The sequence below is a fragment of the Nuphar pumila genome, chromosome 11, assembly GCF_984573655.1.
Source record: "Nuphar pumila chromosome 11, dmNupPumi1.hap1.1, whole genome shotgun sequence".
NCBI lineage: Eukaryota > Viridiplantae > Streptophyta > Magnoliopsida > Nymphaeales > Nymphaeaceae > Nuphar > Nuphar pumila.
Window position 1 is genome coordinate 647,167 of NC_143259.1, and position 144,179 is coordinate 791,345.

General features: G+C 38.9%; 4 protein-coding genes, 1 long non-coding RNA gene and 1 pseudogene across 7 annotated transcripts in view; 2 read left to right on the forward strand and 4 right to left on the reverse strand.

The window, feature by feature from the left end:
• Nucleotides 1-16,386: 16,386 nt before the first annotated feature.
• On the reverse strand, nt 16,387-17,575 carry LOC149821542 (uncharacterized). The gene is made up of 2 exons (XR_016425755.1): nt 17,402-17,575; nt 16,387-16,581 (listed from the first exon to the last, which is right to left on the reverse strand). It is a non-coding gene; the product is annotated as an uncharacterized LOC149821542 (long non-coding RNA).
• A 9,204-nt stretch (nt 17,576-26,779) lies between these two features.
• TPST (tyrosylprotein sulfotransferase) lies at nt 26,780-65,640 on the forward strand. 3 transcript variants are annotated; one of them, XM_089981009.1, is made up of 13 exons: nt 26,780-26,900; nt 27,122-27,268; nt 28,105-28,282; nt 28,399-28,470; nt 28,708-28,996; nt 35,643-35,780; nt 39,599-39,703; nt 39,816-39,963; nt 58,828-58,880; nt 58,987-59,052; nt 59,232-59,351; nt 62,717-62,851; nt 64,548-65,478. In XM_089981009.1, the coding sequence occupies exons 2-13, from the start codon at nt 27,220-27,222 to the stop codon at nt 64,680-64,682; spliced, it is 1,488 nt and encodes a 495-aa protein (XP_089837135.1). In that variant the 5' UTR covers nt 26,780-26,900; nt 27,122-27,219; the 3' UTR covers nt 64,683-65,478. The 3 variants fall into 3 exon arrangements, with proteins under 3 accessions (XP_089837135.1, XP_089837136.1, XP_089837134.1); XM_089981010.1 differs by lacking the exon at nt 64,548-65,478 and adding an exon at nt 65,509-65,640 and having other exon boundaries at nt 26,784-26,900; nt 27,117-27,268; XM_089981008.1 differs by having other exon boundaries at nt 26,784-26,900; nt 27,117-27,268.
• A 6,940-nt stretch (nt 65,641-72,580) lies between these two features.
• LOC149821544 (Ribophorin I) lies at nt 72,581-80,004 on the reverse strand. The gene is made up of 9 exons (XM_089980100.1): nt 79,749-80,004; nt 78,928-78,972; nt 78,194-78,825; nt 76,839-76,986; nt 75,888-76,067; nt 75,673-75,741; nt 73,753-73,842; nt 73,311-73,456; nt 72,581-72,975 (listed from the first exon to the last, which is right to left on the reverse strand). Exons 1-8 carry the CDS (start codon nt 79,860-79,862, stop codon nt 73,331-73,333), a joined length of 1,404 nt encoding a protein of 467 aa, XP_089836226.1. The 5' UTR covers nt 79,863-80,004; the 3' UTR covers nt 72,581-72,975; nt 73,311-73,330.
• A 2,021-nt stretch (nt 80,005-82,025) lies between these two features.
• LOC149821545 (pentatricopeptide repeat-containing protein At2g27610 pseudogene) lies at nt 82,026-84,167 on the reverse strand (annotated as a pseudogene).
• An 18,932-nt stretch (nt 84,168-103,099) lies between these two features.
• Nucleotides 103,100-106,975, reverse strand: LOC149821546 (uncharacterized). Its single transcript, XM_089981181.1, has 3 exons — nt 105,900-106,975; nt 104,825-105,495; nt 103,100-104,417 (listed from the first exon to the last, which is right to left on the reverse strand). The coding sequence occupies exons 1-3, from the start codon at nt 106,973-106,975 to the stop codon at nt 103,399-103,401; spliced, it is 2,766 nt and encodes a 921-aa protein (XP_089837307.1). The 3' UTR covers nt 103,100-103,398.
• A 33,926-nt stretch (nt 106,976-140,901) lies between these two features.
• The window catches only part of LOC149821547 (BTB/POZ domain-containing protein At5g03250-like), a 5,785-nt gene continuing 2,507 nt past the window's right edge, over nt 140,902-144,179 (forward strand). The window contains exons 1-2 of the mRNA XM_089981164.1: nt 140,902-140,960; nt 144,061-144,130. Of these exons, the coding sequence (XP_089837290.1) occupies nt 140,902-140,960; nt 144,061-144,130 (129 nt within the window). The remainder of the gene's footprint in view (nt 140,961-144,060; nt 144,131-144,179) is intronic.

The window sequence follows — 144,179 nt, forward strand, 5'->3', positions numbered from 1 at the left end:
ATCATCTTCAAGTTGAAGGAGCATATGACGTGTCCTTCCAGGAAAAATTAGAACATAGCGGAGTTGAAGGTTGATACAATAAAAATCTCACCAAACCCCAAGAAAAGTTCAGTCCCTATATCTCAAAAGAGTGCAAAAAAATCATCATAGGTAAACCCCAGATATTAAACTGCCAAACTGCCAAGGATTATCTTTATTCATGTGAAATTATTTTATCAATATCTTTTCATCAATTGTTTTTATGAAACTAAGAACAAATTTCTTTCTTTCCATATAAAAAAATATGTAGCTTCCTTAAAGAAACTCAACATAATGAATTTGATTTTGATTCTGGATTCTACGGAGTTAACTCAGTTAGAGGTAATACTCTAGGTAGAAGAGGGAATATCTTTCAAATAAATGTGCTTATTTTCAATTATGTAGAATAAACTATAATTTTTACCTTATTGATAATATTTTAAGCTATCCCGACATGAAGTGAGAGCTTGATGTCCACTTTGATATATCATGGCGTTGTTTTTATCTCTCTTTAGGACTTGATAACAGGAGTTTTTAAGATCCTTACCTTTTTGTTTTAATTTGAGTGCCTGTGCTCTCAGAATCTCATATTTTCATGTGTTCCTCACTGTCCCACCATAGACAGTTCCAATTCAGGGTAAGGGTTAAACTTAAATTGTTTTTGTGAAAGGTTATTGTTTTAAAAGTCACTCAGTCATAACAATGAGACACCCAAGATCAATCCCTTTTCAAGCTTTAGGGACCCTCATTTTCTTCCTTTTGCAAACCCCTCTCAGATTTATTGTACAAAATCCAAAGGTTTCATCATGGTTTCTTCATTTGAGGATTTCATTCTATTGTCCGCTTCAAGTTAAGGATCAAACCTGAACCTCGTCCTTCCATGAGGTATCTTTTCTCTTCAGGTTAAGGGTCAAACTTGAACCTCGTTCTTTCATGAAGTATCTTTTCCTTTCAGGTTAAGGGTCAAACCTGAGCCTCGTTCTTCCATGGAGTATTTTTTTCCCTATCCAGGTTAAGGGCTAAGCTTGAGCCTCATTTCGATAAGGTGAATTTTTTTCTCTATTTTATTTTCCCCATCTAAGTTAAGGGCTAAACCTGAGCTTCATTCCGATGAGGTGAATTTTCTTCTCCCATTCTATTTTTCTGTTCAGGTCAAGGGTCAAGCCTGAACCTCATTCTGCCACGGGGTAGTTTTCGTCTCATCCAGGTTAAGAGCTAAGCCTGAGTCTCATTCTGATGAGATGAATTTTCTTCTTTATTCTTCATCCCACGTCTACCACTATCACTCGAGCCAATTCTTTCAAACTCAGTCAGATTCTTCTAACTGGGGCATCTTTAATAGACCAAATTTGGTGTGTTTTTCTTTGCCACTAAGCTCGACTGTCAACCGGCTTAGTAGCAAAGAGGGGCATTTGTAAACACCTCAAATTTTCTACCTTTATTCATAAACCATTTCTTTTGCCACTGAGGCCCACTCTCAGAAGCCTTCAAGGAACCAGTTGGTCGACATCTGAGCCAGGGCTATTCAGAGCCTGAATTATGTATCAAATTCAAATACTTCATCTGACAATCAAGATTTACTCTTTATTTTTGGCTTAATTTCAATCATTAATTTTTGCCTTTGAACAGAAATGTTCAAATCTTTATCTCTGCCAGGGGTCTAGGACTTCAAATCCCTCATCCAGGGTTTGCCTTTTGCATCTCATTTCATGTCATTGTATGTCATTTTTTAGATTCAATACTCGTATTTTTTGAAATCTTTCAATCCAGATTCGAGTTTTAAAACTTTTCTTTCGAAATCAATTTCAAAACCTGGGCTTTAAATCCATATTTTGCCATTTGCCAACCCCCAGGATTTTATTTCAAAATATTTTCTTTACAAAATGATTTAGATTCATTTTAAAATCATTTTTTAACTGATTTTAGTTCTCATATGAGATCCATCTAGGTGGTGTCGCTTCTGGATTCTCAAATTTCTTAAATTTCTTAAATTTCTCAAATTTTCAGAGTCCTAGTTGCATCAAGACTCTATCTTTTTAGCTTTTTAAGTCTTTTTCAAAATCCCATTTATGTTTTAAACTAGAAGTAGTCCTACCCCTTATTCATTCATTTCATTTTGGCCAAAATCTCAGAGTCCTAGTCAGATTAGGACTCTGTCCTAGAGTTTTAGTCGAATTAGGACTCTATTCCGATTTCATCATTTGTTCCTGTTTTCAAAAACCTTCTCATCCGATTTTTAAAAAGGCAAAAATCTTAGAGTTTCAGTCGAACTAGGACTCTATCACAGAGTTTCAGTTAGACTATAACTCTGCCTTTCATCTCTATTTTTATTTGTTTTCAACAAAATTTGTCAAAATCCTCTATTTTGGTCAAAATTTTAGAGTTTTAGTTGGACTAGGACTCTATTTCAGAGTTTCAGTCGGATCAGAACTCTATATTTTATTGTCATTTTTATTTGTTTTCAAAAAAATCCTTTAAAATCTTTCAAAAGAAGTCAAAATTTTAGAGTTTTAGTCGGATCAAGACTCTATCTTAGAGTTTCAGTTGGATTAGGACTCTAACTCTGACTTCATTCTTGAGAGATTCTTTCAAAAACTTCTTTATTTCTCTTTCAAACCATTGAATTTCAAAATTTCAGGACTTCATTGTAGAGTTTTAAAAGTTTAGGACCCTGCCCCAGAGTTTCAGTTGATCCAGAACTCTACTCTGATTTCCTTCTTTTACTTTTATTTCACTTATTTTTTGAAAGTTGATCTAGTTCCAAGAGTTTCAAAATTATGGGACTCTATGCTAGAGTCTCAGTTGATTAGGACTCTGACCTTGGTATCGCATTTTGTTCATTTTCACTAATCTCTGAAAAGATATTTCAAAACCTCTTTGTTTTCTTTTAAAAAACCCAAAATTCAAGAGTTTTAAAATTTCAGAACTCTGTTCCAGAGTTTTAGTTAGTTTATTACTCTATTTTTAAAACTTCTGATTCTCATCGGGTGATTTTGACTTCGTTTCAAAACCCTTTTCAGTCTTTATTTCAACTTTTCAAAACCCTGGTGTGGGGCGCACACAGTGGGTGCTACATCTGGAAGAGTTTCAATCCATTTAGGACTCTGATTGATTTAGAACTTCAGTTTTATTTTCAAAAACCTTTCTTTATTAAAACCCTTTATTTCTTAAGCTCGATTTCCAAATCATTTTTCAACTTTCTTCAGGCAGGACCCACCCTGCAGGGCTGCAAAACCCTAATTTTCAATTTTATTTTATTTTACATCTTTCATATTTCAAAAATACAAAAAAAATATTAATTAGCTTAGATGTCCTTTTGAAGTTTTTGAGAAAAAAAAAACATTTTAACTCTTTATTTTCAAAATTTCAAAATTGTTTCCTGAAAAATCAAGTGGGACCCACTCTAAGTGGCACCACATTTGAAAGAGTTAGGGTTAGTCAGTGTCCTAATTAGGTTAGGAGTTTGAAAAATCAAAATCCATTTCAAAATATAACCTTTATTTTTGCTTTCTAAAACCTTGTTTTTAAATCTTGTAATTAGAGTTTTTAAAAACCAAATGTGGGCCCACACAAGTGGCACCACATTTGAGACTTGTTTTAAACAAACTAGGATATAATTAGGCATAATTAAGAGGGTTGAAAAGTCAAGCTAAAACCATCCTCCCTTAATTAATTCATATAAGGAAGTTTTAAACAGTTAAGACTCTCTCTAATTAATGCTTGAAAAGCTATAAAAAGGGGTCAGGAAGGGGGGTCGACCCATGCTCTTTTTCTCTCATTAGCTCTTCTTCTTGCTTTCTCTCTCTCCTCTGGCAGCCTTTTCTTCCTCCATTGTTGCAGCAACCTCCAAGGTAAGTTTTATTTATTTTATTTCATATTTTTTTTTAATTTTATTACTTGTTTTTAATATTTTAGCCATTGTCGCCCCTGGGTGTGAGATTCAAGCTTTGTTTTGTTCAAGAACTGTAAAGGTGATTCAAGAATTTGATCTAGCACTGCGTGGAGATGATTTTCACGTTTTCAATCCACAAAAATTGTTGGTATAAGTTTATTATGCTAAACACCTAAAAAAAGATCGAGATTGGACTGTTCGATGGACGAATTTCTCTTTTAGAGGCTAAATCAAATCCCAACCATGCTTTCTCTGATTTTTTTATTTTATTTCATCATATTAATGCTTATTTTATGTGTGCAAGCATCAAATCCAATTTTGTTGTGTTATTTATATATTTTCTTCATTATTTTTCATGTTTAGATTAAATTTATTAATGCTTTATCGCTAATCTATGGATCTCAATCCCAGGCACGCGAGAACCATGTTATTTTATGCTCAATTTTTTGTTAAAAAAATATGATTTTTTTAGGGTTGATCCATGTGTTTGTAAGTGATTTCCTATAAAAAATTATGTGGATTCAGGAACAATTTGCCGAGGTGATATCTCCGTCGTCGGAGATCCGATTAATGATCCCTAAATTACAGTGTTTTTGTTATTATGTCTAGTATTTCTTGTAAAAAGTTTTAATTTTTATATATCAGTTTGCTATTTTTCCTCTGACAGAAATTAGAATCAGGTTTACAAAGCCTGTTATGCATTATCTAAACCCTAGATTGACTTATACAGATCGTATCTCTCTAACTGAAGATCTGATCAATGATCCGTAAAAAGAAAAATCTTCCTCTATGTGTTCATTGTCATTTGCTAAAATTTTATAATTTTTTAGTACTATTTACTATATTTTCCTGTACGCAAAATTAGATGTGTTTATTTCAACTTGTTACGTATAAGCCAGAATGTAGCGTATATTGCCGGAACAATATCTCCCTAACTGAAGATGATTTTTTTGATACGTAAAAAGAAAATTTTTTGTTTTTTGTCCAGTATCTCTATGTAAATTTTTATGAATTTCTATGGTGGTTAGATACTCGATTTGGGTCTGACATTGTGACATGTATGTGCCCGTGAGCAAAATCACGTATTTTATGGTTTTATTCAATTTTCATATTAAAATGATATCAAAAATATATTTTTTAGATGCAGTTTAATTTTAGGGTTATCTAAACTATCCATGTCGATTTTTACAGATTTTTTAATTCATTTGATATATTATTTGATTAGATCATAAAAATGGTGCCTGCGAAGTCCCGATTCAACTGAAACACGGATGAAAATCACTATTTTCATGATATTATAGTTTTTTATAAAAAGTTTTTTATTTTTAATGTTTGATCATGTTTATAATCATGCTAGGGTGCTTCACACCCGATTTGGTGTTTATTTGAATCCATTTGAGCCCTAAATCCAAAGTTTTACCAAAATCTTTTCTGAAAAGCCTGATTTCAAGGTCATAGTCTTATTTTTAGAGGTATTTTTGTCATTTTTCTCTAAATTCTGACTTTCAAATTTGTTTATCTTTATTATTTATTCAATTTTATATCAGTTTTTATTGTGTTTAGCCCAGAAAAACATGAAAAGGGCTAATATTCTGATAAATTCAGCAATTTTTAGATATTGTTGGATGAATCCAGAAAAGCTGACATATTTTTACTAACAAGTTTTCTAGTTTTACAGAGACATTCAAGAGTATACTTTTTTTTATTTCTTTTTCTCTTTTTATGTAAATTATAATTGTAAACATTGGAATAAGAATTTACTTTTCTACTTAGAATAGGATTGCATTGCATATAGTTTATTTTTAATAATATTATTTGTGTGATGGATGATGATTCATGCATATTCAAATTCATAATGGTCTACATGAATGGCACATGCACTCGCTTCTAAAGACTTAATATACTTGATTGAGTTCATATTTGTGGCCATAGTCAAAATACGAATAATATCCAGATTTATCATCTTCTTTTAAGCCTGTGTATAACTGATTAGTTATACACTGTCGGTCCCAAACCCGTATAAAGGATGAGGGTTGCGGTAGGCCAGTGACAACCAGCATAAAAAACTTAGTCATACCCTATGAATATGAACCAATATGAGAATTTCGTTGGGGCATTCCCTACTGAGCGATGCATTGTACTCTATAGGCCCAGAGGCAGTGATAAATGGGCAAGGGTTGCTAGGTCGTTGCCTAGAAGCGACGCGTCACACCGGCACCCGAGTGTGGTGTCAAATAGGCAAGGGTTCCCTCACTTTGTTGGACAGGTGGGGGTAAAGAAGTTAGTCCAAGACCATAAAATTAGGTTAGCCACTTGGAACATAGGGTCTTTAATTTATAAGTTGGTAGAGTTAGTAGATGTTATGTGTAGGAAAAAGATTGATATTTTATGTCTACAAGAGACCAAATGGGTAGGTGAGAAGGCAAAAGTGATAGAACCTCGAGGATATAAGATTTGATATACAGGAATAAATAGAAATAGGAATGGAGTAGGGATTGTTATGAGTCGTGAGTTTATAGATAATGTAGTTGAGGTCCGTAGGAAGGGTGATAGGATTTTACTTATTAAATTAGTAATAGGTACGGATATTATTAATATTATTAGTGTTTATGCACCTCAAGTAGGTTTAGATGATTCCGTTAAGCGTTAATCTTGGAAAGATTTAGATGGAGTAGTACAAGGGATATCTTATGGTGAAAAACTTTTCATTGGCGGTGACCTTAATGGACATGTAGGCATTAGTAGGGATGGATTTGAGAGTATCCATGGAGGCTATGGTATAGGAGAAAGAAACGAAAGTGGAGAAAGGATTTTAGATTTTGATTTGTCCTATGATATGATCTTAGCAAACACTTGGTTTAAGAAGAGGGAGTCTCACCTAGTAACATTTAAAAGTGGGGTTAATACGAGTCAGATAAATTTTTTCCTACTTAGAAAGAGAGATAGGGGTTGTTGCATCGATTGTATGGTTATACCGGAAGAAAGTGTAGCTACACAACATAGAGTCTTAATTTTAGATCTTAGAATTAGACAATGCTACAAAAAGGATAGACATAGGATAGATCCTAGAATTAAGTGGTGGGCACTAAAAGGAGCTAAACAAAGAATGTTTATAGAGCAGGTAGTGAAGGAAGCTGATTGGTGTCTCGAAGAGGATTCAGAATCAATGTGGAATAAGATAGCGGGTGGCATGAGAAAGGTGGCTAAGGAAGTATTGGGTGAGTCTAAAGGCGGTGCATCGCTATGTAAGGATACATCATGGTGGAACGAGGATATCAAATTAGCTATTAAGGTTAAAAGAGAGTGTTATAGAAATCTAAGTAAAAGTCGTGGTAATGAAAATTTGGAGAAGTATATGATAGCAAAGAAGGAAGCTAAAAAGAGTAATTTGAAATGCAATGGACACAGTATATAAGGAGGTTTATGACAAGTTAGATACCAAAGAGGGCGAGAATGATATTTATAGGCTTGTAAAGATGAGAGATAGAAAATCGAGGGATCTGGGTATGATTAGATTCATCAAAGATGAAATACAAAGGGTTTTAGTCAAAGATGAGGAGATTAAGGAGAGATGAAAAGATTATTTTGATAAGCTATTTAATGAAAGTCATGCCCATGATCTTGGAGACTTATCCATTCTTTTTCATGAGATGAATCGTGACTTCATGCGTAAGATTCAAAAGAAAAAATTGCAGAGGCTTTGAAGAAAATGAAATCAAGAATGGCAGTTGGCCCAGATGGTATACCTATTGAGGCTTGAAAATGCTTGGGAGAAAAAGGTTTAGAATGGTTGACAAATCTTTTTAACAAGATTTGACGGACAAATAAGATGCCTAATTAGTGGAGGAAGAGTACTTTGGTGCCTCTATATAAGAATAAGAGTGATATACAAGATTGCACAAACTATCGTGGTATAAAACTCATGAGTCATACTATGAAACTTTGGGAGAGGGTGATTGAGTCTAGGATGAGGAAGGTTGTCATGATATCGGAGAATCAATTTGGTTTTATACCTAGAAGATCAACTATGGAAGCTATACATCTTCTTAGACAATTTATTGAGAGAAATAGAGAGAGGAACAAAGATTTGCATATGGTTTTTATTGATTTGAAGGAGGCATACGGTAGAGTACCTAGGGACGTTCTCTGGTGGACAATGATGAAGAAAGGTATTTCTCTCGAGTACATTAGTATAATTAAGGATATGTATGAAGGAGTAGTAACCAATGTCCGCACTTGTGGAGCGGTGACAACCAATTTTCCTATAACGGTTGGGTTACATCAAGGATCTGCTTTAAGCCCTTTCCTATTTGCTATAGTGATAGATGAGCTTACGAGATCAATTCAAGAAAATGCTCTGTGGTGTATGTTGTTTGCTGATGATATTGTTTTGATTGATGAGTCTAGAGCTGGGGTTGATGCTAAGTTAGAATTATGGAGACAAACATTGGAAGCAAGAGGTTTTAAGTTGAGTAAGAGTAAGACAAAATATATGGAATGTCGGTTTAGTAAGCAACGAAGTAGTGATGGGAGTATAGTGAAGCTTTGTGAGCAAGAAATATTGGTGGATGATTGCTTCAAATATTTGGGATCTATCATTCAAAAGTATGGAGAAATTGATGGAGATGTAAATCATAGGATAAAGGTTGGGTGGATGAAATGGAAAAGTGCAACTAGAGTGTTGTGCGATCGTAGAATGCCATTGCGGTTGAAGGGAAAGTTTTATAGGACAACTATTAGGCCTGCTTTACTATATGGTACGGAATGTTGGGTTGCCAAGAGACATCATATTCAAAAAATGAGTGTAGCTGAGATGCGTATGCTTAGATGGATGTGTGGGAATACAATAAAAGATAAGATTCAGAACGAGGAGATACATAAGAAGATAGTCATTGCACCCATTGAAAATAAGACGAGAGAGAATCGTTTACGGTGGTTTGGACATATTCGGCGAAGGTCTAATGATGCTCCAGTTAGAATGATGGAGAAATGGGAAATTATATTAGTTAATAGAGGTCGGGGTAGGCCTAGAAAGACTTGGATGGAGATGATAGGAAAGGATATAAATGCTTTGAACCTCATCGAGGACATGGCATTGGATAAAAATGATTGGAGGAGAAGGATTCATGTGGAAGACCGAGAATGATTTTCTTTGTTGGTTCATATCGCCGACCCCAATTGTTTTGGGATGAATACATAGTTGTTGTTGTTTGTTGTTGTTGTATCATCTTCTTTTAAGCCACAAACAACCTACACTCTTAGTTATTTTCAGAAATCATGGTACATTTTCAAAACTTTTCTAAGTATTTTCTCCTTTTAGAATCAAATGAGATATATTCAATACATATTCGTGGCCATAGTCAGAGATATGTAAAGAATTTATTTCGTCTAAGTTCTATAAGGCCCAAAAATTCCTTTATCAATGATTTTCCATAAAATTCTTCAAAAATATTATCTCAAATTGCACTCATTCATTCATCTAGGTTTAGACTACATCATAAAAAGACTTTAACAAGGCCACACGCCCATTCCTTTTGATATTTTCTAATTCAATCTTAAGAAAAATCGATTTTCTCTAAGTCTTTCTGCAGAATTTGATTTTCTAAAAAATATCTCTTTTTCTTCAGAAATTGATTTTTCTTTCTTCAAAAAGACTTCTCAATGTGATTCACAATTTTCAAAATATTCATTTTGCTAAGTATTTTCCAATCTTTGAAGCATACATCATGATTTCAATCAAAATTTTTCTAAGACATAGCACATGCCTGATTCTTTGTGGATTTAGAAATAAAACATCGATTTAGACAAGTTGAGCAAAGTAAAGCACATGATTGATCCTTCGTTCAATTACCCTTGGTTATGGTGCCAGAAACAGTTGAACCTCGTACCGATAGGTTTGTCCCATTCTTCGAAATTTTCCTGTATTTTAAAACAGAGGCGAGTTATTTTTAATTTTTTTTTCAAAGGTCAGTTTGACTTGCAAAAGTAAAATTTTGCACTAATAACAATGGTTCGACAACCGCAACACTGGTTCTCTCACCAAAGCCTTCTTCAAGTTATCGAAGGCATCTTGGCAGACTCCTGTCCAGAGCTATACCCGATTCTTCTTCTGCAAATCCGTGAGAGGCGCAACAATGAGAGAGTTGCCTTCGATAAACCATCAATAGTAGTTTGCCAAGTTAAAGAATGACTGCAACTCTCACACTTTGGTTGGTTGTGTAACACCCTGAATTTTCAAAACAAAGCTAAGTTGAAATTTTTATGAATTTTTTCTTTCCAACGGAACTTAAAAAATGTTTAGCAGCGAAAATGGACGATAATGAGTCATCGATTTTAGAAAACTCTGAACAAGTCATAGGTATGTTGCCAAGCACTCATTAATCACCAAGGTATTCTATTTATCAAAATAACTTGTTTATTACAAACGTCACTGCTTGAAAAAACAATGTTTAGTTTTATAAAGGAAACAATACAATACTGTCTGGATAAATCCTGGAACTCGGTGCCGCCTTACTCCGCATATCACATCGCAGGTTCAACACCTGTAATCTCTATTTAAACGGGATCAGAACCATTGTTAGTCTAATAAGAAATCATTTATCACGAATTCAATCAAGTATCAACACATACACAAATCACTCAGAACCACAGATCACAATAATAACGCTAAAATCGCCATGACTTAGCATATATCGTGAGAGCCTCACCAGGCTTATGATTGAACATCTCGCTCAAATCTCCACAACTTAACATAGACCTCTTCAGAGCCTCATTTGGGATGTCAAACTCAAGTTTTCAAGACTTGGCATATCTGTATTTCACAGATCCAAACACGATCTTCTTGAGCTTAGCTTAGTCGTGCAAATACAATAGAGGTCTTTACCCTATCAATCCAGTAGTATACCAATCATGATACCTTTATCAAGGTTATGCAAGACTTGACAGAACAATGTTCATTTACTCATATATTCATATATCACTAAACCTAGAACTAATGTATTGATTTGATATTAATCATTCACCTCCTGGTACATGGGAGAAGTTTAAACTTCGACATCAATGCGACGTTCTAGAGGTTTATTATTTTATGGATTTTAGATACCCTAGAGGTCTGTTGACCTTGTCTATGATAGGAAGGTAGAACTCATATTGGGATAACCCTATCAGGCTGGTTCGAATGCATCTTCTACTACAGTAGTTGGGTTAAATCCTTAGATATTTAAGGATAACCACGACCTCCAAACCTCTTGAGTGACGAGAGGCACTTTGAACTATTTGGTTCATGATAAATATCTGTCACTCATGGATGTATCATCATCGTCTTCTACGATGAGCAACAGTCCTGAAGGGATCCGACAACCTAACCATTACTTGTCGGATATTCGAATGTCATTCGGGCAAGCCAGTGCATCCCGCATTGAGGAAATATGTACCTAACCCCATTCAATATTCTCAAGCACAATCCAACCATAGGGTTCTTGCGGCATTAAGTTTTATTCATATGCATGTTTGACTATGCTCTCAGCATTTATGACCATCATGAGCACCTCACCTCTTTCGGATAGACATAATACTCCAGTTCTCTGGCTTTTATGAGTCTAGTTGTGTAATAATATTTTCTATGAGCATGCATATGACACGATCTCAACGAATCGATTGCTCGACATATATCATTGCAATGAGCACTTTGACTAGTCAAAGCGCAACAACTACTCTGGCTCTGAGGCCCTTATGAGTAAAGTGACCTTACAGACGAATATGAGAATGAGCTATTTTGGCATCGTTTTGACAATAAGACATCCTCGTGCCATTCAACCAGTTCAGGCACTTCTTTTACCAATCATTCTGACAACACTTTCTATGCTTTGATGGCATAAATGTGATGACCCTTTCTACTTTGTAGAAAGTACTTGACAGAATTCCGACAGCATCTCATTTGTATGACAGAGTAATATGCTATGTTATTCTTGAACTTTGTTGAGCTTCTTCAAAAAATTTGGCAGCACTTCCTCGCTTTGACTGAGAAAGCATGCATTTTTTTTAAGCTTGGTGAGCATCTTTTCAGAAATTTTAGCAGTACTTTCTCTCTTTGACGGAGGAACGCTATACTTAACTCAGGGATGGATATGCACCGTTGTATGTACTTTGCATCTATCGAAGTTCATTTGGAACCTTTGGCCTTAGTCAGGCCATACGCAAGTGACTTAGGTTTTTACAAAAAAATGATTTTGTGCAAGTACAAAGCCTTTCCAATAAGAGCTTCTTTCATCAAGCAGAATCTTGATCGAGGAGCGGCATATGGAATCACATCGATGATTTTGAGTTGATCTTTATTTGAATGCACATTTATGCGCATCTATATGTAATATAAGTAAGAGCCTATGTTTTATAATGCAATGGCATAAATGAAGACATATTTAATGTTCGATAGAGAAAATCGAACTAAATAACTTGCAGAAGGAAAATACATATATATTTGCAGAAAAAATGAGCCTTAACATCGTTCAACGCAATGACAATCTTAAATACATAAAGAAAATTACAGAAAGTAGGAGCATTGACATCGTTCGACGCAACGACAATCTTAAAAGCTTGTAAAAGACATAAGCCTTGGCATCATTCAACACGATAACAATCTTAAAAGCATAATGTAAATTACAAAAAGCAGGAGCCTTGACATCGTTCGACATGACGGCAATCTCAAATACATATATACATAATATGCATAAGCTTTTATCATAAAATATTCAATGATAGTCGCAAAGAGACACGCGTGAACACTGAAGTATTCCAGAGAGCGTAAACCAAGAACTAGGGTCAGATACTACTTTCAGAACGTATGTGATATATATCATAACACAAATCAATAAATACTTGAGAGGGTGATATGTGAATCAAACTTACATTCTGATCGATGAAGGATGGCTTCTGTTGCTTAGTTTGCTTCGAACTGAGTTCAAACCTTCCTTCGAGAGGTCAAACTAGGTTAGATGAGTTTGTCCTAGTTGAGAAAGAAGAAGAGAAAGTCAAGCTACTAAACCCAAGTGGTTTGAGCTAAATTGGATTTGATCCAAGTCAACTGAGTTAGGTAGGTTCAGACTTAGCCAAAGTTGGCTAAGTCTAGAACAAATGAATCAAACTTGGGTTAGGACCAAAAGAGACTTTGACTTTGACTAGACCTAGCTGGGCTCACGCCAAGTCAAGTGGGTTTAGACCAGGTCAAATAGGCTTAAACCAAGTAGGTCAGGTAGGCTTAGTCTAAGTAGGCTAGGTAGGGGAGGTTTTAGAGAGAGAAGAAGAAGAGGAGATAGAGGAGGGGGGCAATTTTATGAAAGGAGAGAGAGAATACTTATTTATAGGCCAAAAGTTCTTTTTTGAACTTTATAGAAAGCCCTATTTTTATTTTTGCCCATGGTTTTAAAAAAATTGCAAGAGGTTTCTTTGGTGTGGGGCCTATATGAAATATTTTGTGGGTACCATCAGATATTTTTTGAAGAATATTTTTGTGGGGCCCATTAACAATTTCGTGGGTCCTACAAATTTTTTGGGTTTTCGATGATTTTTTTCCAAAAAATTCTAAGCGTCATTTTTTAATATTGATGAAACTAAGAAAGTTGGCCTGTATAAATCTTTTAATTTTACTTAAGGAGGAAGTTATGACTCCCTAACTGTTTGGGCATATATTTGTGAGGATACATATATCTTAAGTATAACTGGTTTGTTGAAATCAATTTGATTCACATTTCGGGTTTATATGTTATTTTCACATGAAAATGCCTCATGAATTTATTCAGAAATTTTGCTGAAAAATTACGGGTCTTATAGGCGGACTCCATTATTGAATGACGCTTATCTTCTATCCGTCCATGCGTAGCAAACCATGCCCCACGACGTGGCCAAGTTGATCTTTTTCTGGTCGAAAAGACACTTCTCTCGCTTGACACACATGTCATTCTCCTTTAGCACCTAAGACACTGTTCGCAAGTGTGTGACATGTTCCTCCATGTTGTTGTTATAAATTACAATGTCATCAAGATAGACTACCATAAACTTGTCTAAGTAAGGCTAGAAGATCTTGTTCATTAATGTCATGAATATGGCCGAAGCATTCATCAACCCAAATGACATCACTAGAAATTCGTAAATACCATAACGAGTGACACAAGTTATTTTAGGCTCATCACCGTCAGCAATCCTCACTTGCCAGTAACTCGATCACAAATCTAGCTTTAAAAAGATACAGACACTGTCTAGCTGATCGAATATGTTCGCTATTAGTGTCAACATATATTTGTTTTTCACTGTGACCTTATTCAATGCACGATAATCTACACATAGCCTTTTAGAACCATCATGTTTCACCTAGAAGAGTATAGGGATGCCAAAAGGTGCTTTCGAAGGACGAACAATGTTTGTTTCTAACATCTCGTCTAGTTGCCTGTGTATCTTCTTCAATTCAGTCGACCCCATGAGATAAGGGATCATGACAAGGGGCTTTGCTTCAAGGGTCAACTCATTCTTGTGGTCAACCTTGCATCTCGGCGGCAGACACTTTAGCACTTTTGGAGGCATCACTCCTCAAAACTTGGTCAATAGCGAGGCAAGGGTCGGCACCACTACTGCTTCCACCTTTCATTCTTCGGTGCACACGACTACTAGGAATATTTGCTCTCTCCGCTTGACACCATTTTTCAATTACATAGCATATAGTATTGAAGACAAACCAACAATAGTAAGGCACTACACCATGTGTGAAGAGTTTGTTCCCGTAATTGTTAGTGAGCTAAACTTCGGCATCATCATCACATTCTGGCTGTGAAGAAACTCCATGCCTAAAATCATTCAAAAATCATTAAGAGACACCATTGAAAAGTTGGCTTTGTCGGCTCAACTATCAATTTGAATAGCCACGTCCCTTGCTTTTTCAAGAATTGTCTCAGCCTCAGAGTTCAACATTTTGATGGTCCTCTGCTTTCATCCGGGCTTCAAGCTCAATAGCACCACCTCTTCTCACGAGACGAAGTTATGCGTGGCCTCGGAGTCTACCATTGTCGTAGTAAACTTCCCATTCACAATGACTTTTAGGTACATGAGTTTTTTGTCCATCGACATGCTCTATGTTGCGCAACTTTTAGCTGTATTAATTGACCGCATGGCTCCCATCCTTAGTTGCATGACATTGGTGTTGCTACTTTCTGCCTGCACTGCATTGGCCTGCCCGTCGTTCTTCATGAGGCGCTTTGGACATTGCCTAACGATATGTCTATCGTTATAGAACCAACAAATCACAATTGGCCCTTTGTTGTCGTTAATGTTATGCTTTTTATAATTCTGCCTCTTGTTGAAATGGTGTTGGGTCGACGCCTCACGCTTATTATCGCGTCAATCCTCCTTCCTGCCTACTTGGTTCAACTTCTTTCCTGCCTTAGTTGATGGAGTGAAGGACTTGCATTGTGTATCCACTAGTCGTTCGGCCATCACATGCACATCTTTTAAAGTCTTAGAATTGCTCCTTTCCACTTCAGATTGTGCCCATGATTGTAGTCCCACAATAAACCAGTTGAGGTTGCCTTAATCTGGCATATTGGGTACGTTTAGCATGAGCTTCTTGAATGCTCAGATGTATTATATCAAGACTCCAGTGTGCTTCAATTTTGATACCATCCGATAAGCTTGACATTATATATTCTTCGACATAAAGTAGTTCCATAGTTCAGTTTTGAAGGCTTCAAAGGTATCAATTACGCATTGCCCTCTTTCCATGTCGCTACGTTTCCTTCCCCATCAGGCTATAACATCTTCATTAAGTAAAGTTGTTGCTGCCTTTACCCTAAGATCTTCTGCCAATACATTATGAATGTTCAAGTAGTCTTTCACCTGGAATAGAAAGTTATCTACAACCTTGTTATCCCTTAAACCATTGAATTTTGCCGGCTTCAACATATCTATCTTTGATGGCCTATCGCCATTTCTACCATTTAGGGTCACTGTCCACTGTAGAGTGTGGTTCTTCAATTGAAGCTCTCCTACTTCAGTCTGCAGAATGGTCACTGTCGTACACTACAACAAAGCAGTAGATTAGCGACGACCACATTCCGTCGCTAATCCGTCGCTAACCATGTTAGCGACGGATTAGCGACAACGCGGCGACAGTATGCTTACGTCGCAAATATTTCGACGCTAACTGGCGACGGAATAATTCCGTCGCCAAGTCCGTCGCTAATTGCGACGGAATAACGAGCGCTATATTCCGTCGCCAATCCGCCGGCACTAAACGGCGACCACGGCGTGGCGACGGATTTAATTCCGTCGCTAAGCCGTCGCTAGATTAATATGAATAGCGACGGAATCATCCGTCGCAAAAACGAAAAAAAATCAAAAAAAAATTATTTAAAAATTAATTACCGAGAACTGTACAATTTATATTTCCTGTAAATAAAAAACAAACCACACAAAAAAATTCATATAACAAGTATCTATAATAATTAATCGTTCCACCTTAAAACTAAGAAGTTTAATTATTTACAATTCAACAATTACAATTAGGAAAAATAAAAAAAATAAAACTTCTTCAACACAGTCCTCTAATCATCGCCAAGATTTTGTGCGTCTTCTTGTTCATTGTCTTTATCTGTCCCTTCAGCTCCACTACCCTGATTATCGCTAGCAGCCTACACAAGAAAAGAACAGTCAGTATTGATAAACAAAATATAATGAAATAAATTACACACTATATGTGATTTTATCATGTGCTCATGTGTGATCTAAGGCAATAAAAAAACTCTATATGTGATTCTATCATGCTCATATGTGTGCTAAGGCAGTCAAAAAATTGAATATGTGATTATAGCATGTTCATATGTGTTCTAAGGCATATAAAAAAACTTTATATGTGATTCTACCATGCTCAGATGTGCTTTAAGGCAGGCAAAAAACTATATATGTGATTCGATCATGCTCGTATGTGTGCTAAGGCAGTAAAAAAATTGAATATGTGAATATAGCATGCTCATATGTGCTCTAAGGCAGGCAAAGCCAAAAATTTTATATGTGATTCTATCATAAATGATATATAACATGTTCATATGTGTTCTAAGGCAGTTAAAAAACTCTATGTTATTATAGCATGTTCATATGTGTGCTAAGGCAGTCAAAAAACAGAATATGTGATTATAATATGCTCATATGTGTTCTTAGGCAGTAAAAAAACTGAATATGTGATTATAGCATGCTTATGTGTTCTAATGCAATCAAAAAAACTTTATATGTGATTCTATCATGCTCATATGTGCTCTAAGACAGACAAAAAGTTAAATATATATATATGTGATTCTATCATGCTCATATGTGTGCTAAGGCAGTAAAAAAATTGAATATGTGATTATAGCATGTTCATATGTGTTCTAAGTCATCTAGAAAAACTCTATATGTGATTCTACCATGCTCAGATGTGCTTTAAGACAGTCAAAAAAACTATATATGTGATTATACCTGAGAGGGACCTGGAATCGAAGATCCCCTATCCTGAACAGCGGCCTTGATCTCATTTCGGAGAAAGGGGGCGACGGTGTATTGGAAGTAGTTATTCAGTGATTCATTAATGATCTCGCGTACATCATCACCGGAAAGAATAGTCGGCTGCTTGGAGCTTATGTCGGCGCAAGAAGTTGGTGAGCCGTAACTGGAAGAACCAATAACTGGTGAAGTGTTCATATTACTCCCAAACCCGAACACGCGACCTTTTTTGGGTTCACCTGCTGCAGTCACCCATGCTGTAGGATCAAATGATGGATGCTGAGTAGCGTCTTCGCCATATCGCTCTACCATTTGTTGTTCATATGCCTCCTACAAAATAATGTTTAAAGTATTCATTAATAATTAATGATAACATTATGATGACTTGCATATATATTGCAATGATTATTAATAGAATTAATACATACCGTTGTCGTTCTCGCCTTCTCTGATACGAAGACTCCCGTGGTCTTCCGTTTATGTGTTTCTACAAACACATCCTTATATGGTACACTGCCTCCTTTTTCTGCTTCCTGCGAAGTTAAATGACAAAAGATTTAGTACACAAATTTGCAACAATACTTATAAAATTAATATTATATATTAATGAGTTACCATTTTCTTTAGGTGGCTCCCAAATGTCTTAGATCCACCTGTGTGTAGATGGGCTTCGGGCATCTTCGATCGATTTTGTGAAGCCTTCGCAGAGCGATTTTTAAATGCATCTCCCGCCCACATATCGCACATTTCATCCCAGTAATCTCTCCTGATAGTAATAGGACCATGGCCCTTCCACAGTAATGGATCATCTACTACGCCAGATGCTTTTTTTGCTGCAGTCTTCATAGTGTGCAGCATGTCTGCAAATCGATTGGCAGCCACCTTCTGCCACACCTTCCTTGCATCATTTTCTTCCACCGTAGTTGCAAAGCGATTCGAAGCCTACAAATATTTTCAGAAAGTTAGTAGACATTGCTTAAATAAATTAAATATAAAACACATTAACTATGAGGAACAATTGTATACCATGAATGAGGACCACAATCTGTCTAATACCTCCTTTGGGTACTCTTTCCATTGAGCAACTGGTCCTGGTAGATGTTGAAGAAGTGAATTCCTAATCTCCCGTACTACTTCTTGTGGCTCAAACCTCGTGCTGCACATGAATTGTTACACAGTAAATATCAATATAAAATATTTAAAAGATATGCAATAATTGAAAACAAAATACTTACGGTCGATTATCGATATACACTATTCGAATGAGTCTTCTTGTGCCAGCCTGAGAAGACCCTGTTTCCTGTGTTGGCTGTTGACTTGTGCGATCAACTGGTGTAGGTGGGTCGTGTACAGGCGCAACATCATCTGTAAAAAAATACACACCAAGTTCTCAGAATGTGCATTTGAACTAATCAAGCATCTAATTAGTTATATGATATACCTATCACAGGAGCCCGTGAAGATGAAGGTTGAGCCTGGCTACTACTGGATGAGCGACCACTATAACCTCCACGAACCATATTCTAACAAATAACATATGTCATACAATACATTCAAATAATTCACATCAAGTATTACAATGCATTCAAGTCATTCACATCAAGCATTGCAATGCATTCAAATGATTCAAATCATTGACATCAAGTATTGCACTAATTCAAATAATTCGTTAATTGCATAAATTATAATACATTCAGATAATTGAAATCATTCACATCAAGTATTACAATGCATTCGAATCATTCGTATCAAGTATTACAATACATTGAAATAAAATTTTTAATCATTCACACCAAGTATTGCAATACAACTCACATCAAGTATTACAATGCATTTAAATAGAGGTTTGTAGTATAAGATTTTGCTCACTAGCTTGAGAATTCTTCCTCGTCACTAGTTTGACTTTCTTCTTCTTCTTCTTCTTCTTCTTCTTCTTCTTCTTCATTGTTTGCCCATCCACTTGGTACATCATTTAGATCACATTCCTCTATGAATGTTTCATCAGCCAATGGAGATATGACATGCATATCATGCGCAACATCGTGACCATAAGCGAAGTCACAGACATCATCTGATTGATAGTAATCACTGTCTTCAGCTAACTCATCTTCTTGTAACTGATCATACTCGGGGTATAGTTTGGATTTCACCTTGCAAACTGCCCACCATTCATTTCTATCTGACTTTTTTATACTCGGATATGAAGTATAATAAACTTGTTGAGCTTGCGAGGCTAATATGAATGGTTCATATGTTCCAAACCTGGATTTATGATTCACCTCCACAATGCCTGAAGCTTTGTCGAGTCTTGTTGCAGTTGGATCAAACCAATGACACTTGAATACCGTAACCCTGTTATTCATGCCTAAGTAAGTCAACTCCATTATTTCCTCTATAACACCGTAGTAATCATGTTCATTTTCACCGTAGCTGCTACCCTTGACACACACGCCACTATTTATCGTTGATTTGTTTATACCGTAGTCTTTTGTATGGAATCGATAACCATTTACGATATACCCGTTGTAGCATTGCACAACTTTGGTCGGACCATTTTCTAAATCACATATTCCTTGATCTTTAACATCACCATGGCGAACCTACGCACAGACATAAACAATTATTGTGATCACGATCAATTAAGTAACTTAGTGTTGTTTATAAGTACAAAATTTATGTTAGCTTCTTTACCAACTGTTTCAACCACTCCACAAACTTAGTTTCACGTTCTTTTTGTACTTCTGCATTAGTGAGATGTGAAACTTTGCTTTGCAACTCCAGATCAAATCGTCTGCAAACCACAAATACTTATATTACCGAGCCATGTATCCACATATAGAACATAAAAGGATTTATAATTGAGTTGCATATACATATACTTACTCGATGTATGGGTCGATCGCTGAACAATTAAAAAGAATATAGATGTGTGCTGCATCTTGCTCTCGATCTGTCAATAGCCTTGATCGGCAACTACCAAATGCATGCCCAAGTCGTTGAAATATCGACAGCTTGTCAGCTACAGTTACTTGTTCTCCATCATCGTTACGGGGCGGGCATGTGTAACGTGTTGAAATATGAGGTTCGAAGTACATAGATGAGAAATTTGAAATCTCTTCTAAAGTGTACGCCTCACAAATAGAGCCTTCTACTCTTGCTTTATTACGAACCTTTTTTTTTAGGTCGAACATGCATCTGACAAGAATATACATTTCAAATTTTAAATATCTGTCATTAAAGAGACAAATATAAAAAAACATATACCTTTCAAATGGGTACATCCATCGATATTGCACAGGGCCACCAACCCTTAGTTCATATGGCAAATGTATGATCAAATGTTCCATAACATCGAAAAATGCTGGCGTAAATATCTTTTCTAACAGACAAACAATGGTGATGACAGAGTCCTCGAGATTCTTTACATCTGATACAATGACCTCCGATGCGCACAATGTTCTGAAAAATCCGCTCAACTCAGACAATACCCCCCATATAGGTTTGTCTAACATATCATGGAATGCTAGGGGTATCAATCGTTGCATAAAGATATGACAATCATGGCTCTTCAACCCATATAACTGTCCATCGTCAATCTTCACAGCCCGAGCAATGTTAGAGATATATCCATCTGGAAATCTCAGTTGTCTCAACCATTGACATACATGTTTTATTTGATCAGGTCCGAGCACGTACTTCGCCTTTGGTTTCAGTACTTTGCCATTATACTCTTTGAGTTCCAATTTTGGTCTTTTACATATTAATTTTAAATTCATACGGGCCTTCGGATTATCCTTCAGTTTTCCTTTAATATTCATTACTGTATTGAACACATTATCAAACACATTTTTCTCTACATGCATCACATCCAAATTATGTCGTATCAATAGGGTCGGCCAATACGGTAGTTCCCAAAAAATAGATTTTTTCGTCCAATTGTGTTCCTTCCCAAATCCACGGAAGGGTGTAGGACTGCGGGCATCTGTTAATACATCTGGAAAGTATCGCAATCTTCTTAAAATCTCTATGCCAGACAATCTTGAGGATGGACCTTCCATTTCAGTTGTGCCTGCTGTAAATGCATTCTTTTGACGTCGGAACGGATGATCGCTGGGTAGAAATCGACGATGGCAATCAAACCAGCAAGGCTTCCTTCCATGCCTCAATCTAAAAGCTTTGGAATCCTCCATGCAGTACGGACAAGCCAACCTCCCATGTGTGCTCCAACCAGATAACATACCATATGTAGGGAAGTCACTGATTGTCCATAGAACAGCGGCCTTCATGTTGAAATTTTGTTTTTTGTGGGCATCATACGTGGTAACACCGTCATCCCACAGTACTTTTAATTCATCAATCAATGGCCTTAGATATATATCAAGATTTTGGCCAGGTGAGGTCGGACCAGGGATCAACAGAGACAAGAAAAGATTTGGACGTTTCATACACAAGCTTGGTGGAAGGTTGTATGGAGTTACAAATACTGGCCAGCATGAGTATGGAGTTGATCTACCCCCAAATGGATTAAATCCATCTGTACATAGACCGAGTCTAACATTTCGCACTTCCATTGCGAAGTTCTGATGAGTACGATCAAAGTGCTTCCAAGCTTCAGCGTCAACAGGATGCGTGATCTTGTTTTCATCGTGTCGAACTTTATTTGCATGCCATCTCATGTGTTTAGCTGTCTTTGAAGACATATACAATCGCTGCAATCTAGGAGTGATAGGAAAGTAGCGGAGCGACTTGTATGAAACTTCCTTTGATCTCGTGCTACTATTGCCTCTTGTCTTTGGCTTGAACCGAGGATGCCCACATGACGGGCATGATATGTCATTTTCCTGCTCCTTGAAATACAACATGCAGTGATTTGGACAAGCATCAATCTTTTTGTAACCCATACCTAGAGCGTTGACCATAACTTTCGCACGATAGAAATTTTGTGGCAATTTCTCATCTTTAGGCAACATACTCTTCACAATCATGCACAAACGGTCAAAACATGATTGACTCAAATTATACTCGGACTTCAAATTCATTAGTTGAAGAACTGCAGACAAGATAGTGTGACTCTCACAACCGTTCCAAAGTGGCTCATCAGCATCTTTAAGTAAATCATAAAATCTACTAGCTGCATCGTTTGGTGATTCTTCATCTACGACAGTTCTTACATCACTAGAACTCATAGCAGAACCCAGTTCTGTTCCTGCAACATCAAATATCAAATTCGTATATGGATTATCGTGCACCACATTCACCCGTGCATCAAAATCGTTTCTAAATTCTTCTCCATGAAATGCCCAGTTCTGATAATCACTCACAAAACCCTTCCTGTATAGGTGATGTCTAACGCCATGAGGTTCTACAAATCGATTATTCTTACAAATCTTGCAGGGACACCTAATCCGACCTGTGGGATCTACCGTACTGACACTCGCCGTTGCAAATTCAATAAAACTATCGACACCATCCATATATTCATGCGATAACTCATTGTCCACTATCCTACGGTACATCCATTCACGGTTTGCAGTCATTCTGTCGTATGATGTTACGAATAGTATCCTAACGAATTAAGAAAAAAACAATCAGAATGCGACGATGAAGAAAATATCAAATTTATCATGCAATATACTATGTCAAACAATAACAAGAATTTTGATGCATGCATTGATAACTTAATATTTTCATGTGCAAACTATTAATGACATGATACAATCATTTGAAGCATGCTTTTATTATAAAATTTCACATGAAAGTCAAAATCAAATTGAAAGTAACTACATGCAAGCATGGATACAATTACATCAAACATTGCAATACATCATAATCATTCATATCAAATAAATGGCAAACATGTACCTGCAGCAAACACACTTCAATATCTCACTAACTACTACCATGCTTAGCATGGACTCCGTACTCCAAAAATAAGAACACTTCCATATTTCTACATTAAAATCATGCTCAGCATGATCTCCGAACTCCAACAAAGCAGTCCTAGATATCAACAACTAAGTGAGTGTGTGAACAATAAAGTGTTGCATTCAATAAATTAAATAATATGTGATACGTTTGCATCACTTACTCACCACGGGTATTTACCCGATTTGCATTATTTTTGTCATTTACTTACCACAGGTGGCCGAGCACGAGTTTGTTCCGTTGAAAAATCTGCACAAAAACAAAACAAATTAAGTAACAAACTAACTAATCATGAAACAAGATGAAACACTAACTAAAAAAATTAAAACAACTCTAACTAATTGAAAGAAGAGAAAAGAAAAATAGTATATACGTTAAGCCAAATCTAACTAGAAGATGCTAATTTAACAAACCAGCTATAACATGTTGAATCAGTCGACTAACATAAAGTCATAGACAATTTCTAATCTAAACTACTTAGCAAAGGAATAGTAAATCAATCAATTAGTTTACTAGAAAAGATGTGAACTCCGTTTAACCACCACTATCATAAAGAATTCAAATAGCCCTAATCTAACTAACTGATTGTGAGAACATTAAATACCAATCTATCTAAGAAAAATATAATTATAAAAGACTAATAGATTGAAATACTCTAACTAACCAGATTTCAAGAAAACAAATTAAAGTAAAACTAACTACCAGTAGACATTAACAAACTAACAAATTGAACAACATGGACAACTTGTATATATACATTACAAAAAAAATTTCAACTTAAAATCCATATGGACAACATATATGCAAACTACACTTAAAACCATATGGACATCTTATATACACATATTACAAATTTTTTTTCAAGCTAATCACATGGACAACATAGGGATCACATAATAACTTTTTTTTTTTAAAAAAGAGATCACATGGGCAGCATAGGTATCCATAACAAAAATTCTTTTCAAAACAGATCACATAGGCAACGTAGGTATCTCATAACAAATTTTTTTTCTTCAAACAAACACATAGGCAACATAGTATTCCTACTAAAGATTTTTTTTTTCAAACTGATTTACATAGGCAACATATGTATTAAAAAATAGATTTTTTTGAAACCAATTCACATAGACAGCATAATATATCTCATAACAGATTGTTTTTTTCAAAAGCAATACACATCGGCAACATGTTATTCCTACTACAGATTTTATTTTTCAAACGATTCATATAGGCAACATAGGCATTCAAAAACAGAAAACTTTTTTTTTTTTTGACAAGTCACTTAGGCAGCATAACGCAGGGGGTCGACCCCCCCTACCGGAAAGCACGGCAGGGGGTTAAACCCCCTGCCTTTCCGGCAGGGAAGGGGGTTAAACCCCCTGCCGGAAAGGCAGTTCCGGCATGGGGGGTTGACCCCCTGCCGTGCCTTTCCGGCAGGGGGGGTCGACCCCCTGCGTTTCCAGCAGGGGGTCGACCCCCCATGCCTTTCCGGCAGGGGGTCGACCCCCCCTGCCGGAAACGCAGGGGGTCGACCCCCCCTGCCGGAAAGCACGACAGGGGGTTAAACCCCCTGCGTTTCCGGCAGGGAAGGGGCGTACCCCCTGCGTTTAGAAGAAGAAGAAGAAGAAGAAGAAGAAGAAGAAGAAGATTACCTGCGCGTCTCCGGACGGTGGCGAGAGGTTGACGGGGAGCGGCAGCTGGCGAGCGCCGGCTGGCGAGCGGTGGACGGGGAGCGGCGGCGGCAGCCGGATGGTGGCGAGAGCCGACGGGCGGCGGGAGGGAGCAATACAGCGAAACAGGGAAAAGAGAAAGAGGGATGGGATTAGGGATTTACGCGACATTTAGCGACGGAAAAATTCCGTCGCTAAGCCGTCGCTAAACCAAAATACGAAAAAAGCGACGGAATATATTCTGTCGCTACGCCGTCGCTAATTAGCGACGGATTAGCGACGACAGAGTTCCCTCTCTAAATCCGTCGCTAAAATGGTGTTCTTGTAATAAAAAGTAGCGACAAAAACATGCAGTCGCTAATCCGTCGCTAAGTAGCGACAGATTAGCGATAAAAGTCGTTTCCTCGCTAATCCGTCGCGAATTAGCGACAGATTCTATCTCTAGCTAATCTGTCGCTAAGTAGTGACGGAAAAAATCCGTCGCTAATTAACAATTTTCTTGTAGTGGTAGTCAGCAAAGTAACATGTCCTATCAATAAGTTTGCCTGCTTTCGCAGGCTCGCCATCTTGTCGTTCAATCATTTGAATTACTGAATTGTACATGAAATCACTTTCTCATGCGAAGTTACATCAGCCACCAATCTATTGACAATCTCGACCATTTGTTCATAGCCTTGAGGTAAACCCATCTTCTCAGTTTCGGCTATTGCCTTACCTTTGGTGCTACGTAAGTTGTATTGAGATACCACGATGTCTTGCTCACAAATCGTGGTATATCGGTGCGTTTCTCGACATCGACTACAAAGTCTCTTCTCTAGTTCAAGAATGAACTCTGATACCACTTGTCACAAACCTATTTGTTTAATAGGCCAGTGCAATGCAATGGTTCTTTTTTATCGCTGCAAGTTTTTTGGTCGCTCGCTTGCAAAAGCGTAAATAACTCAAAGTGCAAAAGAACGAAAGAAGAAAGAGAAAAAAATTATAATCATTTGAAAGTAATCACAATGAAGGTGATTTTTTTTTTTTCAATGCATTTACATTCATTCACAGTTTTGCCCACAGATTTATTATAGTCCAAACCTATGAGCTAAATCTTTAGGGCATTGATCAACCTAAACCAAAATGTAAGAAAATAGCTTGAAAAAAGTTAAGACAATCAACCAAAGCAAAACAAACTTTAATCATAACTACAAAATAAATAAGTCACAAAAAATAGTCGTTAATCATTTGACTGCAACGTCACATGCAAGCATGTCTGGTCTGCTGTGGTAGACAGTAGAGAGGCGTTCATTTGGCTATGGACCATTAGCTCATTAAAAGTGGGGTAATACGTGTCATTTTGCATAGACGGCATCCATTTTCATTTTAGGATGTTGGCCGTGGGGTTGTTATTGCGAGTCCACTTCTCTTTCTTCTGACTGGAACACCTTTTGCCTGCCTGACCAGGCCAGTCAGTCCACTCTAGGTCAAAAAGAAAAAAAAAAAAAGTCTCACACTCTCACTTTGTGAATGGAGTTAATCGACCGCACGACCGTACGTGTTAGCGCAACCCAGTGGGCAGTGGGTTAATTAAAACTTGATAAGCGGACTCCCAAAAAAGGAAACGTTTTACGAGTCTCGAGTCGTTGACCCGAGGCTTGAGACGAAAGCTCGTTTTTAGAAGTTTTCAGCGTCCTTTTTATTCCTTGTCATGTATGCAAAACTTTGTTGGGTCCAAATTAATTAGTGTAATCGTATTCTTTTTTCTTCCCGCACAAAGCAGAGAGTGGGCCCTCTGTGAGGACAGCGTCTTCGGGTGGGCGGTGTCGTCTTGGGGAGTCGTGGGTGATGTCCCCCTGCTGAGCGGCACCCCGCCCGCACTCCCAACGCGATCTAGGGAGGTACGATACCACCACGCCAACAATCGGCCCTCCCCTCTCTCCCTCCCAATTATCCGCCCTCACCGCAGTTTCTCAAAAACTCCTGCTTTTTTTGTGCACCCAATTCTAATTTTCATCGCTATATATGCATCTGAGGTTTTGAAGGAACGGTGATCGTAGCGTGTTTTGTTTCTTTTTCTTAATTTGAATGTTCTTCTTCCTATGTTTTGGGTGCAGTGCAGGGAGCTAGGGATCTTTTCTTTTTTGTATTTACTTTCTCCTCTCTGTCGCCTCGGAGGTGTTCTTTTTTGATCTTCTTCTTCCAGGGTTCGAGAGAGGGATGGTTCGTTGGGTTATAATGGAAGGCTTCATGGTTCTTCTGGCAATAGGTACCAAGGAAAGAAACCGTTTCTCCACAGTGTTTATTATCTTTCTCCTTTCGTTTTTGGGCTCGGTTTGTGCTTATCGGCTTATATGTTCATTGCCTGCTTTGGTTGTTTCGATTTTTTCATATTGGTAATAATGTTTTTTCAACGAAGAAAATTGTAATTGTAAATAGGGTTTCTATATTTTTTTTTGGGTATTCTTATAGCCATTCGTTTTTCACTTATTTTTTCTCCAAATGGTTTTGATGCCGTAAATCTGTAATGCTTGCATGCTGAAATTAGAACTTTTAACATTAGGAAATGTCACCATTTTTGTACCTGAGAAATTATGTACAAAATTGGTCTTAGTAAACTTTGGTAGAGAATTGGTTCGGTAAGTCAGATTCCGCCTTGGAGTTTTTTTTTTTTTTAAATTATTTTTTTTGACTAATGCATTTTATCTCGAAGTCAAGTGTTAACCATATCAAGTTATCTTTTTTTGGAACTTCCTTGTCTTCAACTGAAGAGCCATCAATTAAGAAGACATTGGCGATTCTTTGGTTTGACCATCATGTCCGGCCTGTTTTGATTTGAGACCCAAACTTATTTTAAGTGGCAGGATTTAGCTGCGCCAGTTCCACTTCTTAAGAAGGTGTCCTTGGGATCAACATGGCGAAATTGCCAAAAAAAAAAGGACTTAAGCTTCACAATTTAACTTTTACCCGTTTTCTTCTTCATTAGCATATGCAACCCTTTTAAAGGCTGCCTATGAGAATAAAGATTCTAAGCTAATGAACACTGAATTTTGAATTTCATGCTTTGCACTGTTTTTTATCTCATATTGATTAACCATTGAGCAGCATCAGCCTTGGCATTTGTGTCTTCGACTGAGAATGATTTCGAGCACTGTGAAAATATTGTCCTGAGTTGGGCAGATTCCTCTATCAATGATGGGATAGAAGCAAACAAATCCAATTTGCAGGACTTGCTTTTCTTCCTCCATGTACCCAGAACTGGGGGACGCACATATTTCCACTGGCAAGTTTCTTTATATTTTTAAATTCAAGATCATGCTTCATTAATGGATGAGCTTTGTGAGGTCCCTTCCTGACTATTTGTACATTTTTAACACCATACTTTGTTTGTTGTCTCAGCTTTCTGAGGAAACTGTACACCAGTGACCAAGAATGCCCCCGCTCATATGATAAGCTGCGATTTGATCCAAGGTTTGAGACCCCTGATTCTAGAGTGGTTTTTATGTTTGATTACATGACTGATTTCTTCTAAATTCCCCTCTAGAAATGCACCTGTTGAAAGCTTTGCACATATTCCAGTACATGATATTCAATTTTATTCATTTTGACTATCATTAGAAGTGCTCAGAATTTGGCTGGTACTTTCCTTGTCTAACTACTGCACTATGTATGATAAAATGATGTCTCTGAGTTGTGTTCTTGATGCAGTAAACCGAATTGTAGACTGATGGTTACGCATGATGACTATAGCATGATGTCCAAATTGCCCAAGGAAAAAACTTCAGTGGTGACAATACTACGAAATCCATTGGATCGAGTATTTAGCACATATGAATTCTCAGTGGAAGTGGCAGCTAGATTTCTTGTGCATCCTAATTTGACTTCAGCCACACAAATGACTCAAAAGTTACGCTCTAAGTCACGCGGAGTGAGTACCCTAGATATATGGCCATGGAAGTATTTGGTACCATGGATGAGAGAAGACTTATTTGTGCGGGTAAGTTTCTCATAGTAAAATTGCCAATTCATTTTTTCCTTATTATTTGATAAGTTGCATAGATCATGTTTCTTTTGTACTTCTTCTTCTTATTCACTTTTTATCGCATATTTAAACTGAATTTAAGGAGGGCTTCCTTTGGACAAGAATAAAATAGGTGGTGTACAAATTGTTCCTCACAGTTTGAGTTAATGACTAAAAAACTTATCTGTTTCTTAAACTCCTTCATGAGCTTCTTCAAAGATGGGTGTATAAAACATTATGTAGGAGAAAAAATTTATACACCAAGTATAGCCCCTACATCCTGCAACTATAGTGCTTATTCATAATCTTCCCGATTGCATGGACGCATCACTTAGCATGTGTATCCCATGTTGACACGACATGACAATAGAGACACCATGGCACTTCATGGACACGTTCAAACCTGTGTGGGGCATGGTCAACATTGGATTCCTAACTTAGTTTTTTTCAAATGATCTTCGTCCTTTATTTATTAGTTCTTGCAATTTTCCCCTTTTAAAATTGGCGATCGTGTTATATGCTTTTCAAGTTTTAACTTTGATATATTTGTTAAAAGAATGTCATATTACATGTATGTGTGCTACCCTCATAGCTGTATGTGTATGTTTATTATTGAGGGGCATTTTTGTAACATAGCATTAGGGGCTATGTCACAGTGCGGGTGCAGGGGTGCGGCACTTTCAAAAAACTTGGGTGCGGGGGTGCGGCAAAAAAAAAAAAAAATATATATATATATATATATATATATAATTTGTGCAGGGGAGGGGTCGAGCCCCCCTCCCTGCGCCCTCTTTGTGCAGGGGAGGGGTCAAGCTGATGAGTTGTAGAGCCTCATTTAGAGTTTTTGCCCTTGCAGAAAGGGGGGTCTGGGGGCTCCCTCGATGCGGGTCCTGCTACACAGTCAACAGGAGGGGGTCCGGGGGCAGCGCCCCCCCCCCCCCCCCCCCGAAGTTTTTTTTTTTAATAAAAAAATTGGACACAAATGACCCTAGGTGCGGTCAATGCACCCATGGTTGGGTTGACCGCACCGGGTGCCGCACCCGCACCCGCACCCGCATCGCATTGATGCGGGTGCGGCACCCGGTTTGCCGAGTCCCTATGACATAGATTAGGGGCCTTAGTCAAACATTTTTGTCCTCTTGTGTAGCAAAGGAGGGTATGTTGTATTCTCATTCTTTCGAGGTAATGAAACCTTAACACTTTTGAGCGTTCTCTTCCTTCTTCTTCTTCCTCTTCCTCTTCTCTAGTGTTTTGCGATCTCTTTGCTCAATATGGTATCAGAGCCATATTGGCACTAGAGAGCGGATACTGAGGGAGCATTCAGAAGGAAGCAGGGGCATCATTCCTGCCTCATCTGAGTCTGGCATGAAAGGTGCTGATGTAAGCACACCCAGGTGATGTTTTCAGATTGACCAATTTGATGTGGGAATTTGGTAGTTGTTGGTTTTATAAGCATTATGAATAAAAAATCGCAGAGATTGGAGCAATTTTGGATTTTTTGTGATTTTTTTATATTTTCTGATTTTGGGTACATGGTTCAGATTTGCTTGTTCTGTTTATTGTGAGCTCGGCAGATTTTAGTCTTGCATATGAGATGGTTGCTGGTCGTTTTTGTGTTGGCTTTCAGTTGTGTGAAGTTTTGACTTGAGCTCTGAAAAACAGATTTAAATGAGTTTTAAGTTGATTTTGGGCACTCTATTGCTGGGATATTTGCTGTGTACCGACTGCTGTGATTGCTTTATGTGGGTCTAATATTGTAGTGTGTGAACTCAGATATTTGTTCAGTGTTGTTTCTGGGTGTGCGAGACATTCATACACTATGTTGGGTGCTAATAGTCTGGTCTTATTGTAATGAAATACAAAAATAATACAAAAATGTCACTTATAGACATACACAATCACAATGACCACTTATGGGTCAATTATGTCAGCACAAATCCACACAAATAAGCCACTTAAGGGCACAACAAACATAAAAATATAAGATTTGTATTTAAAAAATGCTCCAAGCAAAAGCATATTTCGAGGAGGGGTTTCAACCCCTATATATACAAGAGGGAGAGCCATATAGCTGTTGGGTTCTCCCCAACGGCTAGAAATGTAGCTGTTGGGGAGATCCCAACGGTTCTATGGCTATTTACCATAAGGCCCATGGCCTGTTTGATATTTACAATTAAATTAAAAATAAAAGAACAAAAATAAAAGGAAACTACTCCTATTATATAGACATGTACAATGACCAAAATACCACTTAATGCCTATTACATTGACACTATCCCTCAAACTTACGGTGTGATCAACAAAAGTTTGCCTAACAAAAAATGAAATCTAGGAGAAGGAACTGCTTTAGTGAAGAAGTTCGCAAATTGATATTCAGACATAACATGTGGTGGCGAAATGGTCTTGAGAATTCTTCATTGACATAATGGCAGTCCATCTCGATGTGCTTAGTGCGTTCATGAAATGCATGATTCCTCGCAATATATATGGCACTTTTGTTGTTACAACATAATCTTGATGGTACTCCCATGTCTTCTAGTAAGCTCCTCAACCAAACAATCTCTGATGTTATACTGGTCATAGCCCGATAGTCAGCTTCTATGGCCGACAACCACTTTTTGTTGCTTTTTACATTTTCAAGACACCAATGAGTCTCCTAAAAGAACATAGAAGCTAGTGGTGGAGCGTCGATCATTAGGATCTCCACCCCAGTCAGAGTCACAATATGTAATTAATTCAAGAGGAAAGGATGATGATAATAATAATCCTTGATTAAGAGAATTTCTTAAATATCTAATAATATGCATAACAACACTCATATGAACTGAGCTAGGAGAGTGCTGAAATTGACTAGCAGTGTGTAGTGCATGAGATATGTCTGGTTTGGTTATAGTCAAGTATGTCAAGGCACCAATCATCTGTGTCGATATGGAGTGGGATCGTCTAATGGAGTTCCATCATCAGTCTTCATCTTTAAGTTGATAACTTTGGGCGTATCCACTCTCTTCTCGTCAGTGAGTCCAAACCTGTCAATAATCTCAGTAGAAAGTTTAGATTGAGTTAACAAATATTCTCGAGGAGAATAAGCTACTTCAATCCTCAGGAAAAATATGAGAAAACCTAAATCAGTCATTTTAAAATTCTGTTTGAGTATATGCTTAATATGATTTACTCCTTGTTTGTCTCCTCTTGATATGATCATGTCATCAACATAAAGGAGCAAAATTATAATACCTGCATCAGATTTCTTAACAAGTAAAGCAGTGTCAGTATAATATAAAAAATATCCAAGTTTAGTCATAACAGAACTAAAGCGATCATGTCAGGCCTTTGGTGCTTGTTTGAGACCATATAAGGCCTTTTTAAGATGAAGAACCTTTCCATTTAGAATATCATACCCAGTTGGTAGATCCATATATATTTCTTTTAATTCTCTATTAAGGAAGACATTTTTGACATCCATTTGATAAATGAGTCATTTTCTAATAGCATTCACAATTATAAGTGTTTTAACAATAGTTATTTTCGTGACGGAGGCAAATGTCTCATCATAACCTATCCCATATTCCTGTGAGTACCTTTTGTATATTAGTCTGGCTTTATGTCTTTTCAATGTTCCATCACTTAGTTTTAACCATAAAGACCCATCTACATCTTAGATTTCTTTCCAGATGGTAAGTTAGTCCATTCTTCGAATGCTCTTATTTCTTTACATATTGCATTTTGCCATTCTCGATAGTTTTTAGCTTGACTGTATGAGACTGGTTCGAAGTAAGAGAAAATTTTTGCTAGACAGACTCTGCATAGAGGGGCAGAGGATTCATATGTCACGAATCTATCAGGTTTTTTATGTTGTCTTTCAGAGTCCCTAATGTTTCTAGTTTCTTGGGCATCTATGTTGGAATATTTTTCTAAGGCATTAGGATGATAGCTCTCTTGTCTTCTTTTATATTGAATAATTTGAGAATGAGATAATGAGAGAGATTTCTGCATATCCACCCGAATTGAGCAATAATATCAGTCCACCACACTGAGTATGTATTTGATTATCATCAATTTGATTCTCTTCTGATATCAAATCACTATCATTCTTAGAATCCAATTCTAAGAATATATATTCATCTTCAGTTTGAGGGAGGGTATTAAAATATATATATATATATATATATATTTATTTATTTGTGTATGTCTTATGTATATAAGTATATATATACACACACACATCCATATGTATATATAATATACTTTTTTGGTATTGTAATAGGTAATGCCTTCTAGGGGTATTTTGGTATTTTTTCTTGTAATAGGTTCTGTCCTCTTGGGACACATTTTTGTTTATTTATTTTAGCCTTTTCACTAAAGATCAAGGGCACTATGGACTTTTGTCCATAGAGTCGCTGGGAAGCATCCCAACGGCTATATTTATTGCTGTTGGGAGCTCCCTTTAGTCCCATTTGTTGTATATAAGGGACTTCTTGTGCCCTCCTTTGGTTAATGCTTTCCTAAGCATTCTATCTCAATAAAGATTATGATTTTTTATGTTTTTTGTGTTCTTTTATGTGTTTTCTTTGGTGTCTCTTATGATCTCATGTATTTGCCATTGATTGGCTTGTGTATTGTGAACTTGTGCTTGTGCACATTTAGGCTCTTTGTAGCCGTAGTATGCACTTAGGTGCTTTTGTATTGCCTTTGACATATGTATTGTCCATTGTAGGACTTGTTCTTGTGCTTATGCACGTTATGATTTCACTTTCTGCTTGATTTCATTACAGCACACACATGCGTAAATATTATTTCACAAAATAATATAAGCCTTATGAAAGCATTTACTATTTTTTTTAAATTAACAAAAATATGAATGCAATTAAATTCAACAATAAATTTGAAAAACATTTTAAAGTTTTTTAACGAATAACCCCATATACCCAAGGGAATTCAAAAAGCTCAATCATTTGCTAATTAATAATCATAAAACAAGAAAACTTCAAAAAGAGTTTTAAAAAAAATAACAAATAAATTTTCAAAGAAAAAAGGAGTGTTTTCTCATGCATAATGCATGAGATAAATAACTTAAGTAAAAATAATCATACATATATATAAAGGTTTAAAATACATAGTGAGTCAAAATCTTGCTTGAATCTAAGCCATACATCGATCATAATTTCTTCATGAAGCGCGAATTCAAACGAAAGACTCCCCAAAACTAAAGAAACTAAATATCAAGATTTTTTTTTGGCTCTGATACCATGTAAAGAAATAAAACAAAAAACAAACCATAATGTGCACAAGCACAAGTAGGGGTGGCACGACCCGCCAACACGACCCGCCAACACGACCCGCCAACCCGACCCGCCTCTTAGGCGGGTTCGGGTTGGGCTTAAACTAACCTGTTTAATAAACGGGTCGACCCGCCTAACCCGTTTATTAAACGGGTTGGGTTCATGTTAGGGGTATGCCAACCCGCCAACCCGGCTGACCCGTTTAATAAACGGGTTAGGCGGGCGGGTCAACCCACCAACCCGTTTACCCGACTCAACCCGTTTATTAAACGGGTTGGCGGGTCGTGTCGGGTTACCCGTTTAATAAACGGTTCGGGTTCGGGTTGAGGTATGCTGACCCGCCAGGTCGACCCGCCAACCCGACCCGATTGCCACCTTTAAGCACAAGTACAAGTCCTACAAGTGACAATGCAAATACCAAAGACAATACACAAGCACTCAAGTGCATACAATGGCTAGAAAGAGCCTAAATGTGCACAAACACAAGTCCACAAAGGGACAAGACACAAGTCACACACAAAAGAAAAAAAAACATAAAAAATAATAATAATAATCCTTTATTGAGGTAGAATGCTTAGGAAAAGCATTAACAAAAGGAGGGGACAAGAGGTCCCTTATATACAACAAATGGGGCTAAGGGCCTAAGGGAGCTCCCATAGAGTCGTTGGGATGCTTTCCAATGACTCTATGGACAAAAGTTCATAGTGCCCTTGGTCTTTAGTGAAAAGACCAAAACAAAAAAAAAATCTGTTCCTAGAGGACAGAACCTATTATAAGAGAAAAAGTCCAAAATGCCCCTAAAGGGAATTACCTATTACAATACAAAAAAAGTATATTATATATACATATAGATGTATATATATACTTATATACATAAGACAAAAGTGCATACACAAATAAATAATATATATATATATATTTTAACAAAAGTAACATCTATTGTTACATACTTTTTCTTTTTGACTTTGTAACCCGTTTGGGTTGGTGAGTTTCTGAGAATATACACTTGACTGCTCAGGAGTCTAGTTTATCTCAAGAATGAACAAATATATGCACATAGCATATACAACCAAGTACTGTAGGAGTAATGTGGAACACCATAACATGTAAGTTACCCAAAGTAAATGTAGAGCTAATATTGGTTATATGCTAAAACATGTCATAGCCAATACTTGCAGTTGTGACTATTGTGTCTTAACTTTATGCCTTTCATAAGTGCACTCTTTTCAAAATATCATCTTCAAACTTTAAAATCAATTGGTGTTCTAAACTTTTGCATCTATTTACTTCAGCAGTATACTTTGCGGTCCTTCCTTTTGCATAACATTATACTTCTTGTTTAGAGGGATGCTAGAAGAAACAGAAGGGTAATGGGGGAAGTGAAAGATCCATACAACATGGGTGAAATTGTTATGCCATTGCGTGCTTTTATCAATGAACCTCTTGCTCATGAGATCATTCATAATGGTGCAACTTTGCAGGTATGATAGTTCATTGGTCACTCCATCCATTAATGTCGCTTTTTTCTAACATGTTTACATCCCTCACTTGTTTATGTTCTGTATATGTCAGAAGAATGTTTTTTAGCTTGTATAGTATCTTAACTTGTCTTTGGTGTTTTTGTATAATATTGATTCCCAAGTGTGTTGTAGGTTTTTGGGGTTCATGATAATACCAAAGATTCTTGGTTAGATTTTTGTAGTTTTGTATCAGATGTGGTGTACAGTAGTTTATATGGGATTTTATGTATTTGAATTTTTAGTCTCTTCCCTATTGCATTGGATTCTAAAGAAATGGGTTGTATGATTGGGAAACAAGATAGCATGGACATTTTTGAGTGTCAAAAGGGATGTCTTGAAACATCTCCCCCTTGAGTGTGGTGTCCCAACTTTCAGGGAATGTTCACTTGTGAATAAGCATAATGGAAATGTAATTTCTTGTCTCATGCATGCTGAATCACTTTATTGATGCACTTTTCTTGGGCTGCACTTGAATCCATGGACATTGGAGGCATCTGAATATCAAAGCTTGAAGAAGATAGGAAGAAGAGAATGAGAGAAGTCCACACAAAGGAAAAACTTCATTCATTAGAAAATGAGAACCAAGGACACAACATATAGCAGTTGACTCCCTTCTCCTAAAGCTATGACAATTCTGGACGAAAATGTTCCTCTTACATTGACTAAGCACAAATAAATGATAATATATAAAATGACCCCTTTATTTACATGAATAGGTATTACACACACTAATAATATATGAAAAATGACCTTAGTATACGACAAAAATGACATGTTTCTTGAAATGCCTTGAAACTTTTCAAATTCATCTGTTGTCCAAAATCGCAAATACTACTATTTTTAGGGCCATTTTAGTCTTTAAACATATCATTTTTGGTGTAAATTTCCTGCATATGCGAATTTTCTTTGTTTCCATCGGAAACACCTTAGCTGCACATATTTTATGCGAATTTAGTAAATTTTTTATGCGAGGTAACTCAACTATTTGCGAGGTTTCTCAGTTCTAGTTTAAAAGAAATTTTGCAGTTTTTATTGTGTATTTCTGAATTTTTTATGCGAAATGACTCAGGTATTTGATATATTTGCTATGTTTTTCGGTTCAAGTTTAAAAGAAATTTCGCAAATATTTTATGTGAATTTAGAATTTTTTTATGTGAAGTAACTCAGGTATTTGCGATATTTGCTATGCTTCCCGATTCGAGTTTAAAAAAAAATTTAGAGAATTTTTATGCGAATTTAAGAAATTTTTATACGAAGTAACTTAGGTATTTGCGATGTTTGGAGGTTTGAGTTTAAAAGAAAGTTCACTTGCACTTTTTATGCAAATTTCGTAATTTTTTTATGCAAGGTAACTCAAGTATTTGCGAGGTTTGTAGGGAAGAGTTTGTAGCACATTCTTTCTTGTAAGAAGGGAATGACCTGAGTTTCTTCCCTTAAGTTATCTCGCTTAAAAAATATAATAATGTTGCATAAAAAATCTGCAAATTTGTTTTTTAACTCAAACCGACAAACTTCACAAATGCTTGAGTTACTTCGCATAAGAAATTTATGAAATTCGCATAAAATAAGTGTGAGAGAACTTTCTTTTAAACTCGAACCTCCAAAACTCGCAAATAGTTGAGTTACTTCGCATAAAAAATTTACTAAATTCACATAAAATATGTTTGAGCGAACTTTCTTTTAAACTCGAACCTTCAAATCTCGCACGTATTTGCGAGATAACTTAAGGAAACAAATCCAGGTCATTCCCTTTTGATAAGAAAGAATGCACTACAAGCTCTTTCCTACCAACCTCACATATACTTGAGTTACCTTGTATAAAAATTTTATGAATTTTTCATAAAATAAGTGCGAGCGAACTTTCTTTTAAACTCGAACCTCCAAACATCGCAAATACCTGAGTTACTTCACATAAAAAAATCCTAAATTCGCATAAAAAATTTGTGATTTTTTTAAAACTCAAACCTAGAAGCATAACAAATATCACAAATACTTGAGTTACTTTGCATAACAAATTCAGAAATGCACATAAAAAAGCTGCAATTTTTTTTTAAACTCGAACCGAGAAACCTCACAAATAGTTGAGTTACCTCGCATAAAAAATTTATTAAATTTGCATAAAATATCTACGGCTAAGGCATTTCTGGTGGAGACGGAGAAAATTCGCAAATGAAGGAAATTTGCACCGAAAACGATAGGTCCGAAGGCTAAAATGGTCCTAAAAATAACAGTATTTTCGATTTTGGATAAGAGACGGATTTGAAAAGTTTCAAATGCATTTAAGGAAATGTGTCATTTTTGCCGTACACTACAGTCATTTTTCGAATAATATATCATAGCACATTCCTCAACACTGAAAAGCAGAGGAGGATTAGATTCCCCCGATCTATTTCCCAGCCTGTTTCGGGGACTTGGGGAATTGGAGATTTGCAACTTTGCCACTGCCACCTTGGTCCACTTGCTGAATGCCCAATTTTTCCAATTTATTGAATTCTTATTTGTGGATATTCAGACATTGTTCAGATTGTCAGATAGATGTGGTTTGCTTGAGCAGTTGGTTGCCTATATTTCTAGCATTGGTTAAAGTTTAGTGGAGTTAATCTTGTGGGAATTTGTTTTCCTTTATAAGAATTTTAAACATAAAATTCTGAGGATATCGACTCTCTCTCTCTCTTTGAAAAGGGGTATTTACATGCTTTACATATATGAAATGCACATTTAAATTTTCTAGATCCATGCATTTGATTGGCTGCCGCACCAAGCATAATTCATTTAGTTGGTTTTTAGCCTCTTCCACCTCTTATTACGTACATGGCTGGGTTTACTATGGGGTTTCAAAATATGAATCTGTTAAATGTTCATATTGTATAAATGATCTCAATCTTCGGTCATTGTACATGAGATTTCTTAGGGTGTTGTCAGCTAATTTGATTGGATGTATTCCTACACGGTCCTGATTGCAAACTGGCTCTAGGTATTGATTTGACATGCTTAGTCCAAATGCATTAGTTCCTTGGGTTGGAGTAAATCTACCTGACCTGCTCAAACCTTTTCTTTTAGGATATTGTGAGGTATATGAGCTGTTTAAGTTATGTTGTTATTTGTGTTATACTTGCATTTTCTAGGCATAATATGTATTCCTGTAATCTTGTATTAAATGTTGTAATCTCCTACTTTGTGTCTCACATCCCTTTAAAAAATCTGGTCATCAAACTGGGAAATTGGGTCGAGGATTTCAATCTGAGACCTCCCAGCTAAGCAAGTGCAAATCCATAAATCCTGCTATTCTAAGGTCAATGGAGAAAGTGTTGTTCCTTGACAAATGAAGAAACAGTAATGCTGAAGCAGACTATTGATACTTGAATGGCTCTGTGAGACTGATGTGTGGTCATGAATTCTGTCCTTAAGAAGGTTCTGCGTGACTTGCCTGTTGCCATTTGTTTTGCAATTATGGACCTATCAACCGTCAAACTTTATTTGCACAATTTTCTGCTTAGCAGTTGGTTATGTCTTACATTTTGTACCTTTGATTCATGTACTTTATGCTCAACTTCATATTAGTCATGGGCTATTTTGGTTGTTATTGCAAGTTCTTTTTATTATGGTTTAAGAAATGTTTGATGCTACACTCTCTTCGCCCCCCCCCCCCCCCCCCCCCCCCATCCCCAGCCCTGTTAGATATAATAGTTTCTACTTTCTGGTTACTTTTTCTTATACCTGGTCTATGTATTTGGGAAAGTGTGCTAAATTTTATCCGATTTACTTATTTATTTCTTCAGGTAGCAGGATTGACAAACAATTCTTGTTTAGCAGAGTCAAATGAAGTTCGCCACTGTATAAGAATATATCCATCACTTGGACAATATGTACTCGATGTTGCAAAGGTGGGTACTGCACAAAATTAACTGATTGAATGACCAAGTGTTCTGTGTTGTAGCTAGTTGTTTTTTCATGGATAACAGAGAAGTTAGACTTATTACAACTAAAATGTTTCAGAAAAGATTGGAGAAAATGTTGTATGTTGGACTTACTGAGAAACATAAAGAGTCCGCGACAATGTTTGCGGATGTTGTTGGTGCACAAGTACTTTCTCAGCTGCAAGTGCTAGCATCTCAGCCTGAAGAAGCAGCTAAAAACAGAACAGGTAGGATATCTTCTCTATAATTTGTCACTTGGAGCTTGAAGGGCCTACTTGAATGAGTTTACTTAATTGCCTCAGAGATTTTCTTTGTCTCACCAAAGACAATTCCAGATCTCATGTGATTTGGAATTGCGAGGGGCCTCTTGCGATTCCAAATTGCATGCAAATGAGAAAATGACTCATTTGCCATTGCAAATGAGAGTAGTTCTCTCACGACTTCATTCCCTAACCTTTGCTTTGATATGAGAGAATGGAGCCAATGAGAATTGCTCTCATTTGGGTGAGAGGACGATTCTCATCAGGTAAAAACAAACATCCGCAAGTGATTCAAAGAACACAGCATTTCACCACAAACCATACACAGCAAAGAAAGATGAAATGGTGCAATAGGGCTGCAAAACTCATGATTCCCAATGTGGGGAATTGTGTGGTATTCTCCTCTTTATGTTAAAACAGTTACAAAATACTTGAAGTTACAGATATGCTCATATTTAACACATTAGATTACACTTAATTACAAAGGGAAATATAGGAAAAGAATAAATAATAATTACAGCAACTAGGGCTGGGAAACGAGATGAACAGCTTGCTGTTCAGCTCAGCACTGAAATTGAGCTCGGCGAGTTGAGCTATGAGCAAGCTCGATTAGGTAAACAAGCTGAGCACGAACATGGCATGCTCAGCTCAGCTCAGCTCGTGTAGGCTCGTTTTACATATTATATATGTATATATAATATATACATAATATGCATATTGTATATATTTTTATATTATGTATTATACATATATTATATATTATCAAGTTTTAAAAAACATTTAAAAATGTTTTTTTAATGAGCCAGCTCTTGTTCGGCTCGTATCAAGCTCGGTTACTTTTCTTGAAAACGAAAATTGATTTGGTAAAGAGAAAATCTAAGAGCATTGTGACTATTTATTTCTTTTTGACCTTGCCAATAAGTGTGTGAGTTATGATCATATTCATGATGTGCATGAGAGTGACAATGAGGACACTCATGATGCACATGGGAATGCGAATGGGAGTCTTAATAATATAGACCCTCATAATGAAATTCAAATCTGTAAGACCCACACTTTTCAAAAAAAAAATTGTTTCAGATCCAGGTTGTATCTGATCGGATTCAGGTCCACACAGACCCCCCCTGTGTTTCTATTTAAACACCCCACAGGGGAGTTTTCTTTTTAAAAAACCTCGAAGACCCGACTCCTCTCCTGCACAACCTCGACCCCCGAACCTTCGCCGACCCTCTTGTCAGAGCCTCTCCTCATGTCGGTGCAACCCGACGTCCCCCCTCTCGTCCCTCGTCTTCTCCCTCTACGAATCTCCCTCTCTCCTGTTCATGTCGGAGCCCCTTTTCACGTTGGACGCCAGCCTCCCTTAGGTATGCGCCACTCTCGTCTCCTGCTCTTCCCCCCTTCTCTTCTCTCTGATTAATGCACGGTAGGAGGGTGCCAACCCTCCTGCCTTCTCTTGTCTCCTTGTTAATCCAAGGCAGAGGAGGGGCGCTGCCCGTCTTGCTCTTTTTTCTCCCTCGTCTCCCTGTTAAAAGAAGGCAGAGGACGACCGCCGCCCCTCCTGCTCTTCTCTCCCGTCTCTCTGTTAACCTTAGGCAGGAGGATGCCACCCCTCCTGCCCTCTCTCCCCTTGTTTTCCTTCGTGTCAGCTGCAACTGAGGCACGATACCGATCCCAGCCCAGTTCTCTCAATTGGAGGACCGAGCCTAGGCTCGGTCCCGTTCGGGTTAGGGGCCACTCTTGGCTCGGCTGCCAGGATGGGCCTTCTGCCCTCTCTCTTGTCTTTGCATTTTCCGGCAACCCGGAAGTGGGCAGGCCAGGCTCGGCCTGACTGCCAAGCCCACCCCCTCCCCTTTGTTTCCCCTCTTGCCCAAGAACCGAGCCTGGCTCGGCTATGGCTTGCTCAGTTGTGGGCTGGCCACTGCTTACGACAATGACCTAGCCACGCTGGGTAGGCCCAACTGAGTTGAGTTCGGTCAATATCGAGCCCAACTCGGTCCCCACCTTCAGCCTGGTCCTTTTGTGGGCTTGTTAGGGCTCGATACAGTCGATCCCACTGGCCGAGCCTTGTTGGGTTTCTAGTTGTCCGGGTCGGACTCGACCGTGTCGAGCCCACCTACCCTTTTTGGCTGCCAGCTCGGGTGGGCTGGGTTGGGCTCCACTCAGTCGAGCCTGCTAGAGTCAGGGCACACCCAGGGTCTCAAGTTGGGTCCGGGCTTGACCTGTTTTCGCAAAGATTGAGCCCATCTCAGTTTGATATCCAGGCCGATTCGACCCATGTGTTTGCTGAGACCGACCCAGCTCGATCATCTGGCCCTCCTCCCTTTTGGTTCTGTTTCTGACTCTGTTTGACTTAGCCCATTTAGTCGTGATTTGTGTTCCACATAAACCGAGTCAAAGCTCGATTTTCTCAAAACTGAGCTTGACTTGGCTCATCTTTATTGATCTCATCTCAATTTTATCTCGATTTTCCCCCAAACTAAGCCAAGTTTTTGTCATTATTCCAAATGAACCCGATTCGGTCCGGTCGGCTCAAACTAGGTTCGAGTTCGACTCCTGCAACACAAACGTTGCTTACTTCGTTAAATTAAAATGGTTGCATCATTTCTATTGCAGCATGGCAAAATATCTTTTAGCGCACCATATCGGCGCAACAGATGCGACATGTGTTAAAATGTATCTAATATATATATATATATATATATATATATATATATATATATTACATCAATACCTGATAGGGGTATTTTTGTAATTTCACATAGTTGTTTTGGAAAACAACTATTTTGTTTAAATGCAAATTTCTTTATTTATTTTTTGTTTTTATTTTTTGTATTTTTTAGAACCAAAGAGGGGCTCCAACCATAGAGTCGTTGGAGCCCCCAACGGTCACAAATGTGACTGTTGGGGGCTCCCAACGACTCCATGGGAGCCCCCTTTTGGCTCTTCTTTTGAGGCCCTTTGGCCCTCCTTTTTCCTCCTCTCCCTCTTGTATAAATAGGGGTGAACCCCTTGTGTATTTTCATTCTTGAGAGCTTTTTCTCTTCTCAATAAGAGGCTTTTTATATTGTTGCCTTCTTAAAGGCTTGTGCTTGTATTGTCCCTTTGTGGACTTGTGATATTGTCTCTTTTATTCATTGTTGTAAGTGCTTGTATGCACTCTTTATATTTCCGCAATATCTCATTACAACATGCGCACCAAAGCACGAGCCCTTGAAAACCTACGCTCGAAATTGTCAGCAAGTCCGACCATCTTCGAGCTAGGCGAAAGTTGCATACGAGGACAAATGACATAATACTTCTAACTTATATGTATATATATGCTTTTAAACTCAAGGACGCAATTTTACGTATTCTTATCCATTTAAAATTTGTCATTTACTTTGCCAATGCGTTGTTACGTGCATAGGCTACTGTTTACGCAATTTACTTAGCCGATGTATGGTTTCGTACATTGTGCACTGTTTACGCAATTTATTTAGCCGATTTATAGTTTCATACATCGTGCATCGCTTACGTAGTTTATTTAGCTCGATGCGTGGTTTCATACATCGAGTCTGGATTTGTCATTTACTTTACCGTCGCGCTGTTACATATATAGGCTACTGCTTACTCAATTTACTTAGCCGATGTACAATTTCGTACATCGTGCATTGCTTATGCAATTTATTTAGCCGATGTACAGTTTTGTACATCGTGCATCGCTTACACAGTTTATTTAGCTTGATATATGGTTTTGCATATCGAGTCTGGTTTTATGTCATTTATTTTGCCGCCACGTTGTTACGTGCACAGGCTACTGCTTATGCAATTTACTTAGCCAATATACGGTTTCATACATCGTGCACTCACACAATTTATTTAGCCGATGTACGGTTTCGTACATCGTGCATGGCTTACATAGTTTATTTAGCTCAATGTGTGATTTCGTACATCGAGTCCGGCTTTATGTCATTTACGTTGCCGTCTCGCTAAAATGTGCACAAGTTTATGCTTGATATATATGTATCATATATATATATATATATATATATATATATATATATATATATATGACTTCGTAAGGTACACAGTTTTGCATACTCCTGCTTACTTTGCATTACGCTTGCATTTAAAGACACAAATTTACGCATACTCGCCAAGTCTTTAAAGAAAAAGGGAATTTCACGTGCAAAATTTTAAAGCTTGTAATATTCGTTGTTTCAAAAAAAAAATAAATATTTGGCGTTTGCATATTCATAACCAAGTCTTTTCCTCAACCCTGCGTAACGAAAGACCTTCGACTGTGTGGCCCTAAGTGGTACGTACGGTCCTTTGTTTTGATATCCGAAATGACTCGGATATTCCTGGCCTAAAGAACGAAACTTTGAGATTTCTAAATGATGTTGGGGTTTCTTTCTAAGAAACTGATACCTCTCTAATCGTAACAGTACTATCAGACATGCACGGTATGTTAGTACTACGATGATTAGATGAGAGGTTTATGGTAACATCGTAGCGTACAAATGCACAATGATAAAAAGAAAATCACATAAATGGTGATAATTGTGACTTTGAGATTTCTAAATAATGTTGGGGTTTCTTTTTGATAAACTGATATCCCTCTCATCGTAACAGTACTATCAGACATGCACGGCATGTGTAACGCCCCAAAATTTCGACTTGTGATTTCGAAAACCTTATCGAAAAACCTTTCAAAGATTTTAAGTTTTAACTTTTAGAAACGACAGCGGAAGGCATTTAGAAAGGAACACAAGTCAAAAATCCTGGGTACGTTAGCTGAAAAACCATCATTCACATGTACAACAACTTAAAGGAATTTAAGAAATAAGACAATAGATTAAAAATCTGCAGTTTATTACAAAGTTAGCATTTTGTCCCAAAGTTCAATAAATCTAAATAAAACTCCAAAAGACTCAGAGCCAAGTCGCCAGCAGAAAGAAGATAAATCTTGATCCATGTTGCACCACGCCATCGGCCGCCAGTGAAGTCCTACTCCTCACCTGCCCATGAAATGAGTCAGTTTCATAACAAACCAGTAGGTGTACGAACAGATAAGTAGAAAGAAAATAAAATAGGACATTCATAAGATTAACAGATATGATATTTAAGCAATTAAAACATTTGTAGTCTATTCTAACAAATGCAATAAGTGCAAAGAGCTGTTAGTTGAAGCAGTGTAAGTCTCAGTCATTTACAACTATTCATGAAGATATTCTTTAAGTTCTGATATTAACTGGCCTGTGGGTACGCACAGACGCGAAACATAGAAACAACCGAGACCGATCCGGGGGTTTATTATGTCAGGTGTTTTCATTAACCCGGATGGCTGACTCAGTCCACTCCTAAGGGGACGGTCAGTGACCAAGAGAGTAAATCCCCAAAGGCATTCGTGGCCCATGGATGCATCTAACTTCTGCAGAAGTGCCTGAGAGTTACCACCTAGGATAATTTATGGTAATCCCAATTCCCCTAACTCCGATGACTGGGGAAACCGAGTCTTTTGCCCGTGGGGTGGTTGTTAACAACCTGTCCATCAGAGTCTTTGTACCATCCATCCTCTCCCTTGATGAACCGTGAAGATCGGATGGGTACGACGGGGGTTTCTTAACCGCCGCCCCATCCTACATGCTTTGGTCTATTAGACCCACTCGAGCATCTTGCCTGTGAAGGCGAATGGTCACCATTTATGTGATCTCAGCATTGTGCTAATTGCATTCATCGAGGTTGCTATAACCTCATCCTCCAACCATCGTAACTCACATGGGACGTACTTGTCCAAAAGTACGGTTATACCTCCCTAGAGGTGCGACTACGATGAGAGGGCAGCAAATAATGTTTTATGATTCTTTTGGTTCATACATGACATGTATTGCTTTTCTAAGCAATTGGCCTGTGGGGGCTGATAATATCATATCAAAATCAATAAAGTGTTGGTTCCTACTTCAGGATACTTCATGACCTCAAATAAAATTCATACCGTACATGACTTAAGGTTCAGTTACAATAGCAATGACAGTGGTTTTCTCTTCAGAATTGAGTCTACTCACAAAGTCTACCTTAAGCATGCAGTTTCAAAGAATAAGCATGCAGAACAGACAATCACGAGTTAATTAATCCTACACGTAAACAGGTATGCCAATTAAACTACGTGATTCTTTCTAGAATGAGTCCAACCACAGAATTTACATTAAGCATTACAATTTCAAAAGAATCAAAACGAGTAAAACTCTGACCAGCCAATACTTCTTCAGATAAGCAGGTATGTAAAATAACTATTCTATCTCAGAAGTCTTATTTTATTTTGTTCATACAAACTTTTCGTGCGACTTTCCCCTACCTCGGGATGTTGTGCAGCTGCGTGCGTCTACGCGTGTAGATGATACGAGGCTCGGGCCGTGGAGCCAGAGCGGGGGTCCGATGCGAGGTCTGCAACAGTGCTACGTTAATTATTATGCGGAGAGATAGAAAAACAAACCTGCCTATAGGAAAAGAGAGAGGCAGCAGGGGTGTGCCCCTGCTGGCCGAAATCCGAAAAACGACATGGGGCGAGCCCTTGCCTGCAGACAGCCGCGGGGTGACAGGGGCTGAGCCCTCTGTCGAAAAAAATACCGAGGCGGCAGGGGAGTCAGCCCCTGTCAAACGCAAAGAAGCGGCAGGGGCTGAGCCCCTGCCAGAAATGCTAAAGTGGCAGGGCTGAGCCTTTGCCAGAAACAACCAGAAACGATTAGGTGGCAGGGGCTGAGCCCCTGCTTGCAAAAATGAAAGTGGCAGGGGCTGAGCCCCTGCCAGCAACGATGAAGTGGCAGGGGCTGAGCCCCTGCCGATAATAGAAGAGTGGCAGGGGTTGAGCCCCTGCCGGAATCATCGAATCGACAGGGGCTGAGCCCCTGCCGACAGACACGAGACGACAGGGGCCCAGCCCCTGCCGATGGCAGTGAGGTGGCAGGGCCTCGGCCCCTGCCTGGAAGAGTCAACGAATGGCAGGGGCCCCAACCCCTGCCAGACCGAGTCATGGCGACCCCAAAACGATGACGGCAACAGGTGTCGCATGGGTGACTGGACCCCTGCCGGCCCTTCGACAGCCCCGGTAGAAAGGGGGAAAAAAATGGCGACAGGGCCTGAGGGCTCCCTGTCGACCCACCGATAGGCACAGGGGACGTGGGAGGGCGCGACAGGGGCCGTGCGCCGCCTGTCGGCCTCCCGACGAGGTGACAGAGGGGGGGGGGGGGTGAAGAAGAGAAGAGAGAGAAGAAGAGGGCGGCGTACTTGGGAGTGGTGGCCGTCGTCGGCGGCGGGGCGCAGCGAGGGAGGAGACCGACGCGGAGGGGGGGGGCGAGGGCTGCGAGAGGGAGGCGTGACTCCCCTCGCCCTCCAACGTCGCTCTTAAAGGCGCAGAGGGGCAACGAAAGGGGAAACCCCTAGTGGGTTTCCCAAACCTGCCCGCACGCGAAGGGGGAGAAGGGGGGGTTTGCGGCGCCCGAAAGCTCGGGTGAGCTCGGGTTATGTAAAACCCTAATAAAAAAAGGGGCCCGGGGTCCGGACCCGACCCGGCCTGGGTCCAATTTTTTTTTTTTTTTAAATGGGGTTTTACATCCTACCTCTCTTAAAAGAATTTCGTCCACAAAATATTTATTACCTTGAAGAATCAAAATACAGGTCAGGATATTTTTCCCTAATATCGTTCTCAGGTTCCCAAGTACATTCGTCAATTCCATGATGTTGCCACCGAGCCTTTACAAAGGAAATGGTTTTTGATCTTAGCACTTGGTCACGACGGTCGACGATCTCCACTGGTCTTTCTTCGAATGTCAAGTCCCCTCTAATGTCCACATCATCATAATGAATGATGTGCGATGGATCGTGAACATACTTCCTCAACATGGATACGTGAAAAACATTATGAATCTGAGCATACTGCGGAGGTAACGCCACGCGGTAAGCTGCTTCTCCAATTCGCTCCAGGATTTCGAACGGTCCGACGTATCTAGGGCTTAGCTTTCCCTTCTTCCCGAACCGAAATACGCTCTTCGTCGGAGATACCTTAACAAAAACCATCTCGCCAATATCGAAGGTAAGCTCTCGTCGGCGTCTATCTGCATAGCTTTTCTGCCGACTTTGAGCGGTACAGAGTCGTTCTCGAATCATCTGCACTTGTTGAGTATAGTGTTGCAAGACTATAGGTGCCTCCAATCTTCGTTCGCCAACCTCATCCCAGTAAACAGGTGATCGACAGGGCCTCCCATACAAAGCTTCGTATGGGGCCATCCCGATGCTCGCATGATAGTTGTTGTTATACGCGAATTCCCCCAGGCTGATGTGGGAATCCCACTCTCCCTTCCAGTCCATCATACAGGCTCGAAGCATGTCTTCCAAGGTCTGAATCGTACGTTCCGACTGCCCGTCAGTCTGAGGGTGAAACGCAGTACTGAACTTCAACTTTGTGCCCAACGCCAACTGAAGTTGTCCCCAAAACCTTGAAGTGAATCTAGGATCACGATCGGAGATAATCGAGACTGGGACACCGTGCAATCTCACAATCTCTCTAACATAGAGATCAGCGAGACTATCTAACGATTGGTTGAGACGGATAGGTAGGAAGTGAGCCGACTTGGTGAGTCTATCGACGATCACCCAAATCGCGTCATGCTTCCTCCGCGTCCTCGGAAGACCGACTATGAAGTCCATGGTAACATCCTCCCACTTCCATAGAGGGATCTCTATCTGCTGCATGACCCCACCGGGTCTCTGGTGCTCGATCTTGATTTGCTGACACGTTAAATACTTCGAGACATACTCAGCCACGTCTCGCTTCATACCGTTCCACCAATAACTGCGTTGTAGGTCCTTGAACATCTTCGTGCTACCAGGGTGAATTGTGTACCTAGACTTGTGGGCTTCCGCCAAAATTTCATCTCGAAGGATCGGGTCGTCAGGAACCCAAAGGCGCTCCTTCAACCATATACTTCCATCCTCCTTCAGACGAAAAGGTGTATCTGCCAATATCGCTTGAGCCTTCAACTTCTCGTAGCGTGCATCAGTTTTCTGCCCATTGATGATCCTCGCAAGTAGCTCAGGTTGAGAAACAAGGTGGGATAAGCCGATAGAACCTTGAGTGATCGCGAAAGGTTCCCATGAGGCTAGGTCTTCGACCAACCTCCATCCAGCGAATAAGGCATTAATCTAAACTTCTGGTGTTTTGCGGCTGAGGGCGTCAGCCACTAGTTCGCCTTTCCTGGGTGGTAGGAGAGGGTGAAGTCGTAATCCTTAAGGAATTCAAGCCAACGCCGTTGTCTCATGTTCAATTCTTTCTGCGAAAATAGATACTTAAGGCTCTTATGATCGGTGAATGCTTCAAACTGCTCCCCATACAAGTAATGTCGCCATATTTTCAGTGCGAACACCACCGCAGCTAACTCTAAATCGTGAGTTGGGTAGTTCTTCTCGTGAATTTTAAGTTGTCGAGAGGCGTATGCGATCACTTTCCCATTCTGCATCAGCACGACCCCTAGGCCTGACCCAGAGGCATCAGTATAAATCACGAATCCGCCCTTACCAGAAGGTAAGGTCAAAATAGGAGCACTGGTAAGTCGCTTCTTCAATAACTGAAAACTCGCCTCGCACTTCTCGTCCCATAAGAATTTAGCCTCTTTCTTCAGCAACTTCGTCAGGGGTGACGCAATTTTAGAAAATCCTGAATGAATCTTCTGTAGTAACCTGTTAGTCCCAGAAAACTTCTGATATCACGTGCGTTCTTTGGTTGCTGCCAACTAAGTACAGCCTCAACCTTTGCAGGGTCCACGAACACTCCTTCCTTAGAAATAACGTGTCCCAAAAACATAACTTCCTCGAGCCAGAATTCACATTTAGAGAACTTGGCATACAAACGTTCATTTCGCAAGGTCTCCAACACAATCGTTAGGTGCTCTCGATGTTGTTCTCGACTTTCTGAGTACACCAAGATGTCATCGATGAACACGATCACGAAGGTGTCTAAAAATGGCTTGAACACCCTATTCATTAAGTCCATAAAAGCTGCGGGGGCATTGGTCAGTCCGAACGACATGACTGTGAACTCGTAATGTCCGTATCTCGTCCGAAAGGCCGTCTTAGGAATATCCTCATTCCTAATTCTGAGTTGATGGTATCCAGACCTAAGATCGATTTTCGAGAAAACCTTGGCCTTCTGCAACTGATCGAACAAGTCTTCGATACGCGACAATGGGTACTTGTTTTTTATTGTGGCCTGGTTGAGCATTCGATAGTCGATGCACAGACGCAAGGTCCCGTCCTTCTTCTTCACGAAGAACACAGGAGCTCCCCAAGGAGAAACGTTGGGGCGAATGAATCCCTGATCCAACAACTCCTCCAACTGCTTCTTCAGCTCCACAAGCTCAGCTGGCGCCATTCTGTAGGGTGCTTTGGAGATTGGCGTCGTACCTGGTAGCAATTCAATATTGAATTCTACCTCACGAGACGGTGGAAGTCCTGACAGCTCTTTAGGAAAAACGTCGGGATAATCACGAACAACATCCAGCTCACAGATGGGAATAGGCATTGGATCTGACTGGATAACACTAACCAAAAAGGCAGTGCATCCCTTCCGCAAAAAGTTCTGTGCCTTAAGCGCCGAGATCATCCGGCTTGCTCGAACCGGTCTGAGAATTCTGAATTCTACTCTCGAAGAGCCTGAAGGCGATAAAACGATCTTGCCATCACGGCAAAAGATCTTGGCATGATACTTGTACAACCAATCCATGCCTAGGATGACGTCAAATTCGGTCATCTTCAGCAGGATAGCACAAGCAGGGAAGTGCCGCTCTGCCACCACTACATCCAATTCAGGTATGTAAGTGGTGCAAACAGTGTTCTTCCCAACGGGGTTATACACGTCTAAAGCATTATCAAGTGTTTTTACCGTTATATGCAATTGTTTTACGAATTTTTCTGAAACAAACGAGTGTGTAGCACCACAATCAAAGAGTGCAAAAGCTGCTTGATCAGCAACAAGAATGGTACCTTGAACGAGATCCCCTTTGGTCAATTGATCGACCGCGGCTGCATAAACTCGACCCGGCTCCCTGCCACTGCTTGATTGTGCTCGTTGTTGCTGTTGATGAGGTGGTCGAGGAGACTGAGATACGTTGCCAGTTCGCTTGAGGTCATCTGCTGCTTTCTTCCGGCAGTCGCGTATGAAATGGCCCATCTTGCCACAGTACAAACATCCGCTAGTGTCCCGCGAACAAGATTGTCCCACATGAGGCCTCTTGCACCTGGGGCAATTATCACCAGACGACTGCCTGGACGGTGGATGGCCCTGCTGTCGTTGGCGCTTCGCTGGAGGGAACTGTTTCTTCCCCCCCTCAGTCTTCACTGGGAATGGTGGTCGCTGCCCTGGGCAGCCGGAAATGGTCTTTTTCTGATCACCACCGGACGCGGTTGACTTTTTGGCTTGCACACTTTTTGAACGCTTCCAATCCTCGTTCAGTAAGGTGGTTGCTGCTACCGCCGCAGAAAAAGTCGCGGGCATGCTGGTGAGAACCCTATGCCTGAGTCCTTCCTTCAGTCCGCGAATGAACTTCCCGGCCCGCTCATGATCATCCTCGAACAGGTGAGGACAATAGCGCTCCAACCGTTGAAATTTGACGATATATTCGTTCAAACTTAAGCTGCCTTGGCACAACTCCAGAAATTCCACCTTCTTTTCCCTCGCATGAGGAGGGAAATAGTTTCCGAGAAAAACCCTTCGGAAGGCCTCCCATGGAATCACGTCAGCACCCTGAAACTGCACCTCCCGCGTAGTGTCCCACCACTCGCGAGCATCGTCCTTCAATCGAAAGGACCCGAACATCGTCTTCTTATCATCAGGGACGGACAACACTTGGAACACCCGTTCTACCTCTTTAACCCAACTCTCCGCCAAATCAGGATCAACCTTGCCAGAGAAAGTAGGAGGGTTCAACTTCAGAAAATTTTCATAGGTGGCAGTTGGTGCATTCCCAACAAGGGAACCCGGGTCCTGATGGGGGCGACCCTGGTTACGAATCGCCTCAGCTAAGGAGTTGAGGGTATCCATCATGAATCCCCTCTGCTCACGCAACTCATCGGCCATGCTGTGACTTGAGTTTCCCGCCATCCTTAAAAAGCAACCAAGATTAAGGTAAAAAATACTGAAGACGTACAAGTAGGCATAAGTATAGGAGCAAAGGCAAAAACATAGATCTTTATTACGAAAGCCAAATATTTAGCATCCAGCTGTGCTGGTACATAAGCAAAAGTTCTATTCCGCAAATATAAATGAGTTCACAGACTCCAACAAAACTGGGTAAGTGCTACCTCCCCTTAGGGACGGCTAGAGTACTTCCTAAGATATTCCCTTCTATTGCCTGTGCGCCTGAATCTGCGCTTAGGGGTGAAGGGAAGTGGCTCCTTGTAGGAGGGCTCCTGCCCATAAAGGGGCGTTGCCGGAGTATATTCCGGTGAGCCAAGACTATAATTTGAAGAATCCGTCGCAGGTGTGTATGTGGGTGATACACCGCCCACTGGGTCTGCCGGAGGTGATGGTTGCTCGCCTGCAGTCGAAATTGCGATCTTGCCGTCATGCTCAGCCTTATGGAGGCAAGCATCCATGGTGTGCCCTGTTTCTCCGCAGAAACCACACTCCTCTGCTAACTTAGGGGGAACAAAATCTCCCGATGACTCCTGTGGTGTCTGATGGTGCACCCGAACGTGTGAAGGCGCGAAACCACCTTCTCGAGCATGCACCTCAGCCCCTGCTGCTGCCAAGGGTATCTGGTAGGCGATCGGTAGTGGGCAGCCTTGCTCATCCGTAAAAATGGGTAGAGGAGGGCGGTTAGCCCAGTAACCAGCCCCAAACATCTCATGTCCGCCCCTCTCCCTTACGGAACAGCCACGTACTCTACGCGTGCTCCTACCGCGACTACCATTAGAACCAGTAAACGGATCCATCTATCCAACGGTACTACGAATAAAACAAGAATATAATTTAGTCTAAACATGCTATAAAATATCAAAAACTTACTTACAGCGCGATGGGATGCTCAATAGTCAAGATTTCACCTCTTTCTAATCTGGCTTTGATACCAAGTTGTAACGCCCCAAAATTTCGACTTGTGATTTCGAAAACCTTATCGAAAAACCTTTCAAAGATTTTAAGTTTTAACTTTTAGAAACGACAACGGAAGGCATTTAGAAAGGAACACAAGTCAACAATCCTGAGTACGTTAGCTGAAAAACCATCATTCACATGTACAACAACTTAAATGATTTTCTCTTCAGTATTGAGTCTACTCACAAAGTCTACCTTAAGCATGCAGTTTCAAAGAATAAGCATGCAGAACAGACAATCACGAGTTAATTAATCCTACACGTAAACAGGTATGCCAATTAAACTATGTGATTCTTTCTAGAATGAGTCCAACCACAGAATTTACATTAAGCATTGCAATTTCAAAAGAATCAAAACGAGTAAAACTCTGACCAGCCAATACTTCTTCAGATAAGCAGGTATGTAAAATAACTATTCTATCTCAGAAGTCTTATTTTACTTTGTTCATACAAACTTTTCGTGCGACTTTTCCCTACCTCGGGATGTCGTGCAGCTGCGTGCGTCTACACGTGTAGATGATAGGAGGCTCGGGCCGCGGAGCCAGAGCGGCGGTCCGATGCGAGGTCTGCAACAGTGCTACGCTAATTATTATGCGGAGAGATAGAAAAACAAGCCTGCCTATAGGAAAAGAGAGAGGCAGCAGGGGTGTGCCCCTGCTGGCCGAAATCCGAAAAACGACAAGGGGCGAGCCCTTGCCTGCAGACAGCCGCGGGGTGACAGGGGCTGAGCCCTCTGTCGAAAAAAATACAGAGGCGGCAGGGGGGGTCAGCCCCTGCCAAACGCAAAGAAGCGGTAGGGGCTGAGCCCCTGCCGACAAAATAAATGTGGCAGGGGCTGAGCCCCTGCCAGAAATGCTAAAGTGGCAGGGCTGAGCCTCTGCCAGAAACAACCAAGTGACAGGGGCTGAGCCCCTGCCAGAAACGATTAGGTGGCAGGGGCTGAGCCCCTGCCTGCAAAAATGAAAGTGGCAGGGGCTAAGCCCCTGCCAGCAACGATGAAGTGGCAGGGGCTGAGCCCCTGCCGGCAAAATGAAAGTGGCAGGGGCTGAGCCCCTGCTAGCAACGATGAAGCCCCTGCCAGCAACAATTATGTGGCAGGGGCTGAGCCCCTGCTGGCAATAGAAGAGTGGCAGGGGTTGATCCCCTGCCAGAAACGTCAAGTGGCAGGGGTTGAGCCCCTGCCGGAATCATCGAATCGGCAGGGGCTGAGCCCCTGCCGATAGACACGAGACGACAGGGGCCCTGCCCCTGCCGATGGCGGTGAGGTGGCAGGGCCTCGGCCCCTGCCAGACCGAGTCAACGAATGGCAGGGGCCCCAGCCCCTGCCAGACCGAGTCATGGCGACCGCAAAACGATGATGGCAACATGTGTCGCATGGGTGACTCGACCCCTGTCGGCCCTTCGACAGCCCCGGTAGAAAGGGGGGGAAAATGGCGACAGGGCATGAGGGCTCCCTGTCGACCCACCGAAAGGCACAGGGGATGTGGGAGGGCGCGGCAGGGGCCGTGCGCCGCCTGTCGGCCTCCCGGCGAGGTGACAGAGGGGGGGGGGGGGAAGAAGAGAAGAGGGAGGAGAAGAGAAGAGGGAGAAGAAGAGGGCGGCGTACCTGGGAGTGGTGGCCGGCGTCGGCGGCGGGGCGCAGTGAGGGAGGAGACCGGCGCGGAGGGAGGCGTGACTCCCCTCGCCCTCCAACGTCGCTCTTAAAGGCGCAGGGGGGCAACGAAAGGGGAAACCCCTGGTGGGTTTCCCAAACCTGCCCGCACGCGAAGGGGGAGAAGGGGGGGTTTGCGGCGCCCGAAAGCTCGGGTGAGCTCGGGTTATGTAAAACCCTAATAAAAAAAGGGGCCCGGGTCGGGTCCGGACCCGACAAGGGGCCAATTTTTTTTTTAAACGGGGTTTTACAGCATGTTAGTACTACGATGATTGAATGCGAGGTTTATGGTAACCTCGTAGCGTGCAAATATATAATGATGAAAAGAAAATCACATAAATGGTGATGAACACCTTCACAAGCAAGATGCTCGAGTTGGTTTAAAAGACCAAAGCATGTAAAATAGGTTGTCAGTTAAAATATAACCTGACATAGCCATTTGTCTTTTTGGTTCCTTCAAGGGAGAGGATGGAATGATACAAAAACTCTGATGTATAGGTTGTTAACAAATACGCTCTTCGAGTTGCAATTGAACTCAATGTCTTCGGTCATCAAAGTTAGGGGACTGAGCTATCAAAAATTATCCTAGGTGATAGGTCCCAATGACTTTTGCAGAAGTATGGATGCATCCCCTTGAACAAATGGCTTTTGTGAAATTCTCTCTCGGTCATTGGCCGTCTCCTTAGGAGCGGACTCGGCTAGTTGTTCGGGATATCAAAATACATATAATAACAAACCCTCGAGAAGTCTCAACTGTTTCTACGTTTCTCCTGTGCATACCCTCAGGACAGTTAATATCGAAACGGGGTTATCATGCTCATTTTGCTTATTCGGAACAACACATCACGAAAGGAACAACGTATATGTTAGTTTTGTTCTTAATTTTGATATCTATGCACCTACAAATTTTTTATCAATCTGACTTGTTTCATGGGTACTAGTGATGATTAGGTCGGAATGACAAACAATGGCGCAATAATGTGATGATATCAAGATGAGACTCTTTCCTTGACGTTTCACTCTTGAGCACATTTTTTATAATTTGGTATAAGGGTTTATTTGAATTTTCACTTTTCGTATAAACTTTAAAACCTCGTTTTGAATCTATTTGGTTTCAATAAATGTATGAAGTTACAAATCCGTTGTGTAAAGGAAAAACTTGCTTGGAATGCGTTCAAGGTCCGTTGACTTGTTATTTCAAACACTATTTTTCGCTAAACTGCTATTTTAAACTCTGAAAAAGGAATGATTACAAAGCCTTAAAAATTTCCTAAAAGGTTACAAGTTCGGGATTTTGGGGGCGTTACAAAATCTATACTCTACGTACTGTAGACCATCCTCCATGTCCTTTAGAAAGATATTCTTAAAATCAAAATATAGATTCCTCTAATGTTAGAAGATCCATAGAATTTCAAAGGCTCTTAGTAGGTTTGTATCTTATGATTCCTTTAAACTAAAATATAGAGCATGTCTAATGGCTATACACTCATACGTAGAACCATCGTTTTACCGTGATGCTAAAAATCATCAAGAATGGATTAGGGCAATGAATGATGAATTTGAAGCTTTAGAAAATGCAAAAACTTAAAAAATTAAAGAATTACCTAAAGAAAAGAAAACTATAGGATGTAGATTGGTCTATAAGATTAAAACTAAAAGTAACGAGACATTAGAAAGATATAAAGCCGGACTAGTAGCCAAAGAATATAATCCAGAATATAGAATAGACTATGGTGAGGCATTTGCTCCAGTCGCTCGAATGACTACGATTAGAACTCTTATTTCTATAGCATCAATTGAAAATGTTTCAATTTTCAAATTGATATAAAAAATATTTTTTTGAATAATAATCTCAACGAGAAAGTTTACATGGATCCCCCACTAAGATTAAGTTTAACACATGAAAAAATCCTTCGGTTACGAAAAGCGTTGTATGGTCTTAAAACAAGCTCCAAAGACTTGATATGATTGATTCAGCAGTATGATGATACAACTTGGTTATTAAATCTTGTCATTGTTTGTTAAGTCTTCTAATGCAGGAATGATGATATTACTTATTTACGTTTTTTATATGATTATCATAGGAGGTGATAAACAAGGAGTTAGCCATATCAAAGATGTGCTCAAAGTCAACTTTGATATGACAAACCTTATTTTTTGCGGTACTTTCTTGGAATAGAAGTGACTTATTCACTTCATGGTTACTTGTTATTGCAAACTAAGTATGCAACAAAGATCATCGAAGGGTCAGGACTTTCAGATAAAAAACGAGTTGATATTCCAGAGGTCAACAATGCAAAGATGATGACGAACCTCCGAAGGATCCAACTCCATATAGACAAATGATTGAAGCTTTATCTTATCTGTCTTGATATTTCTCATGCTATTCATTCTGTTAGTCAATTTCAATATGCTCTCATTATAGTACATATGAGTGTTATAACGAGAATTATTAGATATATTAGAAATTCTATTAATTATGGGTTATTTCTTTCGTCTTCTTTTCCGTTAGAAATTATTGCATACTCTCATTCTGATTGAGGAGGGGATGTGAATGATAGACGCTCAACCGTTGGATCTTGTATTTTTGTAGGTGATTTTCTAATTTCATTAAGATGCAAGAAGCAACATGTGTTCCTCTCTTGGACTGAATCTGAGTACCGTGCCATGGCAACAACTAGTTCTGAATTAGTATGGTTGAGACAATTGTTAGAAGACTTGAGTTTACATTATAGAACCTTCGAGATTATGTTGTGACAACAAGAGTGCAATATACATTGCAAGCAACCATACATTTCATGAAATGACCAAACACATTGAAATAGATTACAACTACGTTCATGAAGAATTTATGAAGAAGACCATTACGTTGCCATGTGTTTCATTTGAGTATCAACCGGCGGACTTTTTTACTAAAGCGCTTCACTTCCTACTTGACAAATTCTCTGTTTTTACACCGTGAGATTGAGGGGGTGTTAAGAGTGTATATATATATGTAAACCGAAATACCCTGATGGGTATTTCAGTCATTTTACTTTGTAATAGTGGTCAGCCGATTGGGGGCTGACTGTAATTTTTATATTTTTATATGTTTGTTGTTTTTCAGCTTTTTATGAGCTGCTGCACTTGAAAGGGACAGCTCCAACTAGCTGTTGGAGCTGCTCCAACGGTCACAAATGTGACTCTTCAATGCTTTGTCAAGCATTTTGTAATACATAAGCATTCATTTTTTTATCCGTTGGCCCTTGTATGGGTGGTGTGGACACTGTGGAGTGATCCATAAGTTGTTCTTTGTAGGTTGGTTGTGTTCTTGTAAGCCCACAAGAGTCTCTCATTTGCTTTCATTCTTATTTCATTACATCATCTTCCATGGACCCGGGTGTGCATGCCATATCTTGTAACTGTTCTTCAATTTCCATCTGTGCTGTCTCAAACTCACTCAATTTGTTTTTCTTTTCCTGATTGTCAAGCTGGGATGACATTCAGTAGGAACTGAAACCAAGACCCTTTGTTCAAGATAGTGCAATTTTGTTTCATTGAACCTTTTCTGTATTACTCATTGTGCATTATTTCTATTTTACCTTTTTCAATATATTCTCTTCTAATGTAATTCTATTTTGTTTATTATTAAATCTCACCTTTTCCTTTTTCTCCCAAAGTTCTCATGCGCCTAGGATTACCTGGAATAGATGCAAGTCTCTCTCTCTCTCACACACACACACAACCCCAGACAAAATTTGTTGGACTGGTCAGTCAGCACAGGGACATTTCATCTTCTTGTGCTAAAAAGGGAGCAGCATAGTGATTGCTTAAGGTTTTGTCAACGAGGGGAAAGCAGTCACAAAAGATGGTATCAGTTTCTCTTGTTTTTGAGACACCTCTGGTATTTCAATCAGCTAAAAAGTGCCTGAAAAGTTGAATATAAAGTTCACCAGTTCACAATTTTTTGTTGAAAAAAATTTGTGTTTACTTGTGGCATTCTTTTAAATTGTGGTAATCATGTGTATGGCTGTATGAGATATCGACCTTGATCTGTGTATGACTTTTTGCAACAGAACCAATCTCTTCCCTTACTGATTCTGAGCTTGAAGATCTGAGTCATCAACAGGTAAATAAGACAGGTTTATAGTGAGAGGTGTTTTCAATGTACACCTATTTTGTTTATGCTGCTGGAAACATCTAACGAATTTTTAACTGTGTTTTTTGCATGTTAGAATACTGTTGATGACAATACTCCAAGTGATGTTCCCTCCGGAAATGCCTCAATGTCAAACCAAAATGTAAGCCTATTTTCGGTCTACTGAACTTTCTGGTGGATATGATGTCAAACCAAAATGAACTGAAATATAAAACAAAAAAGATCCTTCTGCATGACCACATTCCAAATAATTAAAAGAACAAATGGTAATAGGGCAGGTTGCTATTATATGTTAAACTTAAAGAGTTTTATGTGTAGCAGATGACTGTTGAAAAACTAATGGAGACTTATGAGGTGTGCATCTCTGGTTTACGTAAATCTCAAGCTGTTCGACGTACAGCTTCTCTTAAAAGAATCTCTCCTGCCAACTTTTCAAAAGAGGTAAATTTGATACATTTGTGAGTCTATAACAATGTGTTCTTGCAAGGGATGGGCCAACACCATTTTAGTTTTTTCCTGCTGTCTATGCTCCTGCTAGGTTATCATTGTTTTGAATTTCACCAATATTATTGTGATATAGGTGACACTTATATATATATATATATATATATATATATATATATATATATATATATATATATATATATATATATATATATATATGCCACTAGAATATGTTAATTGAAAATATGTGAACCAGAGTGAGAACTAGTCCATTCTGATGCTTTTTTTGCAAATCGGCATGGTCCATTTGATAGGGATAAACTATTGGATCGTGTATTTTCATGAAAAATGTGATATTTGGATGCTTCAATGTTTACAAAAATTCTGACCCGTTGGTTTTTAAACCTTAAAAGATCTTGCTTATGCATCATAATCAGGCGATCCAAGAGCCAGCCTCTATAAAACCAAGCATGTAGATCACATCCTTACGGTCAAATTTAAGAAAAAAAAAACCAATGTTAAAATCGGTTCACTAGGTGAATCAATTTCTTAAAAAAAACCTAAGAATCAAATCAAATGTTTGTGAATCAAACTTTTTACCTTCAGATGACGTGTTATTAAACAATTAAAAATATTAAACAAATTTTTAACCCCTTAAAAGTATTTAAAAAAAAATGAATTGAATCGATTGTGAATCAACCCCTTTTGCATAGTCATTGGGCTGATTTGATCTGAATTGGCCGATTCAGACCGATTTTAACAACATTGCTAAAACCCATGAAAATGTCGATTCATACTCCGGTTGACATATTTCCATTTAACATATTCTAGTGGCTCATCATGTATAGATGATCAAAGAGCACACCTGCCTCTCGTTGTTACCTGTTTCTATTTACAATTTGCCATTGACATGTCTATACTTGTACTTAATCATCTTAGTTCTTTTTTTCTTCTTTAGCATATACATCTTTCTCTGTCCTATTTTTTTATTAAAATTATCATCTCCATATCAGATATTGTCTACGTGATATAGGCCAATGGTAGCTTGCTCTTAGGGGGGCAAACCTAGTGCTTGTCAGCAACTCTAAAGATTGTCAAAGACTCATATTCTGCAGAAAAAGACCTTTGAAACAAATCAAATTGGATGATGATGATCATGTTAAATCCAAAGTAGAAAACGATATTATCTGCAATTTATTGCGATATATTCAAAATATAGCCAATGCTTAAAATGTCATGATATTATCATATTATCGTGATAATATCATGATATTTTTTGGAAAAACTCATTTTTTTACCATTTTAAGCATATATTTTCTATTTTTTTGTTTCTTTTATATTATAAAACTTATCTCTCTATATTTTTGCAAGAAAAATCATGCAACACTATTATTTTTTTTATCTTTTTTTTCATTATTTATATATATTTAAACTCTCAAGATTTTCCAACTTTTGAAAATCTCTCCTAGAAATATCCTCGCTGAGAAAATACCTTGAACGATATAGGTGACTATGATATATATATATATATATATATATATATATATATATATAGAGAGAGAGAGAGAGAGAGAGAGAGAGAGAGAGAGAGAGAGAGAGAGAGAGAGAGAGAGTAGCTGTCTACGATAACTTACCACGCAGATGCGTTTGTCATGGTCGATTCGCTAAGAAACGACACTTGGATCGTGTTTTTTTTATAAAAGAAATATGATTTTTTAAGCCTTAAATATTTATGATATTTATAACAATTTTACACTGTCGATTTTCAAACCTCATAAAAACCTACCTGCGCTTCAAAATCGAATGATGCAAGAGCCCATTTCTATATAATCAAACGAGTCTAATGGTCTTATCTCTAAGAGTCTTATCTCCTTTTGAGTTCCATAATACTCTCTAACGGTCTTATCTCCTTGCTTACAATTGTGGATGCAGTCACGCAAGTCCCATTTGTATGTGGCATCTTTTTGAGTGTATGTTTGTTTAACGAAGACTCATGCTTTATCGGCTCTTTGAAATTCAAGGATGTTGGCACATGGTTCTTCGTTTATACTTCCCATGAAGAGAGAAAGAACTTTGGGTATAACCAACCTCCCATTCTTTGTGAGCTTTCTTATAGTCCAAGAAAGTCTTTTCTCTCACTTCCTTTAAGAGTTTCTTCATTTGACGAACCATCTTCTTCCACAACGGATTTTGAGAGAATATGTCAAAGTTGCCAGTCGAAGAATCGAAAGCAGGAAGTGAGACACTTAAAATTTTAGGAAATAGGAAGCGCGAAACGACTTAGAAGCGAATCGAGAATCATTTCGGAAGCGAGAAGAGAAGCGAACCGGAAGCGACATAGGAATCAAATCGGAATCGAAGGGGGAAATGACCTAGGATTCGAGTGAGAAGTGAAAAGAAAGTGAATAAGAATCAAATAAGAAGCGAAAATGTAATTATATTTTTTCTTAATTTACCAAAATATAAAATTTATATCATTGAAAAAATAAAACATGAATAGATAACATTAAAGTTGATCTGTTAATCTCAAAACTGAATCATATATGCAAGTGCAACAATTTAACAAATGCATCCTATTGCAAGCATTTAATAATTAAACATTAAGCAAAATTCATAATTTATATTCCATATTCCATATTCCATATTCCATATTCCATATTCCATATTCCATGTTCCATACAACAAGAATTTAAGAACTAAAATAATAAAAACATTATCACATTATTGGTAGTAAAAGTATAAGCTGTAGAAAACTAATAAATTTGATTAAGACGCGTATTGTGTTCAAACTAAAGGTTAGTAATATCTTGAATTCAACGGCTAGATTTGCATCTTTATTGTCCTTTGAATTGGGATAAATCTTGTATTGTGTTCAAAAATCAAAAGTGTTAATATTGTTTCTAGCACTATCAATTCACTATTGATCAGTGTCCCAATTGGATCAAATCCCAACATCTAATAAAGCAATCTAAGCATGTATGATTGAGATAGTTCAAATGGTTAGAGGCACACTTTCTTAACTGACCGATCTTGAGTTCGAATCTCACTTAGGCATCCCCTAGCTTGACTTCGAAAAGGAAAAAAAGGTTCAGGAATCAAGTTGCTGGCTTTCTTGACTGTGTTGGTTGTTGAACCAGAAAATTTTCACTTGTTTGACTGGATCAGGCTTGAAACACAGTGGCTTGGGGATGGGGACAGGTCACTAAGATCATAGGCTAGCAGTGTAGCCAGATGATTTGGTGGCTTAGCATTTGGATCAGATAACTGAGGTTTCAATAATGGTTCATAATGCCATAGTTATATAAACTGTTCTTTTTTGTTTCCCTTTTGCCCTTAATTGTCTAAAAGTTGGAATTTTTCAGGCACGTCTACATGTTCCTGATAGTGTCATCCAGCAGATACTATCACTTAACAGTCTTGATGTAGAACTTTACAAGCATGCACAGGACATCTTCAGAGAGCAGCACAAACACTTAATGCAAAAGTTCATTGAAAAGGTCAGTAACCTTTTTTTCTTTAAAGATAACTTTGAGAGCGTAAAACATATTAGGTGTGGCTTATTATATGATCCTGATCTAATATCTGAGTGCGCATCTTGTTTTATTGTCACTTACTATTAAGTATCTGAATTTCCAAATTATAGTGGAAACGATGTTGAAATAATAATTTATTTAGAAAAGGATCTCCAGAACTTTATTTCCTTAGTTTAATGCCAATGCATACTTGGCATGCACAGAAATGGAACCTTGAGAAATATCTTAGGGTTCTACCTTGACAGTAGTGAGGGCTGCTACAAGCAGCTGACAGAATTCTATTAAAAGTACAGTAAAGCTAATATGGAGTTTGATTTTTGTCCAAGATACCAAGGTTGTGCGCCAATTTGTCCAAGATACCACATTTAACTTGTCATCTTGAGCAAGTTTAGGATAAGACAACCCGATTCTTTTGCAAGCAGTAAATTCAGATCTCATATAAAGAGAAAAAAAGCTAAGGATGTAAACAGTGCAGATTTGGGTTGGATATCTGGCCTGATCCAAACCCGTTTAGCCAGGTTTGGTAAAATTGTTGAATTTGATCAGGCAAATGGGTCGATTTTGCTTTAAATGGCTCAATTATTTCAGATTCACAGTCGGATTTGGAAAGTAACGATAAAAAATCGGATGCTTGCCATTATTCAAAAGGCAAAGGTGCCCACGAGATTTGAATCATAGTTACCGGAAGTGCCTCCCTAAGTGGGAAGTGCGCTTCCCCGGAATCGCGCTTCTGAAGCAGGAAGCGCCACACTTGGAGAAACTTGCTTCCCATTTGGGAGAAGCATGCTTTCCACTCGCTTCCGTCTCACTTCCTTTTCGTTTTCCACTCATTTTTCTTTCGCTTCCCACTCGCTTTCACCATCACTTTCTTTTTTTTTGTGTTTTTCATGTTATTATTTATTTTTCTCGCTTCCCTTCATTTCCCACTCCCTTTTTACTCGCTTCTCACTCTCTTCCCCCTTGTTTCCTTCATGACTCCTTTTTTACTTCTCAGTGTTCTCACACACTTTCATAATCGCTTCCCAAACGAATTTCACTTCACGCTTCATATTACTTTTTAACACCTGCTTCCCTATTTCTGCATCATGCATCGCTTCCCATATCCATTTCGCTTCCTGTTAACTATGATGTGAACTCATGACATCGAGCCACCAACACCTTTTGACCAGCTAAGGCAACCACTCGCCTACATTTATACTTGTGACATACTTTTTTTTTGCGGGATAAACAGGAAAAGTGGACCCAACATAAACTGCGGATTTCGGTTTGGATTTGGTTGTGAGTCATACACTTGGACTCGGATTTGGTTTGAGTTTTTTTATATTCGAGTCCAAATCCAAATCCACATCTGATTAGCATCATATCCGATTATCCGGATTTGGTAATGGGCAGATCCAACCCAAACCTGACCTTTTACATCCCTAAGAAAAGCAAAGGCTCTTTTTCTTTTGTAGGTCCATTCAATGCATTTCTTTTCTCCTGCAAGAAGTAGGAGATCATCCATTACCTTGTCAGAAAATGTGCTGTCCAAAGTGAAAATCAGTTGCGAATTCACATTCTACAGGAAATATATTTATGTTTATTAATCCTGTTTGCACATGGTCACAATCTGATAATATCAATTAACAAAGTGCATCGATTGTCTTATTGGTTGGTGCAGGAAAGGCAACAGGATAATAACATGTACTGTTGGTTGACTAAAAATACCATTTTAATTATCATAATGCTGTTATCCTTCATGTCAGTTTTCTTGCTTGTAAATGCAAGACAGAGAACTTCGAAGTTAAAGGTATAACTGTAATCAGTGGGACCAAGAGCCATCTTGCTGTGCAGATTCTTGTCCAGGCTCCATTAGGATAAGTTGTAGTCTGTGGTTTCTGGGTCTTTTCCCGGTGTAAAACAAATGCAGCTACTTTACCATTTGAGATTGACAGCACTGTTGATGAGAGTGGGAGGCTGCAAAATTAAAGGGGTTTGGAGCTTTGATTTTCTACATGATTATTTCCATTCCTGTTTCCATAACTACTGTCTTACAAATCAGTTTTGGCGGTCATCAAGTTTAAATGATAATGAGATGGGTTCTAGAGATTGGCTTCATGATGTATTTTTCCATCTCTCCTACCCTTTACTTTCACTTTTTCTCCCTGAAGAATCGCTTCCTCTCTGTGTTGGCTAGACATTTCAAGCAGAAAAATAAAAGGTGATATGCAGTATGCACATCATTTTATCCCAACCGCGACACAGTGAAAGAAATTACCTGAAGCAAAGGTGCAATAGATTAGGGATTTATAGCTCTTTTTTGCAATAAACTTGTAAAGTGGGGAAGCTTGTGAATTCAAGCTCTTTGAATTATTTGCATTTTTCTATATCTTGTATACAATATAAGCTTTGAATAACGTTCTTGATAGATGTAGTGGGCTTGCGTGTTATGTATGTAATGTCCTATTCAATGAAGGCTTCCGTATATCTCCTCAGTGGAATAGCACGGCTTCGGATTTCCCTGTACTGACTATATTTGTCAACATTCTGAACTATATCAAATTCAGTGCATATATTGTTTAGGAGAATGTTGATCCTATGTAGCACTAAAAGTAGCGCAATTAATATTTATCGTGTTTCAGTTCAAATGTTGAGGAGAATATCTTCATTCCTAGCATATCCCTGCAAGACTTCTTTTCTTTTTTGGGGATCTTCTTTTACTTTGATAAATCACCCTCTGACCTGGGTTGCCATGATGGGTGAAGAGAGAGAGAACAAGCTAACTGAATAAGCTCAAAGTTGTCTGTAGATTTTGTTGAAACAGTTGTAGAAGAAACAATACCTACATATTAATCATGTGTTGTACCAGATATTGTCTGTATTATTTTGAATGTCAAAATTAAACACTTTGTAATCTTTTGCATGTCAGCTAACTAACAAATAATGTCCTCAATTTGATTACTTCATGTTAAATTGCTTGAATGTTAAGTAATTAACTTCAGGAGGCAATAACTAACTAGCATGCCAAATAACAGATGGTAATGATGTAGACATGGTGATGCCATCAAAGTCTTGCTCCATAATGAAAATGTATCTAACAATCAACTGTTGATGAACGTGCAGAACTCTGCCTGTTTGATATTTAGATTTTTAGTTGAATTTCAAAATTAATTTGAATATTAGATTTATGTTGTATTCGTATTGAAAATTGGAGTTATAAGGATCTGTCCTCTATAAAGAGGATTACAGAGGGCCTTTTAATAAGGAGGTTGGAATTGAAATTTAGGATTTTGTTTTCTTGTTTTCCTTTGATTACAATAGGTTTTAGTTTAACTTAGACAAATGTACAGTAGATTGCATTCATAGTGTAAATTTTGTGTGATCCCGCTTTGATCTATGCATCATTACGCGTGTGATCCAGTTATAAACCCTGAATCACTTGCCTTGACTACCCTTTGAATTTGCACAAGACCCCAATGGTGGAGCAGGCAACCCATTTGCACGCCTATGCACCACCCAGGGATTTTGCAGTAGGTGACTTCACAAGCATTGGGTTTCTGTTACATTTGGCCCTTTTTTGGAAAATAACATTTGGGATCACCAGTGATTGGCCGAGCTCGAAGCCTTTATTCACCGTCCAGTTTTATAAACGCTGCGCAATGTCTTCATTGAATGCGAACCTGTATGAAATATAAGTTGATAGCGGTTGGAAGATCAATGGGTGACCAACTTGTTGCATTGTAGATCAATCCTTCACTTTTTCATGTGCCCTAGTGAAAAAAAATCATATATACAAGTAGTAAACACTAAAGAAACTCGTCCAAACAAACTTGGAAATTTTGTTTTATATATGTATTTCTTTTTTCAAATAATATAACTTTATAATTTTTGTAGGTATTAATTATTAACACATTATGAGGCAATAATAAAATGACTTGTTACTTTTGAAAATATGATTATAAACATAAAAATACTTAATAAGAAAATCTAAATGAAATATGAATCATTATCTTCTATAGTATATGTTTGCATTCTTATTATTTTACACAAACCTTATATTTTATTAACTCTCGTTTTAGGTTATTTAACATGAAACTGTAAATTTATCTGAGTTTGTTATGGCATAAATTATTCTTTTGCGAACTCTTCAAGACAAAACTAAATGCAAATCAAGTTACGTTATTTATTAAATATCTTTATAGAAAACATATATGAGATTACCATTTTTTTCAAAACTTATACCAATCTTTTTAGATATTTAACCCACTTTTTAATAAGCGTATCGGTGGTGTTAAAAACTTGTATTAATATTTGTTTTAAATTGTGCCAGCATATGTTTCAAATAGTCATATGTCATGTCACAAAGATGAATACATGTCAAGCTTAGAGGCTTGTTCTTATTATTGTTGTCTTTAGAACTTCAATTACCCCACTTCGGGATTTTCAAAGATACTAATTGGGTTTGTGTGTGACTAAGTCCCAAGGATACAACTTACCTTAGACCTTAAGAGTGTCTTTGTTTTGCAAGATCAGGTGACATCTCTCACACATGAACTTGCAAGCCAAACGAGAGTAAAAAAAATAAATAAAAAAGTAAGAAAAGTTTGAGAATAAAAAAAATTGATAATCAAAAGAACAAAAATAAATGCAAAGTGCACCATCAAAGCATTACAGTCAAGCACCCAAATGTGCAACAGTCTTCATCCAGTCACCCTAAGACACAAAGGTTTCCATTGAGAAAATATTCTATTTAAACCACAAAAATTTTCTCTCCATCTTAGATATGGGACTAAACAAATTTTGAAGTATTTTTGGTGAAAAATAAAAAATAAACAAAATCTTTACAGAGAACAACGAAAATAGTTTATTTTGAAACTTTTTCCAACAGTTTCTTTTTCTTTTCTTTCCCCGCTGTGAACTCCGGTATCAAGGTCCATTCCCAAGTTTTCTTGAGCTCAGCATCCTTGCTCTTAGGAATGACTAACATCTTACACTCCCCCTCCTTCATTCGAGATTCATATTGGGGGCAAAAATCCAATTCCAAATCCATATTGAGGGCAAAAATTTATGATTTTAGATATAATTTTGTAATTGAATCCATATTTGGGAAAAAACCCATAATAAACTTATTAAAACATGTAAAATGGTAAGCGGATCGGGTCATACCATCCAAAATGAATTAATTCGATCCATTATCCATGACTGTCCAAGTTATCCACACATCGTCATCAAACAACAGACATTTGGAACATAACATCTGAGTATGATCCAAACAAATGTTGGACTTAGAACAATTGTTACAGAATAGACAAAACCAATGTTATGTTCCATCCTTTTTGTTCATTTTGTCCAAACCTGAACAAGCCATCAAACATGCCCCTAGGGACAAAGAGAAAGGGGGTATTTATAGTGGGGGAGTGCATGAGAGGGAGTGATGGGATGGGATGTGAGAGAGCGGAAAATTTTAGGAGATTTGGATTGGGATTTGTGAAGGGTTTTGGGAATTAGATTGATGTGATGTAAGAAGAATCTTTTTGGGAATTGGATTGATGTGATGTGAGAGATTTTTGAGAATTGGATTAGGTTTTGGGTCTTTGGATCCAAACAAAAAATCATTACCCATCTTATCGCCTAGATCCAAATACAAATCCAAACTCAATCTAGTATCTAATTTGGATTGGGTCTAACTCATAAAATGTGTTGATCCATTTGGATCCCCTAGATGCAAAGGATCCAAATACCTTAGGTCCAAAACTGCTTTGGGTGAGTTGACTCTTGTGAACCTATTAAGATCCAAACCCAAATAACTTTTGAATTTATTGGATCCAATGTGCTCCAATTGGATATTTCAAATTCATGATCCAAACCCATGAATCTTGATTGAATCCTTACTAAGATCCAAATCTAAATACCTCGTTCGACCTTAAAAATCCAAATTTAATAGTTGAATAATTTAAATTTATGCTTTCTAAAATATTTAATTCGTTAGTTAAATATAACTTATAAATAATTGCTAATTAATTATTCCAAAGATGATTATTAAATTAAAAGCTAGAATAATTGGCAAAAATTCTCCTTTTTATTTATTAAAAATTTTCATAAATTTTATGGGTATTACAATTTGAATCTCGTGCTTTATATTGTTTTTGTTGTATGAACAAAATTTTAGTATATATAAGTTATTTCTGGGTCATAAAAAGTGAAATACATGTTCTAGCTCAACAGTGGGTCATTTGTGTAGTTTTTGGAGAGGTTGGGAATCAAATCCCGCCTTCTCCCACAGATAACTTTTTGGAGCAATGACCAAGCTCAGCTCGGCTCAAGCTTGGAACCAAGCAGAGCCTGAACAACATTGTTCAAGCTCAACTTCGAGCTTGGATAGGGGCATTGTGAATTGTGCCGAGTTTGAACAACCTAGACTCGACTCAAACTCGGCTCATATGCATCCCTATTCACACAAGCAAACCTCCCGAAGAGTGCATGATATATTGGTACACTCTCTTGGTATCACAAACTTTCATTAAAAAGTAGTTTTACATATTTATTTTGCGTACCTCACACAATTCACATAATTAGATATGCGAACTTTATGTAACTAAAACCGGTCAAAACTTCAAAAGTATTACACTAAATTTGCATATATAATATAAAGTTCACACAACCATATTTGCAAACTTCTTGTAATTGAAACCTCTTGAAACTAAACAAATATTATATTAAATCATCATGGTTTTATGCAAACTTTGTATTGTATATATGATATTTGTGAAATATTTGTGAAGTTTCAACAAGTTTCGGATACAATAAATTCACAAAATTGGTTATGTGAACTTCTTTCTATATATGCAAATTTAGTAGAATATTTATGAAGTTAAAACTCATGAGTCACACTATGAAACTTTGGGAGAGAGTGATTGAGCATAGGTTGAAGAAGGTTGTCATGATATCGGAGAATCAATTTGGTTTTATGCTTGAAAGATCAACTATGAAAGCTATACATCTTCTTAGACAAATTATTGAGAGATATAAAGAGAGGAACAAAGATTTGCATATGTTTTTTATTGATTTAGAGAAGGCATACGATAGAGTACCTAGGGATGTTTTCTGGTGGACAATGATGAAGAAAGGTGTTTCTCTCAAGTACATTAGTATAATTAAAGATATGTACAAAGGAGTAGTAACCAATGTCCGCACTTGTGGAGGGGTGACAAACAATTTTCCTATAACAGTTGGGTTACAACAAGGATCTACATTAAGCCCTTTCCTATTTGCTATAGTGATGGATGAGCTTACGAAAACAATTCAAGAAAATGTGCCGTGGTGTATGTTGTTTGCTGATGATATTGTTTTGATTGATGAGTCTAGAGCTGGGGTTAATGCTAAGTTAGAATTATGGAGACAGACATTGAAAGCAAGAGGTTTTACGCTGAGTAAGAGTAAGACAAAATATATGAAATGTCGGTTTAGTAAGCAACACAGTAGTGATGAGAGTGTAGTGAAGCTTGGCGAGCAAGAAATATCGGTGGATGACTATTTCAAATATTTGGGATCTATCATTCAAAAGGATGGAGAAATTGATGGAGATGTAAACCATAGGATAAAGGTTGGGTGGATGAAATGAAAAAGTGCAACTGGAGTGTTGTGCGATCGTAGAATGCCATTGCGGTTGAAGGGAAAGTTTTATAGGACGACAATTAGGCCCACTTTACTATATGGTACGAAATGTTAGGCTGCAAAGAGATATCATATTCAAAAAATGAGTGTAGCTGAGATGCGTATGCTTCGATGGATGTGTGAAAATACAATAAAAGATAAGATTCGAAACAAGGAGATACGTAAGAAGGTAGGTGTTGCATCCATTGAAAATAAGATGAGAGAAAATCGTTTACGGTAGTTTGGGCATATTCGGCGAAGGGCTAATGATGCTCCAGTTAGAAGGATGGAGAAATGTCAAAATATATTAGTTAAAAGAGGTCGGGGTAGGCCTAAGAAGACTTGGATGAAGATGATAGGAAAGGATATGAATGCTTTGAACCTCACCGAGGACATGACATTGGATAGAAATGATTGGAGGAGAAGGATTCATGTGGAGGACCCAAAATGATTTTCTTTTTTGGTTCATATGGCCGACCCCAATTGTTTTGGGATGAAGGCGTAGTAGTTGTTGTTGTTGTATTTATGAAGTTACAACAACTTTCAGTTACAGAAACTTCATAGATTCAGTTATGCAAACTTCATATTGTATATGTAAATTTTATGAAATATTTGAGAAGTTTTGGCAAGTTTTAGTTAAAAAAAATCACATATTTGGTTATGAAAACTTCATACTAATGCAAAGTTAATTTATAAAGTTTTGATAAGTTTTAGTTATAAGAAGTTCACAAATATGGTCTAAGGGAAGTTCAAATCTTATAGATCATGACCGGGCTTGTGAAGACCCATCTAATTGAAAAAATAAAAAATTAAGCATCAATATCCTTGTAAAACTTCTCTTGATCTTGCACACTACTATTTGTATACAACATGAGAAGAAAAAAATAATATAACAAAGTAGAGAGGTTTGAGATCGTGGACATAGGTCACATCAGCCGAACCACATTATATGCGTGTTGTGTTACTTCTTTCTTGCTCATCATTTTTCTTTATGGTATTAGAGTCACACTCAGAATGAGGTATTATCACTCTTTTTTTTTGGTGCGTGTTTTACGATAATGGCATCATCTTTACATGTTGCAGGATCAACTCTGTTTTCTTATCCGAGCACCTTAAACATCTCAAACTAAGTTGAATCATAGCAACTTCTTGATATAGAAGACGCAAATCCTTGGGTTTGTTGAAAGCCAAGATTTTCACGGATTTCTCAATGGAGACTTCCCTATGCTTGAGCCTACCATTAAACAAGTTGTCCAAGGTAATGTTGAAGCCTCAGTTGTGACAAATCCTGCCTAACTTATCTGTGCAGATCTGATCGCCTCCTTAAAGAATGGATCACACAAACTCTTTTGAAAGGAGTTTTGGCTTGGAGACTTCAAAAGAAACATGAACCACTTTTGTTGATGCATTCACAAGAGCGAGAGTTTTCATTCGATGCAACAGATCACTTCCCTTCCCTGAAGAAAGGTAATGACTCTTTGATTGACTACCGAAATACTTTTTTATAACAAGGAACTCTCGCCATAAACTGGTTCACTTAATGGACCTGCTCGCATACGAGGTAAACCGAGAGTATGGTCACCAATACCCAAACCATTAGAGGGCCCATCAGTTAAAGGCACTCAAATGCCTTATATACCACCTTTGGGCAACCTCAGTGAGAGTTGATCCTGGGATGAAGGGGTCAGCACCTTCTCCCAGGCCCGACCCAGTATTTAAAATAAACACCATATAACCAACAAGCTGAACCCATATAGGTGATCTATTTAGCTGGCTGGCTGGCTTTGGGAATATTTGTCAGTTGAGTATCGGAACATTGTAAGTGAATGAGACAAGAGGTATAACGTGAATGTGGGTGAGTGCGTCTCTACATGCACAGTTGTGCCTTGATAGGAGACTCCAACCTAACGCAAACTTCACAAATGATGAAGTCCTTTCCTCTCAAGAGCGGAGCCTCAGTTGAAGATTGAACTCACCTCACTAGAGTAGGACGAATTAAATCATGCTGGGACACAAAAGAGTAGCAATTGAAAATTCTGAAAATGCAGACACGAGGACATGTTTTTTTTTTTTAATCAACAAAAATAATTTTAATATCTAAAACAATGTCTGAGCATGTCGATGTCCGTGTCATCGTGTCTGGTCCATGTGAAAGACTATTACTGAATATACTATTATGAAATAACATACGATATGCCATATGTGATAATAGCTTAACTCCACAGTCCCAACAGAAGGTTTTTTTTAACTGTAATGTGTGTTGCCGCATAGGGTTAAGATAATGGCTGAAGTAAAACTCATTCCTAGGAACTACAAAAAGGATAACCTCCACTTAAATATCCATGCATCAGGATACACACAAGCCAGCAAGCAGATGCAGACCTAGAGCAAACTCCCTTTTCTCCCATTGTCAGTCAAGTAACGATCATGAGGTCCCAGCATCTCCTTAACTTCTCCTGCAGCAGGAAAAAGAAACAAAATCGGCAGAAGCAACAAAAATAAGTTGACGTTAAGTTTAACCTAGGAAAACCCATAATGCCACCGAAACACACAGACGTGCTTTCAGAAGCAACAATCTTATCAAAGTACATTGCAAGATCATGCCTGGAAAAATGATCTGCAGCAGCAGAAGAGCCTCTGCTGTTGATTCTCTGAACAGTTAAGTTGGCTGCACCCAGGCCTATGCTGACCAACACAACCTGATTTCTTAGACCCATGCACTTGCTGTCACAGATAAACTAATCTGTATTCTATTTAGAAGTGAAAAGAGAATAAATAGTTTGCCCTATACCTGAACGCCAAGGTGGACCATCAAGACTTGGAAATAGAAAGATCAATATGCTGGTAAGCTATGAAAGCAATGAAAGACAGGAAAAAGACAGACGCCAACATGAATGGCTCAGCAAGCATAAAAATTGGGTTGAATTTGTAGTAAACCTGCACAAAACAAGGAAGCACCACATTTTTACAGCCATTATCAATGCCACAATTTATGCTACTAAGAACATACGAGAAGTAACTCTGTGCAAACTTAACAACGTGAATTATTTTCCTGTGTTGGCCAAGTCCAGAGTCTCTATGATCCAAGGTCCTAGGACTCAGCCTAAGCCCAAGTTTCTCAGCTTTTAAACCACGTCATCAACAATTCAAACATTATTCATCATAGTATCATTCTCTATATTTCTGTCAGTTTACAACAAAAATATGAAGTATTACTAGAACTGCAACCACACCTGAAAAGGAACATTATGCTCTGGCACTACGTTATTCTTTTCCAACACAACAACTGTCCTTCCAACAACATCAAGGTAAGAATAACTTTTCTGCAGCAGGTTAAGAACAAATAATCAATATAAGCGCTAGAAAAATACCAGATTTCATCCCAGAATAGCAATTGATTAATATACAATACAAGAAATATATGGGAGATCGTTTACAATTACAACTAGGCAATGAGATTTGCACACCAATGTGCTTCAAAAGTAATACTGATAGTCCTCTTTTGCAGCATGAGCTTTAAAACTTGTCCTACTTGGCCAAACATATAGATATTAAGCAATCCGTATTGATCCCCTTCAAAGAACTTTGAAGTACACATGCACACACCCACCCTCACATTTCCTAGCAAATACGCTCGTCTTTGCTAGGATTCTCTAGTTACCACATAGTAAAAAGGGAGATAGACAAGGATAATGTTAATTTAGATTAGCTTAATTGTAGTCACCATTTGTTAATGCAATGATAGCTACCAGAGTGGAAGATAGAAATAAAAGAAAGGATGGAAGAATCTCATGAAAGTAAAATGTTTTTTTTGGTGTGTGTGTGTGTGTGTGTGTTGAGGGGGACTATTTCAAGTGGAAGAAACAATTAGTCTATTAATTGTCGATTATTATAAAAGATAAGCGAAAAATATGTAGAAAAGGAAATAGTACATAGAGAATAACAAATCAATTTCAATGCAATACCTTTTACAACAAAGGAGTTGATCATAATCCAATTACAACTTGACTTAACACACACATTCATTCATTCAGTTAATGGATCACAAAGATTTCATTATGCATCCCTCATTTGATGCTTCAGGTCCATGTCACTGACCACATGGTACAAAAATTTAAATGATTTCGGATCCCTAAGGGTTTCCCTTTACACTTGAAGAATAAATTAGTTACAGTGATAATCATCAAAACAGAATGTGATAGAAAACCATAAGCAGTATATTGTACACTGACAACTGAAATGAAAAAACACAAGCATCCAGATTATTTGAGAAATAAGAAACAGATATGAGATCATGATAACTTGTACAAGAATTTTCCTCATTTGAGAATGGCACACTTGTACCCATTACAACATTTAGAAACATGGATAAAATAATTAAGTAGCAAAAGTTTTTCACCATACACATTTAAAGCATTTCTATTTTTGTGTTCAATATTAGACAGCTTTGTTCTGAGGTCCCAAACTGGCACATTAAACTAACCAATTATTAGGCTTTTCTTTTGGGAGAAGAAATCAAGAAATTTTGGCAAATTGTCAAAAGTAAATAACAAAGACAGCAACAAGGGGTCACCAAGAAAGAGAAAGAACAACTAAAAACCATTAAGAGTAGTCCAAACAGCCTACTCTAGTTGAACCAATCCACGGTAGGTTGCACTGTGGCCATTTTCACTTTGCAAAAGTGAGAATATCCCTTTAAATCACATGGCAAAGCACTTCAAGAGCTGTGGATTGTCCTTTGAAAATTGTGGCATTCCTTTCCAGCCATGTGGCCCACCATGCTGAAGCCACCACTTTTATATGAATCTACATTTCTTACTTTTGGACATCTTAACCAGTTATGAGGCATTAAATTCAAAACACACACTGATTTATTACTTGCAACAACCAACACAAGTTGCGAGTGGATTTTATGCATTGCAAGTATGGTACATAACTGTAAAGCAATATTTAAATGGTTTCACTCATAACATAAATTAGTCAATGTTGCTCTTCATGACAAAACTTAGATGCAGTTATACCACTGTAGCAGAATGAGAGATAATATAGTGCTATTAAAACATCAAATTAATTTTTGTCATTATAACAACATAAACAACCATTGTAGTGACAGCAAATCTAACTGAAATTACAGAATTTACTTGGAATATTACCTCTTGATGCTGCTCCACTGCAAAAGGAACCACTGCATATGGGTCTATTGATCCTTCTGGCAGCACTACCTAGAAAATCCAAGTGGCCTGTTAAAGTCTATAAACAAGATTGTTCTACAAATAAAAAGAGAGAGAAGAAAATCAAACACAACTAAGCAAATTGAATGGGATTATATTAGTGACATGGGTGAAATCATCAAACAACTAAGACTTACCTTAACTGTCAACTTGTCTACCATTGTCTCAACTAGAGGGCATCCAAGACTGAAGTTAAGATAACGCTTTCCGTCACTAGATTCAAATAGAAAGTCTTGCAAAGGAAACCCATAACCAATGATGAAAGTGGATTTCCATCCTCCAAATAAGGGATACCTTGGTTCAATCTCAAGTTCAGACTGCAAAACAGAAAGATTCAGAAGTCAATTCTCAGCTCTTCTAAGAACAAATAGAAAAAGCTTCTAAAGAAAGTTAATTATGGACTATAATACATGCAAAGACCCAAATGCCAGGGTACATTTAGATGTCACGGACTAGAATATATGAATTCTTAAATTACAATGTAGTAGTTCATGGCAAGAAGACATTGCAAATTTATTTCTTACAGAAAAGGTAGATTTATATTTTGAAAAGAAAGGAGTCAACTAGGTTCCTGTTTCAAAGAGAGAGGGGAAAGAAAGGGGGATGGGGAGTTTCTTACATGAAAGATCCTTTCTATATTGTAGCCTTGCATTTGAAATGTTCATACTTTACCTAAATATTTTCACACAATAGAAAACTTACCTTTTTGGCAACATGTCACACAATATTCCAAAACAAGTGGACCTAAAACAGATGCAGTTAGGTCCACAAAAATATAACACATGACCTTGGCTCAAGCTGCTCTGATATCAGTTGACTATGAAAACGCTATTGTCTCAGTTGTATGGCTTACACAGTTACACTAAAACATAGAATAAAGGTTAAAAGATCTACTGTACATAAATACATAAATTCACTAATAACAGAGCATGAAGAAAGTCATCCTTTTGTAGCTGTTTCGTAACAATGCCTGCTTTTGGAAGGGAGGGTAGTTTTTTTTTTTTAGGGGGGTGGGGTGGGTGGCAGCGGGGGCAGGGGCTAAAGATCATATTCAATATCTTTTAAAGGAGATGGCCAATAGCACATACCTTCAGTTGGTCACCACGCAAGTGTGATGAGGAAATGTTCCCGATCTCATCTCTATAATAAACCGAATGTACACGAGGAGGCAGTCTGGCAAGCAAATGTTTGAATGAAGATGTGCCACTAAATGATGGTCTTGATTGGTATTCAACCCTGTAAGAAAGGAAGTTTCAATGACCACTCAGAACAACAACATTTTTAAAATCAAATGTAACTTGTCCAGACATTGAGTTAAGTATGACATACCACCATCCAAAATTTCCAATCAAAATAGTGAATATCTCACAGCAGTAAGAGCATCTTATTGCATGTTCTTATTCACAATCTTAGTCATTCAGTTCCGTCCATATAGATTGTGACATGCAACCCATTACTTGGTAGACCCTTGGTGCTTATATAACTAGTTGTTCAAAACTTCAAATATTAGCATACCATGTGGAGACCAAGTGGCCCAGGACCCGGTGCCCATTTCCCGATGGCCATGTTCTAAATACAAGATCACCAAAAAGAAAAATTATGCATGATTTTTTTTTTCTGGATGAACCAAGTTCTTACACAAGAAAAAACAAGGATTCAGGTTGTAATGCATGGTGTAATCTCCAATTAATTCAACATTATTCAGGAAAAAGGATCAAGTACTAATTGGAGTCCGCTTGATGAAACATGGTTTTTGGTTCTCATGCTGACCATATCATAGTGTCAATGTAATGGGTCAGTAAAATAACATAGTTCTACATATTGTTTTTCACTCATGAACACCAGCCCCTAAACACTAGAAAATAATGAGCATAGATAAACTGAAAAATAGATTCACAAAATTCCCAATTTAGTGTTCTCCTAGGGAGTGTTTGACACCCTCGGAAAAAACAACTTCACAGGTAGAAATAATAGGTGGAGAAAAAGTAGGAGCCCCACATATCCAACTTTTTCTCCCTCGTTTTTAGGGATAAATGCTGCCTAAAAATGACCGAAAGTGGGGGTTTTAATCTTGCATTCGAAATGCATGTGGGGCCCACTGATGACGGGGATTTTTTTCTGATTGCTGATTTTTTTTTGGTGAATTTCAAACACACCCTTAATGATTGTAAAAAACGAGGAGTCAGAGCACATCACAAACTCACTGAATTGAAAGAAACATGATCTTTTTTAACTATTATTTTAACTTGCCAAGGAGATAAACTTTAGGATACTGAAGGTATTGGGTCATGGCAAATCAATGACAGGTCATTTAACTTTTTTGTTAATTATTGCAATAAAATCAAGATACATTTAACTAATCACTGAGTTTTGTGTCATATGTAATAATGCTGTTCGAGAAATAGATTTTTTTACTTTCTAAAGTAGGGAGGCACAAGCAAACCTTGAAAAAACACCCTTATGCCGAGCACCAGCATGAGCCAGACTATAGTGTTCAGTGACTTGAATGCTCCCCCAATGAGATATTTCCACTTCACGTATAAGCTCCTCAACAACTGCGAATGGATGGTTATTTTCGAAATGCACTCTAATAGGATCAGAAGAGAAAGGAGAGCGGTTGTTATAGGTTCCATACTTTACTTCAGAACCCAAAACATTCACAGGATCAACCCTTGTGTATGATTCAATTTTGTTGTTGGGTGTCTTAATAAACGTCATTTGTTCCTTTACAAGATAGGGCGATAGCAAGACAGCACTATCATCATAACGAACAAACTGAGACTCAGACTGGGTTATCTCTAACGGGAAAGGTTCTAGAGAATGTGTCAATATAAAAAGTACTTCCAATGACACAGTTTCACCAGCGTTCAATGGATTAAGAAGGGACACGGAGAACAAATCAACATCCTCTGGCGTATCAGGCAACCGTGCAGGGCTTACAACAAGGGGCTTGAATGTTTTCTTCTTCCGTTTCCCCTGAACTGCAACTACATTCAACAGAGATATATGCTTAACTTGTGCCGAAGGAAAAGCAAGGAGGACTTGAGAAGAAGGTGATGAGCCAGAATTTTCAACCTGAAATAGAGTAAAGTGGCCACTCACAAAACGTATGCATTCCACTTGAACAGCGGCATCAAACTCCTAAGTTGTTTTAAAAGGTAAACAGAAATAAAATACCTTCAGAGACAATGAAGCTCTCACAATCGGAGAAGTCAGGTCAATCTGCACCGACATCAAATACCACCAAATTAGGAGAGTGCTGGAAGATATGAAAGAGTACAAAGAGAGATACACATAGATAGGCATAGATGGCGTCTGAAACTTAAGCAACATCACGTCATACTTCAGGTCATAATCGCTAGCAGACATCTAAAAGTGCATGGTCAGATTAACATCAACGCCATTGCAAGGGAAGCCCATCCTACCATGCTTTAGTCTCTCGGCGGCGAGATACTGAACAATGTAGATAACAGCAACAACAATCTCGACTTGGAGAGTGCTGTGTTCACAATAGTCCAGCACGAATAATTTCGATCGTAGATTAAATCTTTCCATTATACCCCATTCAATATCTTTCTTATCCTTTCCGGAAGATAACGTGTTTGATTCTTACGCACGAACGACGCACCATTACATATCTCGTTTTAGGCCTGGATTCAGTGAATTCAGATTTCCATATGGACAATTCTTTCACAGACTAGCTAGATCCATCTACAGAATTTCTCAATCAAACACGCCGAAACCATATGTATTGAGATTAGAATCCGGATCATGGTGATAAGAAACGCGAGAAACACTAGAATGGATGTCAGGAAACCCTAGATTTTCAGATCATGGAAGCATGGGACACTTCAAGCATAAAAAAGACAAAGAAAAGGAGCTCCCGACAAAGGAGAAGAGAATCACGACGTGATACAAGAAATCTACAGCGAAATCAGAAGAAATTATGCAGATCTGGGAGTAGACATAGAGAGAAAGAGATAAGAAACGGAACTCACCCTTCGCTCCGCCTTGAGGATCACGATGTCGGAAGAAGAGAGGGAGGAGGCGACGTGAAGAGCCAAAACGAGAGAAAATAGGGCAAGTAGTGTGCTTCTTGGAGGGGTTTCCATGGCTCCCCCTTCTGCAAGCAAAAGACGAGCCTTTCCTCCGCAAGTAGGGACTGTAACTCCCGTGTAGCAGAGAAGCGAGAGGAAGACGACGACGACGGATATTCGCGAGTCGGACTCAGATGAGAAACGCCTCCGTTGACGAGCAGACGGCACTTCGAAGACGAGGCAGACTTTGGAAAGGGTTTACGATAAATCGGGTTTTACCCGAAACCGACCCGATTTTGGAAACTGAAGAATCCGGACATGGTAGTAGTTGGTGCGGGCCGTGCGGCTGGTGCCCTCCAAATCCAATCACCACTAATGTAGTCTTTGTGTCTCACGCACACAGTGACACGTTTTAAACGGCAGCTTATCGGCTGGGAAAATATCGTGATGCTTCTTTCTTTTTTTATCATCAACTCAAGTCTTTATCTCAACTGCATGGAGTTTTTCACGGTTCTTCTTTTTCTATTTCTTTGTATTTATTGACGCATCTTGAATTACTCTACAATCTCTTGCATTTCATTTCCTCCCTTCCTCTAAAATGAGTTCACATTTCCCTAAGATCAACCATACCATAAAATCAAATGCACCCTATAAGGCCGCGTTTGTGTGTCTGGGTTGTTTCCGGCAAAAGACTCATCGGGCGTGCATTTTCGTGGGGCCCACAGTGAATCGCAAGTTTTATAAAAATCTCGTCAATATATCGTGAGAAATCACCTGAAAGTTTAAATCGGTAATTTCTCACGAGATTTTCAAACCGTGACAAATATCACAATATTTTTATTTTTAAAAGATATTTATCATGAAACCCCCCAAGATTTTTATTTTTAAATGTGTTTTATTTATATTTTCTTATAAAAATTATTTTTTTATATTTTTTAATTTATTTTTATTCCCAAGATTTTGCCAAAAAAGATGCCAGACTCATGAAAAAATTCAAAAATCTCCCAAGATTTTTTTTTTGCCTGTCGAGATTTTTGCCGTTTTCAACTTTGGTCACTATGGTGAGAACACAAACAACATATACCTGAGTTTCCTCGAAGGCGTTACCATTGACATGCTGGAGGTGGGTTTTTAGCAGAAACGGTTCCCGGGGAAGGGTCCGATTGCAGTGGAATCCACGGAAGGGGGTGCCATTCCGTGACATGCAAACGCCCCCTAAACATTCATTAGTCTTCGTTTCTATTTTGTTAGACTTGTATTGCATTAGCCCTTTTTCATCGGTGTTGTTGTGCAAGGCACCTTGCGTGGCATATCCAAATCATCACATTTGATACAATATTCTTTAATCTTTTTTTTTTTTCTATCAACGATTCTTTTAGATGCTTTCTGATATATTTATTTATAACTTTACATTTCTTTAAGCACCTTTACAACACTGTGCATCATGCTGGTCTTACTGCATACATATGAAAGTGCACTTCATTTTGTAGGGGCATTCGCTTACCAACTACAAACCTGCTGCCTTGTTTCAACCTAGTTATGAGTTCCAAACTCACAATGTGCCTATCCCTTGATGTGAGGCCCAAGCTGGGTGTACTCAAGGGGGGGGGGGGGGGGGGCTAGGGGTTTTATGCTAGTAAACTTGGTGAGCAAGGCTGTTTTTTTTTCTCAATTCTTTAAAAAACAAGACTCATTTGGTATGAGATAAACAAACGAATAGTTTATATTCATCAAACAACATAATCTCTCCAATCAAATCCAAACGTAAAACATTAGGGACTCTTCAAAAATCCATTATATTCTCTCAAATTTAAATAAATTAAATCATGCAAAGAAGGTGACATCGGTTCCCTTTAAGATTAATTTCTTCATTTCAAATATCCGTCTACTCAATATCAAATCTTTTCCAATAACCTTGTCATTATGTGAAGACGGCAATATTCCTTTGAAGACGAGACAATCCATTGGCGAGAACTCCTCTTGTTCCTGCTCTTTTTTTTTTATCTTTTTGGGAATATCAAATGATGAGACTTGAGCAGGAAATCCCTCAGTTAAGATAGTATAAACCAAATAATACAGCTATGTCGGTCAGTCCTGTCCATCTGATTAGTTGATCTGCTGTTCATGCAGAACAGCAAAGCAAGTAGCACCGACGCCCTTGAATCCAACAATAATAAGCAAGTTTTGAGTCAGGAAGATCCGGTCGAGTTACCCAAATCCGATCAGGTTCACAGGCCCTCAAACACCGAGTAATTCAACTGCATGCCGAAATAGATGAAAGTTCTCCTGCTTTTCCATAGAGTTGGCAAGGTCTACATGAGGGACATAACCAGCATCTGACATGTGAGCTACTAATCCATAGAGGATATCATGAATATCATCATTTTCTGGGTGTGCCCAGTCTCCAACAACAAAAGCATGAACCTTGTTATTCAGTTCAAGCCAGCTGCACCCTGGATTTTTCTTCAATCCCTTTTCCTTTGATATCAGGCGGACTTTTGCTGCTTCATCCCATATCCCATGATTTACATAGATGCTTGAGAGCATCACATATGCTGAGATATCTTGGGGATCGATTCTCGTTATTTGCTCAGCTGCAAGCTTTCCTAGTACAATGTCTTTATGTGACACACAGGCAGATAACAGACATCTCCATACCACTTTGTCTGCTTCAGAAGGCATGCGGGTTATGAACTCATAAGCCCTATTTACCTGCCCTGCTCGTCCAAGAAGATCAACCATGCAAGCATAATGATCCCCTCGGGGGACAATTCCATACTCCCTGAACATGGACTCAAAATAATAGCAACCATCTTCGACAAGGCCAGTACGGCCACAAGCAGTAAGAACACAGAGGAAAGTAATATCATTTGGCTCCATTCCAGCTTCCTGCATTAAAGCAAAGATCTCAAGAGCTTCTTTCCCAAAACCATGTTGTGCATATCCCATCAGTATGGTGTTCCAAGAAACCAAGTTTTTCATTGGCAAGCAATTGAAGACGTTGACAGCATCTCTTATCCTACCACTGTTTGCATACATGTCCATAAGGGAATTTCCAACAAACAAATTGGTACTGAACCCTGGTTTGATTATGTGGCCATGGATTTGCCTACCCCATTCTGGCATAGGAAGATCACCACACAAGCTCAACATACATGAATATGTGAAGATTGTTGGCTCAATATTTTCAATCATCATCTGGTTAAAAAGTTTGACTGCTTGCCAGCCATAACCTAGCTGTGTATGTCCAGCAATCAAAGTGTTCCACGACACAACATCACGTTCGATCATCTCCTCAAAAACTTTAAGGGAATTTTCAAGAAGTCTGCATTTACAATACATATCAAGCAGTGCATTCCCCACAAATCCAATTAGCTTATATCCCGTTTTGAGTGACAGAGAATGCAGTTGTGTACCTTGTTCCAAAGCCATGATGCTACCACAAGCACCAAGAACACAAGAAAATGTATATTCATTTGATTTTGGACCAGAAGCGTGCAGTTCACCAAAAAGACTGAGGGCCTTCTGCTCTTTCCCCTGTTGAGCATAACCTGCAATTAATGCAGTCCATGAAATTATACTTGGATCAACAGCCACTGCGAAAGCACGATGTGCAGAAACCAGTTCACCACATTTAGCATACATATCAATGACTGCATTTTCCACAAATGGGTCTAGTTCAATTCCACACCTGATCACATGAGTATGAACTTGCTGACCACAACATAGATCTTCTAGGCTTGCACAAGCACCCAAAACAGTAGCCGAGGAGTGTGGGTTCACCTTGACACCAGCCTGCTGAGACTCGTAAAAAATGCACAGAGCTTCCTTGTTCTCCCCGCACTGAGCATAACCTGCAATTAAGGAAGTCCAAGAGACCAAATTCGGCTGAATGATTAATTTGAAGACTCGACGAGCAAACCATAACATGTCACATTTTGCATATAGGTTGACCAAAGTATTGTTCACAAACATATTCCTGTCGTACCCACATCGAAAAATCCTTCCATGAATCTCCTTACCCTTCTCCACCACACCAAGAACAGTACAAGCAGAAATGGCCGCAACATAAGAGAACTCATTTGGCTCAAATCCTTCTTCAACCATACACCGAAATAATTCCAAAGAACTTTGAGGAAACCCCTGCTGCGTGTAACCAAAAACTAGCCTCGTCCAAGAAACCAAGTTTCGTTCAGACATTTCAACAAACAGTTGGTAGGCATCCTCCAAGTTCCCGCAATCAACATACATTCCGATCAAATGGTTACCAGTATAAACATTAGGCAGAGACCCAGACGAGACCAACTTTCCGTGGATCATTTTTGCAACTGGAAGGCATCGGGAATTGCCAAAAATGCGAAGAAGACGAGCTATGCCCATGGTTTAAAGGCAGAAAACAAAAACGAGGAACAACTGAAAGATGTGCGCCGTCCTCACCCGTGATACGGCATTTCTCCGCCATTGGGGACATAGGCAACACAGAGAGACCAACACCAAGTTGGAGTTCCGAACGCCTTCCAAGCATCTCTCTGTCTCCCTTGACAGTACCTGCATAGCGGTAGCTTATCTCCTTTCAGATTTTTCACAGTGCATAAATGCGAGGTCTGTGTGCAAGCACCGAGAGCGACTTAGGAGCCAAGGCGGGATCATTCCGTAGAGCCTAGAGGAGCTTATACATGAGCGTCTTGTGGTTGCTCCTTTGAGCAGTTCATCATGGAGATATGGCTGGTAAACGAGCTGACTGGGCCGACCTTGAAGCGTTCGAGCTTGGTTCATTTTTGTGGCGAGCCAAACCAGCTCTTAATGAGCTCGAGTTAAAACGAGTCAAGTTCGAGCCGACTTGTTTATATAAAAAAAAGAGACACCGTTTTAGAGCTGCAAGAAACATGTTTACAAAAAAAATACATGTAAAATTCATCTAAAATATATATGTTTTGCTATCTAACGAGTTTGTACCTATTGTTCATATTCAGATTGCTGAGCGTATTTTAAGAGTTCAAACAAGCTCTTTACAAGCTGAACATGAGACGAGCCGCAAGAGGCTCTACTTGTTTCCCAAACCTAATGGAGATTGATCGGTGATTGCCACCTCGAATAAAGCTTGTGGGCCGAGCATGGACACAACTACTCAGTGTGGCCGGTGGGATCCTGTACAAGATGGGTGGCAGAGCTTGGAGCATGGAAGAAATAGCTCAAATAAAAAAAATACTAAAAAGCTAATATGCTGACCCTTTTTGTTAATCTATATCTATAATATTGTTATGGGCTTACTTTTTTCAATAAGTTAGTGGTGCGATAATTCTTTTTTATCACCGCAAGCTTGTCTATCGCTCTGTTACGGGCATATAATGCTTCGCAAACCTGCGATGCGTCAAACTGTCCAAGTGAGTCAGCCTAATGGTCAAAGGCCGCGTACCAATACCTTTTCATGTATTGAATCATTTTCATTGTCCCTACGCACCACTCCGTGCGCAGTTGCCTAACGAAAGATGATCAACACACATTTTCAAACGTGCATTTCATGTATTTCATACCGCTTAGTGCATAACAGTCTCATACCAGCTATCACTTTCGAAAAAGGCACAAACTTTGCCTTAGCCTTGCGTGTCATGAAGCGTATTGCAGCTCCATGTACACAACATAGCAAAACCTTACAACCGAAGGAATAAGACCTTGCGACCTTTAATCTGAAGACCAGTTCATGAATGAACATTATAACAAAGAGCACCACCCAGACTCATTCATCGGTGCATAGGCATTCACTCGCCTAACCCAAGTCACTATACTCGGTTGAAATCACCTAATGTGATCCCGAAGAGAATTGACCCTAACCTATACGCACCACCGTGCGTCCAACCGCTACACGTAGAACACTCTTACAAGTTTAGAGGTTCTTATCTAAATCTCCAAAGGCAACATCTTCTGATATGCTGACACTGCTTAACCGAACAACGCTCTACGTCTATTCCACCACACATCGATGCACTAACGACGATATTGATGCCTATTGCATGTCGTGCTACCACCGCATGTCACCGATCAAACGAACACATACTGCGCATTTCTACACTCGATGCATTTTTCACTCAATAGAGCTCTGCACTGCACATACCTCATTTCGAAAGATCGGCCCGAGACATTCTCCCCCACCCAAAACCATTGTCGTCCTCGACAATGATGGTGAAGGTAAGAACACAGTCTTCACTGATATGTCAGTTTTTCTTTGTACTTATTTTTGGTTTACTCTTTTTCTTCAACCTACTCATCTTGTTCTGATTTACATCTATCATCGCCACAACCTTTAACACGTCAAGTCCCATTCCTTTCACGCATTTTCGATCACTTAGATAGCGGTCTTCTGCTTTATCAACATCGAACATTCTCTTCTCATGAGACCCAGTGAAGTTTCAAATACAACGAGCCGAAAAGCACCTCAGTTAGATCCTTTGTCACAAGGTCAACTACTTGAGCGAAGCAAAAAAATACCTAGTGCAGTGGGAGGAAACAACGAAACCTATGTGAAAACCAACTTTTCGGATGAATAGTCGCTACCCGACTGAAGTCAAGTCTTACCATGAAACAGATGACACCGAGGACAACATATGATTTGAAGGGAAAAGCATATTTCCTTATGACTCACATTATAAAGTTGCGTCTAGAGTCTGTTTTGTTTTCGTTGAGTCTGATGTAGGTTACTCGGTTCAGGTTAATCAATACTTCGAAGGAACAGTTCGTATGCTTGAACTGTAAGAGGACTATGGGCTAAATTGTGAATGAATTAAATGCATTGAGCTTTCTTTTGTTTACTCTCATTGTGATTGCAATTCTTCCTCTATTCTCTCTTGTATTCTGATTATAAACTCGCAACTGGCAAACGAGCGATAAGAAGGCTTGCAGTGGTAAGGAAGGACCGTCGTGTCATGTTGGCCTATTAAGGAACTAAGCCCGTGACAATTATATACTACTTCTTAGAGACGAAAAAAGGGCGTGAACCAAAATATTTTGCTTTATAAACTTTTTAAAAATTAGGTAGAAGATTTGTTTATTTGGCCATTAATGATTTACCAAACATATTGAAAATTATAAATAACTTTTAAAAAGTCACCAAATTCTAATGTCTTATGACAATGAAGGCCCTTTCCAACGGAAGCGGATCAGGTCATGCTGAACATGAGCGTTTTTGCTCATGCTGACATCATGGCCGTCGTCCTGTTTGTGTTTTAAAAAGCTTGAAAGTCAACAAAACCACGTGGCATGCAGACATAGTGGCCATCTGTTTGCATTTTGGATGAATGCCACGTGGTTTTGTTGACTTTTGAGCTTTTCAAAATGCAAATCTGATGGCCACGATGTCAGCATGAGCGAAAACCCTCATTTTCAGCATGACCTGATCTGCTTCCGAAGAAGTGGGGTTCATATTCTTATTATATAAAATGTCATGTCGCTAGTCATTAAGGAAGAGGATTCTTGGGTCAGGCATTGAAGAGAAAAAAGGGTCATCTCTTCAATCTTGAATGGTGTGAGAGGCGCAGGATATTAGTTATGATGACTGAACAATAATTCTTGATATTTAGAGTGGCGGCACATGATAGCTATTGTTTTTTTCTCTTCCTTAAAATTTGTATGTATTAAATTTGTTTCACATCAGATGATCATCATTTTAATTTGGATTGAACGTTTTCTTTGCCCCGTCTGAGGATGTGCTGATATAGTATATTGTTGAGATTCTTATTTTCAGAATTCAGATAATCTCATACACTTGTTTCTTCCCCATCAAACGTTTTATTCTCCAACTTATTGAGACGAATGCATTTACCTCTTCCTCCGTAAGAGGAATATCATTTGGACACTATCTTTCATGCAAGTTTTGCTTATTATGGGCAAATATTTTTGGGATTATGAATTTAGAAGTTAAAACTACAGGTACGACTTATAATTTCTTTTGCAGTGAAGTTAATGATAATTTGCTGAGCAAACGGACACTGATGATTTGGTAGGGAGCAACTTGTAAATGCCATTAAGTTGATAGGATGACATGACTTTGAAACCTATGAATGACGTTTCTTACCGCAAGGTCCAGTGAAAAGATCAGGTGAATATTTGTGCATTAAGCACCTGGTGGCCCTCCATCTGAGAGAGCGAACTTTTGCACCTACCTGAGAGGTTGGGATGGGGTGGTCTTCGCTCTGCCTCTTCTTGTTCTCGCGGGTGCAGAAGTAAAGAGTACATGCCCATGCCGATGATGGCTACAAGTATGCCTAAGACGCTCCTATAGGTGAAGGGGTCGTGCAGCAGCGTGTAGCCAAAGGTGAGGATCAGACACGTCTTGAGGTGGCCCAGCACCTGGTACGTTACTGGGGACGTCTTCCCTATCACCAGGAATATTGATACGGGTCGGGTTCGTGTTAGGGGTATGACAACCCGGCTGACCCGTTTAATAAATGGGTTAGGCGGGCGGGTCAACCGGACCCGCCAACCCGTTTACCCGACCCAACCCGTTTATTAAACGGGTTGGCGGGTCGTGTCGGGTTACCCGTTTAATAAACAGGTCGGATTCGTGTTTGCCACAGCGACCTGTTTAATAAACGGGTGGAATTCGGGTTGAGGTATGCTGACCCGCCAACCCGACCCTATTGCCACCCCTAGTAAATAACATGTTATATAATCAATTAAATATTTAAAGATGTTGATAAACTTAGAATTAATATGAATTTCCTTTTAGTAATATAAACTTTAATTCATTTTTTTTACAAATATTTCATATTTCCCTTGAGTCTTGGAAATTGTCAGGTTGAAGTGAAGAAGCCTAATTCTAAAGAATAATACTTAAGAACTCATTGAATTTGATACATTTTCAATACCATATGTATCATTAATGTCTTTCTATTTCATCTTCAAATGATTGGTTGGTATAAAAAAATTATTTTTATATTTAATTTTTGGCATCATTTAAAATAGTTAATAATCTTCTCATTTGTAGCATATAATCTTATTAACGAATGGTTGATTCATTATTTTTTTATTGGCAGGTAATTAGGTAGAATACCAATCATATCAAGACCTGAGCCCATACCCGAATCCATCATATACCTGAACCCGTGAACCCATATGAGTCTACTTTTTAGTCATACCCAGACCCTAATCAAAATGAGTCTATTAAAGACCTGACTAGTTTATACCCACCGAGTACATACCGGAACCGTTAACCCATATGGATCCACAATTTCCAGCTATACCCCTAGCAGAACCAGTCCTAGCCCAAATTAGATTGGCTCTGGTTTGGGTCTTACTTTTAGATCTGATGCAGAATTGGGTCTTATAAGACCCGAACCTGACCTGGTTACACCCCTATCTATGGCTAGGCATATTTCTATGGTGATGGTAGCTAAGGGAGTACCATGACTACTGCAGAATACTTGTACGCAAATACGTTCTTCTTTGTGAGGCATTGATCGACAAAGGAACCAGCAACAAGAAGGGTAGAGGCTTGAAACGGAGCCGACTGGTACAACAATTGGGTTGAGGAAACATTAAGCCTTTTCTGTACGGTGTTAGTCATCTGCAACACAAAAATGAGTTTTAAAAGCAGTACAAACAAGCGAATGCACCATTAATTGAAAGAGAACAAAAGCAGAAAAATAAAAACAAGCAGAAGCAAAACAAACTAAAAACATGCTGCTCATGCAGGAGCCGCAAAACCAATAAGGTCCGAAGAGAGTAGAGTGACAACAGGAGGAAACATTAAATCGGAAAGATGAATACATAGAATCACGTAAGCGCCCACTAAGATTTTTTGTGCAAAATGATTAATGTCGACCGGATATTCTCGAAAAGGGCATCGTTGCGTGCCATCCAAACAAACCACCAAGTGGTAAACAACCATGACCTCCAGATTAACCGCCACAATTTACTATGTTAAAGGCAGACCGAACCCAAGATGAGGTCTAGCGAAAGGACTCCTCCATAACCAGGACCTCTGGGTGCCTCCAAGTCCTACGAAAGATCTCCACAAAGGTAGGGCAAGACCAGAAGGGGTGGAACGAGGATTCTTCAGCAGCATGACAAACCACACACCAGCTGAAAGCTCCACCTCTTTAAGGTAGAGTGAGTTTGGACCTTATCATGTAAGATTAACCAAGCTAGGACCCGAGAACGGGGTGAAGGACCTTTCGCCCAGAGCGCAGATTCGAGCAACCAGGCTGCCCCCGGAAGAAGCAACGATCTATAGACTTTGCTGGTCAGGAGCTTTCTGGTAGGAGCAATAGCCCAATGCATCCAGTTACCAATATCAGCGGGATCATCAAAATTGTTGCTGAAAAAAGCTAAAGCCGACAACCATGACTTACGCAGATGGAAAAACACTCCACGTCGCGAGCGGAGGAAAATCAGAAAGAGAGAAGAAGGCCTATACTTAGAGAGAAGAAAAGTAGCACAAAGATTATTCGATTGATGAGCAAGTCAGCAATGCTTAGAGACCAGAGCAATACTCTTGAGTCTGGGCGTAGGAACACCTAAACTAGCCATAGAATGCGACAAGACCACCGAATGTCCACTACAAGAAAATAGGTTGTTAGCGACAGACTTTAGCGACATAATACTTCCATCGCTAGTTAGCGACGGATTAACGAGCGAAAAACATCCGTCGCTATAATCAATGAAATTTACGAAAATAGCGACGGAACACTACAAGAAAATTGTTAATTAGCGACAGATTTTTTCCTTCGCAAATTAGCGACAGATTAGCTAGAGAAAACTTTCTTCATGAATCCATCGCTAATTAGCGACGGATTAGCGATGAAAGTTGTTTCATCGCTAATCCATCGCTAATTAGCGACAGATTAACGACAATAATTTTTCGTCGCTAATTCTCAATACAAGAAAACCATTTTAGCGAGGGAATTTTTCTGTCGCTAATCCGTCGCTAATTAACGACAGATTAGCGACGAAAAAATCCCTCGCTAATTTTCGATTTAAACCGAGCACGAAATTTTCCCTCTCTCCCCGTTCAAAATTTAAATCGACCGCGCACGATTTAAACCGCTCTCTCCCCGTCGAAGAGCGCGCTGGAGAGCATGACGGCGACGAGGCAGTTTCATGGAGGACGGCGACGCCAACGGAGGATGGCAACGACTTCGGAGGACGCAGTTTCATGGAGGACAGCGACGCCGGAGGACGGCGACGATGGAGGACGACGACGACTTCGGAGGACGCAGTTTCACGGAGGACGGCGATGACTTCGGAGGACGCAGTTTCACGGAGGACGGCGACGCTAGAGGATTGCGACGACGACGACAGAGGACGGCGACGACTTCAGAGGACGCCGTTTCACGGAGGATGGCGACAAGGCTGAGCGATTGCTGGAGGACGACGACGTCGGTTCACGGAGGACGATACAAGTTCGGCGATGAGGCAGAGCGATCGTTCTGTGCAATGCCTGTTGAGTGCGGTATAAGTCTGGCTTATTCCTGCTGGAATACCGCCCGACAGGGATCAAATTTTTTTTATTTTTTTTTTAAATTTCGCGACAGATTAGCGACGGATAATGTCCGTCGCTAATCTGTCACAAATTTGTGACGAAATTAACGACAGATAAGTTTTTCGCCAATTAGCGAGCAAAAATTCGCGATGGCCTCTATCCATCGCTAAACAGTTTAGCGACGGATTAACGATGGATAGAGGCCGTCACTAATCCACAATTTTCTTGTAGTGGAAGATATCCCGTCGCAAAATCCATCGCTAATTAGCGACAGATTTTGCGACATAGTATTTTGTCGTAACGGACGCAACATTTAGCGACGTTGTTTGCGACTGAAGAATTTTCGTCGCTAGTTAGCGACAGAATATATTCTGTCGCTATGTTGGTAAATTTGATTTACGACGGCTTAGCGATGGAATTAATCTGTCGCTAAGCCATCGCGAATTGTGGCATAACCCTAATCCCAGACCTCTTTTCCTTTTCTTCTTTCGCTGCTCCCGCTCCCGCCGTTCGCCGTTCACCGCCGTCCGGAAAGACAGGGGGTCGACCCCCTGCCGAAACAGCAGGGGACCGACCCCCTGCCGGAACAGCAGGGGACCGACCCCTTGCCGAAACAACCTCATTTTTTTTGTGGTGACTTCATTTTAAAACATTGTTTTTTTTTTGCAAATTTTTCAACGGAACTAGCTTGTGCTCAGCCACCCGTGGTAAGTAAGTGAATACTCAATTGATGCAGTCGAGGGTTACCGCGTCATCGGTGGGCGGCTAGGCGAGGTGACCGACCCACTCTACCCAAGCGGTGGTTTGAAACCGTTAGGTCTGGCTGATGATCCCTAAGCTTGGCGGAGGGCCGGCCTCTTCTCGTTGCCGGAAGGTTGCAGGAGACACTGATGGCAATGAGAGAGAGAGAGAGAGAGAGAGAGAGAGAGAGAGAGAGAGAGAGAGAGAGAGAGAGAACCCAAAGGGTTTTCATCTTTATTCCTTTTTCTGAGCAGCAAACGAGTGGCGGAGGAGTAGGGTTTTGGGGGTTCAGGGACGTACAGGAGGAGGGTTTGGGTGGGGGTCGATCGAGAGAGAGAGAGAGAGAGAGATAGAGAGAGGTATTACAATTTGAGCCACGCATGTTGTCAGAATGGCAAGAAGAGATAGAATGGAACCAAGAAGGTTGAGCTTGAGATCAGTAACGGATGCTATACCAACTCCGAGCAAAATAAGTAAAAGAGAGACCTTCATCTTTTGGCTGCAAGATTAAAATGTAGTAACTATTCGTGAGATATCATCAACCACCACATGGTGGAATCCAATATTATGAGAAATGGGGCGCATACCTAAATAGACTTTTTCGGTAGACGGTTTCCAGCAACACTGTGGACGGGATGATAGCCAGTTTTGTCATCTGCAATCAGCTAGAATAAATTCATCAATTTTCAAAAAAGTGCCCGTCAAGAATATTGGTTTTCTAAGCGGATACCAGAGGGACTACCTTCTAAAGCTCGAGTAGGCTAGCTGCCCATATCTCAGGTAGGTAGCTGCTTATTTTTGGGCTGGATTTGATTGAAGCTACTGTTAAAAAGTTAATACCAAAACTATTCAGCGTATTTTGCAAGTTTTGTAACACCTTTGCCCAAATTTCAGAAGGTTTCTCTACTAGTTCAAGCTAATGTTGCCAAGAGCGTGACCGAGACACATAATCTCTTTTCGTCTTAAAGTCTTGGCAAGGATGATATTGTGTGGTTGAAGGGCACTTTTCCTCAATGGAAAGTATTATCATAGCAATCCACCCAACATCCTAATTTATAGTTAAACATGAAAATAAACAAGTAGGAGAAATTAATATCATATTGGAGGCCAATTTATAGACGTAAAAGAGCGGTGCATGCAATTCTTAGAAACCACAATGAATGATAAATGATAGCATCTAAATAACCCACGTCCGTGTGTTGATTATATAAACTACATACGTATCGAGTAACCAAAATAAATGATATATAATAGCATAATAACCTGCATATGTATCTTGTTAGGGATTAATGCTGGCCAACTAATTTTCAGTTATCTCAGTCACTCTTTCACCGTTGAAGATTAGGATCAGATGATTCTTATCTTTCCTTTAGCAAAAATAAGTGAATTCTTATTTTTTATTAATTATTATAATGTAATTACCATTTTATTGTCATAGCATTTCTCCGGTCGTCTCTGTTTCATGATAAAGAGAGAGGCGTAAAGATTAAAAAAAGATGATTCCATAAAAGGAAAATGCTATTTTTTATTGATTACGAAACTACCACGGCAATTATTGTTTTATCTATAACTCATCCAAATGGAAGGACAAAGTTAATTTATAGTATATATATATATATATATATATAGAAGCAGCTGATTGGCGATCAACTCTTTTTCTGTTTGCCTATTTCTCACTTATTTTAATTCTCACATTCCGTTTTTATACGTGAATGAACAAAACTAGAATGCTATATTAGCGAGAGATGTGAGGATTAGAGAATGCGGTGGTCTTAGCGTTAATTTTTATTAATTGAAAACCATAACGTCATTTATTGTTTTATTACTATAGTAATTTCACGTTACTTGGAAAATTTGCGTCTAGCCATAATTTTTGAGGGATTTTGAGAGAGAGAGTTGCGATTTGATTTTGATCTGGTAGAAGCCGACGGAATTGAAGCCAAGGCTAAGGTTGAGAACAAAGCAGGTTATACGTTCCCCCCCAAAGACGACCGTTAGCTACATTGCGTGTTCGGGGTCCCAATGAGCGCCACGTATGGAAGCATGTGCAGCTCGTATCCCCATGTTTGTCAGCATCAGAGTCCGGTGTGGTTGCAAAGACTTAAGTACGTTTTTCTCCATTGGTGTCATAAAACGACGATTCTAGAAAAGGAGCTGATGCAAATACTTAAGTACCCCGAAGATGGTTATTTAAGACCCAGTCCCTGCACTGCAGGATTATCCGAGAAAAGAATCCCCTTGAAGAAGGCCATGAACATCAACCCTCTCTCTTTCGCTCTCCCTTCTCTTTCTGCCTTTGTGCACATCCAGCAGTTGATCCTACACTGCTCCATCAAGCATCGACTGACCTGTACACTGACTGTAGCATGATTCAACTTGATGAGTTGTGTAGTCTGATTCAGAGTTTTTGCCCTTATAGGAGGGGGGTCCAGGGGCTCCCCCGACACGATTTTTTTGGGGCTTGTATAAATTCTTTCTTTTCTTTCCCTCTTGTAACCGTTGAAAAAGAGCAATAAAATATTTTATTTGATCATGGCGCTCATATGTTTCCTTCAGTTGTTTCTTGCTTGAGGTTTTCGTAACACCCTTTCCCACGATTTTCTGTTTTTTTTTTCGTTATGCGATTTTCGTAAATTGCTACTTGATTTAACGATTTTCTATTTTTTTTGCTACATGATTTTCGTAAATTGCTACTTGATTTAACGATTTTCTATTTTTTTTGCTACATGATTTTCGTAAATCGCTACTCGATTTAGCGATTTGCCATTTTTTTTTCACTACGTGATTTTCGTAAATCGCTACTCGATTTAGCGATTTACCATTTTTTTTTGCTACACGATTTTTGTAAATCACTACTTGAGTAGTGATTAACAAAAACCACATAGCGATTTGCCATTCTTTTTTGCTATGCGGTTTTCATAAATCGATACTTGATTTTGCGATTTGCCATTTTTTTTTGTGCTACGCGATTTTCGTAAATCGCTACTGTATGTAAATCATAAATTGTGATGCCGAATACCGCCCCATTGAGCATGATCTTCATTGTGATCAGGCTGTAGTCGCCAGCTGTCCCGATGGCAGTCTTGAGGTCCGTGATGGAGAAGCCGGAGAGGAATGTGCCATTCCCGATATTGGCGGGGAGGTGGGTCCTGTTGGAGAGCACAACGCTGGAGGTCGAGATGAGGACCTCGCAGTGCCAGAATCCGACGAATGCCCGCCAAGACTTGAGGGTGCGAACACCCGTGTTAAGCAGCGTTAGGGTGTCTTGGAAGGCATAGCCCTGATCGAAAGTATTGCCGACGTAGGGGTAGTCGGATTGTACTTTGAAAGACTCCGTTGTAGGTGTACTAGAGGAAGATTATGTTGTAGGTGTCCCTCGAAGGCGATGGAGGGGCCACCACAGTCAGTTGCTCGCTGGACGAGGGCAACATTCTGGCCACTGCTAGCAGAAAGAGGACGTCGATCACCATCGTATCACTGTCTCTTTGCCTCCCTTAATTTCTTCTCTAGAGAGAGAGAGAGTTTTACAGTGTTTCACGGAGAAGGAAGAAGAAAAGGAAGAAGATGACGACGAAAAGTTCAAACGGAAAAGAAAGAGAGTGTTTCAGGTTTGTTTCACTTTTTGGACTTTGAAGAGTTAACACCATCCTGGACTTTTTGGATGGAGGATATTTTTGTCCTTTTTTTGAACCGTCATTTCCTTTTTTTTGAATGAAAGACATTTTTGTCATTTTCTCAAACTGTCATTTCAACTCCGCCTGTGTAGTTATACACTGCCGGTCCCAAGCCCGGATAAAGGAGGAGGGTTGCGGTAGGCCTGTGACAGCCAGCATAAAAACTTTGTCATATCCTAAGAAAATGAACCAATATGAGAATTTCGTTGGGGCGTTCCCTACTGAGCGACGCGCTGTACTCTCTAGGCCCGGAGGCAGTGATAAATGTGCAAGGGTTGCTAGGTCGTCGCCCAGAAGCGACGCGTCACACCGACGCCCGGGTGTGGTGTCAAATAGGCAAGGGTTCCCTCACTTTGTTGGACGGGTGGGGGTAAAGAAGTTAGTCCAAGACCATAAAATTAGGTTAGCCACTTGGAACATAGGGTCTTTAACTGGTAAGTTGGTAGAGTTAGTAGATGTTATGTGTAGGAGAAAGATTGATATTTTATGTCTTCAAGAGACCAAATGGGTAGGTGAGAAAGCTAAAGTGATAGAACCTTGGGGATATAAGATTTGGTATACAGGAATAAATAGGAATAGGAATGGAGTAGGGATTGTTATGAGTCGTCAGTTTATAGATAATGTAGTTGAGGTCCGTAGGAAGGGTGATAGAATTTTACTTATTAAATTAGTATTAGGTACGGATATTATTAATATTATTAGTGTTTATGCACCTCAAGTAGGTTTAGATGATTCCATTAAGCATCAATTTTGGGAAGATTTAGATGGAGTAGTACAAGAGACATCTTATGGAGAAAAGCTTTTCATCGGCGGTGACCTTAATGGACATGTAGGCATTAGTAGGGATGGATTTGAGAATATCCATGGAGGCTATGGTATAGGAGAAAGAAATGAAAGTGGAGAAAGGATTTTAGATTTTTGTTTGTCCTATGATATGATCTTAGCAAACACTTGGTTTAGGAAGAGGGAGTCTCACCTAGTAACATTTAAAAGTGGGGTTAATACGAGTCAGATAGATTTTTTTCCTACTTAGAAAGAGAGATAGGGGTTGTTGCATCGATTGTAAGGTTATACCAGGAGAAAGTGTAGCTACACAACATAGAGTCTTAATTTTAGATCTTAGAATTAGACAATGCCGCAAAAGGGATAGACATAGGATAGATCCTAGAATTAAGTGGTGGGCACTGAAAGGAGCTAAACAAGGAATGTTTGTAGAGCAGGTAGTTAAGGAAGTTGATTGGTGTCTCGAGGAGGATTCAGAATCAATGTGGAATAAGATAGCGGGTGGTATGAGAAAAGTAGCTAAGGAGGTATTGGGTGAGTCTAAAGGCGGTGCACCACTAGGTAAGGATACATCATGGTGGAACGAGGATGTCAAATTAGCTATTAAGGTTAAAAGAGAGTGTTATAGAAATCTAAGTAAGAGTCGTGATAGTGAGAATTTGGAGAAGTATATGATAGCAAAGAAGGAAGCTAAAAAAGTTGTTCGAAACGCGAGGGCTAAGGTATATAAGGAGGTTTATGACAAGTTGGATACCAAAGAAGGCGAGAAGGATATTTATAGGCTTGCAAAGATGAGAGATAGGAAATCGAAGGATTTGGGTATGGTTAGATGTATCAAAGATGAAACGCAAAGGGTTTTAGTCAAAGATGAGGAGATTAAGGAGAGATGGAAAGATTATTTTGATAAGCTATTTAATGATAGTCATGCTCAAGATCTTGGAGACTTCTCCATTCCTTTTCATGAGATAAATCGTGACTTCATGCGCAAGATTCAAAAGAAAGAAATTGCAGAGGCTTTGAAGAAAATGAAATCAAGAAGGGCAGTTGGCCCAGATGGTATACCTATCGAGGCTTGGAAATGCTTGGGAGAGAAAGGTTTAGAATGGTTGACAAATCTTTTTAACTTGATTTGGCGAACAAATAAGATGCCTAATGAGTGGAGGAAGAGTACTTTGGTGCCTTTATATAAGAATAAGGGTGATATACAAGATTGCACAAACTATCGTGGTATAAAACTCATGAGTCATACTATGAAACTTTGGGAGAGGGTGATTGAGTCTAGGTTGAGGAAGGTTGTCATGATATCGGAGAATCAATTTGGTTTTATGCCTGGAAGATCAACTATGGAAGCTATACATCTTCTTAGACAACTTATTGAAAGATATAGAGAGAGGAACAAAGATTTGCATATGGTTTTTATTGATTTAGAGAAGGCATACGATAGAGTACCTAGGGACGTTCTCTGGTGGACAATGATGAAGAAAGGTGTTTCTCTCAAGTACAGTAGTATAATTAAAGATATGTATGAAGGAGTAGTAACCAATGTCCGCACTTGTGGAGGGGTGACAACCAATTTTCCGATAACGGTTGGGTTACATCAAGGATCTGCTTTAAGCCCTTTCCTATTTGCGATAGTGATGGATGAGCTTACGAGATCAATTCAAGAAAATGTACCGTGGTGTATGTTGTTTGCTGATGATATTGTTTTGATTGATGAGTCTAGAGCTGGGGTTAATGCTAAGTTAGAATTATGGAGACAGACATTGGAAGCTAGAGGTTTTAAGTTGAGTAAGAGTAAGACTGAATATATGGAATGTCGGTTTAGTAAGCAACGAAGTAGTGATGGGAGTGTAGTGAAGCTTGGTGAGCAAGATATACCGGTGAATGATTATTTCAAATATTTGGGATCCATCATTCAAAAGTATGGAGAAATTGATGGAGATGTAAATCATAGGATAAAGGTTGGGTGGATGAAATGGAAAAGTGCTACTGGAGTGCTGTGCGATCGTAGAATGCCATTGCGGTTGAAGGGAAAGTTTTATAGGACGACTATTAGACCCGCTTTACTATATGGTACGGAATGTTGGGCTGCCAAGAGACATCATATTCAAAAAATGAGTGTAGCTGAGATGCGGATGCTTAGATGGATGTGTGGAAATACAATAAAAGATAAGATTCGGAATGAAGAGATACGTAAGAAGGTAGGTGTTGCACCCATTGAAAATAAGATGCGAGAGAATCGTTTACGGTGGTTTGGACATATTCGGCGAAGGCCTAATGATGCTCCAGTTAGAAGGTTGGAGAAATGGGAAAATATATTAGTTAAAAGAGGTCGGGGTAGGCCTAGGAAGACTTGGATGGAGATGATAGGAAAGGATATGAATGCTTTGAACCTCACCAAGGACATGGCGTTGGATAGAAATGATTGGAGGAAAAGGATTCATGTGGAAGACCCAAAATGAATTTCTTTTTTGGTTCATATCGCTGACCCCAATTGTTTTGGGATGAAGGCGTAGTTGTTGTTGTTGTTGTCTCAAACTGTCATTTCATGGCAAGAATAGCAAGAAAGGGTACTTAAGTCTTTGCAACTGCACCAAACTCCGATGCTAAGTGATGCCGACGCACATGGGTTACGAGCACCATGTGCTTACATAGGTGGCACTCATTAAGACCCGCAAACACGCACTGTAGCAAAGAGTTCGTCTTCGGGGGAGAACACACACCACCCTCCTGGTTGAGAAGGCCAATGGACACCCCATTCAGCAACCCAAAGAGCATGACTGTCTTCACGTCCACTGACTTTGTCTCAAAAACACGAAAGCATTGTGCCACATAGAGTGTGCCGAATGTAACAACCAAATGCCAGCTCGTCAATGGCGTTGCTGCAAAAACACATAAGCAAGGAAGCCATGTTGGCGTATTCGCAAAATTAAACCGGAATGCAAATAAGTATCAGTAGATGCCATGGATGCGACGTGCGGGTGCTTGGCGTTCTCCTCAGCCTATCGATACCCACGATGAGCCCAGGCCTTTAAGTCGATGGTGAGCAGGACCCTGAACTCAAATGGGGTTACGAGTATATGGGCAATAGGCTAGTTTTTGGCTGTTGGCTGCACCCATCACACAACTTAGCCTTCATTTTATAATGGGAGATAAGAGGTGGTTACTGAATGTGGTCTCTTCATGCTAACGTAACCTCCACCCAACTAATACCTATTAACTGCCCACTAACCATAGTGTCAAACCGAGTCACCCTATGGACTAGACCGAGACCCAAAATGTTCAACATTCTTTCACTTGACCCATTGACATTAAAAGTATATTAAATCGAGGTTTATACCGTTATCTCCATTTAATTCTTCATGTGGGTTCACATGCTATCCTGTATCACAAGAATGAATCATATGAGTCATGAAGTTAAATATCTCTTTATGAAATATCATATTTCTATATACTACAATATAATTCATTTTCGGTGCTTTAGCATGTTAAGATTACCTTTATGAATATGATATGTTTTTTGTTGTTCTTTCTACCATTCTAAAATATCAAAATTTTCTATTTCTTTATTAGTCATAAAACTAACATAATCTTGTTGTAAATAAAAATTAAGCTGACTAAAAGATGATTGTGTATGTGTTTGTTTTTGTTTTTTTGTTATAATTGCTAATGCTAAATTTTTACTATTATGTGGTTGGTCAATTGCATTAGATTATTTTTTACTACCAAATTTTATTTCATATAAAGTATACACATCTCTACATAAAGTTATAGTTTTTTGTTTTATTTTTTCAATTTCAATAATTTCGGGTGTCATATTTTCTTTAAAAGTTTGTAAAAGAGCATCTAATCTATTTTCTTTATTTCTTGGATTTATAATTGTAGCTAAACAATATAGAAGTGAAATATTTTTCCAATATTTTAAAATTTTTATTTCCGTAAGATTAATAAGATTTGTAAAAATATGAATTTTTTTATATTCCATACAATATATACTAATATTTACAATTTGAGTGAGAATTAAATGAGAAGTAGGATAATAACAACTAAAAAATATATTAGTAAGACTATAAAATACTTCTAAAAAATCACAAAGTGTTGATACTTGAATCCAATCTTCATTAGTTAAAATATTGTGTGACATTCTTTCATTATAAAAAATGCTAATAGCATCTTTATAATCTAAATAAGATCTTAACATATCAAATGTAGAATTTCATCTAGTTACAATATTTGTTTTAAATTTTTTATATTTTTTACCACTTTGTATACATAAATGTTTAAATTTTTGTTCTCTAGTTTGTTGTGATCTAATATATACAATAACAAATTTTTTTTGAAACATAATATTCTAGTGCTTGTAAACCATCTTGAACACATAAATTTTAAATATGACATGCACATCTTAAATAAAAAATTTGACACCTAAAATAGGATTTAGCCTTGATTTTAATAAATCAATTGCTAAAGTATTATTACTAGCATTATAAAAACTAATAGATATTATTTTATTTTGAATATTATATTCATTTATAGTATTTAAAATATGATAAGTAATGGCATAGGCAGTGTGTGGATATTCTATTTGTTTAAATTTATTATTTTTTTTTGCAAATGCCAATCACTATCAATATAGTGTGCGGTAACACAAATAAAACTATAACTATATGTAGATGTCCATATATTAGACGTAAGTGCTATTTCACAAGATAGTGAAGTTAGTGTAGCTATTAAAATTTTCTTAGATTCATTATATAATTTAAATAATTTAGTACGTATAATACTTCTAGAAATTTTAGTATATGAAGGTTCAAAAGAATCTTTTATCATATGTTCAAAATTTTTGGATTCACATATTTGAAATGGTAATTCATCTTGAATTATCCATTTTCCTATGTTATCCATAGCTATTTCTTTAGAATAAAAAAAACTAGCCAATCCACCACTAGAGGTAGCTATTTATGTTTGGATGCTTTCTCTATTAGGATGTTTGTTTTTAATGTGATGAGTAAGTGTGCCTAAACTAGCTCCTATTGGATAGCTATATGTGTCATCACATTCATTACATATAGCTTTTCTTTGGTCATTTATTATTTCAATTCTAAAATATTATCAAACATGAGGTTTTTCTTCCGGTGCTAGTTGTGGAAGTAGATGTTGATGGAGATAGATTTGTTGGTAATTGGGTATCTTCTACTTGGTTGGAGTTAGTAAACTCATCGATTTAAGGATTTTTGGTCATTTTTTTAAATAATAAAATATAAAAATTTAGAAAATAGTGGTTTTGTACTTTTAAAAAATAAATAATATACTATAATGACTATTGAATTAGTAGTGTGTAATTAACTTTTTTAAAGAAATGTAGAAGAGAAAGATCTTATTAAAAAAAAAAGGTAGAAGAAGAAGAAGAAGAAGAAGAAGAAGAAGAAGAAGAAGAAGAAGAAGAAGAAGAAGAAGAAGAAGAAGAAGAAGAAGAAAAATAAATTAATAATAAATTTATATTACCTCAACCTTCAAAATTTGAAGCTTCTCAAAAATAATATTTTGAGCCTTTCTTCGTGAAAGTTGTAGAGAGAGATTTGACACTTATAAAGAGAGAACTTGTAGAGAGAGTAGTGAGAGAATGAGAGTTTTAGAAAGAGAAAAGGTAAAAAAAATGTAAACCGTGGAGGTTATTTATAAAAATTTTAAACTTTTTTTTTTTCAAAATACCTTGACAATATAGTTGTTGGGAGGATTAAAAATGTCTTTTGGGTGTTTTAATCTTATTTAACTAAAAACCCCTCAAACTAGCTATTTATAGTTGTTGGGAGGGGTTTTTTTTGGAAAAAAACAAAACTAGCCATTTTATGACCGATACGGTTCATTGGACGGGTTGTTAGACGGGTTTGCAAGGTGGCATGGTTCAGTTCACAGGTTAGATGAGTTGGGGTCGTAACGGGTTTTGGGATCGGAGGGTGAAACCGGTATGGCCCGCTACACAGTTCATGGGTTGGGCCCAAACCATTACTGTAGATCCAGGTTCCAACAGGCCAGTTCCTGTCCGGTTAACGGATAGAACCGGCCCATTAGCCACCTCTAGCCATATGGTAGGATGTCATACTCTCTCGAGGCCCACCGCCTGAACGATGGTTTATCCTCGATAAATATTTAAAAAAAAAAGATGTCTTAACCAGCATAAAGCATGTTTTTTCCTATCTACCCCAAATGAGAAACATTTCTCATTTCTTATTTTCCAACTGAGAATCACAAATTTAGAACACAAGTTGAAACCGAAACTGTTTCTATTGGGAGTCCCTCATCAAATTCCCATGTTGTGCCACACCTCCCAATCTCAGCCTTGGAAAAGTCGGCCAGCTTCAACATAATGTGTACGATGGCATTAGCACAAAAAACTGATTTTTAGCATTTTTTTGGCAAAGGGTTTGCGGGTGAAGAATGTAGAAAAATGCATACTTCATTACGCAATTCAAAGACTCGACCACCTTCATGTGCACAGTTTGTTCCCATCTTCAACATAAATCTACAAATTTAGCCACTATAAAGAAGCATTTAAATCCGAATTACTTATCATCATGAGAGAGAGAGAGAGAGAGAGAGAGAGAGAGAGAGAGAGAGAGAGAGAGAGAGAGAGTCTTTATATTTTTTTTGTATAACCAAAGCCAATTTAGGCTGCATAAATGAAATCAACCACCTTTATTTTGTGGCGGTGTCAAAGACAATGAAGTACCCGACCTTAATAACCCTCCATCCTAAGAACACGAAAAAGGATTCTAGCCATCTGCTTCCTCTGCCAGACTGAACCCAGACTCGAACAAATTACATAATAGAAGAATAAAAATATTTTAAAAACGAAATAATGGAAAAGGGTAGGCCTCCTTTTCTTCCCTTACACGATCACAATCCAGAGCAGATGCTGGAGAGAAAAAAAAATTAATCAGAACTTCGAACATCTCAAAGGCCTGCCAGTCTGATGATCAACGGCCACAACCTCTGTTTCACTGCATTGTATCACATCCTGTGCAAGCTTTGCTCCGGCAGACTTCAGGCCTTTAAGGGACACTGCCTGGTTGAAAAGATTGAGAACAGGCAGCTTTGAGGCTGGAGGTAGCTTCCCAGCAGGCAACAGCTCCCTGAAGTCTCTCTGCAACAATGGCACCTCAAAATCTGCCTTATTATGCTTAACCACATTATCTTTGGCACTTATGTGTGCACCGGGCTCCATGTGATTGGTTGAGAAGCTTGCCTGATTCGGGAAGTTTGGGTACAGACTAACATAACCTCTCAAATACATCATATCTATCAAGAACTTCTTCCATGAAGCTTGCCAGCCATTCGTCCGGGATTTTGGAATCTGAACGGGGTTCTGCTTTGCATCCTCAGTGAAGCGCATGTTCATGTAGGTATAGAACTCCCGCCATTGCTTAGGGAAGAACAAGGCACCCCAGCTACATGGCAATTGGTGTAAATATGGTGTATTTGGATGTATTCTCTTGAAAAAATCGGTAGCATTCCAGTGTGGTCTTTCTTTCACCACTTCAACAAGTCTAGGTGTGTACAGAGAGATTGAAGAAAGCTCCGGAAATGAGACTTGTGGGTCATAGTGGTAGTTTAGCAGTGCATATTTGAGCCACAGGAAGTAGTAAGGGGACACCTCAATGTCATCTTCCAGTAAGAGACCAAAATCATCATCTGAGGAGGGGTACCAACTCTCGCTAACAGCTCGAATGAGGCCACCTTGGACAATCCGACGGCGGAGGATCTTGGGACCATGTGGCCAAGGGAAAGCATTTACCAGCCTCAGTGTCTCTTCGTTCACTTGTGTATCCATGTTGAAGGTGATTGTGATCTCATCACCAACATAATATGCATTACTTAGAGCCTTGAGGAGCCGTTGCAATGAAGCAGCACGGTTCTGGGTGATTATGTTTACAGAAATTTGCATCCGGTTCCAATCTATAATAAAGGGTAAAATGTAATGGAACAAATTAGAATCCAACTAAGCAATAAAATAAAAACTAGAAAAATACCAGAAACGAGTCCCAATGAGCTGCTGTAAACTGTGGACTAAACATCAACTACTTCAACTAAGGTTACTAGAGTCTTGGGCAACATGTTCACCACTTGCCAAAGTCTACTAAACAGTATCACAGGGTCATCTGATTTATTTTCTCTATTAGTTAGATTTGCAAGAATGCATTCACCACCTTGCAACCAGACTTGTGGCTCTCAGCCACGGCCTGTACCTCTAGTTATAAGCTGAATAGAATGCATTCATAAAGGATGACTGCAAAGATGCACAGTATTAAGTGCTTCATAAAGAAATCCACACTTGAACATGAACAAGAAGAGTAAAATCTTACTTGGTAACGCTGTTGATCTGAGATCAGCCATAAAGAAAACCTTTGGGATGGAAGGTCTTGGCAAGAGAACCAATGTTGAACTGTTTGAACTGGTCTCAACAGCAATCTTTAGTGCCTTGCGCACATTAGCATCAATATCTGCAACTACAATCACCACACTTGGATTGTGAATTTTCATCAGCCCTTTCATGCTGGAGTAAACAGCATGCAGGACGGGCACCTCAGAATCTGAAATCCCTCCAGTAGCACCAATGGCTAAATCAAAGATCTTGAATCTCCTCTCACGGCAACCTGCCCTTGGCCACTTGAGTGCATCTGCAGCGCCTTCACATGGGCAAAAACTACCACCAGACACCACAATATAGGCCTTCTTTCCAACTGTTGATCTAAATTTCTCCAGAAGAGGTGCCAATTCTCTCACTTCATTGACAGAATGAGCATAGAACAGGGCATCTATTTTCTGAGGATACATAGCAGCCCACTGGGTTATGTAACCAGTTGAGAGAGCACGCCACCATTGATCATCACGGACTTGGACTATATCCTTAAAAATTACAGTAGTCTCAGAAATATAAGCAAGTCTATGTTCACTGTCTCCCCATGTCTCCTTGTCTTTAGAATCAACTGGTAAGACAAATGAGCCTGCATTCTTGTACTTTTGGAGCTGGTAGCTGCAAGATTGAAACACAAACAACACGTGAGCTGAGTAGCTATCGGGCACACATCATGGCCAAATTGAAAAACAGATACAAAAGGAGAAGATATACTTGTTTTTACAGATAAAGCTATAGGTTTTTAACTTCAGATGAATTTAAAGCACAAGGACAGGCTCAGGGTTGAGAAGAATCCCTGGCAGGGGCAAGAATGTAATGGAGTCATGTAGTTTATGAGTCTGAATTGGTAGAACATAAAATGCATAATATGTGTTAAGAGGTACAATTGCTACTTTACAGAGTATGTGCAATTGAATATAAGTTGAAATCAACACTTACATCTAGTAATTCAATCACAGTTTGGAAATCAAATTTTATACATTGACATACAAGTAAAAGATTGATTACTGTCAGCCTCATACCTGAGATGAAGATCTTCACCAGTCATGAAAGTAAAGGGTGTTTCAATAAACAGAGTCTTCACAAGATCGGAAGACAGAAACCATGAGCTAGATAAAAAATCCACCTGAACAATCCGGTCCACAGTGATTCCGTAAGCTGGATCTGGCAAATAAAGTCCAGCTTCCTTGGAACGGAACTTTCTGTAACTGGGAAAGGTGTAATCCTTCTGTCTGAAAGGCAATATCCTCCCAATACTGCCCAGAACAGAATTTTTATACTTATCTGTTCCTGCAACGTGTGACAAAATCTCGAGCATCTTCTTACCCGGAATCATGTCATCATCAAGAATGTATACGAAATCTGCATCAGTCTGTAAAGCCATCTGAAACCTTCCATAATATTTGAAATCATAGCTTGAGCTGATGAAGCTGATTTTAGAATTATTGTAGCTTTCGACTATTCTCCTCAGGATAAGTTCATTGGGGCTGCCAAAAGAAAGCACCCACACATTGTGGAAGGGAATGGTCTGGTGAAGAAGAGAATCAAGCTGTGCACATAAGGTTTTCCTCTTAAAGTGATTCAAAATCACTGTGATTTTAGGAATTTTTCCTTGGCCCCACTTTGATTTCATCCTCATGAGTTCAGATAGCGTCTCGGTCCCAAAAGACTTCTTTTGAAATCCCAAGACTTCGTCATAGAGCTCCCTCTTGATCCTGATCATCTGTGAATCGTTCGACTTCTTCTGCAAGAAGTCGATAGTCTCATGCTCACATGCATCATCTAGGGAAGTGAAGCCAGCGGCTTCCTGGTAATGTGCCACCACATGAGGCTGGATGATAAACTGCTTCCAGTGCTTCGCGATCCGAGTTGCCCAAGAGAAGTCTGGCTTTGTGCGCAAATCGACCGTCGGGCTCATGTAGTACAGAAGGAAAGTTGCATAGATGGCAAAGGTGAACTGCAAACAGGTGAGGATTGTAACCAAGCGAGCAGACGAGCTCTTGTGAGCTTTAGCCTTGGTTTTCCCTCCAACATAATCTCGAATCATGCCTTCCAAGTACTCCCCACTTTGCATACTCGGGTTTCTTACTAGACCCATGACAACCTAAATCTAAATGATAGATCAAAAGGGCTTTAGAAAAAAAGAACAGCAAAATTTCAACAGACAAATGCAGTATATACAAAGCGCAATTTCAAAATCTATGGTTTGAATCGCCAAACTATTCAGACAATGATTATGTATGATAAAACAGAGGTCTAGAAAGCCTTGTCACACAGTAAGGAGTGCAATGAATCTGAACCCAAAGGATTATATTTTCCAATTGAAATCTCGACTGGGTGGTCTAAAGTTCACAAGTGGTTCTCAAGAAACGATGACTCGACCTTTTTTCGCAGAAAGAAAACTAATGAAAAGGGAAGTTTCAGTAAGAAGCATATAGAAAAAAGAGGTACACAGTGGCCAATGACAAGATCACATGAATCTCAGCAGCCCACCATTGAAAAAAATGGGAACCCCAGAAACAGTTTATAATGCAAGACGGGAACGACGAAAAAAATTCAATCAAGCCAATGAATGAAAGACGGTAACCATTGAATGAAAGGAGGGGGTGATTCACCAACCAAAGAGAAGTAAAGGTGGCAATAATGAACCTAAAGAGAATGAAGGGGAGTCAAGAAATAGATACGAAGACCCAAGAGAGTGCAACAAGTCTCCTATCTATTCAAGTTGAAACAGATCATGTGCAGAGTGATATATATATATATATATATATATACCAAAAGAGCCGTGTGAAATCACATGGGTTAAACCCTAGAAATACTCTCAAGCGTTACCTTCACATTATCTCATGCACTTCGACCCATTCCGACACCATTAAAAGCCGGCTTTGATGGCGTGGAATAGGCCAAGGGCAACGTTTCAGGCCCAGATTTCACGAAGCTTTCTCTCTAATCCAGAGGAATAATTAACTTATAATCCTTCACCAGCTGAATACAACCAATCCCAACACCGCCTTGAATAAAAAAAAGAAATCACTTCACAAAATCATCCAGAAGAGAGAGAGGAAGAAAATAGAACAGTCCATGCTCTGTATTCTGATAAAATAATTGAAAGGTGAATGCCCAACACCAAAATCTACTGCATTTATTGAAACAGAATCTTGGGGAGGGCTGTAAATGAGGATGGAAACCCAAAAACAAATTGGGTTTCCTTTCCACTCTCTCTACAACCCGTTGTGATGAGCATTGAATCTGGTGCATGGGGTATATAAAAATGGGAGGTTGTTTGACTTGCTTGTTTGAGAAACCCTGCAATCCTCCCCCCACGTAGTGCTTCCTGCCAAACTTAGGCTGGTTGAATTTGAGTACCCCGCAGGATATGCGATGCAGACAGAAATCTTTTTTTTTTCTTTGTTTGGCAACTTCTGAAACCAAACAGAGAGGGGAGGGGACTGGTCAACAGGGGTTTACAGAGAACCCGCCACCATGGAAACAACCAGGAAAATGATAAAAGAATTGGGGTTGATTTTCTTGGCCGCGTTCGGTTTGCCTAACAATTTGGACAAAGCAAACAAGGATAGACGATTTAGCAGATCACCTTCCTGCTTATTGAGCTTGAGAATTTTGAATGTGAGCGAAGAAGACGAAGACATCCCTAATGAAGACGTTGTTTTTAAAATGTTTTCATTTTATTTTCTTTTTAATGGCACTTGTCATTGATGGTAAAAGGAACTGATTTAAGATCGATTAGATTCTATTTTTTCATTTAAAAAATAAAATCTGATTTTAACAACATTGGTACACCCATTTTTTGGCCATGTGGCAGAGGGCGGGCACATATGGGTATCAAACCAGTGACATCCAGTCACAAATCAACCCTACCAAATGAGCCCAGGCCTTCTTCACCAGTATGGCCCCCTCCCTCCCTGACTGATGGGGCGTTAGTTTCTCTGTGGACCATTTGAAGGCCAAATTATAGGTCAGCAAGAATTGGGGCGGACCTAAGATAACAAGTTTGCATATATGTAAAATCAAAGAAAAGCAAGATTATAAGATTACTTTTTTTTTTTTGTTTTTTCAGTGAACCCTTATTGTCAGGAATAAGACTCATAGGAAAGCACTTTATCAACAGAATGACCAGCTTACCCTTTCCCAAGGTCTTTTCTCTTTCCCGGATGCTTTGATAATTAGCAAAAAAAGGAACTTTTCTATTGTGACAGTTTTTTGTGGGTTTTCGGTAAATAATTAAGAACAAGGAGATCTCCTTTTTTTTTTTTTTTCAACTTATCAACGTAACCTTTAGTCTTATGACGAAAGCTTCAGGAGAGATTTGGTGGTTTGGCCTTTAATTTAATTAAGAAGGCTGCCTTGAGACAGGATCGCGTAAAGCAAAGATAATAAATCCTTCACTTAAGATGTCAAAAAGGCCATCCTTTCTTCTGCGTAAGAAGAACAAAATGAGGAAGCCTTAACTGGCTTTTTCCTTCAATAGTTAGCAATTGCATCTTCACCGGGAAAAGTAACATTAGGGCCAGTGTTGTCGGCAGATTTATATCGTATCGGTCCAAAATTGATTCTTTTTTAATATTTTAAGAAAGGTTTAAAATAAATTTTAATGTTATTTTAACATTTTACTGAGACATGTCATCTACTGGTTAAAAATTGGTTCGATTCGGTTCAGATTCTAAATCGGCCGATTCTCTGAATTGTTTTGAAAATGGATTCAGTCTGATTCTGACAACATTGATTGGGGGCACTCTCTTGAGGGTGCCACATTCTTGCATGCACAGTATCCACACCCCTAATTTTTTCCATTCTTAAACAAATTTTATGAGATCACCATTTGAACTTTAGTAATCCCATTCCTTTTCCATAATCATGTAAGATAAACAAACCCTAATTGCCTAAAAAATTAAGTTCTAGATAGCTTTGGCTTATCACAAAGAAAATGATTGTTTATGCCCTTTTTGAGATCATAGGTGCTTGCTGCTCCTCTCTTTGTTTTTTTCTTTCTTTCTTTTATATTTACACAGAAAAACTGCCTAAGGGATAAAAGACCTAACCGTGCTGACTTCGCCTGCCGTACTTACTATCACTGTAAAACTCCATGGGCTTATTATACCTTGCCTCCGCCAAGGTGCTGCTTCTCTTGCATAGCCAAAAGATAATCAAAGAATCGTTGACTAAAACTAAATTTTTATTTCGAGTTATGATGACGAAAGTGGAATTGAGTGTTTCTTCTTTTGGATCGTTGGGTCTTGGTGGGCATGTGAAAGCACGTCTCGTGCGTGTGATGATTTCTCATGAGATTTATATTGTATTTGCCAAAAATAAACAATTCAAAGTTTGAGTTTGATTCACCAACAGGGTAGGGGCTCTGCTTGTCAGGTAGGAGCAGCTAGTGCACGTCACCTCATGTTGGACGTTGCAGATTCAAAACCCAATAGTAGGTGAGCCTAACCCCCAACGGGGTAGGGGCTCCGCTTGTCTCTTAAGAGCAGCTAGTGCACGTCACCTCACCTCATGTTGGACGTTGCCGGTTCAAAACCCAATGGTATAGTTGTAACCCCAACGGGGTAGGGGCTCTGGTAAAAGCAGCTAGTGCACTTCACCTCATGTTGAACGTTGCAGCTTCAAAACCCAATGGTATAGTTGTATAGCTGGTAGGGTCTGCCTAACCCTAGCTAGACTTTCAAAAGACAAAGAAGAAGAAGTTTTAGTTTGATTCAAAGACTGGTTTTGTGATACGACCGTCCCCTGTTAATTTTAGGTGTTAGGTTTTCTTGATCGTCGTGTTCTTAGGTGGTAAGGTGTCTTGGATTGCAGCTTCTTCAGCTCTATCACATGCCTTGCACGCTTCTCATTGAAACAACACATAAACGCGGTAAATCTACCTTAATTACTTGCCAGTAAAAGGCCAGATCGAGACTAGTGCGTGTGTGAGAGAGAGATTTCCTTTGGCTGGCTTCAGAGTTAGGTATAGGTTGACTGAACACACTATCTTTTTTTAATACCGTTTCCTTTCATGCACGCACGCACGCGCGTGCACACACACATACATCTCTCTCTCTCTCTCTCTCTCTCTCTCTCTCTATATATATATATATATATATATATATATATATATATATATATATATATATATATATGCTAGGATTTGGGTTGATCGTGACTAAAACACGCTCATTAAGTATGATTTTTAGTAAGTAGGTCAAGTTATCATAAGCCTTTTTTCTCATGCCGACATCGTGGCCATTTGATTTGCATTTTAAAAAGCTAAAAAGTCAACAAAACCACGTGGCATTCATCCAAAATGCGAACAGACGGCCACGATGTTGGCATGAGCAAAAACGCTCATGTTCAGCATGACCCGATCTGCTTCCCATTTGACATGCTAGTAGAAGCACCAGTTTTCTTCTGGCTCCTTATTTTAGTTTGGATAATTTTAGGGATGCATTAGCTGGTCACTGGTGGCTAAAACCCTTGAGGTCCATATTGCTCACAGGGGAGTACGCCCAGTTTTGACCTTGCGTCAAGGGACACCACCCATGAGTTTGAAACTTGTGATGTTAGGTCAACTAGGTGACATTCACAAGTTGCCCCTAACAAGCCCATGTGGGCTTCTTATATGCTCAAGGAAAACAGGAATAAGCTTTGAGCAAATTTTTTAGACATGGAATGTAACCAGAATCTAGTACATGATTCAATCTATTAGATATAAAGATAAGAACTTGACCGCAGATATTTGCACTATTAGAAATGTGATGAAGATAAGGGAAGTCGGCAACCATTGTTTGTTAAGTTTTCTAAATCTCTCTATCTCCCTGTTGGAATAAGATTGAGTTTCCTCTTTCCTCTCCTAAATATCCTCTTTTGGTTAATTAACTTTGCTATAAAAATCAAGATGTACTTCATATGATATTCATTGAAAGAAAAATAAAGAGTTGTTGTGGTTGACTATCGTGGACGTAGGTCTTAAAGACCGAACCACGTAAATCGATGTGTCTGCAAATCATGATAGTTACAAATTGCAGTGTCAATAAACTGTGATGCATGTAACTCATAGTGCTTACCAACCGCAATGCCAGTAAATTGTGATGCCTGTAACTCGTAGTGCCTATAAATCGATGTGCCAGTATATTACGACACCTGCATATCGCTGTGTACCTATAAATCGTCATGGTATCAAAGCGAGAGTTGTGATCCTATCGTCGGCTTCGTGCTAATCGCCATAGTGCATTGCCTGCTTCATCATGACCAACACATCAGAAAAGATTGTCATTCAGGAGCAGGTATCTCCTTCTCTTAAGATCACCTCTATTACTCAATGGTTTCAACTATATTTTTTGGGCCAAATCGATTACTCTATTCTTGAGCGGTAAATCCAAGTTAGGTTTCATCAATGGGAAAACTCCCAAACCAGATAAAGATGAAACACAAACCGATGAATGACAATCAGCCAATGACTTGGTTATGTCTTGCTTCTTAATTCTATGGAGCCTAAAATCGCTGAGAGTTTTTTGTCCCTCCATACCGCTGAGGAAATTTAGACTACGACTAAGGAGTTGTACAGTGAGCAAAATAACATAGCTCGCATGTATCAACTCACCCAGACCCTACACGAACACAAGAAAAACAACTCATCCATCAATGAGTATCTTGAAAAACTCAGGAGTATGTAGGATGAATTGTATTCTATGGCCGTCTCTTCTTCAAATGTTTGCATTATTCAAAAACTTAAAGAACAAGAATTTTTTTTCCAGTTTTTAGCAGGGCTTGGATCAGACTATGAAACTATTCGAAGTCAAATTCTTTTAGGGCAGGAATTGTCATCTCTTAGTAATGTTTTCTCTATCATCTTGAGGAAAGAAAGTCGTAGAAAAATAATGATGAATGATACCAAGCCATTCACCAAAGAATCGGGTGAAAGAGTTGCCTATAACATGTACTCCATACCTCAAAATATGAAGAATTGAAGATTGATCAAATAAACACAAAGAAAAATGTCTTGTTTGCTCTCATTGCAAAAGGGAAAGGCATCATAGAGATAAGTGTTGGTTTCTTCATGGTAAACCTAACAACTATAGGGATGAAAGGAAAGATACTACTAAAACTAAAACAACCTATCTTGCTAAGGATGATAATATGTTCTCTTTGAACTCTTTAAGAGATTTTCTTAACAACATCGAGGGAAGCAAGAAAGACGTCCCTACTGTTGCTGCATCAATTTTTATGTCTACCGAGACAGGTATGTGTTCTTCCTCCTCAAAACCAAAACCGAATATTTGGGTTATAGACTCAGGGGCTTCAGATCATATGGTTCAATCTACAACAAATATCAAAAACATGCAGCCAATATACGAGAAAGGTTCGGTAACCATAGCCAATGGATCTTCTATCCAAGTTGGGGGAAGAGAAGAAACATATTCGTTTGACAAAAAGATTTCAGTCCTTCACATGCCAGAGATTTCTTCAAATTTATTATCTATCTTTAAACTGACACAGGAATTAAATTGCAATGTTGTATTCTCTCCATACAATGTTATTTTTCAGGATCGTCTGACGCACAAGAAGATTGGTGAGGGGCGTCTTGAGCAAGGCCTCTATGTGATAAATAAAGAAGACTCGACTATGATCTCCAGTCGAAGCGTGAATAATGGTCAGAGATGGCATCTCAGGTTAGGACATCCTTCCAACGGGTCTCTTTCAGCCTTGGTTCCTGATGTTGTTTTTGACACTCATATGTGTGATGTTTGTCGATATGCAAAGATGACTCAACCTTTATTCCCAATATCTAACAATGTTACTAGTAAATTGTTTGATCTTGTTCATTCAGATGTTTGGGGTCCTGCACCCACGACATCACATACTGGTTTTAAGTATTATTTAGCATTCATTGATGATCACTAAAAAATGACATGGATATACTTGCTTAAATCCAAAGATGAAGTTTTCAAAAGATTTAAGAATTTTTATAATATGGTTTACACACATTTTGATACCCAAATTAAGGTTTTGAGAACTAACAATGAGACAGAATTCAAAAATAAAAGTTTTAAGGAATTTGAAGACCAAAATGGCTTGGATCGTCAGTTTAGCTGCGTCGATACTTCACAATAGAATGGAGTCATCGAGCGAAAAATAAGCATCTTCTTGAGGTAACTAGATCCTTACTTTTCCAAACTTATATGCCAAAAATATTTTGGAGTGACGCTATCATGACAGCATGCTATATTATAAATCGCCTCCCGTCGGTAAAACTTCAAGGAAGATCCCCATGAGAACTGCTGAAAGAAAAAAAATTGTGTTGAACATTTGCGAGTTTTTGGTTGCATCGTGTATATGTTAATCCTTAAAGGTGACCGAGACAAACTCAATCACCGAGCTCAAAAATGTTTATTCTTGGGATACTCCACGACGAAAAAAATATATAGGTGTTATAATCTAAAAGAAAAATGCTTGTACATCTTGCGTGATGTCAACTTTGATGAAGATACACCTTTCTTCAAATATGTCCCTAAGGAAGAATGTCGTGAGGGGGAGATGGTTCTCCCCAATATTGACGCCTATGATGATCTGTTGATAACCAAAGTTACTAGATCCATTAGTGAGCCCCAAAGAACGGATGATCTGCCCCCAAATAATACAGGTCAGACTTCCAATGAACAGGTAGTGGTCCACCATCCAGATGTAAGAAGATCTCAGCGAGTCTCTAGACCTCTTGATCACTTGAAAGATTTTATTACCTTTACGACCACTAAACATCCTATTGAAAAACAAATTAGCTATGAGCATTTGTTAAAGGCTTTCGTGGCATTTCTTAGTTCTATTGATGTCAGTCATGAACCAACATCATACGAAGAAGCCAAAAGTGAGCCAGTTTGGGTTAAGGAAATGAAAGAGGAACTTGACGCTCTGTATAAAAATAAAATATGGGAAATTGTTTCCCTTCCGGAGAAAAAAAAATTATAGGGTGTCGATGAATTTTCAAAAATAAATTTAAAAGTGATGGATCTATCGAAAGACACAAGGCAAGACTTGTTGCAAAGGGATACACTCAAACCCAAGGGATCGATTACGAAGAAACGTTTGCCTCGGTTGTGAAAATGAACAGTGTACGTATTATTTTATCCATTGCTTGCAATTTAAACTGGCTGTTGTATCAACTTGATGTGAAGAATGCCTTCTTGCAAGACGACCTTTAAGAAGAAGTTTATATGAGCTTGCCGCCAGGTCATCCTCAAGAAAAAGATCCTTCTTTCGCCTGCAATCTTCATAAATCCATATATGGATTGAAGCAATCTCCAAGAGCTTGGCATCTTAAATTGAGCAATGCCATTGAAAAGTATGGGTTTGTTAAAAATTCTACAGAGAACTCTATATTTTTCAAATGGAAAAATGACTCGATGGTTATCATGTCGATCTATGTTGATGATATCATCATCACTGGAAATAATGCTCAAAAAATTACTGCTACCAAAGAACTTCTTCAAAAACTGTTTGAAATTAAAGATTTAGGTAGGTTAAAATATTTTTTGGGCATAGAGGTGGCTCATTAAAAAAAGGGAAAATTTTTGTCTCAAAGAAAATACACTCTAGATTTACTTAAGGAAACCGAAAAACTTGGAAGTAAACCTGTTAATACTCCTATAGAAACTGAATGTAATTCAATGAAAGATCAAGATGAACTAGTTGCAAACATCACTCAGTATCAACGAATTGTTGGAAAGTTGATATATTTGACCGTTATTCATCCGAACATCACATATGTCGTTAGTCAGGTGAGTCAACATATGCAAGCTCCTTGTCAAGGTCATATGAAGGCTGTTGATTGAATCCTCAAGTATTTGAAAAAGGTGCCTGAACAAGGATTATGGTATAAAAAAAATGACAACATATACATAAAAGGCTTCTCAGATGCTAATTGGGTAGGTAGCCTGGATCATAGATCTACTACAAGCTATTGCATATATGTCGAAGATAATTTAGTCTCATGAAAGAGCAAGAAACAAAGTATGGTTTCTAGATCCAATGCTGAGGCAGAATACAGAGCCTTGCCAACCACTACCAGTTAACTCATTTGGGTCAAGAATCTTCTATCTGAGCTCGGGTTCAATATAAGCTCACCTATACCAATGTATTGTGTTAACCAAGCGGCTATTCACATTACAGCTAATCCTGACTTTCATGAAAGAACTAAGCATATCGAAATTGACTGTCACTTTGTCAGGAAAAAAATTCAATGTGGAGAGATTTATACACCTTACACAAAGAGTATTGATCAAGCTGCAGATGGGCTAATAAAAGGAGTCACACAGGCTCAACTCAAGGACATGTTAAACAAGTGGAGATGTCATGATATTTACACCCCACTTGAGGGGGAGTGATGAAGAAAAGAAAAGTCAGCAACCATTGTTTGTTAAGTTTCCTAAATCTCTCTATCTCCCTATTGGGATAAGAATGAGTTTCCTCTTTCCTCTCCTAAATATCTTCTTTCGGTTAATTAGCTTTGCTATAAAAATCAAAATGTACCTCATATGATATTCATTGAAAGAAAAATAAAGAGTTGATGTGGTTGCCTATCGTAGACGTAGGTCTTAAAGACCGAACCACGTAAATCGATGTGTCTGCAAATCGTGATAGTTATAAATCACAGTGCCAGTAAATCATGATGCCTGTAACTCGTAGTGCCTACAAACCGCAATGCTAGTAAATTGTGATTCCTGTAACTCGTAGTGCCTATAAATCGATGTGTCAGTATATTGCGACACCTGCATATCACTGTGTACCTATAAATTGTCAAAATCAGTTGTTATGGTTCAAACTTCTCGTTATGGGTTGAGAGGTCACATGTTGTTGTGCCCCTGTTTCGATATTAGCGGTGCAAAATTCTGAGTAGTCCTTCTACCCACCGAGGATGGTTTCCATTTACTTTGATCTTGAAGCAATGGATGCCAACCACTACAAGAAACATGTGGATTAGCGACGACCTAAATTCGACGCTAATCTGTCGCTAAACAGTTTAGCGACAGATAACTTTTTTCACGATTTTTTCGATGCTAAGTAGTGCAAGAACTTATCCGCCGCTACTTTCGTCGCTAATTTATGATGAATTAGCGATGAACATGATCCATCACGAGTCCTTCGCTATTTTAAATTAGCGATGGATAATATCTATCGCTAATCCATCGTTAAATTTAAAAAAAAAATTGCTCTCTGTCGGCGCGTTCTCTGGCAAAGAGCAATTTTTTTTCACAGAACCAGCGCGTTTCGGCATCGGGACACTCTTCCGCAGCGAGCCAGTCACGGCGGGAGAAGGGGCGCAGGCAGCCACAAGAGGCTTCTCGCGGTGGCCGATCGGGAGGGTGAACGACTCCCCCTGGAAGGAGATCGACAAGCTCCATGTCGACGGCCAGAGGACCTCCGGCGCCCGCTTCACAGAATAAACTGCCGGCGAAGGAGTGGACGCGCGGGAGGGGGTAGAGGAGCGGCGTCGATCGACCGATTGTGATATTTTTGGGGTGGTAGTGGAGACAGGATCTGGCGAGGGAGAGGCAGGACGGGTGGTGGAGACTGGCGAGGGGGCACCGCCGGGAGGAGGAGGATGGCGTGGGGGAGAGGTAGCGGGAGTTGATCTCCGGGGGCCGACGCCATTGTCACGCTCAGAGGGTGCGAGAGGCCGCTGCGCATCGTTAGAGGAAGGGTGGGGCTTCTGGCGTCCTGAGAAGCACCTCAGGTGGGGACAATTTAAATCGAATGGGGGGAGGGAAAATTTCGCGCCTCAGGTGGGATGGTTTAAATCGAAAATTAACGACGGAATTAGCGAGGGAATTTTTCCGTCCCTAATTCGTCGCTAATTAGCGACAAATTAGGGACGGAAAAATTTCATCGCTATTTAGCATTTTTTTGTAGTGTTTTGGCGATAGAAAACTGTTGTCGCTAATCCATCGCTAATTAGTGATAGATTTAGCGAGAGAGATATTTTCGTCGCTAATTTCGTAAATATTTCGAATGTTAGCGACAAATAGTTTTCTTTCGCTAATCCGTTACAAATTTATGACAGAAAAAATATGTCGTAAATTGTCATCGCTAATTAGCATTTTTCTTGTAGTGAACAAATCTGCAAGTGTGGGAGAATCACACCTGGAAGGATAAACCACCTAACCGGCTTCTAAAGCTTATAATGTTGCTTTTTGGGTTCTTATTTCTTGTATTCTCTGGTTTGGGTCTGCCTAACCCTTATTTTATTTGTATACTCGTAGAAACCGCCTCAAGTGCAAAGACCTAATCGCGCTGGCTCAACCTGCCATATGTAAAACTCCAAAGACTTGCTAGTAAAAAAAAACACTCCTGATATCCTTCAGCTGTTTAAGCTTCTCGAGGTAACATATTGACTGTGGCCCTATTTCGGTACTAACGGTGCAAAATCCTACGAGTACTCCCCTCTATCAGCCCAGCCTGCTGGGCTTTAAGTGTGGCCCTGCCCGGAGATGGCTCAGTTCGGATTTGAAGTGCAGCCCATATCTCGGCTTATTGGCCCGACGGGCCAATGTGAAGCAGGCTGGATTTGGTCTGATCCTACTCAGTTCTCTTTCTTTTTACTCGTACTGGTAGGGCCGGGTTTCCCTAATCCCAACTTGTCAATTAAAAAAAAAAAAGAAAAGATTCGTTGAGGCTTTCTAATAAGCTAAACCATGTGCGAGCATGCATTCAATGAGACACGAGCCCACTTTGGCCATCTCCTTGACAGATCAAGTGCCAAGATCCCCTTCACTAGTCCTAAAAAGTCAAAAGTCAACGGCTCGTGCGACGCACTTCGCTGGTGTACAACTCGTCCACGCAAGCAACTGGGGACACGACCTCTAAGTGGCAGCCACGTCAGATTCTTGGTTGACTTAAACTGTTGTTGCTAGGTACCAATTAATGACAGCCAGGTAGGCAATCGGGGGGGGGGGGGGGGGGGGGGGAAACACCTTTGATGTTGTACGGTTCACCCACACATGCATGCACTCATATCTTAACCCCCATTGAGTCATTGACGAAGCTTATATACTTGTAAAAAGATCATGATTTTAATGCAAATTAGAGACTTTGAGATTATTGTCCTTCATAGTTGATCAGGGTGATGGTGATGATGATGCTTATGAGTAGTAGACAAAATTCGAGGAAGAGCAGATGGTTAATGGATCTTTGTGAGTCTCACTCACTATGAGTAGTATGATGATTAAGCATCTCCATTCATTTATAATGTATTAAGTGGCATTTATTGTGCTCCTAATTGGTTGGATCCATGCTGGTCCAATCTGGAGCTCAAACTACAATTAATGATGGGTCTACCGATCTGAGCCAGGATTTGACTAGGTCTAGTTAATTGGTTTGGAGACTGGGTCAAGACCTGGCTGGACGGAGCCACCCCATTCCTAACATGTGTTGGATCCCTTTCTAGATGTCTCTCTCTCTCTCTTTTTGAAAAGGTATGTCGAAGATAAGCTTCAATATTATGGCCTTTTATCTTCATTTTTTTTCCTTTTATAATTATTGAATCTTTATATGTGATTATATAACTAATTTTTCCGTTCTACTAGTATTTAATGAAAGAAAAAGCAAGAGAGAGACGTTCTGGATAATGCGCACCTATAATAAACATGTGAGATGTATTCCACTCAACCAGATCCAATCCGTTTTTTTCCTGCATAAAATAGAGAGATCTACCAACAGGGGCTCCGCTTGTCTGGTAGGAGCAGTTAGTGCACTTCACCTTGTGTTGGGACGTTGCAGGTTCAAAACCCAATGGTGTAGTTGTATAACTGGTAGGGGGGCTGCCTAACCCTAGAGTGTGGACTTTGGATCAAGTTGACTGCTGCTTAAATGGTCCGTCATCCATGTCCATTTGGATATTGCACGAGTTTGGATGTGGTACATTTTATATTATCCTTGTAAATCTGTCCAATTCATCACCTTTGACTAATTAGGCCTACCCTCTTTTAGTTCTTCTAAAGACGGGGAATTGGTGGAGCTGATCCACTTTGGCATGCGATTTGCACGCGGAGGATGCCCATATTATTATTATTATTATTATTATTATTATTTAAAGGCAAGCTGGGGTTAGGCAAACCAGTACGAGTTAAAAAACTATATACAACGTCTAACACAAGGAGAGGTGCATTAGCTGCTCTTACCAAACAAGCTGAGCCCCCGCGCCCCCGATATTATTATGGTTACGCTTCATATGAAAACTGAATCAAGGCAAATATGGCTCAAGGCCTCATGTGCATCAAGTCTATCGAATCCAATTAAAGGATTCAATAATCAAATCCAAGTAGAAACCAAATTGGATCACTCTAAACAGGTCAAAAGTTGGGCTGCTCTTGTTTCTTTGAACTAGAAAAAAATAAAAAGCAAGAAAGGAAGATGAATACTAGTACTTGATTGACAATCAAGTGGGCTCCTTTTCGAACCTAACTGTGACAATTTTTTAGAGCGGATCCTGTCAAAAGCTGGGTCTAATCTCACCCAGCTTTTACAACCACAAACCCCACTCTTCTGTGGGTCCCACTTGTACTTAGCTACACTAAAAAGGGTTGGTTGTAACCGCTGGGTGAGATTGCAGCATCTGACAGGATTTGCTCTCCCGTGGACAGGGATTAGGTACACCTTCATGTCAATACGACTGCTATCAAGATTCATTCTTTAACTCATCGGATGTCACATTGTTAAAAAAGAATATGGTATTCAAGGAAAGCTTGATCAGACCTCCCAACATGAAAAAGGAAAGATGTCTATCATTCAAGGAAAGCCACTGATCAGACTTCCCAACGTAAAGAAGGAAAGATTGTAACCTAGCTACACATTTTAAAGAAAGCTATATTTAAAAAAAATCTAAAGAATGTAAGCACAGCATGGCTGATCCTGACAATCAAGATATGGTCAACAAAGATAAAAGAAATTTCAATCAACAATAAGGTAAGTTAAGGTAAATCTTTCGAAAAAATTGCTGAATATGGAAGGAATAGAGATTTAACATTCTGTCTTACTGAAATCGGCATCATGGAGGGTCATCTAAGGCAATTTTGCACAGGGCTCAAAATTTGAAAATGGCGTCAATCAGGGAATGTCATCCCCCTCCACTTTCACCTTGACATCTCTTCACCTCTATATAAGTCACTTGTATTCCTCTGCACAGACATCAAAAAAATAAAGAGAGTTTTCTTCAGTCCATGGATGTAGGTCTCTGACAGAACCAGATAAATTGCTTGTTATTCTTTTAATTTCTTTATAGTAGCAGAGCCTTTATTCGAGTGAGGTACAACCACTCATTTTTTGGTGTTTCTTCTATATCTTTTTTCTTTCATCACGTCGTCTTCTTCATCTAATGCTACAACCCCCTTGTTTTCCTATCCGGCAACCTTGAATGTGTTTAATTTCATGATGTTGAAGCTAAATCAACAACTTCTTGATGTGGAAGACTCAGATTTTTGCTCTTGTTGAGAGCCAGGACCTTCACAAATTTCTCAATAGAGAGACTGTCGCACCTAAGCCTACTATCAAGCAAGCTTCTCAAGAGAATTTTGATGTTTTGGAAGTGCCGAATCCTATATACCTTGCGTGGCACAAATCTGATCATCTTCTTAGAGGATGGATCACAGGTACCCTCTCCGAAAGCATTATTGGCTTGATTGTGGGATTGAACACCTCAAAAGAAATCTGGACCACTCTTGTTGATGCATTTGCCAGGACTCTCAGGAGTGGGAGTTTCATCTGATGCATCACATTACCTCTCTAAAGAAAGGCAACGATCCTTCAATTGACTACATAAGCAAATTTATCCTTCAATTGACTACATAAGCAAATTTAAAATCCTATGTGATGATCTTGCTGTTATTGAGAAGCCGGTTGAGGATGGTGCCAAAGTTTTTTGGCTTCTTCAAGAACTTAGTCAAGGTTATGAGTCTTTTGTTACATTCATGCTCACACCTCCTATCCCTTTATACAAAAAGGTTATACCTTTGCTCCAAAGTTATAAGGTCATAAACAAAATGTAGGAAACTTACAATTCCAACAAAATGTTGCTAAAAAGAAGGGAAATCAGAAATTTAATAATAATAAATGACATGGGAGTGGCCCTAAAGAAAATGATAAGGGTTAATATCTGAATCAACACTCCAATGATTCAAATGAAGGTGCTAACAATGGTTCAAAAGAAAAAAAATTGAAAATGTTATTTGTCAAATTTGCCACAAGAAAAACCACTCTGTCAGAAATTGTTTCAATCGGTTCAACCATGCTTACCAATCTGAAGGGATCCCTCAAGCCCTCGCTGCCCTGACTATTGTCGATAGTCAAGATTCAGAGTGGTTTCCGGACACTAGTGCTAGTGCACATATGACAAGTAATATTGGAAAATTATTTAACCTCAGAGGATATGATGGACATGATTATGTTATGGTTGAAAATGGAAAAAAACTAAACATTTTTCACATGGGTGACACCAAAATCAATTCAAAACCGTCGCCCATTACCTTGAGAAAAGCCTTGTATGTTCTAAATTTTTTTTTTACCGATACCCATTCTATCAAGAGAAAACTATCAATATTATGTTATTTTTGTCGATAATTTCTCATATTTTACCTGGTTTTACCCTATGAAAAGAAAATCTATTTTTTTATTGTTTTAAACATTTTTATAAACTTATAGAAAGACAGTTTGACAAAAAAAATCAATCTGAAAGGGGTGGCGATTATATGAGCAATAATTTTATCAAGCTTTTAGATGACCTTGGCATTAAAAGATAAATTTCATGTCCAAAGACTCCTGAACAAAATGGTGTTCTCGAACGTAAGCATAGAAATGTTACTGAGTTAGGTCTCACTATGCTCTTCCATGCCAATTTATGAAAAAGGTTTTGGGTTGAAACATTATCCACTGCTGTGTTCTTAATTAATCGACTACCTTCCATATCCTTGAAAAATATTTCACCTTATTTTAAGATCCATGGAATTCAACCTAACTATTCTTTTTTACATATTTTTGGGAGTCAATGCTTCCCCTACTTGCATGATTATGCTAAAAACAAGTTTGATCCAAAAATGTTGCCTTGTGTTTTTCTGGGGTATAATATTCATTATAAGGGCTATAAGTGCTTATACCCACCAACTGAAAAGATATATATTTCCCGACATGGCATTTTTTATGAATCAAATTTACCTTTTCAACAAACTGGTTTTTTTATTTAAGAAGGATAGCGTTGAGGGGGAGCTCAGCTCTTACCCAAGTTGGGATGGTGATGCTAAACATGATTCTGAAAAAGATGTCAGGACCATGTATTTTGACAACCATGATTTTGCTGCTGATAATGATTGTGAAAGGGACATACATGAAAACACTATTTATAATAGTTTTGAGCGGACTGGAGATCAAGAGGTACAACAACCTCAAAATTTTCAAGAGACAAACATGCTTGATCAAGATAATGATCAAAGCATTTTTCTAGATGCCAACGATAGTTTGGTGCCTCAACAAGGCCAACTGCCCAAGACAATTCTAAAATTAAAATCAATACTGGTAACAATGAGATGTATGTTTCTCAATATGAGTCTGATAATAGACTCATGACCAGCACAACCAAAGCAGACATTGATAATAGGGTTAGCAAAAAAAATTTGGTCCCTGAAATGCAGTCTGATGTCACGACCAACAGTAATAATCATGTTCTTACTAGATCCATGAATGAAATTGTTAAGACAAATCCCAAATATCTTGGGTTATATGATCTTGTTAGATCCATTCCTAAAGAACTGCAAAGCATTAAGACTGTTCTCTCTCATCCTGGATGGAAGGCAACTATGGATGAAGAAATGAAAGCACTTCTCACCAATAATGCTTAGGAACTTGTTCCTAAGAAAGCCAATGACAATGTCGTAGGCTCAAAGTGGATCTATAAGGTCAAGCTCAAACTTGATGGGGCTCTTGACCGACTTAAAGACAATTTCATTGCTCGGGTTTTGCTCAAATCAAAGGGATAGATTTTTATGAAACTTTCTCCCCTATGATAAAACTAGAAAGCATTAGAATAGTGCTCACGGTTGCCACTATTAAAGGATGAGACATTCGCCAACTTGACATAAAAAATGCTTTTCTTCATGGGTTTTTAAAAGAAGTTCTTATGAAACAATCTCCCGGATATGAAGATGTGACTAAACTAAAGTACGTTTGCAAATTAAAAAAGGCTCTCTATGGTCTCAAACAAGCTTCAAGGGCCTAGTTTCACAGACTAAGTATTTTTTTTCAAAAATCTTGAATTTCTCTGTAGTACCACTGACCCATCAATGTTTGTTAGCCATAGTTCCTATGGAACTCTTATTTTTGCTTATATATGTGGATGATATGATTTTGGCTGAAAGTAATGACGATCTTATACAAGGATTTATTAAGAAAATCAGGTTGGAGTTTTCCATTAAAGACTTAGGACAATTTCATTTTTTCTTAAGAATTGAGGTCGACTATAATGATCTTGGAATTTTTCTATGCCAAAAAAAAAAATATGCTAAGGATATTTTAGAATGGGCACAAATGCTTGACTGTAAAACTATAGCTAATCCCATGGCTCAAAATCATCAATCCAACTTTAATGAAAAATTTCATGATGCAACGATGTCAAGAAGTCTAGTAGGCGCCCTTCAATTCTTGACTATTATAAGACCTGAATTATCCTTCAGTGTCAATTATGTGAGCCAATTCTTGCATGATCCCATGATTGCTCATTTTCAAGCTGTTAAGCTGATTCTCAGATATGTTAAAGGAACAACAAATTTTGGTTTAAGGATATTAAAGCAGAGCACTCTTGATTTATATGCCTTCTCCGATGCAGACTGGGCTGAATGTCGTAACACTAGACAATCCACTATTGGCCTCTGCATGTTTCTTGGAAGTAACCTCATATCATGGACAATGGTGTAGCTAGGATTCATGTCTGTGTGGGGGGGGGGGGCAAACAAGGGTGTAGCAAAAAGGGAAAAAATTTTGTGTGATAGTTGGGTGTTCGGGGGCAGTGCCCCCGAAAATTTTTTTTTGAGATAAAAAAAAATGGCTACAATTATTAATAAAAATCTATTTCATATGAACAAATCAAACTATTTGCTGCAGTCAGGGCTGGGTTGGGCTAGAGCTGAGCTAAAAAAATGGATAAAAATCTATTTCATATGGAATCAGGGCTGGGCTTTTAAAAAATATATATATAATTTTAACTGTTTCGGGAGGCAGGACTAGGCTACAGCCCAGTCCTGCCCCCCCCCCCCCCCCCCCCTTAGCTCCGCCTCTGATCACGGAGTGCCAAAAAATAAAGTCCAGTAGCTGGGTCTAGTGCCGAAGCTAAATATAGATCCATGGCCTCTACTACTGTTGAAGTCACTTAGGTATCTTTTATTCTTCAAGATTGGAATCCCTTTGTATAGAGTACCGTTGCTTCATTGTGATAACATTAGCGCCCTGAATATGTTAGCCGATCATGTCTTTCATAATCGCACAAAACACATCCAAATTGATTATCATTATGTTCGTGAGAAAGTAGCTTGAGGAACCCTAGTCACTAAATATGTTCCTTCAAAACATCAGCTTGAAGACATATTTACTAAACCCCTAACCAAGGACAATTCATTGGTCAAAGGGACAAACTCGGCCTATGTAAACGGCATCGTATGAGGGAAAGTATTAAACAAAAATTTGCTATTCAAGGAAAGCCTAATCAGACCTCCCAACGTGAAGAAGGAAGGATGTCTGCCATTCAAGGAAAGCATGATCAGATCTCTCAATGTGAAGAAGGAAATATGTCTGCCATTCAAGAAAATCATGAATAGATCTCCCAACGTGAAGAAGGAAAGATGCAACCTAGCTGCACCTTTCAAAGAAAGCTACATTTAGAAAAATCTAAAGAAGGTAAGCAAAGCATGGCTGATCCTGACAATCAAGATATGGTCAACAAAGATAAAGGAAATTTCAATCATGCTCAACAATAAGGTAAGTCAAGGTAAATCTCTCAAAGAAATTGCTGCATATGGAAGGAATAGAGGTTTCTTAACAAAAGAGGTCAACATTCAGTCTTACCCAAATCGGCATCATGGAGTGTCATCTAAGGCAATTTTGCATCAAGCTCAAAATTTGGAAATTACGTCAAGTAGGGGCTATAGTCCCCCTCCTCTTTCACCTTGACATCTCTTCACCTCTATATAAGTCTCTTGTATTCTTGTGTACAAACATCAAAAAAATAAAGAAAGCTTTCTTCAGTTCGTGGACGTAGGTCTCTGACCAAACCACGTAAATTGCTTGTTAAAATTCTTTTAATTTCTTTACACATCATATTCAATTTCTTATAGGTAAGAGCAAAAAAACCTGTTGTCTAGCAAAAGAGTCCAACTGGAAAGAAAAATCAAACTAAAATTTGTGAACTTGATGATTATGCACAATAGATATCACACTCTGCAAATCATAGCATATGGTTTAGAAGATACATCACATTTTGATCATTTGCAAGAAATGCAAGGACTTAACCACCTAATAGGGTAAAATTATGAGAAGTATCAATTGAGGTAAGAAAACCATCTTAGGACTCTAATTGACAGAGAACATCATTTTATACATATCAGGAAGGCCCATAATAAAGAACATTATTTTTCCTAATTGTGTGATTTACATATAGCAAAACAATAAAACACAATTAGCAATTTGAATTCTACACATAAAAAGAACAAAGACCGAAGAAATGAAGTTAAAAAATATATATGCCTCTCCTCCGCTGCTTGGGCTCCAACTATTCAAAAAGTGAAAAACAAGTTTTTTTTTCGTGGCAGACATCTTATCTCTTCATCGTTGGCCGTCTGACTTTAATCAAATATGTTCTTTCTTCTATCCCTGAATTTTTCATGGCAATGTTCGTGATGCCTGTGGGTGTGGTGAAGTAGATTTGTCGTTTAATGTCGGTTTTCCTTTGGTTTGGGTGTCAACTCCAGGGTAAACGCCATTTGGTTGGTTGGCAAACAGTGGTGTTACCTAGGCATATAGCTGGCTTAGGTGTTTTTGTTCTAAGACAAATGAGTATTTCTCTTGTGGCCAAGCAATGTTGGATGGCCCATCAACCAGGTTCTCCATGTGCTCGTTTGCTTCATGCTAAATATGGTACTCCTGATTAATCTCTTTTTCGTCATGGAACCCAGGGGTTGGCAATCTCGCACTTGCGAAGCATGTGGCTGAGAGCCTTATCGTTCTTTAGAGATCAAATTGGGGATGCAGAAAATTATGATCAGTGGTTGCAATGAGCGATTGCTCCAAATGGTGTGTTCCACACCCACAAAGTGTATAGATCGTTGCTTCCCCCGAGGGCAAATTGGTTCACTGAGTGTGTGTTATGGGCTAAGGGCTCTTTTACAAGATCTCGGGTCTTGACTTGGTTAATTTTGCATGATAGGGTTCCGACTTACAGTTATTTAAAGAAGTTGAGTTTTCAGTTTCCTAACTGGTGTGTGCTTTGTCAAGCTGCTGAAGAAACTACCTCTCATTTATTGTGGTCCTGCCCAACCTTTGTGGCCCTATTTAATAGGACGTGGAGTTCTCCGTACGTAATTTTCAAAGAGGAGTCTTTCGCGCTTGATCTGCTCCTGGGCCCTATTGGAATTAGACGATGCAAGCGGTAGAGACTGATATGGAAGACGTGATTGCTTACTACTTGGTGGTTTGTTTGGATGGCACATAATGATGCTATTTTTCTTCAAATTCTGGTCGTCCTTAATAATCTTGTCCATAAAATCCTGGTTGATGTATATGTGATTCTACGTATGCATCTTAGAGACCTCTCCTTCCCTCTGATCAACGTTAACTCATCGGTAGTTCCTTCTAATCCGATGGATCTTGGTTGAGCTTGGCTTGCTATCTGTTCGAAGTTTCTTTTTCTTTAGCTTCTTATTTTTCTATAGTTTATTTTTGTTTTCTATCTTGTTGGGTTCATAGGTTCAGCGGCTTCTCCGCACGAACACCGGCCGGGACGAGGATGACGATGACGTATGACACTCCGATTCCATTGAATCCGAGCGTGGAAGGAAGGTGGTTGGGGTGCTCCGAGAATGGGAGGAAGGTGGTTGGGGTTATGGGCTGGTGCCGAAGCGAGAGGAGTTTGAGGGAGGTTGATGGGGTTTTGGTAGATACTGGTGGAGTTGATGAAAACAGAGATATTTGCCTTTATGAAATTCGGGGCGATTGATGCAAAACGAGGTACCTTTCAATTTGGATCTTGCGAAAACATCCGGTGAGATGGGTTCTGTAGAAAAGAAGAGGAAAGTTGGAGAATTTTCTTGCTCGGAAGGGATAGTAAAAATTTACGGTTCTTTTGACTCTGGAGAAGAAGATAAAGTTGAGGTTTTGCCTGTGCCCGAACAGAAAGAATAGGAATTCTGTTGATGTTGAAGAACAGGGAAGGGAGGTTAATGGAGATCAGCAGCAGGCTGAATGCACCGAGAAGGAAGATGGACGGGGCGATGTCAGTTTGAAGACGATGACCTTTATTCCTCATCAAACAACGAACAATTGAAACACAACATTCAAGTACAGTCCAAATAAACGTCAGACTTGGTAATAGTTGTTATGGAATGAACAAAACTAATGTTTTGTTTCATCCTTTTTGTTCATTTCGTCCAATCCTGAACAAACCATCAAACATACCCTAAAAGACTTACGCAGTCAGACTGTTAGATTCAAATTCAGACCTACATCAAGGCTTTTCTAGTGAAATTATATTCCGATCCTGTAAAAGATTTACATGGTCATACTTTTCGAGTCGAATTCAAACCCACATCAAGGTTTTCTGTTGGAACAATATTGGGGTCCAAATCAGATCTGTTTTATTTATAAATTTACATGATCATATTTACATCTATAAATTAAATTCCAAATTAGAATCGGATCTGCAGTGACCCATCCCTAAGACTCTTTGCCTGCACCTATCCTATCCTTACTGGGCCTGGGTCATATCTTGATGGGCCAACTTTGGAGAGCCAACTGGGTCCCCAACTCTATGTTCACCTGGGTGTAGACGGATCAAATTTTATTTGGACCTCCAACCTATCCTTGTAAATTTTATATAATTTAGTAGAGAAAGAGAGAGAGCATGTTTTCTCAATAGTTACCTTTTTATTAGATTAGCATTTGAATATTATCTAGTTAATCTATAACGTTTCTTTTATTTGTATGAAAAATGACTGTATTACCTTTCACAAAATAGCTGTAAGATATCGCAATATTTCTTGAATATCCACTCAGCTTGATTTTTGCTGAATATGAAAGCATTTCTCACAATTTTATCCTTACGTTAAAACATGAAATAATGAAAGTCGCCGTTTCAGCGAAACTGAGATTCACCTGTATAGTTTTAGTGAAACTCATTGCCAACAAAATGGAGATTACCTTTACAGTTTTAACTAAACTCAACGTTTCAGCGAAACTCAGTTTAGTTGCCACAAAACTAACAAATCTTATTTATGAGATTCTTTTATGGTGATGGTGGATAAGTGGTAGTGGTAAAAGGAATGATGGGGGGTGGAGTGAAAGAAAAGTAGCTGAAAAAAAAAGTTTCACAACTAAGATTTGTTAGTGTTTTGACAAAAATAAATTGAGTTTCACTATTTTGATGTATAGGTTTATTTTAGATCAAGTTTCACAAAAATAATTAGTTTCCACTAAAACTGTAGAGGCAAATCTCAGTTTGGCTAGCTATGAGTTTCGCTAAAACTATATAGGCAAATCTCAATTTCGTTGGCGACCAGTTTCACTGTTTTATGTTTTAGTAGAAAGGTAAAATCATCATAAATGCCCTCATATTCAGCTGAAATCGAGCAGGTGGGTATTCAAAGAATATTGCTATACGTTGCGGCTATTATGTAAAATAGTATTATTCTTAGGGGCAGTACAGTCATTTAATGTTATTTGTAATATGACCATTGAGAGAGAGAGAGAGAGATTGCCATTTGAAACGTCCCCTAACCCAATGGCACCAATTCAGTTATTAAAAATTTGACATGAGTGCTATGTAAGTAGGGTGTAACTGGGTCGGGTTTAATTAGGTTGGGTCATATTAGACCCAAATCTAAATTGGGTTTAAAAGTAAGACTCAAACCCGACCTAATCTAATTAAGGTTCGGGTACAGCTAGATCTGTTTTGATTCGGGTCGGGTTCAGGTTTGTGTATAATTGAAAAAAGTACTCATATAAGTTAATGGGTCGAGGTATAAACGGTTTGGGTATTAATGGTTCACGTATTATAGTTGGGTTTTAAGGTCTCTTGGACTTGCAGTATTGGAACACCCGATGACACAAATAGGAGAGTGGGCATCATAACTGGTTGAGTCATTCAGATGATCAAAACACTGAATAACCAAGTTGGGTTATTGGCATGCCTTATTGCACCAGGTTGAGAAGCTGGCTCGGCCTAGTTTGTATGCCAGTTGCATCCGAAGCCGTTGCTGAAGCCACTGAGCCAACTTGTCCATTTATGCTGATGTCAAACCTAGCCGAGGGTCGATGAGCTGGGTTAGCTGCACCATGCTTGGCACAGTTAAAAAAAGCTTTACATTAACCTTTGTGTAATTAAAAGAATATAAATGACAGCCCACTGAGTAGGGCTGGTAAACGAGCCAATTGAACTGAACAGGGCATGTTCGAGCTCGGCTCTTTTACCAGTGGATTGAACTCGTGGCTCAACTCATATTCATGTTTAGCCTGAGCTCAGCTCATCCCTAAGTGAGACAAGCCGAACACTAGCTGACTGATGTAAAAATATTCTATGTAATGTATTTTATATATTATATTTAAAATATATATATCTTTTATATATTCTACTTAATAGTTCATATTCTATGTATATATTTTTCATTCATCCTTATTTTCTATGTATTTTATGCATTCTTCTTTTTATGTATTAAACTTAAAACATATTATTATACATAAAAATATATATTTTATCTATACGAGCTCTCCCGAGCCTAGCCGAGCAGAGCAGAACACCCTATATATGTTCGGGCTCCCCTAATTTAAGCTAACACGAGTTGCTCGTGGCTGGGCTCACCAGCTATACGAACAGATCATGAACAAGTCCGTGATGAGCCGAGTCACTAGCTGTTCGGTTCGATTACCAGCCATACCCAGCGTACGTGTCCACAAAACATATTTAATACACAGCTTCATAAAGATATTGATATATTACTATATAAATGTCCCGGGGGAGGGCAATGTTGTTAAATTCCATTTAGGTGTTCTTTTGAAAAGGATTCAGAAAATCTGACAAAACTGAATTGATTTTGAATTGGTCTATTTGAAAATTCAGAAAATAAAAACATTCAGAAAAATTAGCAGAAAAGAAAACTACTTGCATGAAGAAAATGTTTGCTTATAAGGTTGAAGGTTAACTAACTCGCTTTTTTTTTTTTTTTGTCTGTCCATTCCTCTTGCACTACGTTTGTCTTGTAAGGTTAACTTACTATTGCTGTCCTGGCAACATAAAACTCTGACGCTTTGCACGGGGTGGTGCTCATGGAATTTGAACCTACACTAGGCCCCATCCCACTACACCAAACCCCTTTGGGGTTCTAAGGTTGCTCCACCTTAATGATTTGTTTTCAGAAGCAAGAAAGATAAAATTGTATTCTTTTTCCAATTCAAATTAATAGGTCACGTTCTTCTTGATCCCTGCAAACTTTTGGCTCTCTGCAGAAAGAGGAGAAAATAAACAAAATAAAAACCAATATCACCAACACTAAATAACCTTATCTTCTTAAAAAAAAGAAAAAAGGCCGACCTCCACAACATGAAGATCCATCTTAGAAAAGAAAAGGAATGAGATCCAACAGAAACCCACTTGGCCATAAAACCTTTTAGAGCTGACTCTTGATTGAGGTGTAATTGGCTACCGTTTTTTCACTCAAAATGTGATATATATATATATATATATATATATATATATATATATATATATATATATATATATATATATATATATATATATATATATATATATATATATATATATAGATAGATAGATAGAGAGAGAGAGAGAGATTCATTTTCATAACATTGCTATAAAGCACTCTTTAACATATTCTTTGGGCCTTTTTTTTTTATTAGCAAGCTGGGCCTTTACTTGAAGGAAACCAATCTGGTGGTTTGTCGTTCCATGTACACCCTATCTTGGGAGTTGGGACACTGTTACACTCCTTTGGAATCCACTTGCAACAACAATTTGAGCGACGTACCCACAAAGAATTGAACGGTGGCAGCATCTACTCTAGAGACATGGAACCTCGGCTTGCACTGTCTTTCCTTGAAGATTCAATAATCAGATTTGCAACATCTATATACACCAAAACTGATCTCCACCATTTTCCATTCTCAATCTCCTGAATTGTATCTCCATACAATCCAGCCCATCCGAATAAACTCACCCTTGTTTAATTCTGACCGTGAAACCTATTTCTCCATATGTCACGTACCACACTAATAATAGAGAGCATTAGCCATGTGTCTGGGGGGCACCCAATTCCCTTTGACCGGATGATCCGATCTTTGAAGAATGGGCAATAAGTTCTTGGTTGAAAAGCTTTTTATTTCTCAACTCCCAAATTTTCCTCACAACCAAAAGGAAGGACACCATCCATCCTCTTCTGATGAACTTGTCAGAGAAAGAATATGAACTCCATCTGATAAGCGCTTGATCCATTGTAGTATAGGATTTTACTCACTTCTCAAAAAAAAAGGCCAATAAATTAAGGTGGGGGTGTCGATTCCGTCATCTCCATGCACATTGGGGCAGCAACCTGCTTATTCAAATCCAATTTTTTGGAGCCGGTCCTGCGTAAGCAATCTATCCTCCACTGCCCATCGAAGAGTAATGACTGCCCTGGGAACTGCATTTTTGCACCAAACCGCCTTCCTCTCTCCTTTTGCGAGATTTCTCCCAAACTGTTTTGGTATCGACTTTATCTAAGTGGTACCATTGCTACCGGTCTATGCCTTCTTCACCATTTCCAACTGCACACATCAAGTAGATTATCTGGGATTTGATTAACAAAACATCGTAAAATATTGTAGCATGTTGTTATGATAATCAGAGATGTCTTTCAGGTGAATTCTTCTTAAAGCTAAGTACATGGATTTTGTTCACCAGATTTTCTAGCAGACTTATGAAGGGCATTGCTCCCTTTTACGATTTACAAGTGACACCATGTCACGATTTGCAACATGTTACGATTTGCAAGCCAGCTTTGCTACTGTGACACGATTTTCATATTTCAGCTACTATGATTGTAACAATTTGTAAACAATGCCATATCAACACGAAATATAACGTGGTTCGATCAATGTGACCTACGTCTACGAAGGAAGCACCAATGATGATTATATCTTATTATTCTCAAAGAAGAGAACACCCATATAAATACACAATATCATAATCCTGGCAAGGATCAGGAGGATAACCAAAAAAGGAAAGAGGCACACCCTGCCATACATATCGATATCCTTGAAGCTTGGATGTAGGAGAGAATCACGCTGGATAATCGTAACAATCTCTCCCTCAAGTTGGGGAGCAGATATCAATCTGCCCCAACTTGCTTGTGATTTCTTCATGTTTCTCTTTGCTAAGAGATTTTGTAAATATATCTGCCAATTGATCGCTACTTGCCACATGAAGAGTTTTAATGATATGATCTTGGATTTTTTCATGAACAAAGTGGCAATCCGTCTCAATGTGCTTAGTTCGCTCATAAAATACTGGATTTGCTCCAATGTGGATGGCTGCCATATTGTCACACCTTAGTTCTATTGGTTCCATAATGATGACGCCCATGTCTTTGAGAAGGGCTTTTATCCAAACAAGTTCACACGTGCTTGTTGTCATAGCCCTGTATTCGGATTTCGCACTGGATCTAGCAACAACTGTTTGCTTCTTGCTCCTCCAAGACACAATGTTTCCTCCAACAAGAGTACAATAACCTGTGGTTGACCTATGATCATTTGGGTCTCCAGTCCAGTCGACGTCAGTGTAGCCAACAACATTGAGAGTTGAGTTTCGCTTCAGAAGAATACCTTTCCCAGGATTGCCTTTGAAATATCTTAAAATTCTATGAACTACTCCCAGATGGGTCACCCGAGGAGAGTGCATGAATTGGCTGACAAGGTTGACAACATATGTGATGTCTGGATGGGTTACAGTGAGATATATAAGTTTTCCCAAAAGTTGCTAATTGTTCAAAGTTTTGAATGATATCACCCCCATCTTTCCGTAATTTACAATAGGGTTCTAAAGGAGTATCTGCGATCTTAGCTCCCAATGTGTCAGTCTCTTTGAGCAAGTCTAACACGTATTTTCGCTGACATAAAAACATCCCTTGCTTAGAATGTGCAACTTCAATTCCCAGAAAATATCTCAACTTTTTGAGATCTTTGATTTCAAATTGTTTGTGTAGTTGAGACTTGATATTTTTTATAAAGCCTATATAATTTCCTGTCATGATGATATCATCTACGTAAACTAACAGAATCACAGTTCCTATAGTTTTAATGGATGAGAACATAGTATAATCGGTTGTGCTTCTTTAGAAACCCAAATTGATGAGAGCTATACTTAACTTTGAAAACCAAGCTCTCGGTGATTGCTTTAAACCATAAAGAGATTTTTTATAATTTGCAAACCTGACTTTTCTTTTCAATACTGGGAGGAGGATCCATAAAAAATTCTCCTTCCAAGTCTCCATGTAAAAATGTATTTTTTACGTCTAATTGAAAAGTTTTCCACCTTTTAATAGAGGCCACTGACAGTAAAGTACGAATTGAATTCATCTTTGCGACATGAGCAAAGGTTTCATTATAGTCAATCCCTTCTTTTTGGGTGTACCCCTTAGCTACGAGTCTGGCCTTGTACATTTCAATGTTGTCATCACTGTTGAACTTGACTTTGTATATCCACTTGCACCCCACAGTTTGTTTCCCATTGGGTAATGGGACCATCTCCCATGTCTGGGTTTTTTCTAGGGCATTTAGTTCATCTTTTATAGCTTTCTTCCACTTAGGGTCTTTTGAGGCTTCTTCAAAGGTAGAAGGTTCTTGAGACAAGTATGTGTGGAAGATATAGGACTGATAGGAGGGTGAAAGGTGGTCAAAGGATATATAGTTTTCTATGGGATGATTGGTGGACTGAGTTGACAGGTAGGTGTAAAAGTCTTTTAGTTTAGCGGGTTGATGAGTAGGCCTGGAGGATCTATGGAGGATGGGAGGATTGATGATGAGGATATCCAGACTGAGTGAATCACCCGGGATGATCACAGGGTCTTGGTTTTTAATTAGGATTTGGGTCATGGTTGGCTGTCTCAGTTTGATAGAGATCTTGGTGAGGAGAGAACATATTGACTATATCATTCGACTGAAGCATGAGAAAAATAGGTTTGGGTTGTCTGACTATAATCTCTCCCTTATGATGTAGATAAGATGGAAAGTATGGTTCATCTTTAAAAAAATTCACATCCCTGGAGACAAACAATTTTTTTGAAAGAGGATCATAACACTTATATCCTCTCTTAGTGGTAGAGTACCCAAGAAAGATGCATTTTGCAACTCTTTTTTTAAGTTTGTGCCGAAATTTATCTTGAATATGAGCATACGCCTTGCAGCCAAAGACTCTCATATGTTTGATCAAAATTGGCCTCTGATATAGAATTTCAAGTGAAACTCTATTGTCAAGATTCACACTCGAGATTCTATTTATAATATAGCACGCCATGGATTTGGCATTGACCCAATAACTTTGAAGAACATTCATGTGAAACATAAGTGATCTGACCACATTTAGGAGGTGACGGTTTTTCTGCTCGGAAACTCCATTTTGTTGTGGGGTACTAATACATGTATTTTGTGGTTGAATCCCTTTTTTAATCATGAAATTATGGAGGGCGGTATTGACATATTTACCCCCATTGTCAGACCAAAGCTTTTTATCTTAACTTCATATTGAGCAAGAACCATATTATAAAATTCTTCAAAAAGTTTTGGCACTTCGCTTTTATATTCTAAAAAGAAAATCCAAGTAGTTCAGGATGTATCTTCTATGAAGGTAACATAATACTGATACCCATAGTTGGATTCAATAGAAGCGGGTCCCCAAACATCAGAATGAACAAGGTCAAATAATGCATCCGACCGTCTACTAGTTCATGAAATGGTAGTCTTGTGGCTTTGGCAAATTCACAAGCATCACATGCTAACGAGGTAGGAATCACCTTAGGAAAAAAAGTTTGTATGACACGGCTGAAAGCATGTCCTAGACGAGAGTGCCATCGAAAAAAAATCATCACCATGAGTTATGAAGGCTGCAACATCGACTTGGTTGAGCACGTATAGGCCATTGCATTCCGATCCTCTACCAATCTCCTTCCTTGTTTTCATGTCCTGAAATATCACGTTCTTGAATGAAAAAATAGCCAAGCGGTTGTGAGTTTTTGTAAGCTTACTAACTGACAATAAACTTGACATGATTTGAGGTATATATAGAACATCTGATTTCACCTCATGATTCAGTAACTTATACCTGCTGGTTCCTCTAACTGAGATTGGTGAGTTATTTGCAGTAAAAATCAGTTTTTTACTCACCAAGGTCAGCTCTTCCAGAAGATTAGATCAATTTGTCATATGGTTTGTAGCTTCAGAATCCATAACCCATTTAAAATTATTATCATAGAGTGTAAGGGCATGATTTATACCTTTATCGTGTGGCTGAACCGGTTGATTAGCAAAAAGATTGGTCTTGGTAAACTGTTCAAAAAAAATTGCAAGATCATCCTTGGTGACAAAATTTGCAGCTTCTGGTTTTTGTACACTTGTTTTTTCTTTACGTGGTCTGCCGACTAGATCCCAACAACGTTCACGCGTGTGGCCAGTTTTTTTGTAGTATGATCATGTGAGCCGACTTCGATTCTTGGATTTGCATTGATCGTCATAACCTTTACTGGTAAAAATCATGGTTGACGATGGTGCAACATGAGACTTGAACGCCATCCGATCTTCTTGTTCCTCAATCGGTTTGAGATTTGGATTCATGACTTTCCTGTGGGCCGCTTCTCATTGGATAGTTTGACACACCGTATTGAAGTTGGGCAGCGGAGTAGTCATAAGAATCTTGCTTTTAAGACCTTCAAAATCACTGCTAAGACCAGCCAAGGCTTTGAAGACTTTGTCTTCTTCTATACGTTGGTTAATGACATCAAGATTGGATGTGGGCGGTTGGTATTGACCCAGTTTATCCTATATGTCGGTCAACGTGATAAGGTAAAAATTGATGAGTTTATCATGACATGTATATTTGGCTATATCTTACTGGAGTTGAAAAACTCTTGACAAATTGTTGTGTTCACCGTATCGTTCTTTTAGGGTTTTTCATATTTCTTTGACTGTCTCTTTGTACAAAAGAGATTCAACGATATGCGATTTCATGGAATTGAGAAGCCATGACATCACTAAGTGATTCATAGACTCCCATTTATCATATGCGGAGCCTCATGACGATTCAGTGGCTTTGTTCTTTCCTATGATGTATCCCAATTTTCCTTTCTCACTTAAAAATAAACTGGCAGCTTTAGACCAACTCATATAATTGTGGCCATTCAACGGTGTAGAGGTGATTTTCAAGATTGGGTTTTGTTCTTGACTCACCATCTTGCTGGCGAGATCAACCATCTAGACTTCAGACACAAACAACAAAACAAACGAATAAGAAAGGGTACCTTCAATGGAGAGGGACACGGTCACGCACAACAGTGAATGGTCACCAAATCTTTTCCACGAGGGTGTTGAACGTCAAATGCTCTGATACCACATATTACGATTTGCAAGTGACACCATGTCAGGATTTGCAACATGTTATGATTGGCTACCATGCCACGGTTTTCATATTGTGGCTACTAGGGTTGTAACGATTTGTAAACAATGCCATATTAACATAAAATATAATGTGGTTCGGTCAATATGACCTACGTCCATGAAGAAAGTACCCGTGAAGATTATTTCTTATTATTCTCAAGAGAGCACCCATTTAAATACACAATATCTGATAAGAATCAAGAAGATAACCGAAAAAAAGAAAGAGGTACACCCTGCCATACATATCGATGTCCTTGAAGCTTGGATGTAGGAGAGAATCACGCTGGAGATATCCTTGAAGCTTGGATGTAGGAGAGAATCACGCTGGATAACTGTAACACTCCCTGCACAAGGTCAAACCAAAATTCTACCCTGCTTTCATCTCCCACTTTTCACCTGGAGCTATCTTTCACAATGAAGAAGCCGGCCTTGATAGACTTCCATCCCCAGGACCCCAGTTGACAACTCCACTTACGCCAGATAGAGTTCCGAAAAAGTTATTTATGGTTAATCACCCACCTCTGCCCATGGGTTGGTAGCTTTTGAAACGACAATAAAGCTCATTTTTGCCAACAAAGCCACATTAGTTTCACTGATTTTCTGAATGCCAAGACCACCTTCTTCACTGGGAGGGCAAATAGAGTCTCAGTTAAGGAGATGCATATGGTTTTGATTCCCGCTAGGCCCATTCCATAAGAAATTCCACAGAATGAATTTTATTTGCTTAATAATAGAGATTGGCAGTTTAAAACACATCATTCAGTAAGTGGAGAAAGAGACAGGCATTGCATTAATGAGAACCACCCTACCTGCCATTTATAACATATGGTCGTTCCATCCCTCTACCTGATTTTAAAACCAGGGGCACACATCTTTTTGCACAATCGACCAACAAAAATCAGCAATTCCAAGTATCTTATAGGGAGTTTTGTCAGTCTTCCACTGTCAGACATGAACAATTTGATTAACTGTCTGACCTTACTTGAAAGGGAAACATAATGAACTTTTCAATGCTCACCAGTAAACCAGATTTGGATTCAAAATCTTTGATAACTTTGAAGAAATTCATGATCGATCGAGCGGCCTCTATCTTTTAAGAAGAAGAGAACATCATCAACATAGAATGAATGACTCCAAATGAAAGAATGAAAATTGCATGGAATAATGACCCCCCCCCCCCCCCCCCCCCCTTTCGTCTCCATTAATCATAAACCATCTCAACAATCTTTCCATGACAATGAGAGAAAAATAGGGATAAAGAGGGCCTTCCTGTCTTTATTCCTGATTGGTCATTGATAAACATAGCATATTTGGGAGTCCCAACACACGTCATGATCCGTTGTACTCAAGTATTGTTGAAGCCAAAAAAAAATGCAAGAATCCTTCAAAGAAATCCTAGTTAACTCTGGCATAGGCCTTAACAAAGTATGCTTTAAACATGAAAAAGGGTGTTTTGCTGTTAGCCATGGTGTCCACCGTTTGTGAGAAATGAGGATGCTCTTATGGATGCTGTAGCTTTTAAAAAAAAAAAAGCTATGGTTATGAGAGAGAATCTGTTGCAGAATGGGCCTTATTCAATTGAAAATGACTTGAAATGATTTTATAAAGAAAATTACAAAGACTAATGGGCCTGAAGTCAGTAAACTTGGAAGATTCTGGTCTCCTGGGAATCAAAATGACGTCCGTAAAATCTCTTGACCCTTGTAAATCTCTCCTAATTTAAACTACCCCATTGCTTATTTTAACCTTTTTTTCTCATATAGAAACGGAAAACCACCTCAGAGGTTATAAACTCGTGAACAACCCTTGACCCTAAGGACCCACCAGCTTTGACTTACGCAAGGGAAACAACGGATGCGGGAATCGAACAACTCCGACTGCCCGTCTAACAGTTGAGGCCCGTTCCAACTACGCTACCGCCTCGGGTCCCATTGATCATTTAACCTTTTAAAACGCAAGAAATCATAACCATCATTCACATAAATTTATTTGACAACTAAAACCGCTTACCTATTAAGACAAGGAGAAGATTGGTTAATCCAAGACAAATTTTTTTTTTTTTGAAAGGCAAGCTGGGGTTAGGCAGATCCCTACCAGTTATACATAGATACAATTGGGATTCGAAGTTGCAATGTTCAAACACAAGGTGACGTGCATTGGCTACTCCTTCAAGACAAAATTGGTTATTACTATCCTTCTAAGTGCTCTCTCTCTCTCTCTCTCTCTCTCTCTCTCTCTCTCTCTCTCTCTCTCTATATATATATATATATATATATATATATATATATATATATGTCGCTGTCACATTTTTGTATTAAAAAAAAGGGTTCCCCAAACAACGAGTAAAATCATGCGGTAAAAAATATTAGATAAGAATAAAGATGGGAAGCGACCTGATTTGGAACCCATGGTGAGGACGACCACAAAACTGAATACATTCAAATTCCAGTTTGGGTGGGGACTCGTATTTTGATCCAACCCAGACCTGAGCCCACCCTTTGGGCTAGGCTTCATTTGAGGTAAGCCCCAACCTGTATGGCACAAACAAGCACATCAAATATATGCTAAACCCACCAACGGGGTTCCGCTTGTATGGTAGGAGAAGCTAGTACACGTCACCTTGTGTTGGGACGTTGCAGGTTCAAAACCCAATGGTATGGGACGTTGCAGGTTCAAAACCCAATGGTATGGTTGTATAACTGGTAGGGGTCTGCCTAACCCCAGCTTAAAAAAAACATATATATGCAAAACTTATGGAGGGTGCTTAATAGGGTAAGGGGAATTTTGAGCAATAGCATTGGACCCAACGGTCATCTCGCGGGCCGAGTGGGATTTGGCGGAGGATTTTAAGGAAACCCTTGCATTCGTGGTGTTCCACGATTGGACCATCCCTTGAATACAACCAACAGTATCATGTTTAACCCTGAAGACCAGCAGCTATTTCCGCACCCCCACCACAATACCCATTCTATTGAAAAAGGAGAAAAAAAAGAAACTTATTTTGTTTTGGTTACGTTCAGCTGAATTCTCTCTCTCTCTCTCTCTCTTTGGATGAACTGACTCATTGTCGTCTCTTTCTCTCATGATGCTATGGCTTGTTTGAAATTGGGTTCGAAATCTGATGCTTTTCAACGTCAAGGACAAGCTTGGTACGTACCATTAGGACTTTTGTGTGTACTTGCAGTTCACGATTGCCTTCTCAACATGCCTTTTGCTTTTGGCTTTCTTGTTGTTTTCTTAATAAAATATGAAAAAATTGCATAGGTGTATCAAAGTTTTTGTGGGTTTTCCACAAATTTTTTAGTTCTGCAGTTTTTCTGGTATTATTGATCTGCATTCACCTTTTTTTTTTGTTGGTGATGAATTAATAGTCTCTAATAGAAACAATATAGTCAACAATCGTGCTGTTGATAAGGCTATGAGGAGATGATGCAGGAGCGGAGCCACCTATTCTCCTTCCTCCCCTTAGCTCTCTTCATCTCACCTAGCCGGCAGCCACGAGGGGCAGGCCGGTGCGCCGATCACCTTTGACTGGCGGCAGGCTTGGCCAGCCGCTGCCTCACCACTTGACTTCTTTCTTCTTGTTCCCTTCATCCAGCCACCGCCGGCGAGGTGCAGGCCGGCCGGGACTGCGCCGAAAGGTGGCCGTCGGCCACTCCAGACCGGCGGCATGCCTGGCCGGCCGCCGTCGGTCCCCTGTTCACCCCTCCTTCCGCATCATCTTCCTCTACTTACTTGTCATCCCTCTCAGCCAGCACCGGCGAGCGGGATCCTGTGGGGATCCCGCCGGACGATGGCAGATGGCCACGACTGACCGGCGGGACACCTGACCGCCGGCCGGTGGTTGTTTCAAGGCTGTGGGGGTGGGTGGTCCAACCCGCCCTAGCCCCAACCTGTTTCCTCTCTCCCACCATCGTGAGAGGGAGTCGTGAGGATCGAATCCGTTCACTGGTGAACCGGTTACTTGTCATGGCTCCTCTCATGATTAACCAAACATTGAAACCGGTTCAAGAGTTTCAAGCTGGTTTAAACTAAGGGTGGGCATCGGTCCGGCCTGAACCGTCTCGAACCATTTAGAGCTTGGCCTACCGGGCTTTTAAGTGCGGCCCGACCCAGAGATGGTCCAACACATTTATCAACGAGCCCCTCTTTAGCCCGGTTCTCAACCGGCTCGGGCTCGAAGAGCAGCTCATGACCCGGCCTATTGGCAATATGACTAGCATTTCAAACGTGCACCTTCTTTCTAAAATTTCTGATATTCAATTTATTATTATGGCCACACTAAGCTTTAGTCTTTTTTTTTTTCCTGCCAAGGATGAATTATCAGTTTTTCAGTAATGCAATATAGCCAATGAGTGTGTTTCAAGAGATTTGAGAAAATTTTGCAATCCTGATCTTGGGATAGAATATATTATGTAATCAAAATTGAAAATTAGGATGTCAATTCACTCGACTGAAATCAATTGCTGGAATCTGCCAATGCCATATACAGCAGTAGTGTGTAATTCAGAAAAGTGAACTAGGTGGGGTTGTTGGTTGGTTTAGTGCCAACAGTTTCTTGTCAGTCTGTGCCTAGCATTTAAGCCTGGAGTCCATCAATTTTTGACCCCAATGTATGCCTGGACCAATGTCTTCTAATCATCCACGATTGATCACTCTGGTTTCCTAGTTATCCATTGCTGTTTTTCCCATTTTAAGCAGTATGAGTTGCATCCGTGAGGTCTGGCAAGCTATTGATGAAAGAATTGAGTTTTTTGAATAAGAAATGGCTGCGTACATGTTTCTTCTCCTAGCATAAATGCAATCTGGTGAACATAACTATCTTTATATCTATTTCTTAATGAACATGGCGAATGCCAATACTCTGTCCCAAACTGATTAGTCCATGGTTTTAAGCCTGTTATCTCTCCTTCCCATGTTGTATGAGGTTAATTCATAGTTTCATATTACTATCTTTGTTGGGGTTCCAAAGGAACTTACAAAATTTTACCACAAGAAATTCATGTAGTTTGTGCTATCTCATCAATACCAGCAATTCCTACCATCTTACTGTTCTACTATTGAAGAAGCTGTATTGCGTTGAATATCTCAGTGGTCTTACCCATTGGCTCAAAGAAGGGAACACTTTAATGAAGCTAAACAGGCCTGGAATCTTGAATTGCAAAAATAAACAAATATTGAAACTTTGTTTGGATGTTTTAGTTTTAAGTCTTGTTTATTCATATAACTTACATGGAAAAATGCTGAACTGACAAACCCTGATGTAATCCTTTCCCACCATGAATTAACAAACATCAAATCATCATTATGGGTAAGTGTCATGCTGGCACAAGTGGGCTCCAGTTTTTTCCACTACTTACCACTTTTTATGTGTAAATTCACTCATACCTCCTCCCCTGTAAAAGCTTTCACATGGGCTGAGCTGAATTTTTTTTAGAAATTCGTGCTTGTTCTTTCCTTTACATGGGAATGAAACAAATGAGATAAATAGATGGCTCCTGGAAAAAGAAGAATGCTGACTCAGTTCAGGTCATTTGTCAGTTGTTTAATTCACTCCTGAACTATGTGATTGCGCTGTTTGTAAGAACTTTCAAACGAGAAGAGAAACAAACATAGGATGGAAAATCTGATCACATAGGAGCTAATGAGCTATATATGTCCCTCTTATCCAGACCAGTGTGCGGATACCCCTGAGTCAATGTGCAAGGCTGAAAATATGCCCATCTTGTCTGAGTTCAACAAAGACAGAATTTTTTGACAACGCTGGATGAGCTAACACCTAACACGAGAGGGTGATATGTACTTAACAATTGAATTGAGCTAACACTAAATTAATTAATGGGGTAAGATGCTTAATAATTTTTTTGGATAAAGTGTTAATAATTAGCAGATGCACAAATAACTAAAAAAGGCAGTAACAATTTGTATAAGATGCTTTTGCAAAAGAAAAAAATGTTCAATGCTAACAAGTATGCCTTTGAGATAGCTGAAGTATCTAAATTTGCATCTCATTGTTTATCAACGTTATTATGTAAATGCCTTTCAATGTTTGCTTCATGGTTGAGCACTTTTACGCCAGAATGGAACCTTTGGAAGTTTGAAATGCATATCTTCTGCTTTGCATCTTTCTTTTGTATACCATATCACCTGTGCGATGACTGTATTCAAAGGAACCGTCTGGGCTTCAAATACTAATAATGGAGCAATCCCAGCTTGCATGATTGTTTCCTTACCTGCATCTCTTTGTAGGTTATGTACTACTGGACTTCCTAGTGATATTGTCATTGAAGTTGGAGAAATTTCGTTTCATCTCCACAAGGTATAATTCTATTCCAGTACATCTCTCTCTCTCTCTCTGATGATGATGA

Excerpts from the sequence above, each read along its gene's own strand:
- TPST (XM_089981009.1), top strand. The coding sequence starts at position 27,220 with ATGGTTCGTTGGGTTATAATGGAAGGCTTCATGGTTCTTCTGGCAATA. Across the intron at positions 39,704-39,815 it reads ATGTACTCGATGTTGCAAAG|AAAAGATTGGAGAAAATGTT; the intron begins GTGGGTACTGCA and ends AAAATGTTTCAG. Across the intron at positions 59,352-62,716 it reads CTGCCAACTTTTCAAAAGAG|GCACGTCTACATGTTCCTGA; the intron begins GTAAATTTGATA and ends GGAATTTTTCAG.
- LOC149821544 (XM_089980100.1), bottom strand. The coding sequence starts at position 79,862 with ATGGAAACCCCTCCAAGAAGCACACTACTTGCCCTATTTTCTCTCGTT. Across the intron at positions 78,826-78,927 it reads GAGCTTCATTGTCTCTGAAG|GTTGAAAATTCTGGCTCATC; the intron begins GTATTTTATTTC and ends ACTCTATTTCAG. Across the intron at positions 76,068-76,838 it reads TGCGTGGTGACCAACTGAAG|TCTGAACTTGAGATTGAACC; the intron begins GTATGTGCTATT and ends TCTGTTTTGCAG.
- LOC149821546 (XM_089981181.1), bottom strand. The coding sequence starts at position 106,975 with ATGGGTCTAGTAAGAAACCCGAGTATGCAAAGTGGGGAGTACTTGGAA. Across the intron at positions 105,496-105,899 it reads GGTGAAGATCTTCATCTCAG|CTACCAGCTCCAAAAGTACA; the intron begins GTATGAGGCTGA and ends TCAATCTTGCAG. Across the intron at positions 104,418-104,824 it reads CAGATCAACAGCGTTACCAA|ATTGGAACCGGATGCAAATT; the intron begins GTAAGATTTTAC and ends CCTTTATTATAG.